Here is a 138695-nt window from a genome sequence, read left to right as displayed (position 1 = left end):
GGGGCGTGCATCTGCGGCGGCCATGTGGGGGGCTGGTCTGGCTCCCCAGGGTGCGCCGGGGTCCCTATGGCTGCGCCCCCTGCCCTGTGTGGGGCGTTCCAGCAGATGCTCTGTGCGGTGTCCCTAGGAGTCTCTGACATTTCTTCTGTTTTATAACAAAAAAAAACATGCTTCTTCCCTTTCTTTTGTTAACACATCCTGACATGTTCTACCCTCCGAGAAAAAACACTGTCCTTTCTCCAGAGGCTGCTGAAACGGAGGATGGCTCCCCCAGGCAGACAGGTAAAAAGTGGCTGCGGAGCCGTGGAAAGAGCTCAGAAAGGAGGGGACAGACCGTAGGCAACTACTTAGTGTCATTGGGGGTGGGGGAAGGGCACATGGCCCTGGGATGCCCCCTCCAGCTCTCTGTGACCCCGTGCCATGCAAAACACCTGGGTCCCTCTTCCTACAATGTAGTTAGGTGCTCGTGCTGGGACGTCACCCGGGTCCAGTCACATCCCAGCCAGCGGCGCTGAGACCCCCGAAGCAGCGTGTGTGACGCTCCTCAAGACGTTGTCACACAGTAGCCCAGTCTGAAACCGGCGCCGATGTCCTGTCCGGGGAAGCCACTTCCTCGGTCCCCACCCACGCTCTTCCCCGGGCACGATGGACTGTTCGAGACGCGTCTGTCTCGTCCAGACTGCATCGGGCGGGGGTGGGGGGCGGCGTAAGGAGATGGAGGCTGCCCCATCTGCCGTGACCGCCAGGCAGCCTCCGAGGGGACCCTGAGGTGGGGCCGGCTGGCCGTGACCTCGGTCTGCAGGCCCTCGGGTGGGGCCGGACGTTACCTGGTCCTCTTAAGGGAGACAAGGAGGCGAGGGCCTTAGGCGGAGCTGGGCAGTTTCCAAAGAGGAAGCAACTGGGATTTAACTGGGGGGCTGGGACTGGGGAGGTAAATGCCCTCCCGCAGCAGGAGCGAGCTCCCACTCCCAGCCCAGTACAGGGGCGTTTCCCACGCCGATGGTCCCACCCACCCTTCACCGGGGTCCAGTGAGGGCGCCTCCAGCTGGTGGTTCCATGACTCTGCAAGGCAACACCACAGTCTGCAGCCAACATTTTCTGTCCTCTGGGCTGGTCCAAAAGCAGGTTTTAGAGTTTTCGGAACAGGCCTCAGCCAGCTACGGCAAAATCCAGGTAAAACCTACGTTACCAAGGAGTGCTCCCCCCTGCCGGGCTCAAGAGAGTCCTTCGGGGACCTTGGGGTCACCCAGATTGTCACGCGGAGGGGCCTATAAGGGGCCATTGCTCCTCAGTGACCCATAAAGTCACTCCTTGGGGGGCGAGAACCCTGACACATTTAATGAAAACTTGCAAAAGACACGCTGCCTTGTTACCCGCCATGGGCAGCTGTGCCGGGGGTCCAGACCCTCTCCTCCCCCCACGGGGGGCCGGGGTCTGCCCGCCATCCCTCGGGCAGCTGGCGCCCATCCCCCCCCCCCCCCAGCAGGCCAGACTCTCAGCTCTGCCGGGCGGCTTCCTGCCTCGGCAACTCACCCAGACTCGGCACCCCCGTTCACAACACCAGTTGTTCAAGGCAACACGGAGCCTGGAGCAGGTGGGCTGCGTGGGCCGAGACGTTACACCTACAAAATCTGCCGAGAAAAAGAACTTTCTGGAGCAGCTCCGTGCGCTCAGACACGCACACACACGCACACACACCCGGGCGTGGACTCGGAGCCAGAACCGGAGGAGGCAGGCGCCAGAGAGGGGGTGCGTGGACAGCACCCGGCCCGGCAGCTTTACCCCGCCCCCTCCCCGTTCCGCCGTGAGAAATGCCGGCGTGCAAACACCCAGGCTCCGCGCTTCTCGTTTCTCTGCTCCGTCCGTGTGAGCCTCTGGGGGTGGGGCCCCCGACTTCCCAGCTCCGCGCCCTGAGCCAGGCGCATCGCTTTGGGGGCACGAACTGTGCTGCATGGAGAAAGAAAAGGGAGTCGGGGACAAAGAAGAGAAAGAAAGGAGGGAAGGAGGGAGATTTCTTCCTTCCTTCCACAAAAGGACTCACTGAGAGGCCCCTTTAAATAGTGTGCTTGGGGACACCCGGGTGGCCGTGTGGAGCCCGGTGATTACCCGACGCACAGGCAGAACCCAGAGACGATAAAAATAGTGTCTCTCTCAATAGGCCTTTCACGTGCGCGTTCTCATTTGGTTCTCACGTGTCCCCAGCTTCCCGCTCGAGTATAAAGGGTTTTGTTTGATTTATTTGGCTTTCTTCGCTGACATCCGACTTAGTGTATGATACAATGGGGTATAATTTATCCCGATAAGGAATGGGAGAGTGTGACTCGATTTACTAAAAAGCACCCCTCCTTGTGTGTGTCGCTCACTTGGCAGATATATTTTAGATGCCGCCGTGGGCTGGACTTAGAGCTGGGGTCCCCCTGTTGGCGGGTAACTTGCAGCCCGTGGTGTTGGACGTGGAGCTTTTAGGTGGTAAGTGGCCGACCCGGAGAGGCCTTCCCCCTCTGCCTCTGTCGTCGGAGGCCGCCCCGTCATCGTTCTGGCGGTGCGCGCTCCGTCACAGGCGACGCGGGTGGGGCGTTCCGCGCTCACAGCGTTAACACGAGGGGAGCAGGAGGCCCTGGGTGGTGGGGGAGGTTTTCCCTGCTGCCCCTGTCCTGACTCACAAACCCGGGCCACGTGAACGGGATCGGGGTCAGGTTCACTCCCTGTGCCACAGGCCCCCCTCCCAGGCTGTTCTCGGGCAGCGTGCTCCCCGGAAGCCTCTCATCAGCAGGTACAGCGAGGACCAAGAGCACCCCACTTCCCACCGTTCTCGCTTCCCCATGTCACTCCCACGAACAGCCTACGTCGCTTCCTCTTTTCACAGAAGAAATCCCAGGAGGATTTTCTGAGAGCGAGGCCCTGACCCTCCCCTGTCCCCGGCGTCTCTCTGCCCAACAAGCTCCTAAGACGAAACAGGAAGGAATCGGGGACTGGGAATCGCAAACCCCAATCTTCTTTGTTGCCGTTCCGCTGACTTTGTAAATCTTGGGGTTTCTTTGTTTGTTTTTCCAAGGCCTAACACAGAAACAACAGATGCAGGTAGCCCTTCCTTGCGGATGCGCAGGGCCCTCGGCAGCCTCCGAGACGCCCGAGACAACCCTCACCGCGGTGGAAATGGAGCAACGGCCCGGCCCATGGATAAGAGTGTGCGGCGTTGCTTGACCTGCACCGGCGACCGCTCTCGGGAGGCAAGCGGCAGCAGCGCAGGCTGGGCCAGCCAGCAGCAGGTGACCTAGAGCATCAGCGAATAGTTCCACACGCCATGCAGAGAGGCTGACTCGGGGGGATGTGAGGAGCAGAGGCGAGTTGGGGTACACGCGCCAAGCTGAAGGAGGGTAGGTTGAGGCGCCCCGGCTGGAGCCTCAGACACGCCACCACCATTAGACCAGTCACAGCGGTTCCTTCACCACCAATCACCCGGGGATCCAGCAGGCGTAGAGCCAGGAGCGCCGGGCTCAGCCTGGCCGCGGTGTCTCCGAGCTGCCCCCTGCCCCCCTGCCCCCATCGGGTCCACCCTCCTGCGCAGGTGCCTGTGGTTTGAGACGCAACTCGATCAGCTGCCAAACGTCACCCCCTGGCCTGACCACGGGGCTGCCCCTCCCGCCCTGTGACAATATTTGAAGGGTTTTACTCTCTCTTCTCCTGATCCTGGACGCTTACTAAATACTGGTCGAGGGCAGCCAGCTTTCCCCTCTAGAAATGTCGCCCGTGCGTGAGTGGGCGCTGTAACCACGTGCCGCCTCGGTCTTCCAGGTGCGGCCAGGACGATGCCACCTCGGGTGTGCGTGTGTGCGTGTGTGCACGTGTGATTTCTGGTTTATTACGGATCCCGGGCAGGAAAGGAACAAAAAGGACTTCCCCAGCACGTCACTACCTTACGTTACATTTTCTGCTTATCCTACTATTTGTAAAGCACTCTAAAACTAGGGCATACATTCCAAGGCAATGGTTACCATGGTCTTGATTACAATCACTCATTGGCAAAAAGTACTTTTAAGGGATCCCGTTTTCCACTGGGCATAGCACAGTGTCAGGCCTTAGCTTTGATTTCTCCGCCCCAATAGCCCGGGTGTGGTTGTGTACCGCAGGAAACGACCCCCCTCCTGTCTGACCGCCCACTGCCAAGCGCACCCTCGCCGAGTCACCGCCTTCCCGAAGGAGATGTGGACTCTCGGCTCGCTTCACCGCAGCAAACCTTCACAGGTTTTGCTCCCCGCCCACCTCCTGCCCCCCTTTCCCGCAGCTCGGGGGCACGAGGCGCCCCTCTGTTTAACAGTTCAGGCTGAGCGCTCCGCTCTGTTGGAAGAATGAAGAGCCTGAGCCGTAAGACGCTTCCGGCGTCTGTTCAGGTGACAGTGGTACGGCTGACCCTCCCGCGTGTGCCCCGCTGGCAAGGACAATCCCGACACTTCTCACCCCCTTGACGGAAAGCAGCTAACAATGAGCCCTGTTCCCGTCTCTGAATGGCAATTTCTCTCCAAGGTATCGCCTCTTTGTAGTATCCCAGGCTGCCCACACAAACACACACACACACCTGTTTGTCTCCTCTCTGCCCAGGGAGGTCTCCTGCCCTCCGAACAACAGCCCTCCCTCTGGAGGAGGATCGCGCCTGAGCGCGCACGGCATCAGTGCGACCACTGGGGAAGCGGAGCAGCACGGGGAGGATCTGCTGGTATTTTGTCTTCTTCTTGCCCAGCCACTGGCTCCACTGCTGCTGTTTTCTTTCCCACTGAATTGCCAGGATTCAGTGGTGTTTTTCTCCATGTCGTTCCCAAGTCCAAGGGCAAGTTCGAGAACGCTTCAGCTCCAGGCAGCTGGAACGTAACATCCCTGGAGAGTGCTCGCCCTTCCCCGCACTGATGAAACGCCCTGGTCTTCTCCCGGTTGCCGCGCTGCTGCTGCGTCCGAGAGGCCCTCCCAACCCCGACGTTACCATGACTGTTTTCCCAAGGTCGTTCGTTGGTGGCGCCTCTGATGCTGCCTTCATTTCATTCCAGCTGCGTGAGAAAAATTGCACGCTTGTCTTTCCCTTGGTAGTGTTACCCACGGAGTGTTCACTGTGTGATAGATGCCAGTTCACTATCGATGCCCCGGGATCGTCATGGACGCAGCCCAACACAAAATCGTAAATTTACTTAACACCTTTTTTTCGCACTAGTTTTTGTTAGTGTTTGTGTATTTAATGTGTGGCCCAAGACAACTCTTCTTCCAGGGTGGCCCAGAGACACCGAAAGGCTGGGCACCCCCAAGTTATGCTGAATTATGCAATGTAAACAACGGCAGGTCAACAGGGTGATTCTGCTTCTCTGTGAGAAGGAAGCCGCCCTGCAAGGTGCAAACCCTCCCTCTGCTCGGTTCGGGCATCCTGCGCAGCCCAAGCTCAGGTGCAGGGCTCCCCCTGCCGGTGCTGGGGGGGGGGGTGGCGAGGGAAGACCAGCAGGGTGGCTTCCACCAGCTGCAGGGAATGGCTGCCCCAGGCCAGCGCCATCCAGACTTCCTACGTGGGAGCAAGGTGTCATGGGTGATGTGGAGGCCGAGCAGGGGTTCCAGACGGATCACCGAATACCTGGTGACCGTGACGTGGAAAAGGAGGAAGTGCACAGGGTGGCCGGGAGCCACCGGAGCGCGGGCCACTGGCTGAAAGTGACCTCCAGCCAAAGTGCAGAGGCGGCGAGGGCATATGTCAAAATACCTCCTTGTGCATTTTCCCCTCCTTACACCAATTTCCTTCTGTCCAGCCCTTCCACCATCACTGGCCTCAAGAAGGGGACGGCTACCCCTGCTTCTGCTGCCTTAGTCCGCCCCTGCGCTACTTAAGTGGCCCGATCTCCACGCCTCTTGTGAAAAACACTCAGGTTTGCCGGGCTGCAGGGTCATGTTCTCTAACCGCGTGGTCATTTGTATTTAAGAGACAAACCCTATGCACCCCCTAAAATAAAATGAACACAATGCTTCTTGCTGCGGAGAGTCGAACTTTATGAAGACATCATCGACGCCATTAATTAGACTGTACTCACCGGCAGGTCTTCAGAGTTCGGCTTTGGATGCTTCTCAATCCCCTCTGTTTAACGTTACCCACTGGTCTGGCCCCCACGAGTTACCACAGACGGAACACCTGAAACAAGACTTACCTCTCACAGTGCCGCAGGCTGGAAGCCGCAGGGGAAGGTGTTCTCAGGGCCGGCGTCTGGTGAGGGCCCCCCTCCTGGGGCACAGACAGCGCCTCCCTCCGCGTCCTTGCACGGCGGAGAGGAAGAGGGAGGCGAAGGACACCTCCAGTCCCTTCTGGTAAAGATCCCGCCGTGGGGACGCCAACCTCTCGCTCTCAGCTCAGCCCAGCTCCCTGAAGTGTCGTCACACTGAAGTCATCATCCTACAGCTTGCCTTTCCCTATTTTGAGGATCCCGGTGTCGATATAAAAAGACGCACTCCACCCCCCGGCGGGCGCTCGCAGGCCGTCACTGGCTGCCGGAGGCCTCGTCGTGCATCTCAGTTCACTCCCACGTTCGGGGAAGTCACCTCGGTGGGCGGAAACCAGCCATGAAGGGAACAGTTCTGCCATTGAAACCAAAGGAAAGGCTACAAGCCAGAACTTCCCCCACCCCAGCCCCGGAGATCTCACCGTAAACACTCACCAGCCCGCTGTTGCCCTTTCCATTGTAGACGCCACTTCATTGTGTTAATAAGCCACCATGCATTTATTCATTCATTCATTCATTCATTCATTTATTAAAGTTTTAAGATCCTCACCTGAGGATATGCTTGTTGATTTTAGAGAAAGAAGGAGAGAGATAAAGGGAGAGAGAGAGAGAGAGAAAGGGAGAGGGAGAGAGAGAGAGAGGGAGACATCAGCGTGAGAGAAGCATGGGTCAGTTGCCTCCCACACACGCCCCGACTGGAGATCGAACCCATAAATTTGGGGGGACGGCACGATGCTCCAACCAACTGAGCCACCCAGCCAGGGCCCAAATTTTACTTTTCAATTACTCATTCTTCTGTCCATGCACAATAAAATCATTTCCAATTTCCTATGCTAGTACCACGCTTCAGTAAAACCGGCTTGTATTTATTTCTCCTGCACATGTGAGCATGCTTCTGAATAGGTAGGATGAGTAAAGGCAGGCTTCCTGGGTAAAAGTTACGTGCATGTTTAACTTCAGCAGATGGGACGACTACTTCTCAATCAATAAAACTTGCACTGTATGAACGACCGATTGCTTACTCAGCACTTCCGGTGGCAGAATTCCATGAGTGATTCAATCCCGACCGTTTAAAACTGCTCATCATTCCCCCTTTCACTTTCCCTCCTCTCTCCCTGCCGTGTGCTGTCTTTTCTCTGTCCCCTCATTGGGCCGGGGGGGGGGGGGGGGGGGGGCGGAAGCTGGACATCAGCCTCCCTCGTCCGTGTTGCTTTCACTCCGTCCAGGACTCCACCATCAGGGGGACCCCGTCCTGCCTCACCTGCACTCCGTGCGCCCCTGCACTCACGGAGTTCAGCTTCTGGGTGTGGCTCAGCTGACCTCGCGAATACTCTTCCCTGTCCTCCCCACTCTCTGCTCCTGCGGGGAATCATCTCTCTGTGATGGAGATACATTCCTGTGATTCCTGTCGTCCCAGCAAACCCCCGGTGGCTGTCCTCAGCCCACTGCTGCGCGTCCGGCCTGCATCGCAGGATAGGTATATGAGCAGGCGCACACCGCCCGTGCCCCAAGACTGTGTGGTCTTCCCAGCGCGTCCAAGCCTTTCCATGCCCGCCCTCCGTGCCCCAGGCCCCTTCTGCAGTCCTCTGCTTGTTTTACAGAAAGTCAGCGTCTTGGGGGAGAGGCGGAGGGAGAGCTGGAGGTCTGGCCGCGGAGAGGGAGCGAGGGCGTACAGCCAGGCCACACTGCAGACGCGGCAGCGCTCAGAACTGGACGCGCGGGTTACCAGGGGGATGGAAGGGGGCCAAGGATCCGGGGTAGCGACAGGGTTTCTGCTTGGGAGGACAGCGTGAGGACCGCGCTGCGGAACGGAGCAGACACCCGGGGAGGTCTCAGGACCAGGCGTCCCAGTTCTCCCAGCGGTGTCCTTGTCCCCGTGTTAACCTCTACGGCCTGCGTGCGCGCTCAGGAGGGCGGCCTCAGGGAGGCGGCGGGGAGGCGTGCGCGCTCTCGGCCTCGGCTCCGGTCCCCTTCGGGGAACGCGCGGAGAGAGCCCTGTCTTCTGGCTTCTGGCACCGGGTGCGACTCCCATCTGCTCTGTCAATCACGGAGCAGATGGGAGTGGGCGGAGGAGGAAGTGTATGACCACAGTCTCGGATAATAATAAATATTTAAATATGTATTTGCTCTCTGTAATGGATTCAGGAGCTGAGTAGTGAACACACTTAAAAAATCAATAACAAGGAGATGCCTGCAGCCTCCTGGGGTCCCTCCGGGTTGGGGTTCATTCTCAGCGCAAACAGGAGGGGGGTTAAGTCTGGGTGATCTCGTGGGGCCCTTTGCTTGAAAAAGGTAACGGTCTCCCTAAGCCGCGAGAAGGCACAGGGGGCTGGTCCCCGGGTCTCCCCCCCTACCCCCCAGCAGACCGCAGACATCCACTCTGTCTGCCAGGGGGGGTGCTGCGAACACCCCGTCCAGACAGACCCAGGGAGCGACCGGCACCCTCCCCCCTGTGAAACGCCCGCCCCTGACCCCGCCTCCCAGCTCCCCTCGCTCCTTCCTCTCGTGGGAGCTGGAAAGAAACGGAAGCGCTGGCGAGAGCGATTCCGAGGAAATGAAGTCGAGGGGACAGGCGACAGCTGGGGCATCGCAAGTGTCCCGTGGGAGGCTTCGGTCCTGCTCTCGGGGGCTGCGGGGCCGAGGGGCCGAGGGCCCGAGTGTCATGTGGCGCTCACGTCACGCGGTGAAATGCAGCCGGGCTGCTTTTCCTTTACTAACCAGGGACTCCCCGCAAACGAACACGAAGAATCGGGGATCTTGGGAGCCAAGGGGCGCAGGCAGGCGGAGAGGGTCGAAGGACGCGGCTCGAGGCCGGGTCTGGGAGAAGGCGGCCACCCTGGCTGTGCCCGCCGGGAAACGGGACCAATGTGATGTACCGACCCATGAGACCGACAGGGGGCGGGGGTGAGGGCGGGGCTGCAGGAGCGGGGGCGGGGGGGGGGGGGATGCAGGGGGAGGTGGCGGTAGAATAGCCATAACAGCTATTATAGACATCATAGCTATCAATATATTGATACAGGTATATAGAAAAAGATTCATTATAGGAATTGGCTGACACACTTAGAGGCTAAAAAGTCCCGTGACCTGTGCCCTGTGGCCGGTGACCCGGGGGAGCCCGTGTGACTCACTCCGCGCTGCGGCCTGAGAACCCGGGGCGCCGCTGCCGGTGCGAGTCCCGGGCTGAGTCCCGGGCTCCGGAGGTGTCTCCGGTGTCTCGGCTCGGTCGGAGGAGCCACCCTCCCTTCCATTTCTCACTCTGTCCGGGTCCCCACAGAGGGCGTGGTGCTCACCCGCACGGACAGGGCCACCGCCCTGGCTCCGCCTACTGCTTCTCTAGCCGCTGGAGAGAGGGCACCCCCCAGCCCCCCAGCCCCCCACCCCACACAGACACGCCCGGAAATGACGTCTGCCATCACCCTGCCTCCCCACCCCCCTCTGAGCCTCAGGCCAGGAGCAGGGCTCAGGCTGCTCGGGAAACTGCGGCCGCCTGCCGTCCGGAAGAGGGACCCTCGCCGCGCGCCACTGCTTCTGCCCCGCCCCCCGCCCTGCAAACCGGGCTCTCCCCGAGGTCTCCTGCGCCCACCGAGCAGGCTGGAAGGACAAGGCAGGGGAGGACCCTGGTCTGCCGTTCCGCCTGCTGTTCCGCAGCGCCCGTGGTGTCAGGGTGCCTGGGAAAACCAGAACTACCTAATGTGGCATGAAGAAGCCCGGGACAGGGTTACAGACTTTGTTCTGACATGCCTCTCAAACATACGACACATACATTTAACTTTTAGGTCTTATTTTTGTGTACCGTTTCCTTGCCTGAGATGTTGGGATGTCTCCAGCCTAGAAAAAGGTAAGATTTTTAAGCCGAGCCCCAAGCCCCGATCCCCACGCAGGGCTCGGAGGACATAAGCTGCCCACGAGGCCTCACCTCTGCCTTTCCCATCTCTCCCCTGCAAACACACACAGACGTGGCACACACACAGTGACATACACACACCACACACGCACACAGAGCCGTGGGGTGATGGCCATCCCTGTGTGGTGTGTGCAAGTGGCCGTGGTCTGAGGGTTGCCAAGTGACTCGGGGCACCTCTGAGGCCTCATAGCACCCCAGGACCACGGAACACCTCTGCTCTCCTCCGGCCCCGCCCACGCCGAGTGTGAGGCTGTGCACCCACCCCAGGAGGAGTGGAGTGTGTCTCCCAGCAGCCCCTGGGCGGGACGTGTCCCCCTCCAGCCCCCCAGGTCCCGCAGGAGCACTGGGCTGACCAGGACACCTTCCCAAGGCTCTTCACCACTCTGCCCTCTTAAAAGCTTCTTTCTCCTTCCTTCTCCCACCCCGCCAAACCTTTTTCTTTTCTTGACATGAATTCAACTCAACTGCCACTGAAAATAGGCCTGCTTGTCACAGTCTCTTTGCCAGTTGGCGTGAGTGTCACCGAGTGCCACACAGCCCTTGGCGACGGCTCGTGGGCTGCCTGCAGCACGAGGGCGGGTCCCCAGGGCAGCGGCCCCTCCGGCGACCCCAGCCGGTTTATGCCCCCGGAGAAAGCGCTGGTTTCCCTGCCATTGTCTTCTTTCCCATTAATTTCCTCCCGTAACTATTTCAAATCTCCATCTGTTCTCTCCTTGGAAGTTGAAGCAACGTATGCACACTTTTTTGATTTCTTACCCCCAACTGCGGAGAAGCCATATGCGGCGGGGAGCTCGGGTGAAATGCCAGGTATTTAAAATGAGCCGAGAGGAATTTGACAGCCTCTCCCGAGCCGTTCCTGGGCCGCCACCGACCCCGTGGGCTCTTGCCGAGCGCCAGCTGTGTGCCGGGCCCCGCTCCGGGTTCCGGGGCGACGGAAATGCTGGGGGTCTCGCAGTCCCCGAGTTCCAGGCGCCGAGGTTAATGGGGAGCGGAAGGAAGCGACCCGGGAGCCCTCAGGAGACGGCGGGGCGGGCGCTGTGTTCCGAGTCCACACCTGGATGGCGTCGGCCCCGGTCCGCCTGGAAATGTTCGGCTGTAGGTGTTAGAGCGCCCCGAGGGAGCTCCGTCTGCGCAGACTCTTGGGTCTCTCCGAGCAGGCTCGGCTACCTCTCCCTCGGGGCCCCCTCCTGCTGTTTACCTCTCAGGGGGCCCTGAAGTGCACAGACAGGACACGCCCCTCATTCCCGGGAAGGCAAACGGCTCCCCTTAACGCGCAAACGCCAGCCGAGTGCTCTTCTCCCAGGGAAACGGCTCCGGGACATTCGTGAAATGAGTGAGCGATTCCCGCCTTTTGAAAGTTTACCGAGCACCTGTGTGGGGGCCAGGCACGGTGCCAGGAGAGGGCGTGTGTGTGCACCTGCCCACGAGTGTGCCCCAGGGCGTGGCGGGGGCACGTGGACCACGGGCCTCCTGGGGTCCTGGGCTCACCGCCCAGCAAGAGACACAAGCGCCAGCTGTCGCTCCCTTGCCTGTGTGTGTCCCCGCGGGAAACCTCGGGGGAGAGCTCCAGGGAGTTATAGAGGCACACGGTAGAGGGTCTTACCTCATTTCAAGACTCATTTTCAGTGTTCTGCTTCCAAGTCCCTTAAACCGGATTGTTGATTTTGCCTCGGTCGTGAAAAGGACATTTGACGCATGGACACACCTTCTTCCGCATGTCCCGCCCCCCCCCGTGGCCCTTGCCAGGAGAAGTCTGGGGTCACCTTCGCCGCGCCAGCCGGGGCTCCTGTGCAGTGCCCTCTGCATTCTGGGTTTTCCCGCACCGGAGTTCTCACCGCTCAGGGCTCCCTCCCCACCACCTCGGGTCCCGTCCAGCTCCCGGCCTCTCCGTCACGTGGGCAACCTGAACCACCATGTCTCCGGGAGCCAGCTCTCCATTCAGAGCTTCCATGTTGCAGTCCACTGGACACTCCCCAGCACCCACGTGGTGCACAGCTGCGCCCACCTGGGCTGGATTCCGGGGCGAACAGAGGGCGACCCACGCCAGGCGTGGGGAGCTGTGTGCTCCGGAAGACGGTACGGCCCGCCCAGAGAAAGGCCTCCCCTTGGATGGTGAGTGGGCGACTCCTCTCCCCCACCCGAGAACCGGAGCCTTGGCCAGGAGGTCGGGAAAGGCGCAAGCAAACCACCACGTGACCCGTAGCACCGCGCCTCCGGCCGTGCAGGCCCCTGGGCGCCTGCCGGGGAAGAGGAAATTCTTACTCCCGAGCCGGAAGGGGGTTCCCGAAAGGACGGAGACCCTGCGTGTTCTTTCCTCCAGGTCCCACGTTCCCTGCAAGCTCCTCCTCTCTTCCTCCTTTCTGTTCCCAGCCCACAATTGTCCCTTCGTACCCAGTCGCCACTCTGCTGCCCTCCAACACGCACGAGAAGAGACACCGCTCTCTGCCCTCGCTGAGGACTCCCGCCCCACCGAAGCCACCGTTCCCCGGGGCCAGGAGCCCAGGCCCCAGGCTGCAGCCCCTTCCTGAGAGCCCCCCACATAGGATCATGCCCCCCCACCCCGTCCCTGTCTGCAAAGCCCCGCTGCTAACACTACAGGGGCCGGGCCCTCTGTCTGAAGGGCCGGAGCGGCCGCACCGGCTCCCCAAACAGCCAGCGTCCCTGCTGGTGACAGCGTGTCAGAGCCGACGGAGCCTGAGCCGTGGCGGGACGCCGTGACAGCACAGAACGGCGAAGCAGCGGGGTCCCCAGCAGAGTCTCTGAGTCAACAGCGTCCCCCCCGCCCCCGCCTCCTCGCGTGAGGACACCCCCCCGATATATGCGAGAGAATGCCCACCGTGGGAACGCCGGCGGCAGAGAGCAAAGGCAAATGCCTCTCAGCTGGGTTTCAGACAGGCACTCCTTGGGAAGCAGCTGCTGTGCGTGGGGTACGGCGGGGACTGTTGCCGCCGGGATGTGCACGCAGCAGGGGCACAGTGGGCGTTCGCAGGTACCCGGTCGGCTGAAGGGTCTGAAACCGGAGTTCTCTGCTGTGGAGTGCCGGGGAGGGGCAGGGAGAGGCGACACCCTGCAGAACCCTGGCCCCACGACCGCCACCTGCAGCCTCGGCAGCTGCGGCCTCACGGGCCGGTGGCTCTCGGACGACGGAGGTTCTCGCCTGGGTGTGTTCTGAGTCTGGGGCGACCTCGTGCCTCCTGGTGAGGTGTTCCGATCAGAATAAGACATGTGATGCCCCCCTGGCCAGACCGGCAGGTTGCCATTTAAAGTGAGTTACCCACCCCGTTTTGAAATAGCCCCTGGAGGGCCAGCCCCCAGGCGTCCCTGGCGCTTTTTTATCCTCCAGGAAACGCCTTACCCGGGATTACAGCCTTATAGTTCATCTTCACTTCTTTTCTTTCTTTATTCCTGTTTCATCTTAATGCCCGTTCACCTCAGTAATATGGGCGAGACTACCCAGCCGCTGTTTAGCCCAGTTGCCCCTCCCAACAGGTTCAAGGGCTGTGACTGTGTACAGACCCTGGTGGGTTCGCTTGAAGACAAGAACCGTAGAGCAGTTTTAGGTGCAGAGTTGAGTGGAGGGGAAGGGACCGAGATGTCCCATGTGCTCCCTGTCCCCAAGGACACACAGCCTCTCCCACGGCCAGCCAGCAGCCCCCGCGGGAAGGGCGGCTGGTTAGAACTGATGCACCGTGTTCACCGGACAGGTTGTGACCGTCTCAGGTCCCCCGTTCATGCTGGTGCTCACTCTCAGTGTCACAGGGGTCTGTCACTTCGCACCCACGCCCCAGTCTGCCTAGTCTTCGGGTTCTGCAGGTGTCCCCAGACCTCTGTCACTGCGTCTTACCTGCCTGCAGGGCAAGCAGAGGGGACAACATCCCCCCCCCCCAGGCAGTGTGCAGGCAGCGTCCGGGAGAAGCCCCGGAGGGGACACGAGGTGGCCTCGGTGGTGCAGGAGGTCCAGAGCAGAGCTGAAGGGCGCCCGGAGACTCAGAGAAGTGAGGTGTCGGGAGTGACCAGCTGCCAGCGTTTGGGGGGCGCTGGGGACCCAGAGTCTGAGCACTCGACACGGAAGGTTCGCTCTGACCCGTACACACGTCCTGCTCACGGAACAGGCCGTGTCCACCTCTGCGACCGGAGTCTCCAGGTGCCGCGTCCAGGACGGGCACACGCCTGCAGTCCCCCTCCATGCCTAGGCATGGGCGGAGTGACGGAGAGGCACGGCCACATGCAATAGCTTTAATTATGTTTAACTGCAGGAGACTCATTTTAAAAACTAGCTTCACAACCCAAGTGATCCATTTTTTTGGTTTTCCTTCGGTTTTCTGTAGAGACGTCTCCCTCTGCCGGTGGCTTGCCTCCACAGCGGTCTCAGGCGTCCGCCGCTCATTGGGGGGCCCCCATGGGCCGCCAGGGCCCTTCCTCTCTGGGAGACACGGACAGGCTAGCTCTGTCCGTCTCTGGCAGGGGGGACAGGTGTCTTTCGTGCGTGGTGGCGATGGGGGTCTCCGGTGTGAGAGACAGACCCGGCTGTGCGTCCCCGCTGCCCCGCTGGCGGGTCACGCAGACCAGTCGAGTGTCGTCTCTGCACCCATCTCCCCATCGGATGATCGAGGGATCGTTATAACAACGGTGACTGTCCTATTTTTATGCAATTCTCTCTTGTGCGGTTTGCTTTGTGCATGACAGCACCTTCAGGCTCTACACCGTTTATGACCACGAAGGCTGCGTCCACCCTCCAGTCATGCACGGCCCGAGCGAGGTGATCTCGCCACCTCATCTCTGGTCCTTGTTCCCCGGGTTCGACCCTCCCGCCGTGTCACCACTAAGGATCTGGGTGGTTCCATGTGCTTTTCTCTGTCCCCTGAGTGGTACAGGAGGTGGAAGCATTCAGATGGTCCTCTAAGAGCCCCGGATACTGGCGCCTGGTCAAGTCTGGACCGGGCTTTCGTAACGCACGTGGGTCTGTCCCCACGAAACCAGATGGGTTTACGGGCGTTGGGGAGTAAAGTGCACGCTGCGATGTCCTCGTGATACACGTACGGACAGCGAGGGCTCTGCAAAGTTCAATGGTGTGTCCCCTTTTCGGGGCTCACGAGCAGGTGAGCGTGGACACGCTCTTGGCCTTGGGGAATTCCCCTAACTTCTAAAGCATTCTGAAAAAGAATAGCCAATTTCATACCAAAAATACAACGCAATGCCTCGAGTCCCCTGGGAGGAAGCTCCGTTATAACGTTGTCCTTGGGCCTCATGAGTGACTTTTTAAAACAACGCTAGAAAACTCAGAGCTGTCTGCATCACAGCAAAGCCGGACACTGTTTAGCAGCCCCGGTAAGAGAGCCCACCGACCTGGAGCCCCCTCCCCCCCCCCCGTGGGCCTTCAGCAGAGCCGAGCAGCGGGAGAACCAGAGGTTCTCGAGGGGCAGGCAGGGGGGTCCAGCCCGTATGGAAAGTCACGTGAGATATGTCTTCCTGCGCCCTTCGCTGCGGCCGATCCGAAACTTTAACACGCAGGTGGGATTCTTTTCTTTCCAGGGCCAGCGAGCACAACTCATGTTACGTGCACACTTGATGGGTCGGCCCAGACTAAGATGAAAGAACTCTGATTTCCTGCATTTCCTCTGGGAATGCCGGCCTCTTACACCTGGAGCCAAGAACGCGCACCTCAGACAAAGAGCGCCACATCGGGAGACCGAACTCACGGTAGCCCCTCGGAGATGCGGATGCATCACGACTGCTCACCCGTGCTTTCCAGCTCCCAGCCAACCCCCTCGGATCCCTCGCCTGAGTCGTCGGAGCAGAGAGCGGGTAAAGAGAGGAGTAAGTTTTCTGGATGCGGCTCCGGCACTGACATTTGCGATTCAGCGTGGCTTCCTGGTCCCCAGCCGGTCCTGGAAGGCCAGACCCTGCCGGCGGCCAAGAACGCCTTCTGCCCTCGGATCCTGGCGCAGCGGCGGCCGCCTCGCTCCCACGCGGGCCTCCTGGCAGCCGCCGCGCCCCCGGGCCCGCGGGCCGGCGGGCTGCAATCTGCTCTACCTGGGGCTACACCTGAGACCAGATGGGCCATCAGCTGCCACAGCATACAGGGGCCCGCCGGCAGCCGGGCCCGGGCCAGATGGAGCAGACGCTACCTGCGTGGGGCCGTCTGACTCCGCGCCGCCGGGACTCGGTGTGTGGAAAATGGCAGACCGTAAACATTTAAATAATAATCCTACAACACAGGCTGATGCCTCTCCACCGGGAAGGAGGGAGAAAACCCTCTCTGGGAAAGATACACCTGAAGAATACCACGGATGAGGAATGAGCTTCACGTTTTAAAAGAAAGCAAGAAGTCAAGTGATTAAAGCCAAAGATGGGTCTAACACAGTTCCAGGGCCAGCACGGAGCCCTAGGAGCGGGGTGCAGGTGGGGCGGGAGCCATCGATTGGAGCAGTAAATCGCTATGTGACTTAGGCCAGTCGCCACACTCACACTGGGCCTCAGTCTCCCCACTGATGGTACGGTAAGAGTGGCAGACGCGATTCAAAGTGCCAGGATGAGGAGCTTGCGCTGGGGCATAAGAGGGCCGTGGGGAATCCAAGAGAAGCCTGGGGCCCAAAACCGGCTGAATCAAGCATGTGGCTGATGGCATTTCGGGGCAAACTCCTTATCTCACTGTGGAGAGGCAGCGCGTGCCCAGACCCTGCCACAGGGCGGGACCTGGTGCCACGTGGACATTCAAGTGCAGGTGGCCTGTCTGAGCGTTCAGGCCCTGCATTCCTGGTGAGCTCCGGACAGAGGGGAGCATTGTAACCTACGATTCGACTCTTACATCCTTCCACTTGCTTCCAAATAGAAACCACATACAAAAGTGGTATGTGGTCGGAAGGGTCTTACTTGCTACAGGTTCTGAATGTCCCCAAAGCTGAAACAAGGTCCGTTATTCAACTTTTCCTCCATGCTACAAACCTCCCCGTCTTAGTCAAAGCATTACACCCATGGTGCGGTGCGTCCAGCACCCGAGCCCCGAGAGCCTCCTGGAAAGTGGGGTTCTGGAGTGGGGACGTGAAGGCTGAGCCGACCCGGCTGTGCGGAGGCTGGAGCGCAGCAGTGGGGGAGGGGGAGGGGCGGGCCCACCAGGGGCAGGGCGAGAGCCTCTCACCGAGAATGGGCGAGCAGTCGAAATGCATGAGTGGTTCTCTGCTGCTGAAAGGCCAAGTCCCAGAGAGGAAGATGAGAAGACGGGGTGCCTGCAGGTCCCGGAAGAGCCCCCATTCTGGGCTGAGGGGCGGAGCCACCTCGCACAGGTGGCGGGCATCGTTAACGGGTGACCCGACAGCAGGGCGACCAGATCAGACCCGCATGTGAGGTCAGCCCCTCTGACGGAGCCGGGAGGAGGGGACTGTGGAAGGGGGCCTCTGGGTGCATGGGGACCAAGTCCGGGTCGGAGGCAGCGCAGCACACAGCATCCTGGGCGGGGGAGATGGCCCAGTCGGGAAGGAGGTGGGGGGGGAAGCAGAGCAGATTGAAGAAGTACGACCAAGTATATGATTGTCTCACCATGGTGCGTACCACCTAATATAGTGAATATAGACTGTAATGGAGGAAATAAAATAAATAAAACTAAAATATGTCCAGTTCCAAAAGAAGGAAGTCACAGGGAGCATTTGTCGCACACTTCAAAAAACAGGACCAGAGTCAAGGCCGGGTGTGCTCCATTCCTCTAGGTGTTGGCTCCTGGTGCACTACCGCTCTCCCCCACGATACCTTTCGCCGGATTTTTGGTGATGTGGCAACGATTCTGCCAAAGCCCTGGCAAGCCAGCTCCTAGACCTCCTGGAACTCAGTGGTCCTGTGTCCACAGGACCCAGCTGCCCACCCCTGCACTTGCGCCCGAGAATGTGCTGTTAATAGAGGCACAACCCCTTCACAGCCGCAGTCTCAGGGGCCCCCCATTCCTGGACCACCGCCTCTCAGCTTCCCGGCTCACATCCTCTGGCACCTCAGCACTGACAGTCTTTTCATTCCAGCACGACCCCGCCCGCTGGCCCTACCACCTTTCTAGCCCCCGAGCCCTTGGCTTGGTGTCCATCCCCCCTCACCGTCTGAAACTCCGGATGGATCCCCACAGGAAACCCCTCCCACTCATTCTTGTCAGCCCCTTCCCCTTCCTGTCTGTCATCCCTGCTTGGCAAAGCCACAGCCTGGGTCAGCTGAGCCCACCACCCACTCTGTGCCCCCCACTCTCACTCACATCAAAGCATTGTTTAAGAAAAGCGCACGGTCGAGCTAACATTCACACCAAGAATTTCAAGGGGACCCGTGTTTGCTTTCTGGCCACGGTAACGTGTTCTCCCAGCCCCCTCACTCCTCCGCGTCTAGATGGCTATTGCATGTGCTCTCCACTCCCCTCCTGCCTCCAGGGCCCTCGTTTCCCTCCTCACTGCGAGTTAATGACTTCGCTTAACCTTTTACCGGTGTCAGTGCTGCTATCAGAAGAGCATTTCCAAGGCCACGGGCACCAGATCTACCCAACAGCCTGCAGCCGCGTCTCGTCCTCCGGCTTCATTCTTGTCCCCGAGGATGAAACCCCCCCGAGTCCTTGATCAAGGCACGCTCCCCACTCGCACACCCACACATCTCCCACCCAAGGATGGCCACCTGAGCTCTCCCCTCGTCCTTGTCCCCCACCACGTGTCCCTGCCAGATCATTCCCACGGACACAAATATATATCAACTTCCTGTTGATCAAACGTCTTCCTCTTGTCTGCTCCTTTACGGAGAAGTACATATTGAAAATGTGTTCTCTACATGCTGTTGTGACCAGCTGTTGGTGGTTCTCATGCTGCCTCGACATCCTTTCTTGGGCCCTTAGCACAGCAGAACTTTCTGCCCTGTGTGGGTAAGACCGCCATAGCTCAGCAAGCCCTGCCCACAGTGGTGTCTGACACCCTCCTCCATGCGAGAGCTCTCGGCCTCTCGGGGGCCCACTCCACGCCGCATCCGGTCTCCCCACCCCACTGGCACTGTAAAGGCCACCAACGGCCTCTGCGCTGACGTGTCCAAACATCACTTCTCGACCTTGGCCCACCCAGAGCCCTGGGCGCAGTGACCACGGCTCCCCCTGGGGCAGACTTGCATTTAGTCTCCGGAACAAGCACCACAGAGGTTTCCCTGCCTCCTCGCTGGGTGCTCCGTCTCGGGGTCCACTCCATCTCCCCAGTCTCTCAGTCACGGAGCGCCCAGGCCTCAGTCCACAGTCCTTGATCCTCTGTCTGTACCCCGCGCCTTCATGAGCTCGGCCACGCCGAGGTCTGTAACGTCCACGGAAGCTAGACTGCTCTCCAGTGTGTGCCGCAGGCCCACGTGCCCATCAGCTTTCCGGACTCATCCACTTGCCGGCCTGGCCCACGGTTCCAGCTCCTTCTCTAACCAAAGTTAGAGACACATCCCGAAGTTACAAACACACCCAAACCCCTAACCTGTTCCACCCGAGGCATCCCCCACCCTGGCTGCTGCAACCCCACTCTTCCAGCTGCTTGAAGCAAAAACCTGGAAGTTACCTTGATCCTTCATTTCTTCCAGAATGCACGACCCTTCTGTCAGGACGCCCCATCTCTGAGAGCACACCCAGCCAGGACGCAAGAATGTGGGGCCACCGCCCGCACCGAGTGCTCTGCTCCTGGCTCCTCCATCTCCCGATCGGTCCTCGTCCTTGTCTCGACACGGTGAGCGATCGATCCTCTTAAAACTTAAGTCAGATCGGACCACCTCCCTGCTCAAAACCGTCCAGTGGCTTCTACCACACCCAGAACAGAGCCAAGTTTCCAGACCTGTGACAACCTTCATGATGGGGACCCGGATTCATCTGGAACCTCCTCCTCCTGCCCCCGGCTCTCTCCTGTCTGGGCACCCAGCCCCTCGCTTCCACAACCACAGGAGCTCGGCATGCTGCGTGTGGGTGCTGTGATGGAGAAGCGGAGGACAGCTGCCTCCCCCTGAGCTGTGGTTTCCTTCCCCCCACCACCCCCCGCCATGTCTTCAATGTGTGCGAAGACCAGTTGGAACTGGGACAACAAAGGAAACCTCCGTCCCCAGAGGGAACAAGCAGCGGAAGGACAAGCAGGGGGCCTCCCTGCCGTAGCTCGGCCATCCGCAGCACCCTGCGGGGCCTGGCGCAGGGCATTCACGGCCACGTGCACACAGTGCACACAGCCACAAGACGCTGTCTTCTCCTGGGACCCTGCAAGACTTCCAGACCAGCCAAAGGGACCCTGCAAGACTTCCAGATGCGCCGATGACATAAATGCACTCAGACTCACCGGATCCTCCCGGTCATTCGACACGTCCAGTCCTTGTGGAATGTGGAGGCAGGTCGTGATGGGTTTCCCATCCCCGGGGCAGACCTCCTGGTCGGGACGGAGCCTGCAGATGGCGAAGGCTCTCTCTACCTTACAGCAAAAGACTGGTGCTTGGGTGTGGGTCGTTGGGTGCAGCTCGGAGCAGTGATGACTTAGGAGAATAATTTAGGGCCACGGAATGCTGTGTTTAAACCCCAGTAAAATACAACCTGGAAGGAAACCTGTTTGATCGGCGAGCGTGAGAGGGTTGTCAGCAAGGTTCTTCAGAGTTGCGGTCAGACTCGCAGGACAGGGACACCTTCTCCCACGGGCGGCCCCTCCCACGCTTCGCTCCGGAAGCAGAGCTTCGCCTCCCACGTTAGCGTTTTACCCGTCGGCAAGACTTCAGTGTCTCCCGGAGCTAATGGATTTCTTCCCAAATCCTAGCTTGCTCTACCAAATACAAATACGTTGCCACTGGAGACAATTACCCTTAAACAGTTGATGTATGCAGCCTCTCAAATCATCAGCTGCCGGACAAATAAGTCACTTTGCGTTTGGTCTCAACGGAGATGAAATTGAAGATTATTTTTAAAGGTGCTGACTATGAACTTTGTGGAATTTGCTTGAGTACTTCCTACTTTCATTAGAATATATATTGATGGGTTCTATTTCCCCGAGAAAGCTCTATGGTAATAAGTCCCTAACAATGCACAGCTGTGCCTTCTCGTGGCTCCGCCCACAAGCCCACCCCGCCCTGTCGTCTGCTGTCTCTGACCACTAATCAGTGCTCTCAGAGGTGTCTGTGCACAGGGTGTAATCTGATTTTCTTCCCTGGCAGGCTGCTACCTAGACTGACCACAGACATTAAAAGTACATACATTTGGAATCAACAAGCACACAATGCGTGTTTTGTTGCTCTTCAGTGGAGAGCCCTCCCGGTCACCCAAGGGAGCAGGAGCCCGGAGGAGCGTGGTGGTCCTTCCGGCTCAGACAGACCAGCGGCCGTTCCTCCGTCAGCGTCTCAGGGGTGGGCCAGCGCTGGAGAGGGCCAGCAGCATGGAGTCCTTGGCTTCATTTTATTTCTAAAGGGTTCTTCTTTGCTTCCCAACCCTAACACTTCGGACGAAGCTGTGATAGACACTGTGGAATTTATTCTGGGTGGTAATGGCATGTCATCCTTGCCTCCATAGTTCACTGGTTCTCTAGAGGGGTTGCCTTTTCCCCCGCTTTTATTTTTAATGTCCCTGTAGCTTTAAGCGCAGAATCTGTAGTAGAATCATCTTGATACAAGCTACCTGTTGGGTCGGTCCCCAGCTCCGCTGGCTGGGCGTTGTTTGCATACGCCCTGATGTAGTCATGGGCAGGTGCACCTGGGCCACTATGGCCTGAGGACACAGGTGGTTCCATCAGGGGCTGCAGACCCTGAGTGTGTGTCACGGGACGATAGGATTGAGTACAACGGACCCCGCGCCAGCCCTGCGAGTGGGTGTGTGCCCACTCGCCTGGGTGTGCGGAGGCGGAATTGGAGAGGGTGGGTGAAGTTTATCGGCAGCCTGGTTAGCAAAGCGAAGACGAGAACAATGTTCTCCCGATTGCTAAAGATGGGGGATGGCTCATAGGACAGACACCCCAATATTTCTTTACTCCTTTGAACACCTTAGGGATATTTTTTTCTGACAAGTTTCATTTACTAATTTTGAATTGACTAGGCGAACCAGACGTGTGACTTTCTAACAGAGACACATTTTAAAGAGAAAGTAAAGTGTTTGTTTCAGATAACGATCATGGAGGAGGGTTTTCATGCGTCCCTTCCTGCCTGGCTGCTCTCTGCAAAGAAGATGCCATGTGACATGAGCAGTTTCCACAGCTCAACGGGGGGATTTCGGTGCCTGACTTGGAGGGAGAAACGGTGTCACTCAGTGTCGGGGGCAGCACTGCCCGTGACGGAGTTGGATGGTCCCGGTCCCACCCGCATGGGGCTCTCTGACCCACATGGTGGATGTACAGTCGACGCTTCCTTCATCCTCGTGGCGGTGATGATGATGATGATGTGATGCAGATGATGATGGTGATGGCGAGGACCGCGATGATGAGGTTCATGCTGACGGTGATGAAGGTGATGACGTGACGATGATGATGAATTGCTGGATAACATACGTGGGTCTAAGTTCTTTTCACTGGAATCTCAGTCAACTGGACTATTATTATTACTATTCCTACTTTATAGATTAAACGTTGTTTCAGATCCTATGATCTTGCTGCTACCCCATTCAAGTCTGGGTCTCATTCAAGCAGAGGAAGACCAGCAGGTCTGTATCCGCGTTAGCTCTTGTTCAACAGTGAATAGAGGGAAACCCAGGCACCTCAGGGAAGAGATCTTACAAGGAACGTTTATGCTAACAGTTCTATCTGCCAACGAAGCCCTCCAGTTGAGGCGGGCGGCGGGTGTCACGGAGGGCCCAGGTGACCACGGCCGGCCGGGAGCAGAGGGGCCCGGGGCTGGCGGGGCACCTGCTGTGGGGCCGTTCACTGGCCGAGGAAAAGGGAGGGCCCAGGGGTGCCCTTTATCGTTAACACCTGAGCACCGGGCATTTCCAGGAAAGCAGTGACTCTGGTGCTCCGCAGTGAATGACAACTCTTTTTTGATTTTAAAAAGAAGCGTTGGAAGTGGGGAGCTAACTTCCCCTGAACGGCCACCTCGACGAAGCTATTTCTGAGCCTGCGTTTTTTTCAGAACAGTTCCCGTGCCAGCTGATGCAGGCAGGTCACCAAACACCAGCAGTGGGTCTGTCCTTCTTACTCCGAAGCAGAGGACGGACGGGCGGGTCGCATTGAAGGCTCACCGAGTCACCCACAGTGAAATTATGAGTGAGGACATCGTGCTGTTCGTTCTAGAGCGGGGCGGGCACCTGGGTGACAAGGATGCACAGCGGAGGCAGGCGTCCGGCCCGGCTAAGGTGCAGGCTGCGGTTGCCGGGTGAGCGTGGCAAACGGCCCCAGGCACGTGTCCGTGGGGACCCCCCGATCCACACCACTGGCCCCAGACGTGAGAGTCCACCCTCCCTAGAGAGTAGGAGTCTGCCCTCCTAGAGAGGATGTTTGGAGGCTCCGTGTTTTAAATCGATGCCCAAGAACACAGGCTGGGTGGAGGAAACATTACCCACAGTTTCAGATGGTGGCCCCAGGCAAGGTTCGTCTAATGAGGGACAGCAGCCTGACAAGACCGGGAACGCGGCAGCCTTTGGGACTGGCTTGGTTAACGGACTTGCTGGAATTCTCTCCGTCGACCGTTCCCCTTCCAGACAACACCGAGGACACTGCGGGGCAAGATGAAGTCGGGGCGGATGACGCAAACGTCACCAAGAAGTTCCGAGGAAACCGTCGCAACAGGAGCAAAGCCTCCCACGGCCCGGTGGTCCAGGCAGCTCCCCCCGACCCGGGGATGGACGGACGGAGGAGAGAAGGGCCTTCCCTCATCCTTGGGCGTGGCCCCAAAGTCACATGGACACATGTCCCTGTCATGTCACTCGGAACTTCGTCACGCAGACTGAGGGACAGTCTGGGAAAGAAGGTGTGTCAGCCGGAACGCACCAGACGTGGGACTCTGTCACGGAGGCGGGGGAAGAAGCAGCGTCGTGTGTCCTGCGGTGGTTTTCTAACACCGCAACAACTCCCCCAGCCAACACCTTGAATTCTGCGAGTCTGCACCAACGACAGGATTCTGGAGTCTCAACACAGACGCTGCCCTCAACTGCCGTGTCACAAGGAGCAAAACAAAGCGAAAAATAAAAGCAAACAGAGCACAGTAAGTGACAGAATGGTGGGTGCAAACCTGACACGCGGAATCACCCCAGGATAGGGGCTGTTTCCCTTCCACACCCGCACGCACCCACAAACGCCCCTCCTTCCCACGTAGCCACACTCGGCAACCGCAGAGTCGCGCCTTGCCAAGACTCCAAGTCGACTGGAAACCGCGTCCAGGTGAAGTGCGGATGCAGAGCTCGGCGGTGCTGGCTGAGGGCCGCCGCCCGCCGCCTCGCTGCTGGCAGGGCGGGAGAGAGGGCGGGTCGCCCAGGCGTCCGCGCTGCGCCGTTTGCTCCCGCGCCCGTGGCTCCAGAGCTGCCCTGGCGCGAGTCCCGTCCCGCAGTCACGCGCAGGGATGACAGAGTGCCGGCAGCGAGGGTGCCGTGTGCGCGGCGTCGCCGGGGCCAGAGGTCTGGGGGCAGAGCGTGCTGATGGGCCATCTGTCGCCGGAGGCGAAGGTGTTCTCCAGCTGGCAGCTGCGCGGCGCCCAGACCTCCACCCGATGTGGCTCTGCCTGCCTCTTGACTTAAAAGAAAAATGACTCGGGCTGGGGGCCAGGGCAGAGGCACGGGCCCCCCACCGTCCACGGCAGGAAAGCTCATTAGCTGAGTCTTCGAGCACTTGCACTTGAACATGAGGCAGCTCTGGAGAGAACAGCCACGGCTGAGGCCCCAGCCCACCTCTCTCGGCTCCAAGGGTTCAGAGGCGGAGCCGAGGGCCCCAGCTCCGCGGCTCGGAACCTGTCCCTCTGTGTCCAGGCAAACGCCGCCCTTGGACTTGTGCCTGACCCTGACCGCTGGAGCTCAGAGATGCCCTCCCTCCTCTGAACTCTGAGCGGTGGTCCGTGCCGCTCCTCTGTGGCCACAGCACCGCCCTGCAGGGTCCCACGGGCTCCGTGCATGCAGGGCAGCTTCGTCACTTGAAGGGAAACTGAATTTCGGCTCTTTGTGCACCCGCACACCAGCGCACATGGGCCCACTGCAGGGCCTGCTTGAGAACGCTGTTTGGAGCTGAACGCACCGTCATGTCTTACACCCGCCCTCCCTCACCCAAGTGCACAGACGCCCGCTGACGCCGCCCCTCCAGCGGGCCACCACAGCGGCTCGGGGAGAAGGCAGGCAAGCTGGGGTTCAGGTCCCGCCGCCCGACCCGGAGCCTCCTGGGGGCTGGAGACAGGCCCCGGGTGGGGGTCAAGCAGGAATGATGGCTCCCGACACGGACTGTAGGTTATACGTCACGTTCTCGCAATTTCCTCATCGCTCCAGAGCCCGCCTCACCCACAGCTGACCCCGAGCCAACCTAACTGGTTCAGGTGCTGCCCTGACGCCTGGACTGAGAGACGGTCTGGTCCCCAGAGTCGGGCCCCTGCTCTCCCGCCCAGCCCCAGTGCCAAGGTGCCCCCCAGCGCCACGGTGCCCCCCAGCCTCCAAGAGCCACTCCTCTCAGGAGGAAGCGGGGTGGCTTCCTTGCACACACCACCCACCACCCAGGTGTGCAGCAGACCTCACGCGCTCTCCCGGTCTGCAGGAGGAGGACGCAGCCACAGCAGGGCTCCGGGGCTGAACTGGGGGAAGCAGAGGGGAGGAGCTGCTGCCACCAGAGTGCCCGGGAGGTGGCGCCACGAGGAACTGGGAGCCTGGCCGAGTTCAGAGGGTTGCATCCCGGGCTCCGCAGGAGGGGGACCCGAGTGTCCGTCCCTCTGGACGCAGGTGGCCGGGGCCCTGCGCGGACTCACTGGCAGGAGGCCCTCTCTCTGCCCTCAGAGACTTCTGCCGCGACGTACACACAAACACACGTGGTTTCCTCTGGCTGGCGGTACGTTCGCACCTCGGTAAAGTAAGACCCTAGCGACAGCCAGCGGAGGGGAGTGACAGGCAGGACTCGGGGCCTCTGAATGCCCGGGCCCTGGCCAGCAGGCACCGCCTGGCCGAGGGTCTGCCTCTGTCTCCCAGCTCCTAGGGAGCACGTGGGGTCCGCAGGGGTGGGGTCAGGGAGTGGGTTTCAGCTCTGTGACCTCGGCCTCCCCGGGTCGCTGCAGATGAGACGCCTGGCCCAGGGCAGAAGGGAGGGGACGGCTGAGATCAGGAGGGGCTGGCCACGCTCGGACCACAAAGCCAAGTTCACCTGCCGTTCGTTTTCCGTGCTTCAGAGCGGGACCGATTTTCCCTGTAAAGACGCGTTCTCCGGGGGGCGCAGGTCGGGGGGAAGAGCGTTCTTCAGAGATGAAATAAGGACCATAAGGTGCTCTGAGTTCCCCGTTTGTTTTGAGTAGGAGGAGCATGCTGAGGTACACGGTAGAAGGAGAGTTCTGTTTTCCCACGGCCCTCAGCGCTAGGGCTGATGTGGAGACGTGATACAGACGATCGTTGTATTTTTTATTTTTAGTTTTAAAAAGCCCTTCCAAAAGCAGAGTTTGGCTGGGTCACGCGGGCCTGACCGGGCCATGGTGTGCTCGGCCCGAGGGGACAGGGCTCGTGGTGGTGAGGCCTTGAACTCCAAACCCACTTTACTGAGACGTGCTGTGCCCGCTGAGGGTGTCGGGTTCGGTTAAAGTAGCCGGCAGTTGCATTGGTTTAGTCACGTGATCAGTCCACACAGCGGCTCTCGGGGAATCGGCAAGGTGGGCCTGCAGGAAGCTTCCTTCTACTGAGAGCGACGGAAAACTACAACACAGGGTCACGTGGGCTCCCCCCGGCTCCTGGCCCCCCAAACCCCACGTCCGTCCTCACAGCCCAACCTGTGGCTGGCACCGACGAGCCTTCCTGCAGACCCCGCATGGGCCCCTCGACTTCATCGCCTGCACCGGGGCCCCAGCTCGGCCCCCCGCTTGGCTGTGACCGGGGACGGTCTCTGGAATGTCCTCGCTCAGCCCCAGGCTGTGGAACGGAGGGACGGATGTTCCCCAGAGAAAGCTCGTTTGTAGGAACAGCATGGCCCGTTCCTTCATGACGATGGGCAGGTGACGACCCTTTAGGCCGGTTCAGGCTGGGAGCCGCCCGCAGACATAAAGCAGAGTAACATGCATTCTCTGTGGTCAAGGGCAGCGTGTGGTAGTTCCGGGGGCTTTACCCGGGGCCTCCATGCCGTGGGAGTCAGGGTGACGGACCTTCCGACCTACCCCAGGGCAACAGAGATGGTATTGTGGGTGCACACACCATTGCTGCACATGAATAGTGCACTCGCACACGTCTGTGAGCGGGAACTAGTGGCAGCCACTGAACCTGGCACGGGGTGGGTATTTTGCCTTCCCTTCCCCTTGACCTTGGAAAATACGTTGAAAGAGAAACAATACACCGCACTGGTTTGATTCTGCCTCCCGGGTTGCTTTTCGGCGTGTTTCCTTTGCCGGCACACTACCTACTGTGTGTGTGTGCTGCCACGTCGTGGGGTGACCTCGCCCGGTCCGCCAGCTGCTGGGGACATCGTCGGGGCCACAAATGGACGAGGCACGTCGGCATGGATGGGAAGTAGAAATGAATGTGCCGCCCGCCTCCACCCTTTTTAAGGCAGGAAAAGCTCCGGGTAAGAGCTTATTTTACCCCCCCCCCCCCCCCCCCCCCAGTGCCTTCCTGCTGCGTCAGCATTACGTAGTAAAGGGCAGCTGGCACTAATGAGTCACGATTCTTTTGCAGCCCCCAGACGGGCCACACTTGCCTGTCCCACCCCCAGGCAGGCATGCCGGCCAGCCAGGAGGGCCTCCCACCCGGGAACATGTCCCACAGACGCCCAGCGAAGCTGCGGTTCAAAGTCCCCTGTGCCCCCACGCTGCTGTCGCCTCCACGAGACCTGTGCTCTCGGGCGAAGGTGAAGCGACACCTCAGAGCTGCTGCTTCCCCCTGCAGTGAGAACGTGCAGCTTTGTAAACCCTGTCTTTCAGAAACGCTCTGCCGTGTCTTTCGGGGTGACAGCGTGCCCCCCACCCCTCAACAGAGCGAAGCGTCTGGTGAGGCGCGCCTCTGGTTCTCAAAGCAGACGCTCTGACCGCGTCTCACGCTGCAGAACGAAGCCGCCGAACGCTCTCAACTCCGGCAACGAACTTCCCGACAGAGAGCCGGCACTTGAGTAGCGTTGACGCGAAGAGGGGTTCGCTCTCTGCCCTGCATCCGAGGCCGAAGTGACACAACGTCGGTCGGTAGAAACGGACGGACAGGTGCGTCTCGAGATGACCGGGGCCACCGAACTGTCTCTCCCCCCGACGCCGAACCCCAGAGCTGCTCTCTCGGGGTTCTCGGGACAGGGTCTTCACGGGGGGGGTACGCAGGTGACATTGTTTGAGAGCTCTGAACCATCCACATGTTTATTCTTCTTAGAGGTCCCGTGGTGTGTCCGCATCTGCACTGCCAGAAAACAAAATTTCTTCAGAGTGGTACTTGGTCCGGCCCGGGACACCCCCGTAGGTGGCTCACGGTCAGGTGCAGCTCGGACTTGAACTCCTGTGGCCGGGTCCACGCTCGCCTGCCGCGTCCCCGGGTTCAGTGAAGGCGTGGCGCCACCTACGGGCCGGCAGCCAGCAGTCCACGTCCTTCCGACAGAAGACCGCGCTGCCCGAGTGTCCTGAGGACCGTGTGAACTTCAGGGTGTCACAGCGCGTGGGCGAAGACAAACAAAACGCTGTTTTCGTGACATTACTTTCTCTGCAGCCCCGGAAAGGCATTATGCCCCCACGGAGGAGCTGGGCTCGGGGACTTGGTAGGAAACCACAGAGAAGTGTGTGTGTGTGTGTGTGCGTTTCTCGCCCGCCTTCCCCTCCTCCGAACTCGTTTCCCTGGGATTCTCTCCCCGAGCCATCGTCCCTCGGTAAAGTCCAGTCCGAGTCTGGGCCCCGGTTCGTGAGACACGGGGAAGGCCCTGTCGCTGAAGGGCAAACGGTAACCCACCCGGGACAGGCAGGAGCAGGCTCCGCCGTCCCCCTCCACCAGCGCGGGGGGATGCGCAGGGTGCAAAGACGGATCCCGGCCTGTCTGCAGGGGCCGGGGGCGATCCCACGGACGTTGTTCTGACGCAGCAACTAGCTTTCAGCAGACAGAGCTCCCGAGAGCCGTGGGCAGAGTCCGCCTGTGCTCGGCCGCACTCACAGCCCCACCGCGGCCGGGACTCCTCGATCCCTCCCCCGCCCCACGCAGCAACGGCGCACGTGGCACAGCAGAGGAGCGTGGAACCCTGCCGCCTTCATGCACACAAAGCAAAATCCACCAGAGTGAAAATGCTGCCACTCCCATGGGCACTAAAGACTCTGATCCAACCAAAGCGTCGCAGGTTCGATTCCCAGCCAGGGCACATGCCTGGGTTGCAGGCCACGGCCCCCAGCAACCGCACATTGATGTTTCTCTCTCTCTCTCTTTCTCCCTCCCTTCCCTCTCTAAAAATAAATACATAAAATCTTTTAAAAGAAAAGACTCTGATTCACATCTCCCTTGAGCCTTGATGATGAAAACCCAGGGCTTGGGAACAGCTCCGAATGTTTCTGTGGGTCCGTCTGCCCGAGGGACGGCCACGCCGGCTCAGGCTAACAAAGAACGCCGGGCGGCCCTCGGCAGTGCCGCGCAGCCGTCAGCCACCGTGCACGTCAGAAGCCGTGGCTGTGACAACGGGCCTGTGCATCCCCGGGAGTGGCGCGTGTGCCTGCCTTGTAAATTTAATTAAACAGCAGGTGCGAAATCAGGTCGTATGGCTTTGACAAGCAGACAATGCTTCCGCCGCGAGGACATTTGCATACATTTGCATCGGGGAGCAGAGGGCTGGGCGGCTCCCACCGGCTTCCACGTTGCGTTTCCAGGAAGTCGGCTCAGACCGGAGTGAACGGTTTCCACGCAGACCTCGCAGGAGGCCCCCAGGACGCCGCTGCCCCGGACGCGGGTGGGGCGGGGCGAAGGCTCGGGTCCCGGCTCAGACGGGGAGGAGCCCCTGCCCTCCCTGGAGACAGGGGTGACGCAGGAGTAGAGGAGGGGAACGGGGCTCATGGAGAGGGGGGCACAGACATGCGCGTCCTGTTTGTTCTATCTCCGCTGCTGTCTCACCCCCACGGTCAGTGTGACTGTGAGGAAGCTCTCCCTTCCTGGGGATCCGTCTGGGTGTGACCGTCGACCCCTTTGCTCCGTGGTCAGGACCCGGGATTCTGAAGGGGCGCACAATGGCAGGGGGACTTCCCCCAGAGGGTGAGGGGCGTTCTACATCCATTTCACCGTGGTGGCGCCTCCGGCCTCGCTGGGCGGGCTGGGCCTGCGACGGCAGCCAACCAGGAGGGTTAGGACACACGCCGTCCCCCCCTCGTCCCAGGGGGCGACCACGGCCAGCAAACAGTCCCTGTCGGGCCCGTGCTGTCCCCGAGGCGGTGCCCGGAGGCCGGAGAATTCGCCCCGCCCCTCCCGCCCCTGTTTTCGCAAACCTCCTCGCCCACCTCCCGACCCGCCCCCACCACGCACCGCAGACACAGTCCGGGCCCTGCGTCTGAGACGGCCCCTCGCCCAGGGGCCCCGGTCGCCCAGGCCCAGCAGGCGCGCCGGCCGCCAAGGGAGCCCCCCGGGCACCGCGTGGGTTCTGACGAGACGCCCGAAGCAGAGGCGCCGCTGTGGGCCGCCGGCCCGTCCGGTCGGACTGTCGTCTGCGGAAACCGAGCCCTCCCCCCGGCGGTGTGTCCTGGGCACTCCCAGAACGCCGCCCTGTAGCTCCCAGTTCTTCAGCCAGGACGTCACACCACGTGTTCTTCGTTCTGCTCACCTTGCCAACAGTTCCCGGTGCGGTGCACTGTCTGAAAACAGTACGTGGGAGGACTCGCTCGCTCTCGGGCCTCTAAGCACCTTCTCCCACCCGCTCCCCGCGCTGGGTGCCAACCGCGCAGGGAGTGAGTGCCCCACCCCGGGGGGGGGGAGCAGGGGACAAACTCCACGGGGCAGGAAGTGCTTAGTGTTGTCACCGCTGGGCCCTCGGGCCCTAGTGTTGACTCGGGTACCCGGCACGCGGCAGGCGTGGGCGAGTGCGGGTGAGCAGGTGAGAGGGTGGGAAATGAATGACACTCGGGCATAAATGACCAGCCTGGAGTACGTGGCACGTGCCAGGCACCGTGACAACGGCAGCGAGGGTGCCCGTGCCCCTGGGCCTGGTGCCAACGGGGTCACGACCTCGGTGTTCCTCTCCCACACGCCGCCGCGTCCCCGTGGCTGAGCTCAGGTGGCCATGCAGCCTGAAGCCCAGAAGCTTCTAGGAGACTCACTCACTCCTCGCTCTCCCCAACAAACATCCCCCACCGGACTGCTCTGGGCCCTGCAGACTCGCGACGGTGACGCCAAACCCTGGTGCTCACGCGGCAGTGTTCCAGTGGGGGCGGGGGCGGGGGCAAGACAGGAAATGGTTAACACCAGGACACAGCAGACGGTATTGTCACGGAGAACAATAAGGCGACATGCGGGAGAACGAACGCCCAGACGTGGCCAAGGAGGGGCATGACCACTGCTCCGGTGTCCGAGGCTGGGCCTCTGTAGTACAGGGTTATTTTGGCAGAGGCCGGAAGGAGGGGAGAAAGGAAGGGGTGGGGGCGGGGGGAGGGGGCCACAGGAAGCCGCCCTGGGGTGGGCGCCTGCCGCATGCGTGGAAGGACGAAGAAGGACGAAGAAGGACGAGGAAGCGAGGCTGGAAGGACAGGAGGGGGCCGGCCGACGGGGCGGAGGGGTCAGGCCAGGGAGCTGCAGCTGCTGCTCAGGGAGAAAGGGAGACCACCGTCAGCGAGTCGTGAGCAGAGGACCAGGTGATGGGGTTTCCCTGCGAAACCCGCCCCCCCCCCCCCCCCCGGTTTTCAAGAACAGACCGCGTGTGCAGGCAAGAGGAGGAGAAGCTTGGGTGGGTTTGAAGCGATGGCTGGTAATTCCAGTGAGAGGTGCGGGCTGTTTGCCCCAGTGAGTGGAGCTGGAAATGGTGAGGGACTCTGGCTCTGGGTTTGTTTTGAGCGTGGGTCCCGTAGGACTGACTGTGCACGTGAACTCTGCGGCACAGAGGGAAGGGCGAGACGGCCGGCCTCCAGGGCCGTGGACAGGGCAGCTGGGAGCGTTGATCGGATGGCCACCCGTTTGTTGGCCGGGGAGGCAGCTGGGTGTGCGTGCGGAAGGGGGCTGGTCCTGGACGTGCGACGTGGCAAGCCAGCGAGGTCTCCGAGAGAGTCATCCCACAGGTGGGTAGCTCTAGAAGGCGGGGCGTCAGGGGAGGGGGACAGGTTCGTATTTGGGAGCACACGAGCCGTTTAAAGCAATGACACTGGAGGAAGGCACCGGAGAGCAGTGTCCCCAGAGCGGAGGGCGGGTCTGAGGGCCGTGCCAACAGTGACACTTGCTGTGAGGGCGTCCCCCCCCCCCCCCCCCGGAGCCGAGGTGAATCCGAGCGTCTGGGAGCCTGTGCATGTTAACGCGTTAACTCTGCCCTCTGTGACGTGCAGACCACCCTGCGGCCCCACACGCACGGGGTGCAGTGGCAGCTCCCACCGTGGACCGGCGTTGTGACCTTGGGCACGGCGATGAGTCTCTACTGTCTCGATGTTTCCATCTGTAAAATGGGGACAGTGACACCACCTTCCCAAGTCCGCCGATCTTGCAAGAGAACTACATGAGTTAAACCTCTCTGGGCAAGGCCGGACACAAGATGCGTGTTGCAAAAGCGTTGGGCATTGTTACAGGTTTTGTATCTCGGGGTCATAAACATAATTTCATTAGAACCAAGGGTTGGGCTGCGACAAAAGAAGCTGTCTCATAAAAAAACAGTGGTGGATGCCTATAAGCACAAGTTTATAGGCGAAGACAAATTTGTATGTGCACACAATGGTGCGTTGGCCTTGGGAAGACGGAGCTGCTTATGTTAATTACGACAAAAGAATAGGGGATGACGTCAGGGAAGGTGAGCGTCTCAGCTGAGGAGTTTTACTGCTAAAAACGGGGGAAGATGTAAATGTGTGTGAGCGTCGGCAGCACAAGGCGACCCCGCTGGCGACACTCTGAGGGTGATGCTTCCATCGTCAGCTCCTGGAGCGTGCGCGTGAGCCCCGTGAGGGTGTGCTGTTGCTAACTCCTCAAAGCGCGTGTGCAATAGCGTCTAAAGCTACTTATTTCTGTATTGAAGGAGAGGCTTCCGATGCAGACCTAGGCGTGGGGAAATCTCTCTAGGCAGCCAGGGGGCGGGGGGGGGGGGTGGTGAGCGGGCGGGGACCTGAGACAGACCTGAGGATGGCGAACTGCCCCGGGCGGGAACGAGTCTGGCCCCAGGCACCGTGGATGCTGCCCACAGAGCCGGCGCAGACCCCACATCCCGGCACCCCTGATTGGGCTGGTTTAACCGGCATGGCTGTGCCATCCAGGCCCTGGACCGCCTCCTGCCTCAATGTGGACGGACTCAGGTCGTGAGAACTGGGTCCCCTGTGGATAGGAGCAACAAGTCTCGTGAAGTCCCGGCTGCTGCCTGCCCGGGCTTCTGTGCTGTGTGGCTGTGCGCACGTCGAGTGGTCAAACACACTGCAGGAAGCTTCAGTCCAAAGGCCCCGACTGTGGGGGTGCGGGTGCCGGGAGACGCACGCCCCGGGCCGCGTGGCAGGGCTGTCGCACACACCACGGTGGACCCGAGTGCTGACCCGAGTGCTCGCTGAGTCACTGTTCTGGAAACGAGCACCTCCCTGTCTGCGGCAGGTCCCCAGTGACTGTTGGTGGTCAGCTCATGACTGATAATGAGAGGGAGACACAGGGAACCGGGCATGGGGCTTAGTGACCTGGGGGCCGGGGCCTGTCCTTCCCCGGGAAGCTGCAGCTTCACGCCCACGGGGCCACAGCACTGGGCTCCTCCAAGGGGATCAACACTCCTCCCTCCCTCCCCCTCCTCCTCCAGTACCGGACTGTTGGGGGTGCGGGGGGGGAGGAGCCAGACCACAGAGGCCTGTCAGTCTAATGAGGGGGCGGGCCCATCAAAAGCCCGTGAAAGCTGGGCAAGTTGATTGGTTCTTTTGAAAAAGCATCTCGTCCATCCCAAACCCAAGCTAATATCATTCAAATGGATCAAAGCAACAACTCTCTCCCTCTCCCTCTCTCTCTCTCTCTCTCTCTCTCTCTCTCTCTCTCGCCCAGGAGCACGAGGCCATGTGGCTCTAGCCACCACCGGGGCCCACGGCAGACCAGCTGGGCTCCGAAACACTCAGCTCTGACATGAGGCAGGAACTCCGCTCACTGGCTTTTGTTTGCTGAGGACGCAGTGGGGCATTTTCATGATGAGACAGAGCAGGATGGGACATAGAAACCCAGGGGCAGCCTCCCACGAGCATAAACCACGCCACACCACAATGCCCATGGGGTGCTGGCCTCATGACCCCGTGGAAGAGCCCACCTTCCGCCAACACCGCCTGATGGAAGCCCCTGAGAGCTCCGAGTCTCTCTACGCATTGTTTGTGGGTGAAAAGGTGGCAGTCGGGAACAGAATCAGCACCTGAGCCTTTTTTCTCTTTCCAACAATAGTTACTCGACACATGTGCATGCATATAGAGAGTATATATATATTTGCGGCCGCATCAGCTGCATATGATATCTAGGGTAAAAGAAACTGCACGTCACCGTGGGGGGGCCGCTGTGTCCCAGCACATCCCTCACGCTCCCTCGGTCAACGTTCTCCGCTAAGAAAAGTCCCCAGCACCCCAGCTCAAGTCCCGAGCTCGCACGCTCACGTTTGCAGGTAGAGGTCAGTACAGGCTTATTTAAATTCACAGTCTCGGCTTTGAATTCACAACATAGCTTCTGAGAGGGATCATTGGGTTGGATTTGTGCATCTCCCCGGTACTCACCAGGAAGCACCGAATAACCACGCCATCTTCCCGATGGCGCCGCATCCTAAGGGCTACTCGGAGGATGGGGCCCGTGGCGGAACGCCCGGGCAGCTGAAATCAAACCCAAACTAGGGCAGGTATCTGGTCTCAGGCCCCCAGCGAGACTGCGCCCCTTAAACGCTCACCTGGAGGGGGACGCTGCCAATCACACAGACACCATGAAAAACGTCAAAGCAGAGCTCGCAAAAGCAGCGCATTTTCACAAACCCGCGGAGGCCTGATGTAGTCAGTGAGAACTCCTCCTTCGCACAAGTCGCTGTCACCGCTCTCGGCTCCGGGGGGGGGGGGGGGGCCTTCGTGACAAATTAGCAAGGTGCAACTGTCTCGTGACCAGGGGGCATGCTGGCGCGGCGACACCAGCCCCCTGACCCGCTTCTCGCCAGACTGCTAATTAGTGTTCGCACCGGCTGCAGAACGAGCTCGCGCTTCTAGGTTATTTCACAGTAAAAGTCTTCCTCCCTGTAGCCCTGGCTGGCGTAGCTCAGTGGATTGAGCGCAGGCTGAGAACCAAAGAAAGCATCGCAGGTTCGATTCCCAGTCAGGGCACATGCCTGGGTTGCAGGCCATGACACCCAGCAACCGCACATTGATGTTTCTCTCTCTCTCTCCCCCTCCCTTCCCTCTCTAAAAATAAATAAATAAAATTTTTTAAAAAAGTCTTCCTCCCAGAGCAGCAGGTTTCCATCTGCAAGCCGGCTTTATCTGCCCCGTGTTTTACTCGTGCGACCGGTGGGAACTCCTATGGATCATGGATCTGTGCTTGCAGGACCACAAAGGCTCTTCTTCACGGGCCTCCTATTATCTCAAGCGGGGGGGGGGGGTGACCATGGGGAAAATCCCATTGCCCCACTTTGCGGTTTAGCAGACTGAGCCTCAGAAGGTAAAACAGTTTTCCCAAGGACAAGGGGTCGATGAGGGCTGCATCCGAGCGTCCAGCCCTTTTCTGTCCCAGTCCAAAGAGGTTCTGATCCAGAGCGTCATCCACCGTCACACGGACGCGGGCCCGCTGGACAGAGTGGAAATCAACCCGAATTCCCAGGCGAGCGCCGCTGCTGTGGGACCCACATTGCTGCAGCCCCTCCCGCTGCAACCAGCGGCTCCTCCAAACCGGCGGTCTAACAGGAAGTGACGTGAGCACACCGGGACTCCCGAAGCTCAGGCGGTGTGCGCGGGGACCGCGGGGACCGTTTTGTCTGTTCGCGCGGATCCGTCCGTGGGGGGGGGCTGCTCCAGACATTAAATACATATCCGTCCGCCCCAGGGGCTGCACCAGACATTAAATACATATCCGTCCGCCCCAGGGGCTGCACCAGACACTAAATACATTGCATGACATTACAAAGTAGCAGGAACAGAGGCTTCTCCAAGTGCCGCCTGGAGAGAGGGCGGTTTGTGAGCAGCAGCAGAATGTGGTTGGAGACGCACGAACGTCCCTCGTCTCCGCTCTCTCCAGAGAGAACTGGGGAGAGAACCGGGGGAAGACCCAAGGGTGCCAACCCAAACGTCACTCCTAATGCAAAGAACAATCCTGTGACTGCTGGCTGCTTCTTCCAATGTCAAGTTGGCATGTTACACATTTTTATCTTAACCTCGATTAATTTTAGTGTACAAATAAGGCGTGCTTTATTTGGGAAAGTAGAAAATAGAAGAAAAATAGGAGAGAAAAGGAAAAAGAGTGTGTGTAATCTCCTCAGAGATAAGGGGGAGTTAATACCGAATTGCTTTGACTTACGTTACCTCCTGTGTAGGGGGGTTCCCTTTATTTCCTCTCATGTTCCTGGACCTCGCCTTTCTATCTCCTATAGATTCACGATACACCTGCTTATGTCACAGAGTGCAGCCACACTGTATATGCTCTGCATGAAGTGTCACCATGTTTTCACATGAACAATGTCACCGTAGTCACTATAATACTCGTGTCCTGTTCCTTTTTGTCTCACGGGCTCCCACGTTGCTCTTTTTACTCTAAAAAACGCCTGATGAACACCTTCATGCATGCACATCTCGGTGTCGGCTAGTACTTCCCTTCACGCGAACCCCTGGCAGCTCCCAGCGAGGGGCGTTTTTAACGCTCGGGTGTCGCCTGCAGAGGGGCACAACCGCGTGTTTCCACACCAGCCTCGTGCGAGCAGCGCGCACCCTCCCTCTTCCACACTCTGTATTGTTACTGCATTTCCTGGGCGTCCATCTCGGAGGCTCCGGGAAGCAGCGGCTCATTCCCCAGCTCCCCCTACTGCTGGCGGGCCGGGTTCCACCCACAGACGACATCCGGCCCCAAACTCCAGGGGATTTGAACCCTCTGCAATGCTTTTTCCAAACCACCACTTTGCATTTTTTCTTTCCCAATTTCTCCCCATTTTCTGCCTCACTCTGCCTTCCAGACGGCCCAGCATCTACTCCAAAAAGGGCCAGCAGAACACAGCCCGAGAGCCGGGAGCTTCCTGGCCCCTGTCTGCTCAGAAGCACCGCCCAGGGAGCCCAGGGCCCGGCCACGTGCACAGCGTCGGCCTCCTGCTGAGAATTCCCGGGGGGCCGCCTGCTCCCCGGGCACCCGAGGCTCTGCAGGCTGGACGGCAGCTGCCTGGGGGGCATCTTGTTCACAGTGATCGCCGTTTTCATTTTCCGTCAGTGCTTATCCACTCAGAGTGGACGGTCAGTGCCTTCATCATCACACCGTCCTCTCCCGGAAGACAACGCCGTGATGTGCGGACTGCAGGGAGCCAGCGACAGTCCCCTCACTCGGGGTGGACGAAGAGTCCGTCCTCGGTGGGACATGCTTCTGCAGGGACACCCCTGGCCGATGGGGAGGACGCGGGGGCCTCATGTCTGTGAGGCTCATGGGGTCTATATGGGCAGCCTCGGGCCCCCTAGGACCAGCCAGATGGGTGGGTGGGGGCGCCCTGGGAAGGGGGACTCGGGGTGATGAGTGGGCTGCCCCTCCCGGAGTGGAAGAAACTAGAAGAAACCCCCGGGGGCCTGTCCCTCAACCCCTGGGTGGTCTATCACCAGACAGGAAGTGGCTTAGCATTAGTGTCCAGAGCCGCCCCCACCGAGGAGCTGGTTCAAGGTCAACGACGCGGGGACGGACAGCTCAGAGCCAGACCTGGAAGTCACCGTCCAAACAGCAGTGCAGATAAACAAAGCAAACCCTACAGATTTAATAATAATCAAAATCCTCCGAGTGGCAAGAACTGTTCATTTCAATAACACAGCTGCCTGCCTCCGCCGGATCGGATGCTGCTGAAAAAGAAGCGGCGAGCACCGAGACGAGCTAAATGAAAGGGTCCCGAGTAAACGCCTCGAACCCAAAGACAGCGGGCCCACTTGGGAGGTTTATAAACGCAAGCGTCTGTGATCAGAAAGATTTGCGGGACGACCAGGGACACAGCGAGGAAAGACATGAGAAGAGAGAAGAGGGAGGGCGGGAGAGAAATTTGGTTAAGGGGCCCTCTTCCGGCGCTGGCAGGCTCCTCCGTGGCTCCACGCCCGGCACAGGCGCCGCGCCCTCCGCAAAACGAACTCGGCCTCCAGGGCACGGCGCAGGGCGACCTTCCCACGGAGTCTGCGCCGACCTCGCCGACCCAGCCCGCAGAGACCCCCTGCCTGCCTCCCTGGCACGGGTCCCCTGCCTCACGGAACTGCCCACCCGGCACGTGGCACCTGGTAGCTGGCACCTGGCACCTGCTCCATGTTTGTTCTGTATCCGAACAAAAAGAATCAACCACCGTCATGCTCAAAAGTCAGTCGTTTAGTAAGGAGACAGAAAATCCCGGGTAAAGAAGCCACCCCTTGTCGTCAGAAGCAGGAGCGGGGGCAGAGGCTGGACACAGAAGGACTGGGAGACACCCGGACAGACAGCGGGACCCCAGACCACCCCCACCCCAGGCCGCAAGGCAGCCCCAGCCCTGCCCAGCTCCTCCTTGGCCGTCCCCTGACGGAGGATGCCGGGCGCTCTCCAGGTCGGGGCACGAGGACACGAGGACGAGGCTGACGGCACAGGGACAGAAGGAGGCCACGCAGTCCGGAGCGCGTCCTGCCACGTGCCCGGGCCAACGCCACACGCTCGCCAGCACATACCTGCACGCCTGCCCGCATGGCACCAGAGGCCGCCGGCAGCCCACGGGGGCACGCACAACCTGCCACAGTGGCTGTCAGAGGGGGGCTGGCCCCTTGCTGACCCGAGTCAGGGCGCCCGGGCCACCAGGGTCAGAGGCCCAGGGCATCGTGGCCGAAGCCAGTCACACCTGCGCGCCGCCGCTCACGAGCCGCGTAAACCAGGCACAGGATGCGTCTCGAGGGACCCTTCCCTCGTCTGTGGAGGTTTAAGATCAAACAGCACCGGTGCCGAGCCCTGGCCGGGTGGCTCAGCGGGTTAGAGCATCATCCCCACACACCAAGGTTGCCAGTTCGAACTCCAGTCAGGGCACGTTCAAGAAGCCATCAGTAGATGCATCAATGAGTGAAACCCCAAATCCACATTTCTTGCTCTCCCTTCCTGTCTCAAAAATCAATAAATAGACATTCAACAGTCAGAGAACACATATTGTATCTGCCTACAACATCGGCCTGCAGGTTCACTGTAACAGTCGCACTGTGCCCCGCAGATGAGCCCTGGGAAGGAGGTGGTCATGGGTGGGGTTCACAAAGGTCAAGGTGCAGTCCCCTCCCTCTGTCACCCCCCTCAGCTCTCCGCTGGTCCCCGTGTGCCGCTCCCACCCCCGCCCTGTCACTGACACCCTCCGCTGACCTGGGACGAAGGTGGTCTGGTCGTCCCAGCCAACTGGATTCCACCCTTGGCGCACTGTGACTCCCCAGACACCACGGGGACGGTGACCTCTCCAGGGCGTCTCGGCGGCTTCCTCACTCTGGTCCTGTGACCTCCCCTGCCCCACCCGTAATCACCTGGTCTAACGTACACACCTGAGCTCAGACACCTCTCCGGGGCAGTTCCCCCACCTGCCACCTCAGAGTTCAACAACTCTCCCCAGCCCACCTGCTGCCCACTCCCTGGGCCCCCGTCCTCCCACTGCTGGGAGCCTGAACAGCCCCGGGGCCAGAGGCTGACTCAACCCAAGGACACTGCCTGAGACCACTCCCCTTGCCTGGGCCCCTCCGAGCGGGGGCAGGGGCAGCCGCTGGACTCCCGCCCGGGGCTTCCCCGCAGCCAGCCGTGGCTGCACCGCCGGGTCAGCTCGCCTCTGTGGGAGCCGGCTTCTGAGGGCTCCGGTGCCACACTGAGCATTACAGTGTGTTTGTGTGCATTCACGCACGACACTCGCACGAGTGCGTGTCCACACATCACAGCCGCCCGGTGCCCCCGGTTACTCTTTCCCACTCTTTCGGGCGCTCCGCTCTCTCCCGCCGGCGGTCCGCACACCGTCTGTTTTCCCGCTCAACCTCGGCCCTCCGGGTGGGAGGTCTGAAAGGAACAGGTGCTGCCCCCAAAACACGCCAGGCCAGTGGGCGCCCCCGCAGGGTGGAGATTATCGCACCCCTCGGTGTGATCACAACTACACTTGTTGCACACTCACTGTGGGTGCCAGTTGTTTTGCTCACACACGTCACAGATGCGAGAGCGAGGAACACCCGGAGGGGCGTGGCTGGGCCACCTGGGGCCGTGGGCCCTCGCTCACTCAGGACACGGCCCCGGCCCCCCCCCCTCCCCCGGGGCTGCAGGAGCGCAGACACGGATCCTTCCGCCCTGCCGCTGGGGAGGCCTGGAGACCGCTCGCCTGCGTGTGTCTTTGGGCTTGTCAGGGACTTGGACCCCCAGCCCCAGCGGAAGCTGCACGCGACCCGTCTCACGAGAACGGTGCCCTGTGCCGTGTAGCCCGCCCAACCGAACCCCTGGGCGGCAGCCCCCTCCCTGGCCTCTCCCAGGAGAAGATGGGTGTCGGGGCTTACCCCGGGCTGTGTGCCCGCGGACCCGTGTTGTTCCCTCGGACGCAGCGCGGCCGTCACTGGAGACCAGAGGCCCCCTGTTCGGAAGGGCGGGGGCCGCTGACCCTGGCTCGGCTCGGGTGTCTGTGGAACCTGCAGCCCAGCCCGCCCCGCCCCCTCCGCGTGAGGAGTGCACTTGACCCGGGCCGAGAGGCGGAAAGCAAGGCACTCGCGGAGGACCTGCTGCGCCTGCGTCCCGACGGGGCCGACCTGCCCTGTCCAGGGCTCGAGTGTCCTGCCGGGGTGTCACTCGGGGCCAGCGAGGATGGGAGCCCAGCGCCGCGCTCAGGGCCCCCCGAAGGGCTGGAGTGACCGGCAGCGGGGCGCGCGGCGGCACAGAGGCCGGAGCCCGGCTCAGGCGGTGCCCCAGGCAGCCCCCCTCCCTCTACTGCGAGGAGAAGCCACCCACCGACCCGGTGGGCCAGTCTCACGTCCTCGGGGCCCGCATGGAGCATCCTGGGGGCCGCTCCCACGAGGTTGGTTTTGTGTCGTCCGGAGCAGGCAGCGGGGGCCGCGCAGGACCCCCGAGGAAGTGGACCAGCGCGTGGTGGAGGGGCGCCGGTCTGCCTCCAGCTGCCCGAGCCTGGCTTGCCCGTGCCTGGGGTCCCGGGTGCCGGCGGTGACGACCCCTCCGCCCGGGGCGGGCAGTGGCCACAGAGGGCTGTCCTCCGCCAGAGCGCAGGCGCAAAGTGGGCGTTGAGCTGCCCCAAACGCCACCGGCTCCTTTCTGAGACCGAGGACTCGTGAAACCCGTCTGCTGCTCTGTCTTATTCCGATTCATCTCGGGGGGGGGGACGTACTGTAAATGACGTGGGGTGCAGGGTGGGAGGGCAGGAGGCAGACACAAAACTCCAAGCAGTATGACAAACAAAACAAAACAAAACACCAGCATGAAAAAATAGTAACAAAAACTGCCCAGCCCGAACCCGGCCAGAAACCGGATACAGGCAGTGTTGGGGTGCCACCTGCTGGCCGCCCTCGGGCACTGCATGCTGGCCGGCTTGCACCAGGTCCTGGGTCCACAGCCCCAGGCCCTCCGACGCCCCAGCAGTCAGGCTGGTCCGCTCCCACCCAGGGGCCGGCCGGGAAGTCTTTCTGCAGAAGAGGAGTGAGCTGCCACTGCCCACCCCGAATGGCTCATTCACTAGAGAGAGAGAGAGAGATTGGTTGCTTCCTGTACACGCCCCAACCAGGGATCAAACCCGCAACCCAGGCATGTGTCCTGACCAGGAATCGAACCCGGGAGTGCTTGAAACGATGCTTCAGCCAGCCGAGCCACATGGCCAAGGCTGATTGCTGGGTTTTAAAATCTAACCTTCTCCTGTGAGTGAGTGGGGTGTCTATTCGTCCCAGAGCTCATGGACGTCGAGGTCACCCACTGTAATGGTAGCGTCCCTGTCGTGTCTCCCACCCAACAAGAGGCATCCGTGTGTAATACACTGCCTGCCCAGCAGAAAAAGAACACTCACGGATCTTCAAGGAAAGCGAACCCCCATGGACCGCGAGAGGTGTTTAAGCGCTGGGGTTTGCACGGTGAGGGGGGCGGGCAGAGGGGACGGGACGCAGAGCTCCCGATGCGGAGACCCTGCCCGGAGCTGGCGCAGGGCGGTGCACAGGAGACAGGCGCGAGGGTGCGGGCTTCTCCAGGCCCCAGCTCCCGCGGGGGAACACCCAGGGTGAGGAAACCCCAGGATGCGGAGGCTGCCTTCCCAGCTGGGGACGCCCCCGCGCCCCTCCCACAGAGTCTAAGGATCCGCCCTGCCCCCCCCACCGCCCACATTTTAAGGCTCCGCCCCGCCCCCCGCCCCATCCACAGGGTCTAAGGCTCCGCCCTGCCCCCCGCCCCATCCACAGGGTCTAAGGCTCCGCCCTGCCCCCGCCCCGCCCACAGGGTCTAAGGCTCCGCCCTGCCCCCCCGCCCCGCCCACAGGGTCTAAGGCTCCGCCCTGCCCCCGCCCTGCCCACAGGGTCTAAGGCTCCGCCCTCCCTGCCCCGCCCACAGGGTCTAAGGCTCCGCTCTGCCTCCCCCCACCCCGCCCACAGGGTCTAAAGCTCCCGCCCCTGCCCCCCGCCCCGCCCACAGGGTCTAAGGCTCCGCCCTGCCCCCCGCCCCGCCCACAGGGTCTGAGGCTCCGCCCTGTCCCCGCCCCGCCCACCGGGTCTAAGGCTCCGCCCTGCCCCCGCCCCGCCCACCGGGTCTCCTCCGCCTCCAGCCCCGCCCATCAGGTCTGCGGTCTCCCCGCCGGAACAAAAGATGCAGCCAGACAGCATGTACAAAAGTAGCCTGTATTCCAGCCAAAATATCTTTAAAAAGAAATCCCTTCCAAAGGGGGGGACAAACTACATAAGACACAATACATTTAAAATATGTATTGAAATTACAAATCACACCTTCCCATAGGATCGCAAAGTACAAAACACGACGCGAAAAGGCATTCGGACTGCGCCCCTGTACATCACAGTGTTCGCGGCGCGGACGCGGCGCGGCCTCGGGCTTCCGCGTTCCCACCGCCCGTCCAGCGCGTCACGTCTACAAGCGCGTGGCCCACTCATGCAGGTTTTATACAAGGTTACAATGACGAGCAGAGACGGCAGGGGCCGTCGGGGTGCGCGGGCGCACCCCTGATGGCCCCTGCAGGGGATGCGATGGCACAGCTGAAGGGTGACCAGACCGTGGGCTGCACTCCGAGCGGCAGGGCTCCCGGTTCCCAGCCGCACCTGCCGCTCTCAGTGAGCGCAGGCCCCGCGTGCCTTGTGGCATCTGGGGCCGCGCGGCCGCTGCGCTTCATGTCGGCTCCCTCGGGGCTCGGGGTCATGCCGAGGAACCAACAAGCTTTGGTATTTGTTTTAACCAGACCTTCCTGGAGCTCCACACATGCACCAAGCTCTCCCTCCGTGAATTCGCTACAATGTGTCTATGCCTATATACAAGGGCGCTCGCTAATGCGTGAGAATCTGAGAACCACACAGAAAGCTCTCCCCGGTTCCTCCCAAGCCCCTCCTGTTTCACAGACCACCCAGGGGAAACCGCCCATTCCGGTTTGTGAAATAACCTTTTAATTTTTGTCGTTTAGGGGGAAAAAAAGATAAACTCGTCTCGAAGTAGTTCTTGCATCTGTGATTGACAACCCCTTCCCCTGTGAGCCTGGGGCTCGAATCAGGAATTGGCCTGGTCCCTCAGCCGGTTTTCGGGAACAACATGGGGTTAGGAGACATGTCCTCCCCCCACCCCACCCCTGGCGGAGAAGTGACGAGTGTGGGTTCCGGCGGCTGCTCCCCGAGGGCAGGGGGAGAGTGGACCCGGGCAGGTTCGTGCAGTGAAGGTCTCGTCTGTGCTCAGCCCTAACTCCGTCTCTGCTGCGTGACACGCACAGTGACCCCTTCTCTGAGGCACTGGCCGCTGGTGACGACGGCAGTGCTCGGGTCTGGGCTGCAGGACACGTGACGGAGTCGGCCGGACAGAGGGTCACACCCATCCGACCTCAGGAGGCGGTTGGTTTCCCACGGGACTCGGATCACCTTCGGGCCGGCAGGGCCTCCGTTGAAGCCCTGGTCAGTCTGGGGGCTCTTCTTCCCCGTCCCCTGGATGTCAAGGCCTCTGATGGGATCGGTGAGCACGTGCTTCCAGAGGGTCGGCGTGACAACCGCCTGTGACGGGGGTGGGGTGTCACTGTCACCTGAGCAGGAAGGAGTCCACCCCCACAGAGGAGAGCTCCCCAGGGTTTCTCGGGAATGGATAGCGAGCTTCAAACCCAAGCGCAGGCCGGCTCCCCACACTCCGCCCACACTTTACGTCCAGCCTGCTGGTGTCCCGTCCATCCCCACGGACAAGGGGGCGGCATTCCTGACAGATGGCGGAGGAGGGGAAACGCAGGGTGACGCGAGGACCTGGGGCTGCCGCTGGTGTCTTCCCAGGGGACGGACGGTTTCGGTTTTGTCGTCGCTGAAGCGCACCGGGGCTCGCTGGGCGCCAAACCTCAGGGCGGGCAGGCGCCACTTCGGCTCCCCCCTCCCCTGCCCTGGCCCCGCAGTCGCGGTGGGTGGTCCCAAGGTGGGGGTCAGACCACGTGCTTGTGAAACGCGCCAGCGGTGAAGGCACAGGCGGGCAGGGCTGCGGGCGGGCAGGGTTTGGCCTCGAGCTACTCAGGACAGACGGCCGGCCTGCCCGCTGGGAACAGAGACAGCGGAGCACTCGCCCCAGGAATGCGACCTTCCCGAGGCTCTGGCCCCCACCCCGGTGGACGGAGGGGGGCCGGTCCCTGTGCAGGCAGCAGCGGGCAGAAGCAGCCAGGAGAGGCGGGACGGACTGGGGTGGGGGCGCAGCCCCCCGACTGTGGGCCCCTGGACACGGGGCCACGCACCAGCTGCTCCCACACACACGTCAAAGCGTGGCGGCCGGAGGGAGGCGGTCACTGATCCCGCCACTCGGCCTCAAACGCAGGCCACCGGCTTCAGCTCCGGGCCTCACGGAGCCGCTGGCCTCTGGGAAAAGCCAGCGGCCGCCAGACCCCAGCGCCCCTGCTCCGGGCACCGAGACTCACGCCCAGGCCTCTGCCCCGCAAGGGCGGGGCAGGCATGTCCGTTCATGTAGACACTGAGCTTCTAAACTGCAGTTACAAGGGGAAGCTTTGACACGGACCGGGCTCCTGAATGGCTTGTTTGATAAAAGAAAGAAGCTCCAGAAGGAAACAATGAGGTGATCCTGTTTCTTCCCGCCCACGAACCCTTAAGGAGTAGAGAAGCGGCTTCTCCGCGGGGGGTGACCCAGACCTGAGATGACACGCATGCCGCCCCTCCCGCCTGCCCAGGGCTCCCCACGGGCGAGCGCCGGAGGGCAGAGTCCGACTTTGTCCCCCGTTGGTCCCCTGTGCAAGGCTCACGAGTAGGCTTCCATGAGTTCCACCGCAGGAAACCTGCGGCATCCGCCCCTCCGCCGTTTGGAAGCCCCGCGTCTGACGCAGCCGGCTCCCTCTGTCCAAGCGCACAGGACTTGGGCGGCCACATGGACACCCGCTCTCTGTAGGGAATGCGCGCTCCCCGCTTTTCAAGGTTAATCGGTGGGGTGACGCGTCTCGCTGACCCGTGCACGCTGCTGCTGCGGGAGGGAGCCGTCCCACGGCCCGGAGAAGACCCAGCTGTAGGCCCGCGTCAGGATGAAGGGAATGGCTTTCAGCTGGGGCAGATGGTTGGGGGCGGGGCCTGATGGTTGGGGGCGGGGCCTGATGGTTGGGGGCGGGGCCTGATGGCTGGAGCTCAAGACAGTAGCCAGGTTACGAACAATCTGCAGAAACCCCGGAAGCCCCCCCCCCCAGCCCCCGCGGCCCCGCTCCCTGCCTCCTGTCCACAAGGGGAGACACAGGCCAGCGCCAAGCCGTGGTGCCACCCAGCACAACCACGTCCGAGCAGACCCGCGGTTTCTGAAGACACGAGGAGTGTCTGTGGACAGCCGGGTGAGGAGACACAAGCCGAGGACGAGCGGAGCTGGCTCGGCCACGAGCGAGGAAAGGCAAGGCAAGCCGATGGCGGCGAGGGTCCTCCCAGCACGGCCATGTTTCCGGAGGGAGGCGGCGCGCGTTTCCGGAGGGGCTCGCCCGGGGCGCCCGGGGCTCCCCCCACCGGAGCTCGCTGGGCACAGCTTCTCCACCTGCACGTCTCGCAGCGAGAAAGGCATAGGGTGGCGTGGACGCACCTTGTTGATTTTCCGCTACTCCGCAGGGGAAGGAATGCCTTCTGAAAAGGATGCTACTACGTGCCATTAGGAATACAAACGGTTGTCCCAAACGGCGCTTTTCCCAAGCCAGAACCACTGGAGTCTCTGTCCCAAGCGAGTGGCGATCCTTCCAAGGTTTCTCTCGGCCACATGGCGCCGCCTGGAGGCCGAGGGCGGGACAACACCGCCGGCCCGGGAAGGTCTCTTGTGCACCTGTCAGACGCTCCCAGTCCGTCAGTCACCGCAGGGAGAAAGCCGCCCGGGGGGTGCTTCCCGCAGCAGCACCTCCTGGGTCCAGTCTGCGGAGCCAGGTTCTGCCGGGACGTGCCCTCTGCCCGCCAGCCCCGGCGACGGCACTGGGCCCCGGCGAACGTTCTGACGTTGGTCCCTGAAGCCACGGCGTCCAGCGTGACACTGTGAAGCTCAGTGGGGCACGTAAGGCAAGAACGATGTTGGGTGGGGGTGGGGGAGGGGGAGGGGGAGGGGCACCACGCTTCCCGGAGGCAGGGGTCCCGTGCCGGCGTCTCGCCTTCCTCTAGGTGGGCAAGGGGTCGTCGTCGCCTTTGCTGCACTTGCACTTGCAGCAGAGCACGAACGGGGTGGCCAGGAGCAGGAACGGCGAGGCCACCAAGAGCAGGAGCCCGAAGCCGGCAAAAATGCCCACGACCTGCGAGAAGGAAGCACGGGAGCGGAGGGTAAGGCGGCTGGTCTGTGGGTGCCACGGCTGAAGTATGAACCATACAGCCACCCCACCCATCCCTCATGCACCCACACCTCATCCTCCCATCCTTCCATCCATCATCCATGCATGCATGCAACCATCCATCTATCCATCCATCCATCCATCATCCTCCCACATCTCATCCATCCACCCATCCATCTATCCATCCACCCATCCCGCATCCTCCCACACCTCATCCTCCCACACCTCATCCTCCCGTCCTTCCATCCATCATCCATCCATGCATGCGACCATCCATCTATCCATCCATCCATCATCCTCCCACATCTCATCCATCCATGCATCCATCTACACATCCACCCATCCCGCATCCTCCCACACCGCATCCTCCCACACCTCATCCTCCCGTCCTTCCATCCATCATCCATCCATGCATGCGACCATCCATCTATCCATCCATCCATCCCGCATCCTCCCAAATCTCATCCTCCCACACTTCATCCTCCCGTCCATCCATGCATGCATGCAACCATCCAACTATCCATCCATCATCCTCCCACATCTCATCCATCCACCCATCCATCTATCCATCCACCCATCCCGCATCCTCCCACACCTCGTCCTCCCATCCTTCCATCCATCATCCATGCATGCATGCAACCATCCATCTATCCATCCATCCATCCATCATCCTCCCACATCTCATCCATCCACCCATCCACCCATCCCGCATCCTCCCATATCTCATCCTCCCACACCTCATCCTCCCGTCCATCCATGCATGCATGCAACCATCCATCCATCCATCCATCCATCATCCTCCCACATCTCATCCATCCATGCATCCATCTACACATCCACCCATCCCGCATCCTCCCACACCGCATCCTCCCACACCTCATCCTCCCGTCCTTCCATCCATCATGCATCCATGTATCCATCCATGCATGTGACCATCCATCTACACATCCATCTACACATCCATCTATCATCCATCTATCCATCCACCCATCCCCCATCCTCCCACACCGCATCCTCCCACACCTCGTCCTCCCATCCTTCCATCCATCATGCATCCATGCATGCGCCCATCCATCTACACATCCATCCATCATCCATCTATATATACATCCACCCCGCGTCCTCCCACACCTCATCCTCCCATCCTTCCATCCATCCATTATTCATGCAACATCCCACCATATAGTTTTCATCCACCCTTCCACCCTTTCATCCATCCATCCATCTGTGCATCACCCACCCTCCTTTCCATCCATCACCCATCCTTCCATCTGCCCATCTATTCATCCATCCGTCATCCACCCCTATTTCCTTCCCTTCTCTTTCTTCCCCTCGCTCCTCCTCCCACTTCTCCTTTTCCTTCGTTATTCTCACTCCTCTTCCCTTCCCTCTTCCCCTCTGAGCACCCAAACCCCTGTCCATTCACACAGCCAGTTAGCCCGGCAGCCTCGCCCGAGCTAGACGCTGTCCTGGGGGTTGCAGACACAGAGGCACTTACGACCTTGGCCCCCGAGCAGCAGCCGGTCTGGGGGAAAGAGACCACAGTCTGACCAACTATGACGGTGCAGCGAAGAAGCCTCCCAAACTGGGTCTGGGTGGAGGGGGAGGGGGCTCGAGGAAGGAGGAAGGTTTTCTCAGGGAGGTGACGTGAAGGGAGGAGGTGGCTGGTGGGCTGGAGCTGGGGCGCTCCAGGTAGGAGAACAGGAAAAGTGTGAGCACAGAGCATCGGGGATGGCCGGACCTGTGGGACCTTGTTTTAACACACACAGTTTATTTTCATATTCTGTGTTGCATGTCTTTACCCCCAGGTGTGAGTAAACGCTGGGAGAGATAAGCCTCGAATGTAGACCCGGGGCCATCCAGAGCAGGCAGGGGGGCTGGTCAGAGGAGCAGGAGTCTGCTTTGGGCAGGCGTCCTCCCTCCCCGGCAGCCACAGCCCAGGACGGAGACCTGACGGTGGAGTTACAGCGCCACCTCGTGCTCGCTCAGAGGGGTCGCTGCACAAACGCCTCACACCTGGTTCCAATCCTGACTCAGGTGTTACTTCTCCCTGGGCCTCAACGATACAATCATCGTCTCAGTTATACAATGAACAAGCGAGGGGAAGATCTCTAAGGACTGCCAAGGGCTCTGAAACACTGCAGTGTGCAAAGCATCCCAGACGTGTGAAGGAAATACGAGCTGTGCGGAAAAAGTCCAGCCGTTGTTAATACAGCCAGAACCGTTTGTGCAAATCAGTGTCACCTGGCAGCCAAGGCGAGGGGGCTGGAATGCGCACGTGTGGACAGTGACGACTTCACTGTGCTGGTCAGCGGGGGCGGTACACTGAGTGAGCACGTGCACTGTGTGGCCGTCACATTCAAAACAACTGAGCAAGTGGAGCAATGAAGTTGCGCCCAATTTTGCGTTAAGCTTGAGCACTCCCCCACAGAGACTATTCAGGTGACTCAGAGGCCGCAGCTGTGGGCAGCTGGTGACTGGCAGCTTCATCACGACCATGTGCCTGCTCACACATCACGTCTCGTGCAGAGTTTTTTTGGCAAAACACCAAATCACCCAGGTGACTCGGCCCCCCCCATAGCCCAGATTTGGCCCCTGCGACTTCTGGCTTTCCCCAACACAGGGAACCGACCCCCGTGGCAGTGGTGGATGCAGCTCAGCCCCTGGTTCAGAAGACCGACAGGTGCGAGGCCGCACACAGGAGCCAGGCCCCCAGATTAGTGCACCTGTGGGGGACCAGGCCTGCATCGCACCTGGGCTGCTTTGAGGCTTGCTTTTGCTGAAACTCCTTCACCCTGAATTGAGGCAGCAAATATTTACTGCATATCTTAAAGTAACTTCCTGAAGTCTGTGCTAATCCTCCCAAGGACTAGTGTAACCAGTTCAACCACTTTTCCCTTGCATTTGCAACATTCTTTTCTTTGTTATCTGTACGAAGTAAACAGCAACATCTTCTCCTGTGCATAATAAATGAGGACCTTCCTCCATGTAATGTGCCCAGAAAGGCAATAAAAGCCTGTCCAGGCAAGGATGGGGGCGCTCTCTCACTCAGAGAGTGGCCATGCCATCTCACTCCACAGGACTTTTTCTCCACAGGACTCTGCAGTCCGTGCGAATTTGGTCATTGCAGCCACAACACAAGGACACCCCCCCCCCCTGCTGGTCGGAGTCTGCATCAACCCAAAACTGAAATCCCCTTTGAAAGGAAAGAGGTCTCAGACCATCAGAGTCAGGAAATTACGATGGGGCAGCTGATGGTGACTGGGGGAACAGTGGGAGGTCCCGAGGGGCCTGCTTTGAAGGGGACTGAGGTGTCCTTGTCCTGTGTGCACTGCTTCCTGTGCCTTGCATCTTCTTCAGCCAACGTCTCTGTCTCTCACAGCGCATGTCTGGGCACCTTCTGGGCAGACCCCGTGCACCTGGACTCGGGTTTCTGTCTGAAACTACCACCCCCACACGCGCACGTCCACGGCGCTGCATGAGTGAGTCACTCTGTGCCGGTGCTGAGGACCCAGCGTCTGCCCAGCTGGCCGAGCCCCTCGGTCTGAATACCAGCGGGGCAGTGACACTCCGTGAATTCACACCGCGCTTTGTCAAAACTGCAGGCACACTGCCATCCCAGACGCCGTGAGAACACCTGGGGGGTGTCATTGCCCCAGAGGGCGCTCGTGAGCACTCCCCACTCCTGTTAGTCCCAAAGGAGCCCGGGACTCAAAAAACGTGCCAAAATCGCAGCCGAATGCTGCCTTGCTCAGCCAGGTGATCTCCGTCCTTGTCCGCCTTGTCTGTTTTGTGCGCGCCAGGTAGTAAGCAAGGTGACCCAGCGTCTCGCCCACGGGTCTGGGCGGTGTCTGAGCTGCACAGGACGGGGGAATGCGTCTGTGTCTGCCCTCTAGGAGGGGCTCGCCTGTTGGGGTGGAGGCGGGGGGCAGACACAGCTCATCACAAACCTCTGGAGCAAACTCCCACCCGCCCTTCAGCGTGGCCTCGGGGGAGGCGGGGCGCAGCTCCACGGGTGCGTGCGCACACACACGCCACCGTCCGGCTAACAGCAGGACCCCCTTCCCTGTGCGGCAGCCCGAGGTTCAAGCGTCTGCTCCCTGCTCAGAGGAGCAGGAGGACCAGTGGGTACGCCCCCCCCCCCCCCCCGGTCAGGGGGTGGCTCCCTACGGAAGCAGCAGGACCCCACGAGAGAGAAGCACCCCTCCTGCCTCTCGCACAGGACGGCTGATCTCCGGAACAGCCCGGGAAAGGCGGGCGGCCCTTTCACAGTGACCGTGTCTGCGGGGGGTGAGCGGAGGGCAGGTGAGGGGCCCGGCGGCAGCATCTGGGGGGGGGGGGCAGGTCCAGGCTTGGCCGGGAGTCGTGAGGGAGACCTGTCTGCACAGCCCCCTGGGGACCCGCGCAACCGCCCACCACTTCTCACGACGTCTGCGGCAGCTCCGTCTCAGCAAGAGACCTGCAGCCCCGAGGGACAGTCACGCCGCCTGGCACAAAGTGAAGGAGCACAGAGCCTCTGCGCGACAAAGACAGAACACTTCTGTTGCCAGCGTGACGTTCTCTCCAGACAAGTCCTCTGAAAGCACGCTCAGTACAAGGCGCGTGGCAGAGAGCACTCCCACTCCCACGCAGGCACGACAGCCGGCTGCTGGGACAGCAGGGGAGGGCACCACAGTCCTCAGGCACCCTCAGAGCAAGGTTACCCCGAGTCACAGCGGACGGCAGCAGGAGCCGGGGGCAGGGGCCTCGTGAATGGACAAACCGCACACTCGGTGGCGGGCAGCAGACTGCAGCCCGGACACGCTGGGAGCCACAGGACTCAGAGGCAGCTGCTGAGTGTGGGGAGGTCTGAGCCGGACGGGTCCCAAGGGCAGGTGGGGGCTCACGTCCCCAGGGAGCTTGTGACCGGATGCCAGGCAGATGCCCTCTGTGCCTGTACGGGGGGTAGCGCATGCGGCCCGTGGGGGGCAGCACCAGAGCAAGGACGAAAGGGAAGGAGAGCTCCAGTCGGCTCTCCGGGCCAGGGGCCGCTCCGGGCCGGGCTCCTGTTGGTTTGGTTTCCCATGGCGGCCTCGCTGAGCTCCAGTCCCCACACCCTCCCAGTCGCCCCTGCAAGCGCAGGAGTCCGTGGTTTCTCGAGTTTCCAGACGGGGCGGCCCTCACCCGTCAGCCCTCCCCACCCCCACCCCCACCCCTGTCTCTAAAGAGCTTTCGAGAATGTGGCGGCCACTGCTCTCTGCTGGCCCACCCTGGGCAGCTGCCTCTCCCCTGCCGGGGGCAGCGAGGGCTGGGACGGAGACCTCCCCACCCGCAAAGCCAGGCCACCCACCGTCACTGTCCCAGGGAGCACTCCCTCCCGGTCCCTAACTGCCTGGACCCTCAGCTGGGCCGTGGGGCCCACAATGGACTGTCAAGGACACACATGCCCTGGAGAGAGGGACAGCACCCTTTCTCACGCACCTGCCTGGGGACCGGCTCCCACACCTCCCGGGTCGGGGTGGCAGCCTGCTCCGTGGCTCTGAGTGCAGGGATCTCACGCCAGCCGCCGGCCCCTGGGGTCTGGCCTCTGAGGCCCCTCCGACCCTTTCCGCCCCACTCCTTCCTGCCTGAGCTGGGGACCTTCACGGAACCATCCTACCCCCGACCTGTCCCCGTCCCCGTCCCCCCTGCCTGTCCTCACGCCCGCGCAGCCAGCTCCCCACGCACCGCTCAGCCTCGGGGGGCCCCCCCTCCCATGGGCCTCCCTGCCACACCTGCTGAGACCCCTCCCCCACCACAGGCCCTGCACGGTGGAGGTCCTGCCAGGTGCCTGTTGCTGGTCTATCACCTCGTCCGGAAGCAGAGCGTGGGCCCCACGAGAGGAAGGTGGTGCCGGGCACCCAGCGGGAACACGGGTGTGGGGAGCGTGCGAACCCGTGTTAGCGACAGGCCCTCCGGAGCCTCCCTGGGTGCACGCAGGGACCTCTTCTATGGGAGACGAAGTGGCTCACCCCGGGGGCCTCCGCAGGGGCTCCCTCCTCCAGGGCCGGGCGAGCACCAGCTTCTCACTGTGACCCGGGCTGGGACCTCGGGTGAGAGCGAGCAGTCCCCTCAGGCCCGAGGCCCGCGTGCTCGGCCTCGGCCACCAGAGCCCCACCCCGAGACTGGGGACCGTGTGTCCTACCTCTGTGTCTCTACGGAACTGGCAAGTCCGCTAGAAGCCACCCTCACACATGCACACACAGTCGCACACACACGTGCCCTCCCCAAGCCCGGAGCCCAGGTGGCTCGGCCCTACCTGTGTCCGGTGCCAGATGACAGAAGCCCTGGAGTGGCCCAGCTTGTCCCGGCAGGGCCCCTTGTCATAGTGGATGAGCAGGAAGTCGTCCTGGGAAGGGAGGGAGGGCGGGTGAGTTACTGTCAGAGTCCGGCCCGTTCCCCAGGCCCACGGGGATGCGGGGGTCAGTGTGGAGCGGCGGAGGGCAAGCAGATGCCACCCAGGCCGCCATCCCAGACTCTGACCTCCCCCGAAGCCGGTGGCCTGGGCTCAGCGGCTTTCTAGAGTTTGGAAGGAGGAGAGAATCGCGTGACACAGGGTGCCCACAAGTGCAGGGCAGCTCCTGCTGCCCCCAGGCTGCCTCAGGCCCTGGCTGGGCGCTGTCCTCTGCCTTTTCAGCTTCCTCTCCTCCGGGCAGGGCCATCCCGGGAGACGAAGGTCTCCTTTCTCCCTAGCCACCCTCCTGCCCTGTGCAGATGGACCACCCACGTTCGCGTCTCTGAGAACCAGCCTCTGCAATGCCTCCGACTGTCCAGGAGGGGGCAGTCACTCCCGCTGACTCCCAGGGAGAAGGACAACTTGGCTGCCTCCCTCCCTCTGGTGCTCACCGCCCACCTGGACCCAGACCCCCTTCCCTTGGCCTCTCCCGGACTGTCGGGCTCCCCGCACGGAGCCTCCGGTCTGTTCACGAGGACCCCGGCCCCGTGCCTGGCACCCCAGGCCTCAACAAGCCCCGACTGAGAGTGCAGGGGGGTTTCTAGACACAACCCGCGGCTCTGCCATGAGCAGAAGCTGCGGTCCCCCCCGTCATCCGGCAGAGGAGCAGCTCCGTGAAGAGCAGAAAGGGGGCTGGTGGCTGTGCATTCCCCGACGACGAGGGTGCAAACAGCCGCTTTCGGAGAGCAGAGGGACCCGCCTGGGCCGGTGTGTCTGCGGGGACCGCAAGCCTTTCTCCGGAGGGCCCGGGAGACGAGGTGCAGTGGCTCTCGTCTGGCCCCACAGCCCGCTCTGCTGGGAGTGCGGGGGGGGGGGGGCGTGTGCGGCCAGGGATCCCCCCATTCTCCTGGAGTTTGCTGACGGTTCAGGTCCCGCCTAGTGCCTGAATGCGTGCAGCTGCATCACTACCCTGGATTTCCCGGGGCGGGGGGCGGGGGTGTAGTGAGAAGCCATGGAGGGAGGTCGGAAGTCCTCGCAGCCACTACCACCCCGAGCCCTCACCCCCCGCGCTCAGGGAGGAGGCCAGCGCGGGCACAGACGGACACACACCCCCTCCAGCCGGACCCTCGTCTTCCGTGAGGCTGTGGCTGAGCGCTCCGTCCACTAGGAGGAACCAACTGCAAGGACACCCTCCCTCCCACTGAGGTTGGGGGCTCGCCCCAAACCAGCCTCCCCGGGTATCGCCCCTCTTCCCAGACTGCCTGTTGCAAGGCCCTGCACCACAGGCTCCTGAACAGTTTTTAAACTTTTTTTCCCGAAAAACACACCAAATCGTGCGGCACGACCCAGTGCAGACAGGGACAAATCGACCTCGTGTGAGTCACCTGGACGGCTGATGGAAAATGCCGATTCCTGGGCCCGTGGGGCTAGGGTGGACCCAGTTCACCACCCCCCGTGGCTGGGCCAGAGCCTGGGGGGCCGGGTCCCCATGTAGAGGCCACCCCCTGAGCTCAGCACAGAGACCCTCGTCACAGCCCCAAGTTCACGGTCAGGCTGAGCCCAGCCCCGTACCCTCTCTGCTCCTCCTCACCGCGTCCCGTTCTGTTCTCTTCCCCTGGTGAAGGGACGCCACGTCCCCTGTCACCTTGCTGTCTGTCGCCTCGCCCCAGTCAGCCCAGACCAGTCCCTGCTCCTCCCCGGGGCTGCCAGCGGCTTCACACCCACCGACCCGCAGCGCGCTCCACAGGGCCACTGCCCCCAGGGCCAGCGGCTCCTCCTCTCCCTGGCGCTCACCCGCTGCCCCGTGCGCGGGCCTTGCCCGTCTCCCGGGCAGCACAGCGGGGACACGGGACGTGCCTCTGAGCAGGATGAACATGTGTTTAAATAGGACCTTCCTTCTCCCTCCAGACACGCTCTCAGAGACTTTTACAATGTAATAAGTGACGGTGGAATAAGAAAGGATTGGAATATGGTGACGTGCAAAGTTATACACGTCCCTTGTGTGTGTGAGACACGGACAGACTGTACACACACGCACTGTCTGTGTGCATGTAAGCATGTACATTATACACGCATAGGATGTACATGTGTACACATAAATATGTACATCACACACACACACAGACTGTGTGTAGGTAAGTCCCGGGGAGCCTTCCCGGGCTGCCAGGTGAGGGCCGGCCCCCCGGCCCCTTGTCCCCCCCGCGCCCGCCCGCCGGCCCGCCCGCCGGCCCGCCCGCCCGCGCACTCACGTCCAGGGACTCGAGGCAGTACCAGCAGAAAGCGTGCTTGCAGCTCTTGCACATCATCTGGGCGCAGCCCTCGTCCCGCTCTATGTAGACCTTGCACTTGGGGCAGCGTTTGATGGGCGCGTCGTCCTCCTCGGGTCTGAAGGCCGCCGAGCTGCGGGGACACGTCCGTCAGGGCCGCGCCCCCCGGTAGCCCCCAGAGCTGCCCCGCCCCCACTCCCAGTCCCGGGAGCGTGGGCCCGCCTGGAGCGGCCGGGCTGCTCGTCGTTCAACGAGATAAAGCAAAACCAGAGAGACCGGAACCCCAGAAAACCACACTAAAACCTGTGACCCGGCCCCCTCAGTCCGGGGGGAAAGGGCAGCATTCGCACACGCATCCCGAGTCAGAGAGAAGTGCAGGCGAGAGATAGAAGAGCCCGCGGGGAACGGCGCGGAGCGGAGGGATCCGAGGGGCGGCGGCGCGGTCGGAGTCTGGGTCCTGGTCCTGGTGTTTGCATCCCCTCCGAAGGGCTCATCATCTTATACTCTCTCTCCCTTTCAGAAACGAAGCGCCCAGAAACTCAGGGGGCGCCTCGCTAGCTCTCCCTGGCCTGTCCCTGCGGCCCGCCTCCGGGCCGGGGAGTCCACCGCTGCAGGGCGGGGCGTGCAGGGGTCAGCACACACCCACTGTGCCACCGCCCCTCTGGGCTCCATGTCCTCGCGAGAGCGGGAAGGAGCGAAGCCCGGGGTGCGAGCACCGGGCGGGGCAGCAGGGGGGGGAGGTGCCGACACGACTCGAGCAGCAGCGGCGGTCTGCGCTGCTCTGCTCAGGGGGAGGTCACGCGGGCGGTCAGGTGTGGCGACCGAACGGTGTCCGTCCCACGCAGCTCGCGTCCAACCACGGCCGGACGGTGCGCAGGGCGCACGCCGCACTGGCGGCGGCCACCGGAGGTGACCGGGCTCCTGTGCAGTCGGCAGGCACCCACCCCGGCGGCGAGGCGACGCTCAGCCCCGATCACACTGCTCTGGCTGGGAGGTGCGGCCTTCAAGCGAAGGAGCCGGTTTTCTGGCGGGGCTCACAGCGGCTCCGAAGGGAATGCGGGGGACAGAGGCCACCTTAGGGACTGCGTCTCCCGGGAGACGGTCCAGACTGAAACAGGGAGGCCCGGGAAGCTCGGGGCCTCCCGCATGCAGACATTCGGCTCGTACGAGCACCGTTTCCCAGCGCTTCCTGGCCCGGCAACTGCCCTTGAAATATGACGACGGTGAAGGTTGCGAGGGCAGAAGGGGCTCTGGGGGGTCGTGGCCCACACGCTGCAGGCCTCTGACTCGGGCGCATGCGCTGAGCAGGTGCTGCTCAGTGACACGGCGGAGAGAGGCTGGGTTTTGCAGAAATGGGCTGTATCACAGACAGAGAGCTGAGCGCACTGTCCATCTGGAGTGGCACCCAATGGGGCCTCAGGACCAGGGACACCGGCGGGAGTGCTGAGGCCCGCAGCAGCCCAGGGTGGCGCCCCTCCCCCGGCCAAGGGCTGGGGTGACAAAGGTCGGACCAAGGCGGGCTGCGGCATCCAGAAGGACCGGCCAGGTAGCCGGAGGGGCTGGACACAGCGCGGCTGGCGCTGCAGTCAGCACAGGCGGCTCCTGCGGGGGCCGGGAGGCCGGGGCCGGCGGCCCTGCCCTGGGGACCGAGGAGCTGAACAAAGGCGGGGACCTGAGCCGGCCTCGGGGTGACAAGGAGCCCCAGAACAGGACGGGGTGGAGCCGGCCATAGGCACAAGGGCCAGCATGGGCTTGGGACAGAGCAGGATGTGCCCGGGGACACCCAGGGGTCCCTGTGGGGGTGGGGCATGGGGAGTGGGGGTGGGGCAGCCGAAAGAGGGGGGCGGAGGGAAACGGGGACCAGCTGGTCGCACCTTCCAACCACACCTGGGGGTTTGTCTGTTAGAAACATGGTCTTGGTGAGTGCAAGGCCCACGCTTAATGGAACCACAGGCCACGGCAGCCTTTTAGGACGAGAGAAGGTGAACGTTATCCCTTCCCTATGGTTCAGCCCACCACCTTTCCAGGTGCAGGAAATGGTGCGCAGCGCCCACGGGGCACCGAGTTCGGAGCCGGGGGGGGGGGGGGGGGCGGGGGGGGGGGCAGCAGGGACTGACCAGGTTCTCCTGACGGGCTTGGCCTTGCAGGGGATGTGGCCCCCGGGGACCCGTTGTCAGGGGTCCTTCCGGTATTCGGAGCCACCCCGCACCCACGGCGTCCGGCTCCTGCACCCACCCTGTTTCGGGTCACCTTCCGCAGCAGAGTCTTGGAAATATCTCGGGACATAGAACCCCTCACAGGAACTGACTGTCCACACGTCTGTCTTTCTGGGCGGATAGTGTGGCTCGGTTCCCAGGCCCCTTCTGGTCTCCAGGGCCCTGCCCAGTGCCCCACCCATAAATAGTTCTCAAAATTAAGGAGTAAACGAACCAGCCAACCCAGGTGTGAACGGGACTCAGCAGAGGGGGCTGACCTGGGTGCAGCCGCATCCGCCCCATGGCAGCTGGAGAGGAAGCCCCCACCCCCGCCCCCACCCTCTGAGCCCCACCTCCGCCCCATGCACCGAGCCTACCTGGTCTCCCCAGGGAGGAAGGTGACCGGCACGGCCTCAGGGCAGCCCTGGCCAGGGTGCCAGCTGGCCTTGCAGGCGGAGCAGAACTCCGTGTGGCAGGCTTTGCACTGCACCAGCTGGGGTGTCTGCAGTCCCCTCTCCTGCAGCTGACACACGGCCTGGCAGGTGGATGTGGGGCACCAGGTCCGACAGGGGTCCAGGAGCACCTCTGGCACAGGGGACGAGAGGGACAGGTCAGATCCGGGGAGGGACGGGTCTCGGAGGAGGGCGTCCAGTCAGCACGGTCATTGGCAGGTGCCCGCCCAGCTTTCTCCTCCTCACCAGGCATCCCTGCCTCCAGCCCCGTTCCAGACACCCCAGGGTCCCCTCAGGATGCTGCTGTTGCACCCTGCATGCCTGTGGCCCCCGCTGACCCTCTGACAGCCCACACACACCGTGGTCCAGGGACCGCCTGCTCCGTCCGCCTCCTCTGGGACATGGACAGCTGAGGATGGCCCATGCCTCGGCCGGGCGCCCTCACAGCCCAGCCCAGAGCGAGACGCACAGCAGACCCTCGGGCACACGTCCGACGGCCCGTCCTCCTGGGCCGGCCTCCCGCCCAGGGCGCACACACCTCAGCCTCGCGCTAACTCTGTGTGCGGGGCGCCGGGGTCCTCCCTCCCACGGAGGCCAAGCTGCTAAGGAGCCGGACTTGACGAAACGAGCCAGGGAGGCGGTTTGGAAAACAGGATGCCCGGGTGCTGCCGTTTCCCCACATCCTCGCTCGGAGCTGCGCGAGTGAGCTCCTTCACACAGCGGTCCCCGGCCGCCCTCCCCGTGAGCCTGGCTTTGCGTTCCACTCAGCCCCCGTGCGTGTGACCCCGAGTTCTCGGTGAGGGGCAGTGGGGAGGGGGGCGGTGACAGGAAACCTCAGAATGCGGGTGCCCCACCAAAGTGTGTCCCAGCTGTTTCCAGGGCCTGCGAGGGGGCCACGGGTGTCCGCGCTCCGCAGCAGGGCGGCTCGGGGGAGGGGACCCGGGACGACTGAACTCTGCGGGGGAGACTCGGAGGCCGTGAAAGGCCGTGCGTCTGGGCTGTGGGGCCGACCGGCAGCCAGGGCGGGCCCCGCTCCCCCACATAAAAAGGGGATCTGTCCTCACCGGGGGCCTGCGAGGGCTGAGGCTGGGGCTGGAGGGGGCCCCGCCCAGCAGGCTGCCGCAGGACACGCGTGTTCGCCACGTGCCCCGGTTCAGTGGGGAAGCCGGAGTCAGCCATGTAGGAAAAGCTGGAAACAATCTCATCGTCCACTGCAGGGGCCGGCGGGAGCGTCCCAGCCTGGGGGGGCCTTTGGGACTCGGTCCCGGGCTCAGCTCTGCCGTCTCAGCACAGGGGCGGCCACGGTGATCCCGAAGTGGGTGTGCCAATAAAACTTTATTGACAACACCGGGCCAGGGGCCGGGTGTACTGGGCCCACTGGTCTTGGGCTGACCGACTCCTGATCTAACAACTCCCCACTCTGCCTTTTTCACTAACGTGCACTGACCAATGGCATCAAACTATCGAATCGGTAGGCCTGGCAGAATATTAGAACAACGTGATAATTATAAAGAAACTCTGGAATCCAGAAAAATGTGCTTGTCTTTCACCGCCCTGCCTTGTAACAACGTAAAACCCTGATGCGCCCCCTAGTGAGTCGAGGAGGAAAAGCTGCCCGTCATTAGCCATTCCCAGTTCCAAGTCTGCTTCCCCGGGACTGGTTCTGGCCGTCAGGCCCCAGGAGGTGGCTCCGGGAAAACGCAGCCTCTGCCTCCGGAGCACCCTGCACACGGCAGCTCCCCGCCGCCGGCCTGAGCTGAGGGCACAGGGGGCAGGAGGGTGGGCTGCCCAGGCTGGGCGCTGGGGGCCGCGGGGAGTGCCGGGGGCATCTCGGTGCAGGGGAGACGCCGCGTCCCCCTTGGGAATCAGAGTCCCGCGGAGAGCCTAGCAGTCCCGTCCCCCACTTCTCCCATTCGCCCCGAGAACTCCCTACACAGCCCCCGCTTCCCTGCTCTGCCCGACGGGACCACTGGGTGCACGCACCCAGGGAGGGCCCTGCCGGCTGTGGGTGCTGCGTGCACCCGAGAGAAAAGCGTCCCTCACAGGCTTGCCCGGCTGCCTGCTCGCCCGAGACCGGGCCGGGAGGGTGGGGAATCACGTTCAAGTCGAGGCTTCTCCACCAGCGCAGGCATTCCGGACCACCCATTCCGGACCACCCGGAGTCAGCGTTTGCGACTGACACCAGCCACAGGACGTGGGAGAAATCAGTGTGCTCAGAGAACCCCGGAGCCGTCGAGTTTCCTTCCCGGGCATTTCAAAGGGACAGCACAGGCCCACGCATGTTTTTTTCCGACCCGATCTCGGAGCCCGCCCGACGGCGGCCGTAAACCGTTGCTGCGTTTGAGCTCCGACGTGTGAACGTGCAGATGTAATCTTCAGCCGCATTAACGGTGAGTCCGTTTGCTCTGGCTTTCAGTGTGGCAGAACCTCTCACAGTAACAGGTTTGACGGGCGTATTGTTTAGCCTGAGTCAAGTTCGCTGCATTTTTATGCAAAAGAAAAAAAGACCTTTCCGACGACGCCAAGGTACCGCAGACATCAGAGCTGAAACGGGGCAGGAATATTTACCCAGCTGCATTTTTAAATTAAAGTCAGTGTCACCGAAAGATCACTGCCTTATAGCCCAAATGACTGCCGCTTTCCGTTCAGATTCTCTCGGAAAATGTTTCCCAAAGGGCCCGAAAGTCTCAGAAATCCAAATTCATCAACTTTATAGCCGCGCAGACTGACCTGTGTATCGCACGGCCTTATATTTAAGTCACAAACAGTCAGAACCAAATGATATACGCCGTTTAAACAAACAAGCTCTGGAGAAGAAATTGTAACGCCATCAAAAACGTTGCTTTCTGTTTTCTTAAGCTGGCCACTCCTTCCTTTTTTTTCTGAGAAGTAATCCTCCAGAGGAAGTATCTTTAGTATTTCTTTAAAAAACCACACACACACTCATGGAAATTTTCCACATTTAGCCCAACAGGAGGCCCCTGACCCTCTCCTTGGCCGACTCCTCGGCCGACTTCTCGGTCGACTCCCACGTGGGTGGTTTTTGTGGAAACTGGAGCGGGGCCCAGATCTCAGGAGGGAGCGTCAGACACCTGCCCTCTTGCGCCCTGAGCTGGAAACCTCGGGTTCTGGCCTGTTCACCCCGAGGTTCCACCTACTCTCGGGTGCCCTCCAGAGGAGCCCCAGGCCTCCGGTTACAAGTCTATAAACAAGGCCACAGGGGACCCGCAGACTCTGGAAACGGCGTGGCATGGCGTGGCCCTGGTGCCACCTGAGGACCAAGGGGAAGACCTGCCCTGCCCTGCAGACTCTGTCAGGCTTGGCAGCGTCACCTCAGAAATGTTGTCATCCTGTCACAGCTGCCCTGTGCACGCTCCATGCCGTGCTCCACACCCCAGGGTGCCAGGGAACCCCAGGGCCTGGGGAGGCGGGGCTCCAGCCTGGAGAGCTGTGCAGAGTGGGGTGGGAGGGGATGGAGCCCACACCCCATCCCACCCCCACCACCCATGGGAACTGGGGACCAGGGTGAGTCCCTTAGCTTCAGGGGTGTCAGTGTGCAGATAAGGACAACCTGGAAGGGCTGATATAAAGGACCGAGATAAGACACCTGGCCCCCAGGAGGCCAGGCTTGTAGGAGCCGGGCCCTTGAGTTCAGAGAAAGGTCGCGCTTTGCATAGGGGGAGGCAGGGCACACACTCCCTTCTCCTGGGCTCAGCCCCACGCCTCCCGCCAGGCCTCAGCGTCTCTTCAACTCGATGCAGGTCTGAGGGTTCAGCCCTCCAGCTGCCGGGCTGAAGACAACGCCTCTCTTTAAACTTCCCCACGAGGACACATCCCTGTAACCCTTGCGTTTCAGGGACCGTTCCTGCCGCCACCACCCAGGTCCCCCACAAAGGCCCCCCGACTCTGAGCTAGCTCTTCGGAGAACTCAGACTGCTGTAGCCCAGTGATGCCCCCCCTCCTCTCTCCCGAAAACACTCCCACTGGCTGCCTGGATTCTGTCCCACGACGCGCAACCGGCGAACCCTCCAGGGTACCTACCTCTTTCAAACTGGAGCTTTTTGTATCTCTGCATAATTTCAGCCGCAACCATGCACTCGATCTGAGGGAGGAAACGCAGAAACAAGGAGCGTGACGAGCTGGAACACGATGCACACTCGGCCGACACGGACCCCCCCCCCCCCCCCGCCCCAGTCTCGGGGTGCGCTGTCCCTGAACGTGCCTCACTCTCCTGCAGGCGGCCCTGCTTGGGGCAGGCCGCGTCCGGGCAGCTGATGGCGGTCTCCAGGCCTTCCTTGATCAAGAGCTCCACGTACTGTTTCAGGCACTGCAGACAACACACAAGAGAGAGGGGTCGTAAATGCCTGCTCGTTCCTGAGGCTCAATGCACAGCGATGTATTAAAAACAAAAAAAAAGAGCCACCCCTCAGGCACACTGTTCCAGTGCGGGCTGGTGTCTTCACCGTGCAGCCCGGAGCCACCGTCCAATTGGGGGGGTTAATTCACTCACCCGTAGGGACGGGGCGACCCTCGAGCCAGGGACCACATTCTTGGGCCCAAGTGGGATCCCCGCTCACAACCCAGCGGGGACAAGGCCCGAAGTCTGCCAGACAAGGCCCGAAAGTCTGCCAGCAAGGGGACGGCCAGGGAGGGAGGGCCAGAGGCCGCCCTGCTCAAGTGCACGCTACTGCCCATTGCGACAGGAACAGGGGACCCTTCCATGGGTCAGAGGTGAAAGCGTAGTCCCCAGCTCAGCCAGAGAGCCACGGCCCACCCTGGGTGCAGCCCAGCCCCGTGCCCTGCTGGGAGCCGCCCACTCTGGCCCCTCGCTGGCCAGACTCCTCACCATAGCTGCTGCAGGACCGGAGCCCAGAGGCCCAGGTCAGTCACAGAGGTCAAGGGGGAGGCTGGTCCCCTGTCAGAGATAACGAGGCCCTTGACTCAATCCCTCTCGAGTTGCAGCTGCTAGTCTGGGGGCCCAGGCTCCCCGAGAAGTGTCTGCGTTGGAGGTCACGGTCAGAGGGGAAGACACAGCCCTCCCCAGGCGAGCTCGCCACCCAAAGGGGCTGAGACACAAACTCTGGGGACCCAGGGGGCACAGGAAGCTGGGCCACGGCGTGCAAGGTCTCCCTGCCCAGCACCCCCAAATGCACGTCTGATCAGAGCCCCAGGCGCTCTCGTGTGGGGTAACACCCACGCTGCCGTGATCCCACTGCGAAACACTGTCAGAGCAATTCACCAGGAAGCGCCTAAAGCTGTCTCCCAAGCTTCCACCCCGCAAACTGCATAATCCACTCATCGCATCTCAGGAACTCGGGGATGGGTGCTGGACGGGCAGGAGGGGAAGTCCGGCCTCCGCTCCGAGGGGGGCTCGATGGCGAGACCAAGTCGGTCTCTCGCAGCCTCGCTCCCCCACCTGCAGTTTGGGTGATCTCACCTGCTCACAGCGGAGGGGTGAGAAATGTATGCGAGACAAACAGTCTGGAAAATTACCCTGCATTTTGCCGTGTATCATGCGTACTTTCCCTCCAAATTTTCGAGGGAAAAATAAGGATGTACAGTGTACACGGGGAGTGCCTGAAATACATGGGCTGTATCTGTTCTTGTATTTTGTAATTGTTTGTTACATAAAATTTCTTGTACCACAGTATGTTCAAAAACCCCCCAAATAAACACCAAAATTCCTTTACAATACAAAAAACAAGTATCTAAATACAAGTAAACTAAAAATTGAATTAAGTAGTGGGCGTGCAAGAGGCAACCACACATTTGATGTTTCTCTCCCTCATTTTCTCCCTCCTTTCCCCTCTCTAAAAATAAAAAAATAAAATCTTTAAAAAATTAAAATGAAAGGTTTTTTTCCTGCAAGTTTGGGCCAGAAACGTGGGTACACGTTATATGTGGCAAACTACAGTAGTACCCATTCAATATAGAAATAATAACTTGTATATTTTATTTACACAGGTAATTTGGTACGTAATTCTCACCATTAGTCTATCAAGCTAAAAAAATGTCACTCATGGAAGACCCGAGATGGCCATTTCTTTACAAATGGAAACCAAAGGACTCCTCCGAAGGAGCGTTTCCCAGCGCTCTGCTCGCTCGGGGCCCTGAGCGGAGCGCCGTGACGTCACACGCCGGTGGTGGCGGCGGCGGCGGCGGCGTGCACGACCGAGGCCCCCGCGTGGCAGCCCGTCCTGTTGTCCTGGCCAGAGGTCCAGGGACGGCAGGGACCCTGAACTGAGACTGTCCTCCCACCACCTGCATCTCGCCAACCGTAGAACCTCGAAGAGAGCCCCGGAGGAGCCGGGACGAGCGAGGCAGCCGGGAGCCCCGTCTGGGGTGGGGGAAGGCGGCGCTTCGAAACCAGCCCCAGGTCTCGGGGCAGAAGGCGAGCAGGAGGGGGTCCCGCGGAGCCTCTGGCGGCACCGGGTGACCTGCGTGGGGACACAGCGCTGAGCCCCTGCACCAGGGGTCCGTTTGCTGCAGGAGAGGTCACGGGAATGTCCTAGTTGTGGCCTCATGCAACACGCGGAAAGACAGAGCGAGGCCACGGTCCCTGGAGCTCTGCAGACACGTGGAGCCCTCGTCCTTCCGGGCGGAGGTCCTGGGGGGGGTCCTGCGCGGGTCTGGGCCACAGTTCTCTCCACGACAAAGGGGGGAAGGGGCTATCCACCCGGCGCCGCGCCCAGGACGGGGCGCCGGCCCGCCGAGTGTGACCCGTGCGCTCTGCGGTCGGTCTGTGTGTGTGTGTGACCTGCTGCTCGCCGCCACGGGCAAACGGTAAAAATAAAGACAGAAGCCGCAGCGGCGAGGTCATTGTCCTGCTTCCTGTAATTACGTTTGTCTACACGGGGTGTCCGGGGCCACGGGCGCCGTCCGCCGAGAGAGCGCCGACGGCTCTCTCCGTGCCGCGCTGAACGCGCAGAACGTGCGGTGCGTCCTGGCGTTTTGGGGGCGCTTATTCTCCCCAGAATGACACACAGCGCCTGCACTGGCGGAGGCGTGTGCCCAGGGGGCGCCGACGAGCCCGCACGTCACCACGCAGGGTCGCCACGCAAGCACGCAGGCACGTGCGCGGGACCGGCGGCGAGTCTGGCGGAGAGCCACCCGGAGGCACCAGTAGGTGCCGACACCGGTTACGCAATGACTCTGCTCCGGGAGCGTCCGTCTGTTTGCTGGGCAGCCGGGGAGCACGAGCGGGTCTTTCCCCAGAGAGAGAGTGGGCCAGCACGCCCAGGCTGCGCTTTCCGGTCTCGCAGTAAAAAGGCGTCCGGAAAGGAGTGGAAAGAAACGGGCTAACCGACGCGTCTGGGAAAGCCAGCGCCCTGTCCCTATCCCCCCCCCCCCCCCCCCCCCCCCCGTCCCCCAGTCGCAGGTGTGGGCCATGAACTGTCAAAGCGCCCCTTAACCCCTCGCCCGCCGCACAGAGCACGAGGCTCGCGGGAGCGGCCACGGCACCAGCCAATGGGCAAACCCGGAGGCTGTTTGTTTGACGTATCAAGAACCAGAAGGGGCTTGGGAGACCCATGGGTGCGCCCCTTGGGGTATCTTGCCAGTAAGGGGGGAGGGGGGTGGGGGGGCGGCGGGCGGGTTCCAGGCCCTCGCTGCTGCAGGGCCTGCGCAGCCTCCGGGAAGGGGCTGGGAGGGCAGCTTTGGAATGCAGAGGCGAGCGCTCAGAACCCAGAACGGAGAGAGCGTGGGTCCCGAGGGCCCTCCCCTAGGAGGGAGAGGCTGGGGCCCAGGGCAGATGACGCGGGAAGCCCTCGGCCCTTGACCTAGGGGGCAGGGTGGAAACGGCTGCCCTCCGCCCTTCCTGGAGTCCTTGGCACACGTTTCCTTAAGGCGCTTGAACAGGTAATTATGCGGTGGTAAGGCAGGGAGGGAGCGCCCTAGAACGCAGGCCCCTCCTCCCAGGCGCAGTCTGCACCCAGGGGCCTCCTCCCCCTCCCCTCCGCGGGGGCAAGAGCCAGGAAGGCCTGCAACATTGTAACTTCTCACAAACGGTCTCGGAAACATCACAGCGCCCCGCTGCTTCCCGGAAGCCCCTCTTTGAGCAAACGGTCCTCTGTCTCCTTTCACCGCCCTGGTTCCAGTGAAGCACTTGACCTGAATTAAGTTGCTTATTTACTTCTCAGACTAGTTTCTACGAACAGGAAGCCAAACCCACAACAGAAAGTGAAGGCCCCGGTAAAAAGCCTGGGCGCGGAGGGGAAGAGGACGCAGCCACAGCACCCGAGGCCACCAGCCAGGACGGCAGGGGACCAGCAGGCAGCACACTGCATGGGGGCCCCAGGACGGGGGCCCGGCCTCCACGGGGGGTGGCAGGCGTGGCCACGAAGCTGGTTCTGTCACCCACGGACCTGCACTGCCAGCCGGAGGGACAGGGGCCCCTACTATACCGATGGCTGCCGCCCTGTCCCTGCACCTGCCCGGGCGCTCTCTCCTCCCAGCCTTCCTCAGCTCCCACACCTGCCCAGCCTGTCCTGCCCTCCAGGGGAAGTCCCTCCCCCAGGCCCTCAGGAGGGACCCTTCCTGGCCTATCCGCTGCAACACGGATCCGATCCAGTGAGACCAGGGGCGTGGGGGCCAGGATTCGGCCCCGCGGCACGCCGGGTCGGGCACGGGCAGAAGGCGGGGGCGTACACGTTCCCCAAACCCCATCTCCTTGTTTGTAAAACAGAGACAATGACACCGGATGTGCTGGCTGCGTCCCAAGGAGACCACGGGACACGTGGAGTGGGCTCTGTGGCACGTGGGCGCGAATGGAGAGCACGTCTCGTGCCGACGGCAGGAAGGCAGATGGCCATAACGTGAACATGGACATGCCCACACAGGCGTCCAGCCTGGTTACAACGGGGACACTCTGGAGAGACGGTTTCGGTATTTTTAGGTTTAAAGAAAGTGGTTCGCCCTGGCTGGTGTGGCTCAGTGGACTGAGTGCCAGCCTGCAAACCAAAAGGTTGCTGGTTCAATTCCCAGTCAGGGCACATGCCTGGGTTGCCAGCCAGGACCCCAGTAGGGGGCGCATGAGAGGCAACCACACACTGATGTCTCTCTCCCTTTCTCACTCCCTTCTCTCTCTAAAAATAAATATATATATTTTTAAAAGTGTTTCTTGTTTGGACTTTTTTTTTGCATTCTTTGAATGGAAAGAAAAATTAAATAAACTGAACTGAAAATACACCCAACCCCCTCCTTCTCCCTCTCTGAGAAGTCGGCATTGGGTCGGAGTCAGGTGGACAGAACAGGTCCCTGCAACCGTCACCAGCAGATCTCGGGGCCCCAGGCAAGGCTCCCTGGTAAGACGCCCTCACTGATGGCAGGAGGTGCTCGTTCTCCATCAGTCGGGGACCAGGGCGAGCTGACAGCGCGGCTCCATGGCCCTGGGGGGCGCCCTCCCTGGGCGAGCGCTGCGACAGCCCCACGCACTTGGCTGTCACCTGAGGCGGGGCAGGGCCTGCCTCTCCGGAGAGCAGCCGTGGGCCGAGGCGGCTTTGGGCATCACCCCGCCAGCTCCAGGGAGTCCACTGGGCCCACAGCCTCTGCCCCGGGGACGCCTGCGGCGGAATTCTGCTGTGGGTGGGGGAGAGGGCGCAGGGGTTGTGACCCAGGGGTCCCTCCAGTCGGCACGGGAAAGCCCGGGAGGCAGACCTGCGGCCTGCAGAAGGGAGGGAGGCCCCAGGCCGGCTCGGCGTCTGCAAACAGGAGAGCACAGGCTCCCGGGCGTTCTCCCCAGCAGCTGCCTCCCCCGGGAACACCCACCAGAGTGCAGAAGGTGCAGCGGCACTGGGCCAGGGTTGTCATCTGCTCCAGCGGGTACTCGCCGAGGCACAGCTTGCAGGACACCAGCGGGTCCAGGGCCAGGTCCCACGTGGGCCGGTACCACGCCGTGGTCATGGCCGGGCAGCCTGCAACGAGAGAAGGCGGGCTGTGGGTCAGACGCTCGCTCCGCCGTCGGAACAGGGGCGGCTGCCTGCCGTGGGAACGGGGGGGGGGGGAGTGGGCGGGGGCCCAGTGGCTGCGGATGGGCCAGGGGGTTCAGGGGACTCGCTGGGGTCCTCCGAGAAGTCTCAGCCAGAGGCCCCCGGCCTGGGTCTGTGGGTGACTCCTTGCCCACATTGATCGTGACCTCCAGATTTCAAAAGACGTTACCCCGTCTGCACGCTTCCCTCCATCCCTCCGACGACCACCGAGGGGGATGCCTCCTGCCCGCCAAGCGCCTGGCCCAGGGGAGCAGAACCTCGGCAGCTGGGGACCGGAGCTTCGCTTAGAACAGCAGTGGAGGGGACCGCGCCGGTCTCCGGCTGAGCCAGTTGGTGAGCCACGGAGAGGCGGTGGAGGCCAGCGTTCGGGGCAGGGACTGGGCGGGGGGCGGGACAGCCGGGTCTCTGTGGGGGGAGACCGGGGAGGAAGAGGCCGGGGAACCCCTGGGCGAGTGGGGTGGGGAGCCGAGACAACAAAACCCAACAAGGCCAGACGGCTTGAGCATCTTGCGGTCCGCTGGTGAAACTCAGGGCCTCGTCCGGCCTAACCAAGGCCACGCGGGAGCGAACGGTCTGCGCCTGTCCCCCCTGAGCTGAGAACACACAGCCCCCCCCCCCACCATAAACCGCAGGGTCCGGCGGAAGAGGGGAGCTAAAGCAAGGGGAGGGACCACCCCAGAACAGAAAGGGGTTGAGCAAGCGAGCCCAAGGGGAGGCTGCCGACCCCGCTGTCAGCGCCCCCTCCCCAGAGCAACAGCCCCTCCGGGGTCCCCGCGTTTCCCCCACACAACCCTGCTTCGGAAAGCTCCAGGGAAGGGGGGTGTCGGGTCTGCGCCCACCCCTCTCAGGCGGCTGGCCTCTGGTGGCCGTGAAAGCGCAACTGGAATCGGGTCCCTGGCTCTCAGCGGTGACAGAGGGGAGCCCCGGGCGTGGCCGCCCTCCGGGTCCGCCAGGTGCCCTACTGCCTGAGCAACTCAGTCCACGGGGAGCGGGGACGACTCCTTTGTCAGCAAACAACTCTTTGATGCCACTCAGGTGACGTTTGCATTGGCTGGGACCTTCCAGGTTATTCAAACAAGCCCCAGTACTTGGCCTAACAACAGAGAACACTCGGACGACCCCGGGGTCACTCTGTGACCTGCGGGTGCCGGGGGCACCGGGGTCCCCTCGGCTCACCTGCCCGACTGCATTTCCCTGGGTCACCCCTCCACACCTTGGGTCTCTTCGTGAGGCCACTGTTCCATGAGACGCCCACCGGAGCCCCTGGACCGACCCCGGCTCGCGACCTCTTTTCCCTTCTGTGTCTCAGCCGTTTTCTGTTTTAACCCTTACGGGTGGGTTGTTGGGGGACACGGCGCTGTAAGGTGTCTGGGTGACAACCGTCTTCCGCCGACACCGGGAGCCAGCCCGAAGGAGGACTCACCGGCATCTGAGGCCACGCGGCTCCCGATGGCTTCGGAAACACGCGGGCCTGGAAGTGGCCCCCAGGGGGCAGCAGCGGCTGCTCACGGGCTCCCCTCCGGGAGCTGGGGGAGGTGGGGCTGTGTCTTCCCTGGAACAGTCCTGGGGTCAGGCCCCTGAGGCCCCAGGGGCGGCGTCTCTAGGTAAAGAGATCGCACTCCGGAACCACGCAGACCCGGGTTCAAATCCTCTCGCGGCCCCTTGGTGCTCAACTTTGGAGAAACTAGGGAACCTCTACGAACGGCAGCCTCTCTCCCCTCCCGTGAAATCTCGCCCACCCACAGCCGCCTCCCACATGCACTTGTGCTGAACGAGAACACACGCACCACCCCTGGGACCTGTCAGCTGCTTGGGCAGGGCCCGCCATGGTTACGTGTCGGGACGGAGGCCTGGGACGTGAACGGACACGGCCCGGGGAGAGCAGGGACGCCGCGATAAACTCGGTTTCTGAGGCGGTTTGAGCCCACGGCCGTGCTCTCCGGGAGAAGCTAGCCCAGCCTCCCAGCACCTGGGGCTTTGCCCTCTGCCGGGCAGCAGGGTCCAGGCCAGGACGTGGGCCCCAGATGTGTTTAGGAAGGGCAGGAACCCGGGGTCCTCGAAGCCCGCCCGCTATGAGTCCCACCCGCTGTGAGCCCCATGCGCTGTGAGCCGCTGCCTGCCTCTCCCCACGGAGCTCGGGCCTGCCCCTCCTCCCCTCCTCCCAGCTCGGCCCCTCTTCCTGTTTACAGCCTCCCCGAGACGTGACCCTTGGCCCGGCCTGCAGACTTGACCTCTCGCTTCCTTCCTTCCCCGGTTTCCACTCGCCCTGGAGACCGGGAGGCTCCCCGCTGCCCTTGGCACGCGTCCCCGCAGCCCCTCACCCCCGGGGGCCGGCAGTGCGTCTCTCTCTGGGCAGGGGTGGGGGGTCAGAGCCCAACTTCCCTGTAACCTTCCCCCTCCAAGGCGGCTGCCCTCCGAGGTGCGCTCAGAATCGTGTCAGACGCTGCCACGGGCATAGGTCGTGTTTTACCAAAACCTAAGTGTATATGCTGTTGGAGCCCCTCGCGGGCCGTCCTACACACGGGACAGGCCGCCCGTGGCCTGGCGAACGCCGGGCAGCTGTGAACCGGGGACAGGAATTTGCTGAGGGAGTCACAATGCGCCGCAGCAGAAAAGCGGCCTTTGTCTCCCGGCGTGAATGTCAGGTCACATGGCACAGCCGGCTATTTCAAGCACATCTGGTCCATTATGATCATTATTCAACCCAAGCAACTCAAAATGTTTACAAGGCGAGCGGCTTACTCCGCCGGGGCTGGGGGTGTGCACCACGCCGTGCGTCGGGACGGGACGGGACGGGACGGGTGTGCGAACTCCGGGAAAGAGCTGGGAGGAGCGAGAGGAGCCCCCGCTGGTTCGCACACGGCACACGGGGCTCCCGGGCCAGACCCCTCCAGTCCCCGGGGTGCAGGAGACCCCTCCGGTCCCCGGGGTGCAGGGCTGTGGGCTTGGTGGTGGGCGCCCCTCCTCTCACCGTCACGCCTTCACAGGAAGTGAGGGACGACAATTAGGTGACAGCCAGTCACCGGCCCCTCCTCCCACGACCTCCTCCCAGAAGCCCCCACTCTCCGAAAGCCAGCCCAGCCTCCCCCACATCTGCTCCACCGCCCAGCCCTGCCCCTCCCTCGCCACGATGGGCAGTGGGCAGCGCACACGTGTCGTCGGCGATGAAGCGTGGGCGGCCCACGGTGCACACGGAGCACACCGTGATGGAGTGCGGGAGCCCACGGTGCACACGGGGCACACCGTGATGAAGCGTGGGCGGCCCACCGTGCACACGGAGCACGCCGTGATGGAGTGCGGGAGCCCACCGTGCACACGGAGCACACCGGGATGAAGTGCGGGCGGCCCGACCCCTGCTCTGAGCAGACCTCCCACTCTCCGCCCCCACAGGGTCCCTCTGGGGCGGGTTTACGCTGCCGTTGGCACTGTCCCTGCTCCCTCCTGTCACTTCTGGTTGGTGGCAAGGCTGGTGTGGGGGCACACCTTGGGCAGCTTGGATGTGGGTGGGTCGGGTGGGGGCTGTGCCCTCCAAGGTGCCAGGCAGAAGCCTTGGTGCGGGGGCCACGGCCCGGACACCCCTGGGCCCGGACACACCAAGGGGCGGAAAGAGGCCTCTGAAGCTTCCAGAAGCCTGGTGGGCTGTCCTCTCGGCGCTGCTAGTGAGTGGCCCTGTGACCCTTCACGGCCTGTCACCGTACCTTCCTGGACCAACGCCTCGCTTCAGCTCTGGCTCCCGGACCCCTCCTCCGCACCCACCAGGGCCTGGCGACCGTGAACAGAGCCGGTCAGTGTGCCCACACCCCCCACCCCCGGGAGCTCCCGCTCTGGGGGGAGACGAGCAGATGAGGGCGGTCGGCAAAGTACATGGTGTGTGAGCCAGCACCGTGTGTTCCATGGGAAACTGAGTGGGGGGGGGTCGGTGCTGAAACTGGGGCGCCCCGCAGACCAGCAGGCTGTGCGACCCGCTGCGGGGTGTCTGCAGCAACACAGAGATCGGGGGTCTGTTCACAGGGGGCATGACACGCAGGCCTGAGGACCCCCCTGGATACACGTGAAAGGAAGGCCACTGGGACGTGCTGACAGTGTGGGCGTGGGCGTGGGCGTGACACAGGGGCAGGGAGCAGTCGGTCGGAACCCTCCAGGCTTTGACCTTGGCCTCAGGAAGGAGGGACGGAGGATGCCCGTGTCCTTGTTCAACCCGGGGCAGGGGGGCGGGGCCCGTGAGCCGTTAGGGCTCCCCCGCCATCTGCTGGCTGGCCGGCCGGGGGCCTTCCGTGGGCCCTCGAGCTCAGGCGCCCCTTTCTGTGACGCAGACACAGCGTCACGCCTTCAGCAGACGGGTCACCCGTCAGGCGCTGGGCCACACCGAACGCCCTGAGTGTCCGAGGCGACCGCGCTGGGACCGGACACGGAGACCCACAGCCCACCTGGCGGCGGGAGCCACGCCCGTCTCCCTGGCCTCGGGTGGGGATGTGGTGACATCCGCCACCTGCCCCCTCGGGCGCAGGAGAGGCGGCACACACAGCCCCCTGGGAGCACAGGTGCAGGCGCCCACCTGGACCCCGCGGCGCGTCTGTGACACGCACACCCGCCCCCCCCCGTGCCGCCTCCACACCCTCGTTTCTGCCTTCGGGGCCCCCCGCCCCCGAGTTCACTTCCGACCACTGCTAAGCGACTGCCCTTTGTGCCGCGGCTCGGGCGCTGGGCTCCAGGGCGCGCAGCCATGTCCCCGTGTCGCTCGGGCCTGAGGACGGTGAAAGGGCCCCCCCACGTCTCGGAGACGAGCAGGCAGGACACGCCTGAAGAATCCGTGTCACTTCAGCCACGAGACAACCGTGACAACAGGAACGCCAAGCGTGGTTCCCAAAGCCCGAAGACCCGCCGTCCTGGCACCCCCCTCCGGCCCCCCATCCGCCCACCTGCACTACACCGCCCCCTCCGGGGACCCCACAGCCCTCCGGGGGCCCGCCGCGGGGACCTCCTGATGCACCTATTGTCTGTCTCCTTCCCCCCGGGACGGCAGCGCCGGGGAAACCTAGTGGAAGAACAAACCACTCATTCCGCTCTCCCCTCCCCGCCTGGGTGACCAGGTGAAACAGAACACAGGTGTCCGCGGGGCGCCGTCCGTCCCACTGGGGGGAAGGGACAGGGTCTTCCACCCGCGACAAGGAGTTGAGCAAACGGAGGCCACGCCACCCGCCCCGAGCTGGCAGACAGAGGGTCCCCTGATACGTCTATTTTCTGACTGAATCGTGCCGATCGGCGTCTGCAACACGGGGACCAGTTGCCCTGGTTCTGAACGTCCGGTCCCCACGCCCCGCCCCACAGCTCACCTGGGAACACGGCAGAGACACGCGGTCAGCTCCGGGCCCTGCAGCCAGCGCCTTAGGGACTGGGGCTGAAGACTGGAGATGGTTTGCCCGCAGTCCCTAGGTCCGGGGTGGCAGGTCCCGGGTTCTGGGCCCGGGCTCCGGACCCGGCGGTGCTTGCTCACTCGATGCAGCCCCACTTCCCTGCCCGGGCGGGGGTCAGGGGGGCGGGGGACATTCCTGGAGCTCAGAGCGGCTCCCTGCCCCCTCCCCGGCCCCGGGCCACTGCCCTCAGAGCGCACCTGTCCATCCGGCCCATCCACCTCGGGACACAAAAGCGGCCACCTCCGAGAGCAAACACAAGTTTTCACCCTCACGCTACCTCCCTCAGAGGGTCTGCCCCATCGCCCAGCGCCCTCCGGCTACGGAAGGCGGCGCTCACCTGGTGAGGGCGATGCCAGACCGTCCGGGTGGCTGGGGGGCTGACACCCACCCAGCGGTCACCCGCCCCGGTGAGCAGACGGTCACGGTCACACCGACGAGACAGCCCCTCTGTGCTGCCCACGGCCGAGGCTGGAGGCCGAGGTCAACGGCTGGGGAAAGATCTGTGCCCCCTCCCGGGGCACCCTGTCTCCCCAGGAAGAAGGCTGCCCTCGGACAGGACTGAGCAGCCCTGGGAAGGGGCGGGACCCGGCCAGGAGGTCACAAGGGTCCGGCCCGCAGCTGCGTCCCGCCCAACCCAGCCCAGGGAGACTCCTGTTTCCCACGTCCCCCACATCCCGCAGCCTCGCGCCCACCGCCCCGGAAGGCACATCCCCACGGGGACTCGGAAGACCTGAGGCCACCCCAACGCTGTCCTTTCCGACCCCGGCTGGGGAGACCCCAAGCGCAGATGAGCTCCCTAGACGGACAGACGGGGCCCCGGAGCCACCGCCAGCCCCTGCCTGTCCGCTTCTGTCCCCAGACACACCCGCACCCCCCCTCCGGCTGGACAACACGGGGTGGGGGGCTCCAGCGGCCCCCAACACCCGCCACCCACTTACTCAGGATGAGTTCCGACATGGTGGCGCGGAGGCAGAAACGGAGCTCGAGCTGAACGCGCACGGACACCGAAGCAGACACCAGCGTGGTGTCTGGGGCCCCGCCTGCACACCCGGGTGCTGTGTCCCCCCAGCGAGGGAGCTGTCCCCCAGGGCGCTGACGCAACCTGTCCTGACGGGAAACAGGTGCAGACTCCAACGACTCCCAGGAGAACACCCCGACAGCCCAGCCCAGGCACCACCGCCTTCCGATCGGGAGGGGCTCCTGCCGGAGTTCCCGGGAGGACGCGGCTCCGGAAGGCGTGTGGGTCTCCCGCCCACGCACAGGGACACCGGGGAGTCTGCCACCCCCCCCCCACCCCGGACCTGTGCCCGCTGCCCCCGTGCGCAGCCCTGGGTGGTGCCGAACAGACACCTCAGGACTCTGCCTCAGGTGTCCGCCTCAGGGACGTTCGGAGCCGCTAAAACAATAACGGGTCCACGGGGACACGCTCTCCTAAGGTCGCAAGGCTCCCGAGTCACCTGAGAGCCATTAGCGCGGAGCTGCGGCGCCAGAAACAACCGACTCTGCTACGTCCGGTCAGCCTTCTCCTCACCCGTGGGTCACCCCGGCCTCCGTCCACACGGCCAGGGCCACTCCGGAGCGCCCTGCGGCTCCAGAGGGAAGCAGGTCCATGGTCGCCGGGGCTTGGGCCCCCCGCCCCTCTGCGCCCGAGTCTCCCCTCCCGCTCTGCTCACCGCCGGCACAGGGGACAAGGGGCAGGGGGCTGGGGGCGGTGTCTCCGGGTCCCCAGACAACTACATGCCGGCCACGACACTGTTTCATCAGGCCCCCCCCCCCCGGGCTCCACCCCTCCCAGGGGCTCCCCAGGGACACCCGTCTGGAACAAACTCCTCACCCACCGCCCCCGCCCACACTTTTTCCCGCCCTCCCCTCCTCCCTTGTCCGCCAGCACTTCCCGCTGCCCTGCCCACCGGGGACCTCGGCAGGCTCACGCTCCGTCCCCCTCCCAGAGTGCCCGCGGGGGCCGTGGTGTTCGCCTGTTTCACAAGCTCTCTCTTGTGTCCAAAGAGCACAGACGTCTCGGGTCACCTGGGCATCCTCCGTCTAGAGTCACGGCACCGAACACAACAGGACCCGCTAGGTCCAACCCAAGGGCCCCGGCGCAGGGCAGAGGTGCCACAGAAACGGGAACGGTCAGCACGAGTCCCGTGACACGCCAGACTCAGCGGCTGGGCAGAAGCCGGGGTGACCCCGTTCAAGGGGTTCCCCCCCAGGACACCGGAGGCTCCCTGGTCCCCGGGAGGATTTCATGCCCATGTGACATCGGCCACCTGGTGCCGCGCTCTGGGCGACGAAGCCTGGTGGGATGTGCAGACACGGGGGGGGGGGGGGGGGGGGGGGGGGGGTGTTTCCCGAGCAGGAGGCTGGACAACGACCGGCCCCCGGGTGTGACCTTCCCCACCGCGGGGTAAAAAGGCCGACGCCATTGTCGGCCGCGTCCATGTACCTGACAGTCAGCCGTCCAGAGACCCGGCCGCCGTTGCCCGGTGTGCGCTGCTGTGGGCGCGGCCCGCGCTCTCCCCCGGGACCCAGGACGCCGGCCTCGGCCCAGGCCTGCCCTCGGCCAGCTCCCCCACCCGGGCCCCTGTCCCGAGCTCCCCGCGCCCGGCTTCTCTCAGGGGCAGAGTGCCAGGGCTCGTCATCAGCCCGCGAGACTGAGGGACTGTTGCTGGGACGTGGGTGGCTCCAGTCGCGGGGAGACTGACAGACGTGCCGGGCTGGCCGTTGTCCAGGACGGACACTTCCGAGGGGCAGTGGGCGGCGTGTGTCAAGGGCCTAAGAAGCTCTGCGTTCTTTGGTCAGGTGACCCCATCCCTGGGAGTCTGTGCAGAGCATGAAAAACATAGCGGGCCCCTCCTGGGGACCTGGCTGGTGGGGCTCCGTGGATTGAGCACGGGCGTGCAAACCAAAGGGTCACCGGTTCGATTCCCAGCCAGGGCCCATGCCCGGGTTGCGGGCCAGGTCCCCAGTAGGGGGCGTGTGAGAGGCAGCCACACACTGATGTTTCTCTCTCACATCCATGTTTCTCTCCCCCCTTTCTCCCTCCCTTCCCCTCTAAAAATAAACAAATACAATCTAAAAAAAAAAACCAACACTGGGAGTGGGAAATTGTTCACAACATCTTCTGTAAGGTTAAAAAGGTCTAAGAGCAACAATGTAATTTTTGAAAAGGGATCTCAAAGCTGTACGAGCAGAAGGATGGACGAGTGCGGGCCGGAGAAGGACGGTTTTCACGTTGAACCGGCAGCTTCGGGCTGTGGGGCCGGTGGGGGGAGGGTGGGGGGGGAGTGGTGGGGGGAGGGTGGGAATACAAGCGACCCGCTCGCCCCGTGAGCCTCTCCGGACAGGGACGGGGCGCACCTCCCCCTCGCACAGTGGGTTTGAGGAGCGCGGAGAAACCCCGCTGTCCCTGCAGCGGTCCTCGTCACAAATTAACTTCAGAAACGTCTGCAGCGCCAGGGAAAAAGTCTAAATAAATACCAGAATGGGAAAGAAAAGAAAAAAAAACGTATCCCCGAGAGTTCATCTCCCTAAGACAGAATCTGGGGAGCTGGGGGGTAATCGGACGTGCGCAGCCGGGGCCTTGTGGGGAGGGGTCGCGGAAACCGCGCATCGAGCGTCCGACCCCCCGACCCCCCAGGGTGAAACGGGCCCCAAACCCCAGGCTGGGACGGGGGCGGGGCGGGAAGGGTCCGGGTTCGCCAGGGAACCCAGCCCCACAGGCCCCTGCCAAGAACCCGCGGTTGGTTCGTCCACCAAGGAGACCAGCTGGGGCTGTGTCCACTCGGCCCAGCCCACTCCAGGAATCCTTCGAAAAGGAAAGAAGTGCGTGGCGAGGGGAGGAACACGTGCCAGTGCGAGGGGGTGAGCGGGGGTGAAGTGGAGAGTTGCGTAATATCCCTCCGCAGCTCTGCCAGCCGGCGGGGCGGCGGGGGGGCGGGGGGGCGGGGGGGGGGGGGCATCACCCCGGCTCTGACGCGGGGACCGAGAGGCTTTGCGGGCTGTCACTCAGCCTTGCTGCAGGGCTGCCCTGGGCCCCACGCCCCTGGGCCCCACGCCCGGGCCTGTAGGAGGGAGTCCGGTCAAAACTCAGACGCTGCACAGCCACGTGCAGGGAAGTGGGTGGGATCTGGTCTGAGACTCGGGTAAGGAGGGGGCCCTGCAAGAGGGGGCCCTGCAGGAGGGAGCCACTGCCCCCCGGGGGCCTGCTCCAGGGGACCTGAGGCTCCGCCCCCAGGGCCGGCTGCCCTAGCCAACCGTGAACCGGGCCGAAATCCCATTTGCAAACGGGTAACCAAAGGCCAGAAAGAAAACTGGCAGGGCGAAGGTGACGGCGCCAGAGGAGAAATCTGGAAACAAGCACTCGGTGCTTCCTCCACCTGCAGTGGGCACACGGGCCAGGCCGCCTGCCAAGCCGAGGACGCAGGTGAACTAAGTGGGGGCCAAACCCACGCCGAAAGCACAGGGAGAGCTCGCAGGAGGGCCAGCCTGGGACCCCGCGTCCCAGACATCCCTCGGGGACAGGGACACGTGGCTGCCAAGCCTCAGGGCCCAGCTGCGGGGCTCAGGGGGCAGAACAGGACTCCCGGTTGCCGGGGCAGCAGGGCGGCCGCCACCACGTGGGGGCAAAAGCCTCCGGGCCCCAGGTGGCCAGCCGGAGCGAGGAGCCTTCTGGAGGGAGGGGCCGAGGGACAGCCTCGTCGTCCTGAGGCTGCACCTGGGTCCTCGCTCTTCCGCCTGCACCATCGCGTCACCAACGGTGCCCCCTCGGTGAACGCTGCCACGCTACCTTTCGGCCCCCGTGCCGAGCGAACAAGGTCGGGGGGGGGGGCAGCCCATACACCAGACAGGCCCCCGCCGGGCCCGGCCCCGCCACCGCCACCCTCCAGACCCGCTCCAGGACCAGGCAGCTGAAGGACACTCGGTCCAGCACCGTCCACAGATACGTGGACATGGAGGGAACCCAAGAGCACGGCACAGCCGCCCTCCCGCGCCCCCGCCAGGCACCCGGCCCGCATGACCCCCGGGCTGGGCTCCCCTCAGAGCGGCTGCCCTCCCGAAACTGGAGACGGAAAAGGGGGCCGGGGACCCCAGCAGGCGGCCACCGATCCAGAACATAAAACGCTGGACAGCGTTTCTGTTTCCGCACCCGTGCCGGACGGCCCGCGGAGGGCATGCTCTGCTCTGCGACGAGGGAGCGGGGCAAGGACGCCGCGGCCCAGCAGCAACCGTTCAGGCAGGAGGGCAGAGCCGGGCGTGACTTCAGCGCACGGAAGTCCGTGACCCAGTGTGCGTGTGTTCGTGTGTTTGACGACGCCGGTGTGCACTCACGCGCACGCAGACCACACTTCGGGGCCGCACTTCTGGAGGGAGGGGTCGCCGTGGGGTGGGGGCCCGGGGCCCTCAGGCGTGTGCCGAGGGGGCTCCCAGTAGCCGCCCCTGGCCTGGGGTTGTCCCTCCTGCCACAGACCGGGCAGCTTGGACCGCAGACGGCAGCGGTCTCCCAGGGCTGGGGCTGGACGTCCGAGGTCAGGTGGGGGCAGGCTGCCCCCCCCCACCCCCGAGGCCTCTCCCAGGCAGGCAGACAGCCATCCTCTCCCTGCCTCTCTCCTGCCGTCGTTGCTCTCGGCACATCTCCGTGTGCACACTTCCCTGTTCGATGGCAGTGTCTGGGGCTTGGGTCAGAGCCCCCCCAACCTCCTTTTAACTCGACCCCCCCCAACCCCCAAAGGCCCTACCTCCGGTACAAGCCCATGGGGCGGGACTCCAACCCACCAGTTTTGGAGGACACAGCTCGGCCCCCGACAGTGCCACTCTCAGAGGGTCGTAGTGAGGATGGAGCGTGGTCGCAGACGTGACACCGTGCTGCGGGTGTCACCGCTCCCCCAGAGTGACCACTGTTGTCATCGTCACGCCTAGCGTGCCATCCCCGATGAGGGCTGCCACAGACAGGGTGGGGGCCGTCGCAGGCCAGAGGCAGGAGACCCAAGGCCCAGAGGATGACGCCACGGCCCTCCCTGAGCCCGAGACCTCATCTGACCAGCTGGCGTCCGCCAGCCTCACATGCTCTCTGCTGGGAAGTGGGGCGGATCCGGGGGCGGCCCCTGAGGAGGGACCATGGCGGTCACCCATCCTGACACGAGGGGACGACTCGCCCAAGCCATGGCGACAGACCCACCAGGGTCAAAGTGCCCCCTTTGTCCTGAAGGAGAGTCCGTCCGTTTTCCCAGCCATTGGGGCTAAATAAATCCACAGGTAATGCAGGGTGCTTTATTTGGTGTGTGTGGCTGGAGACAATGACGGTCCGGTCGAGTGTGTTGGCTCTGTGACACGCACAGGCTGGCCGGGGAAGGGGGGGCGCCTCCCCAAGGCCAGGAGCCCTGCGAGTGAGCACGGGGCCCTGGTTACGGCTGCGGCCGCAGGACACCTCTCAGTGACTGCAGCCAGCGGCTCTCTGCGCTCCCAGAATAAACCCAGGGCAGCCAGCCGCGGGGCCCGTCCCGGCGCGGGAGGCGGCCGGCGGGCAGGTGGTGCCAAGCGGGAGTTTGTTCTGGCGTGCGTCCTGACCTGGCTCGCCTCCGTGCCCTCCATGTTCGCCGCCGTCCGCTGCTGCGGCCAAAACAAAACAAAAAGTGCTCCGCCAGCACATTTCACCTCCTGAGTCACGATGGAGGCTGTTCTGATTCTGTAGTTTCTCATGTAAATAAGGGGAGCCAGAAGGTTCTAGAAGAACACGTCTTGCAGCCTTCCCAAGGGGGGCGCAGAGAGGGGAGGCGGCGGACGAAAGCACGTGGTCGGGGCTGGCGGGCTGGGCTGGCGGCTGCCCCCGAGCCCGGAGCTTTCTGCCCGGGCTGCTGTCCTTGCAGAAAACCTCCTCCACGGGCTACGCGCCGTCTTCCCGTGAACGTCACTCTGTCCGGGTCACAGTGACAACGCCCTGCGGTCACAGCGGTCACACGGGGGAACGCACGGATGCAGAGCATCGAAGGATCGTCAAAGGTCGCAGCACCGAGCGTCCTCTCGCGAGGGAACCCTCACCCTACACGGCAATGCCAGCGGCCCGGCGCGGGCAGTGACCCACTTCTGCCAACCCCGGCGTTCCTGGAAGGGCCGGCAGGAGGCCGGCCAAACGGCGGTTCCAACCCCAGAGGCACTCCTGCTCCGAGTGGAGTGAGTCTGACAGCAGACTCGGTGGGGGGGGGGGGAGCCACAGCCTTGGGCTGGAGGGCAGCGCGTGACCCCACAGGGAGGTCGCCCTGGTCGGGATCCCCGTGTCTCGGTGCCCCGTGCCTCTCGAAATAAAACACAAGCGGTGTCCACAGCACACGGGTCTCCCTCTCCAAACACAGGAAAACCCCCGTGGGGGCCGGGGCCGGGCCACGCACCTTTGGATCCACAGAAGCTCCCGCACGGAGCCTTGCACACACGTGGAGGAGCTTAGCATAGGTCTCCGTGAGCAGCTGGGGCTCTGAGACAGAAAAGGTGCTTTCATGGGAAGTTAATCTCAAAGACCAAACACCTCCACCCCGCGGAAGACAATCCGGGCTGCGGACTGTCCTCTTAACGTCTGAGCGCGGCGACCGAGAGGAAACAGGAGGTCAACGTGAATCGGACACCCACCCCCCTGGGGGCCGTGGACGGGCCGTAGGAGAGCCTGGCCGGCCTCCCGTCAGACTGAGAAGGAGGACGGCGGGTGTACGTCTTTTCCGACTGCAAGAGCGTCCCACGGATGTTTCACGGGAAAACCCAGGAAGAGGCATAAAGAAGACAAGTGACGAATCCACAAAGCCAGAAAGACATCGGGGCCGGGGGCCGGGGGCCGGGGAGTTTATTTCAGGCGCCAGAGCAGGGTTATTTTTTTTTAGTTTTTTTTCAATGCCAACCCCCCGTCCCCACCCCCCTTTCGTTGGCATTGCACCGGCCAGTGACTTCACACAACCCCTCCACTGCCAAGGTCAGAGCGGAACGCGGCCAGCCCTCTGCTGGGCTCTTTCAGGCTCAGGAAGTAAACAAATCACTTGTGAGCATGAAAGGCCCCCCCCCAAACCCGGCAGCAAGGCGCGGGGCCTGCCCGGGGCTCCGGAGCGGAGGTGCACAGCCCCGCTGCAGCCCGAACCCTCCCGGACGGCGCCCCAGGGACCCTCCTCGCACGGGTGGAAGCTGAGGGCCGGAGGGAGGACGCACGTGGTGGGTGGCCGACTGCAGGCAGCCTGCCCTCGCCCCCACCCCCACCCCCACCCTGAGTCTCGATGGCCGTCTCTCCTTCGCCCTCAAGGTTGTGTGACGTTTCTTCTCTGGGGTGTTTGGCCGTCACCTCCCCGAGCCCGTCCGGGTCACGCTGGCCAGCCTGATGGAGCAGCAGCACCTGGGGCCCGAGGAGACTGGCTCCGATTCAGCTCCTCCAGCGAAGGCCCCCCCCCCCCTCCCCTTCCGGTTTGCCCGCCGACGGCCCACGTGTGTCGGGCCGGGCGCTGAGACCAGGGAGCAAAGCAGGTTCTACCCATCGACGCGGGAGCCTCCGGGTGGGGTCTGCGGGGAAGGGTCCTCCCGGTGGCAGGGACGCCCGCCCCGACCCCTCCCGGGAGAGACACAGTGTCCACCCGGCGTCCCAGCGGCCTCCGCGCTGTCCCCTGACCCCCGGAGTGTGACGGGCAGTGTGCACGGTCCTGCGAGGTTCTCAGACGCTCAGAGTGCGAGGGCAGGCAGGTGTCAGGGAGCGAAGGGGCGCTCACAGAGAAGGGACGCAGCAGCAGCAGCAGCGAGTGGCCGCTGCCTGAGGGCAGTGCATGCGGTGCACGGCCCGTCTCCCACCAGACCATCTTGGGGACACCGGGGACCTGGGACCCTGCTGCTCCGGCAGGTCCTGCCACCTGCACGTGGGTGTGCGCACGCACACGGACCCAGGGGTGCCACCTTCTTAACTCGCCGTCGCACAATTCCACAAACGCCCCGGGCTGACCCTCCCTTCCCCAACCCACCTCCTTTTCACCCCTTCCCACTCCCGGCAACGCCTGGACCTCCCCCTGGGGGCCAGTGCTGAAGATGACAGGCCTCACGAGCCCCCAGCTGGCCCAGGACAGGGAAGGTCGTGGGGCCTTGGGGTAGGAGGGAAGGGGCGCCCAGTCCTCTCCCCGGCTCAGGTCACGCGTGGTATCTGATTTCGGGACAGAAAGTTCTGTCCGGACAGAAGCCGTTTGTGTACGTGTGACCAGCATGCTGCTCAGGCCCCCGCGCGTCTGCGTCTGAAACCCTCGGGCTGGCACCTGCTGCTGTGAGCAGGCTCCGGTAATGCCACCACCCTGGTGGCCAAGGCCACGCGGCAAGGACAGACAGCATGCGTGCATCTCTACATTCTGTCCAAACGTGGGTGAGTGATGCACGCAGCAGGGTGCTCAGCACGCCCTCCTGCCTGGAGCACTGCACACCAGGCCTGCCCGGAAGGAGGGGCCAGCCCGGGGCCCTCTGGGAGATCAATGATGGTCACTTGGACATCCCCAGAACAGTGGACACCAAGGCTGTGGCTCGGCACAAGAAAGCCACATCCGAGTCCCCGGAATTCGCCACCACGACTCAGGAGAGAGGCGGGTGGCCCCGGAATGGGCGGAGGGTCCCCGTCACAGCCTGGCTTTGGGAACTCCCCGGGGGGGGCCCGGTGCCCCACCAGCTGCTTCGTCAGTGCGTCGCCACCCGGGTCATTTCTCCAGGTGCGCACTGGGAGGTCTGCGGGTGGGACCTCCTCCTGCGAGGCTGCCCTACTGACACACGCCCTCACGTCCCCTCGACCGGGCGCCGGCTCGGGGTGGAAGGAAAGTGCGCAAGGCCTGCCCTCTGTGTCCGTCTGTGTGTCCGTCCGTCACAGCAGTGAGGGCGTGGGCAGGGTTTGTCTTCAAGTCGTCCCCTCTGACTCCCTGGACCCCTCACCAGCCCTCCTCCGGGGGCAGCAGGGCCAAGCGGGCGGCCAGGCGACGGGGTCGCCGGGCAAGGCAGATGGTGACCGAGTTCTGGCGTCCTGGGCGTGGGCCCACCTGGCACCCCCCGGTAGCCATAGCGGCTGCCGTGTGTCCATCTGTCACCCTCCAGGGCCACGGACCCAAGCCCTCCGGTGACCCACATGCTTCGGGAACTTCACCCTGCCCCCCGTCCCAGTCTGTCACTGCCCAGCGGGCACGGTCAAGACAGGACGGCCTCCACTACAGCCTCCAGGAAAAAGCTGAGACCCCCGTGTCTGGTCCCTAAAGGCGGGCAAGCTGGGATGGGGCGGAGGGCGGGGCTCAGAGTGGCCCCCGGCACCCCCAGGGGACAGGTCGTGCAAAGAGCGGAACGGGGGAGGGGAATAAGGACACCCACTTAGAATGACAGCGTTTGCAGAGCTCGGGGGGCGGAGGGTTGCTGCTGGGGACTCAGGAGACGCCCAGGACCAGAGGCCCGAGAATCTAAGCAGGAAAAGCAGTGTAGTTCTGCTCCACAGACACTGCTGGGGGCGCTGTGCCTCAGAGACCGACCGTCCAGCTCCCGAGACAAACCCAGACAAACCCAGACAGAGGGCGCAGGCCCCGCCCCCCAGCAGGCCCCGCCCCTGGCAGGCCCCACAGCTCCCTCTACTCAGTGGGTCCTTTGAGCTCAGGACCGCAAGGCCAAGGTGGACAGCAGGGCGACCAGGCTCCCTCTGAGGACGCCCAGCACCGAGCTCTGTCCTGTCGACGACATCCGTGCGCCCACAGAGGGGATGTTTTCAGGCAAACGTTCAGACAGCGCGTGCCGACCCCACGCTCTCTCTGAGCCTGAGTGCGCGCTCGGCCTCCCGCGGTGAGCTCGCACCCAGCCGTGCGGGGGGACACGGCTCCGACAGCGGCCAGCACGGGGCGCAGAAGAGGGTGCAGCACAGGGCCCAGCAGACGGCTCTCGGGACGGGCCTCCTGCAGACACGTGGCCGAGGCCAGGGATGACCTTTGAGACACCAGCCCCTGGACAGCAGCCAGCTGTCTGCGGGGCCCAGGAGTAGGTGAGGCGCGGCCGGGAGCTGCTGCGGCGGGGGGGGGGGGGCAGACAGAGTCTGAACTTGGCCCCTGAGGCCCTGGGGGCCCCTGAGGGGGTTTGGAACAAGGAGTGGCCCCTTGCTGGTCGTTCTAGAAAGATGCTCCGTAGCAGCTGTGTCAAAGCTTCGTGCAATGGGTGAGGGTGTGCAGTGGCCTGGCTTCTGCCAGGTGTGTGCACGTGTTCCATCATGTGTGTGCACATGTTCTGTCATGTGTGTGCACACACAGTGAAAGGCTGTGGGATAACGGATGAGGCAGGGACCACAAACCGCCCAGCCTCCCAGAGGGTGACACCAAGGCAGAGCCGTGCCCCCAATGCTGGGTCTCTGAGGCCCCCCCTGCAGTGGGCAGTGACATGGAAAGATTTCCATGTAAGGCCCAGCTGTGAGTTAAATGCACGAGATCCTGAACGGTTCCCCAAGCCCCCGGGACCCTCATGACCATCATCTGTAAATCGGGATCCAGGACAACTGCCCCACCTCGCACAGGGTGGTCTCGGGGTGGAGGAGAGGACACATACGCAGCACAGGCCAAAGGGCCGGGCACCAGGCGGGGACAGGGAGGCCCCTTCAGCTCCCGGCTCCCCGAGTCTCCAGCACGGCCACCCCACAACTGGCACCCGGCCCTCGGTGGGACGACGGGGCACAAGCAGGCAGTGGGCTCAAGGACGTTCCCGGGAAGTAAACAGCATTTACATGAAGGACAGACGCAAGGCAGGAACGGGCCCGTCGGCAGCCAGGACCCCTCGGTGTCCGGCACGATCCTCTGTGAGCCAGACCCCCCTGCCACGGAGTCGGAGCTATTCTGGAACACCCCACAAGCCTCACGACGGGTCAGAGGGGTCCCCTCCGAGTCAGAGGGGCCGGAGGGCCCAGGGCCACGCGGCGTTTTTAGAGCTTCCTCGGGAGTCGTGAGCCTGCGGGTTCTGCACTTGCGCCGAGTCTCGCTGGCATTTCGGCGTGCTGATTATAGCTGCAGACACACTTCCTGCCTGCCCCGCGTGCGGTCGGGAGGGGGGCGGGGAAGGAGCTCTGGGAATTTAAACTTACAGCATGGAGGGAGGGAGGGAGGGAGCGTGGAGTCTGCCCACCTGAAAGAGTCCATCCTCTCGTGAGGGACCAAGGAAGGGCCTGATGCCAACGACAGACAGAGGCTGAGACGAGGCTTGGTGTCACACGGCGTCCCTGGTGCTGGACACACAACAGGCTTCTCCCCCGTCCAAGGTCCAAGGCCGTGGAGGACACTGGCAGCAGACCCGGGCAGGGCCTCCAGGAGACACAGCAAGTCGGGACCCCCCAAGCCACCACCACGCGTCTGGATGCAATCTGGACCGAAGGGGAGTTATCTGATGTGGGGACGTGCGAGCCACTCGCTGCCTGATTCCCTTCCTAACTCAAGTAGCCACGGTGCCAGGGGCAGAAAAGCGCGGTCGGGGCCTGGATGGGGCTGCGAGGAGCCGAACGCCAGCCCACCTGCAGCCGCAGCCGGGCCGAGGGCCTTTGGGGCATCGTCCTGTTGTTCCTCCACTGAAACACGGGGTTCCGTGCAGAGGACGTTTGGGGGGGTCCTGTGGATCAGACTGCACCAGGGGCCCCGGGGGGTGGGGTGGGCCTCGGGCTCCCCGAGCAAGTTCCAGGCTGAGCCTCGGCTGGGCGTTAGTTCTGCCCGTTGCTAAGGCGAGGGCCTCCCCAGGCTGCTTCGGGGAAAGGACCCCTGGGCCGCCGGTGCCCGGGGTCACTGGGTGGCACTGTGCCGCACACGCTCTGTGACTTCCTTCCAGGCAAAGGCCTGCGGTTCCACGTCAACAAGTCCCTGTGGCCTCGCCGCCGGAGGCTCCGGAGGAAACGGACTCTGATCCTGCCCCAGTCGGGTCTGGCCCAGAGCCACGGACACCTAATACACACACTTGATAATGAAGCCCTCACGTGTCCTGGAATTCGAGTGACTGAGGAAAAAATGGGACAAAGGTCTCCTTAAAAAAATACACAAGTGACCTCTTTTTTTTCTCCTGGCGAGGGGCGGGGGAGGGTGGTGTGACTGTGTTTATAAATGGTGACACGCTATGCAAATAGAGCCGTAATGCAGTTACGGAATAAAAAAGTCTGAAATGCCGCGGGGATAGTGACTGAGTTTAACGCCGCTCGTGTGCTTCCTCCGTGTGTGTGTGACACGCCGAGGAGCCCCTCTGCTCACACCTGTGTCACGTCCGGTCGCTCGGCCAGCCCAAGTCCACCAGCCAGTGTTTCTTTACACGAGCCCTTGCCACACCCACTGCGTGGGCCACGGGTACAGGGGGCGCGAGACCCTTCCAGCAGGCCAGAGGGGACCACCCTCAGTGATGCTCCAGGCACGGGCGGGGGGGCTGGGGACCCAGGGGACCACCAGGTCTTCCGGAGCGGCCGGGGCCAGATCAGTTCCACGGAGAGAGGCCTACGGCCCGCTACACGGTGAGGCAGATTCTCAGCAGTAACTAAAGCCCAGCTGAAGCACCAAACTGCAATAAATCAAATAACCCGCACACCGGGCTGGTAAGCGTCTCAGTCAGGTATGATGTGCTGGGGCATTCCTGTGTTTTGAGACCTGGGACGGGAGGGTGTTCCTCTTAGACTTTCCGGGTTTGCCCGGCAGCGTCTCGGCGGCACCCTCCGGGCGAGGAGGGACGGGACACTCAGCTGCCGGGCTGCAAAGGGGAGGAGTGGAGCGAGCATGCACGGAGACAGAGATGTGCTTTTCAGAAAGCCAGACAGACTCCAGGTTTATTAAAGGTCATGAGACAGGTGGGTTGAACTCGACAGCCAGAAGGAAACACGGTAGAACCGTGACGTGTGAGACCACAAGGCATTATGGGGAAGATGGGAAGTCAGAGGCGACCCCAGAAACCCCAACCGAGCCCAGCTGCCGCCCAACCAGGTGTAACCATAAAGGTCCCTGTGTCACCAAGGTATACAAGTTCTAGGTCTGTCACATCGAACAGCTTCAACATAGAGAGAGCAAACACGCTATAGTTACCTGAAAGGGGGCAAACACACCATCACAGGGGGGAAATTCACCAGGTATTGCTTCATACAGCAAACCTGCAAAATTGGTAAAAATCTAGACGCTCTCGGAGGCACTGTGGTAACGACGTGCATTCCATGGACAATGTCAGGATTCTCGCCCTCCCCCGACACAGGTGGGATGTTCGCACACCCTGACAGTGTGTGGGGGTGAGAGGAGGGGTCACCGAGTGTCATAGCCCTGGAGTCATAGGGGCTCTGTGTTCTGACACAGTGCAGCTGGGAGAGAAGTCAATAGTGCAAGGACTCTGAAAGAATCTTATCAGTGACTCCTGGGTTTAGATAAAAATAAAGTACTTTAAATATCCGAAGAACTAAAGAATAATGAGAATATTATTTAACAAAACCTATAAGATGCCGTTACTGGGAGGGAGAGTTCTAATCTTAAATGCTAATATATATTTTTTAAAAGGCTAAAAACTACTAAGCTGTCTCTAGCTGGAGAAGTTAGAAAAGGAACGGAAGAATTAACATAAAGAAAGAGGAAATATTTATGACAGATAAAAACAAAAATAAACCAAAAACAAAATGAAGTTAAAAGAAAGAATCAATAAAATCCAAAGTGTCTATCTCTGGAAATAATCATGAACAAACACTTTGTGGTCAAGGAAGACAAAAGAAGTATGACTCCAATAAACTGTATTTGTAGGGAAACAGAAAACAGAGATTTAAAACTAAATGAATCATTCTAGACTAATTTTAAATTGTAATATAGGAGGCAAAGAATGTACACCTAGAAAAATAAGTAATTTAAGGAAACTGACTCCAAAGGAAATAGGAGTTTTTGCAAGCCTTGAAAAAAACTGGATAAAAGAAATCTTCCCGCAAGGAAATGACTAGGTCTTGTTTTCGGCTGAGTAAGCCCCAAATTCCAAGGTCAGATAATGCAAGTCACACACAAAATCTTGCGAGCCATGGGAAAAAATAAAAATAGGAACCCAAACCCCTCCTCCTAAGTCAGACAAAAGCAGTGAAGGGAAAAAATACAGGCCAACCTCACTCATGAGTAAAGAAACAAAAATTTAAAGCAAAACAAAAGCAAATAGAACCCAGATGTCCGTGCAATGCGCAGTTGGGGAGAAAACGGGGGTAAGGGCGACGGAGTGAGCTTCACCCTAGAAACACGCGAGCACTCGCCGCTGGGGCCAGCCACGCGTGGGCGGTCACGCGGGAAGGGGAAGCCGCCAGGTCAGACTAAGGGCAGAACAGCCCCTGATGAAGCTCAGCGTGCACCCGTGACGAATGACACAAAATGAGACTCAGCAACGTAAGGGGGCTTCCTCAACCTGATGAGGAGCACCTGGGAAAAGGTGACGGCGAACATCATCCTTCCCTCAGCCAGAACATTCCTCACGAGAGTCCGGACAGGGCAGGGGGTACGTTCTATCGCTCCAGTCCACGCTGCACCAACCGAGAAAAAACGTACGAGAGTTGCAAACATAAACAACACGTTACTCACGACCGAATGGTGACACATGGGAGGACCCACAAACTGTTGCAAATACTCGATAAAGAGTTAGTAACGCGGCTGGACGCGAGAGCACGACGGAAGTGTCAAGGACACCCGTACGCGCCAGCAGAGGCCTCCCGGAGCACACGTACCCAGGAGCACACAGGAGGCGAGACCGGCACAGCAGAGTGAGGAAGTTCGCCCCCCCCATAAGCAGCCACGGAGGCAAACGTACGGACAGTGAGTGATACAATGTTGTGGGCACGAGGACTCGGTGTACAAAAAGGCCACTCTTTCTAGCTGGATCTATAGATTTAACACCATCCAGGCAAATCCACAACCGGCCTTGTGGCTGTTTCTGGAGCTGCTGTGGCTGTGCCATAAACAGACTCAGGTTTCTCCCGGAGCAAGAGGGAAGGGGGAGGGGAATGCACCACGAGACTGGAGACTTGGTAGTGAGCTGAGCTGCCGGGATGAGCACACACTTGCTCCTTTCAGTACGAAGGACACCCTCCGTGTCCTGTCCCGCGGGAGAGCGAGAAGCTTCCTCGGACCAGGTACCTTCGATGTGGCTTCAGTTCCACCGGGAGCTCTCCGCTCCCCCAACAAACCAAAGGAAGCACCCTGAAACACTTCCCCTGCCCCGCCCCCCCCATAGGTGACGAAATGGAATGTTCCCCGACCTGGGCACAGTTGTTACACAAACCTCCGGTTTTAGCTAATCCTCACGTTCGGTTCTCTTACTCCTTCAGCAGAGAAACCTTCACGACGCTCTTCGTTCTGATTTTTCCAAACTCCACGTTGCACACGATTTCCCTTCTGGGGGTGCCAGGGAAGTGGTTACACGCTCTGGCGTTCCCTTCCGAGGGCGCCACGCCCTTGACCTTGACCCGGGCAAAGGGGACCCAGAGCAAAATCACCGAGTACACAGAGGCCCCGTGGCTCACCGGCAGCTCTCCCCGCCTCACGCCAGCCACGCCCATCCGTGGTCGTGACAGTGGCGTCCCTACACTCCACCAGTAGTCTGCCACACACTAACACGCACACACGGCCCTCCCGCAGCTGGGCACGGTCACCGCTGTGGCTGAAGACGCCTTTAGAAACCCGTAAAGCGCCAGCCAGTACCCCGTAAAGGGGCGCTTCCGAAACCCCAACATCCGGAGACGACCCCATCCCATTCCCACCGCCCACCCGCCCGCCGGGACCCCACAGCTGTCTTGCAGCCCTAAATACCCCCGTTCCGAAGCAGGCCTCTTCCAAGACCTCCCAGTCCTCCCAGACTTCCTGGTGCCCAGAGTCACCCCCATACCCCGAGGCCTCCCCGATCAGGCGGAAAGCTGCCGGCCTGCACGTGTGGCACCCCCGTCTACTGCCAGTTGTGGGGCTTGCAGCAAGGGGCTTTCAGGCTCGGCGTCCCCAGCTGGACAACGGGAGGAGCAGCAGTTACGGTCACCGCACACGGCACACGTGAACGTCTGCCTGCAGACCCCCGGGTGGCACACGAGTGACGGCGATCGGAGCGAGCAGCGACCACGCGCCGTTCCGTTTTCCCCCTAGACGTCCGGACGGCAGCTTCCGGAGCCTGGGGTGGAACTCAAGCTCTCGCTGGGACGGAAGACGTCTGTGAGCCAGACGCTCCACCTTCCTGGAGCCCCCGCCCCCGTGGTCAGGATATCCCCCCTTGGAGGACAAACACACACGACCAGGGAAACGCCGGCCCCCCCAGCTGTGAGCGACGGTGCCTGCCGTCAGCTCGCTGCGTCTCCTGGGGTTCCCACGATCAGCAGGGGCGCCACCAGCCCCCACACACCCACCCCTTGCCCCCCCGCCTCAGCCCCCAGCGGGGCCTGCCGCTGATCACTCCACCTGCTGTGCACCCCTGACCGGTCCCTCGTGTGCAAGTGACTGGTGTCCGAATGCCGCTGCCCCTTGGGGAAACCGTGCCCTGCCTGCAGGCAGCTCTGACCCTCCCAAGGGACCTCCTTCCGGGAAGGTGGGGGGGCGCCGCTCCATCCCCATCGACGGCCACTCGGAGATCCAGGCTCTGAGCCTGCGGCGGCGTGCCCACGCTCCCCGGGCAGGGAGGGGCAGAGCCACGCCCCCAACCGTCCTCTGACCCGTCCGTGCTGACCTGGCCCCACGACCGACCCCACAGCGCCTCTCGTGGGCTCTCTGCGGCCCGATTAAAATGTGGACATGGAGTCGCACGGATGTTTTTCCAAGGAGGACACACAGACGGCCAACAGGGCCGTGAGAAGGTGCCCCCAGCACCCACCGCCAGGGAAACGCAGCTCAGAACCACAGAGAGACACGGCCCCCCACGGGTCTCCATGCAGAAGACCGGCGACAAGGACAAGCCGCGAGGACGCGCAGGGAGGGGGCCGCGTGCGCGGTGGGTGGGAGGGTGGGTGGGAGTGCGGGCTGGTGCGGCCACGGCGGGGAACCACGTGCGGGCTCCTCAGACCTGAGAAAGAGCAGTGCCCGCACCCCGGCAGTCCCGCTCCTGGGTGTGCACCCCACGGAGACAGATCACGAACTCGAAGGATGCCCTCCTCCCCCTCTGCCCACCCCCGTTCACGCAGCGATATCCTCCGTGGCCGGGGGACGGAGACGACCCACGTGCCGGCGGCGAGAGAGTGAGTGACGTGGCCGTGACACACACACAGCGGGTCGCTGCCTGGCCTCCACGGGGAGGGACGTCCTGCCGTCTGCGACCACGCGGACGGGGCGGGGACTCGGGCTCCCACTCCTTCTGTGCCGTGTGTGTGGGATCCCGCCTCCCCCTTCACAGGCGTCCACGGTTCTCCACGGGCCACCGGGCAGGTGCCGGCTCCAGACCCCGAGGGTCCCACCCCAGAGGCTCCGAGGATCTGTCTTCTCACCCCCCTTGTCTCTCCTCCCCGCCCACCCCCCGCATACTCCTCAGCACCCATGGGTCCGCTCACCCCCAGCACCCACTTCTCTCGTCACCTGGGCTCCACCCTGTCCTGTGCCCGCAGCAGCTTCCGCTTGTGAACGTTGGAGCAAAACATCAGGGCAGAAACCGCCCTGTTTCCTCTTTCCTGCCCCGACCCCCGGCCCAGGGCCTCGCAGGTCACGGGTGCCCGGTGCAGGTCTGCTGCCCGGCCTGCCTGGGGAGGCCACCCTGTCCTGGGGGCCAGGGACCCTCTCGCCTCTGCCCCGCTGCCCCCCCCCACCACACGGGTCCGGGGTGTGGGACACCAAGATCCCCCGCGCAGCCCAGACAGCAGTGCAGCCTCGGCCGGCCACTTACGGAGACGACCGGGGCCCGCCCACCAAACGCAACGGGAGCCACAAAGAGGAGAGAGAAGCCGGAGCCGAGGTCGCCGTGGACAACGTGGCCACCGTGGTTTATTCCCACGGGGCCCCCAGCCGCGCGTCTCGGCACAGCAACCCGAGGGTTCTCGTGTGCACAGATGTCCCCGGTTTCACCGCCTCGGCCAGTCTGGAGCCGGCAGCCGCCGCCGCCGCAGGCCACCGGCACCGTCCGTGCCGGGCGGGGTTTCCACCGGCCTCTGCCTGGGAGCTTCGCCGGCCAGACACGGCGCCGCAGCCGCCCGGCAGCGGCCCTCCCCGGGGCTGGCTCAGGGCCGTGGCCGAATTCACCCTTCTTCGCTGAAGATTACTTTTTTTACCCATGACATTCTCCGCTCGAGGAACAACAAAGCAAAGCAAAAAACGGAACAAAACCAACTTCCAGATGCAGCTGCGTCGGTGGCAGAAATAAGTGCGCTCGGTGGTCTGCCTCCAGGAAGACCGTTTGTGTTTGTTTGCAAGTCCTGAACATTTGAAAGCGCCCGAGCTGCGCCGGGAGGTCACGTTCTGCTGCGTCGGCCTCTCCAGCTGGGGACTTTGTAACGAGGGCACCGGTGCACAGTTGCAGGAATTTGCTACAAACAGAGGATCCCTCGGGGCCGCGGCATGCAGGGCAGCAACGCAGGGCTCCACCAGCCGGCCGCGGCCTGTCCTGAGCGTCAGTGCACCCCCCCACCCCCCACCCAGGAGACTCAGCGTGTCTCTGGAGCAGTAAATGCGCTGCAGAGGAAAATGCACTGACCCTGAAACGTTCAAGTGCAGGCTGTACAGCACGGAGTGTCCGAGGAATGGAGGAGAGGGGGGAGCAGCTTCCGGTGTCCAGCTCAAGCGTCCCCACCGCAGCCAGGACAGGGCAGCAACCTGCCCCATCTCAGCAGAGAGATGCGTGGGTCCCCGTGTGGCCGCGTGTTGATGCTGGTTCCTGTTCGGGGTCCGAGGAGACCCCCCACACAGGCCCTTGTAAAGCGCAGGCATCGAGGGGCAAGCTGGGGCGATGAGGAGCTGGGCTGGGGGGGCTTGGAATTTAGGTTCCCGAGGGCTCCCCATGGCCAGGTCCACATCCGGCCTCAGCCCAGCTCCTCGGCGCACCCAGCCTCCTCCTCCAGGGTCCCTAGCAGGGCAGCTCGCCCCTCTCTCCTGCACCGACGACCCCCCCGGCCCCTGGTCCCCTCGCCTCCTCGCCCCGACGTCCTCTCTCCTCACATCACTGCCTCCGTCTCCACGTAGCTGGTGTCACCTCTCCCCTGCACACGCGGTCACCTCAGACCCAGACCGGCCTCCCGCCGTGCCTCTCTCTGCTTGGCTGAACGAAACTCAGCCTTTGACCTACCACGTGCCTCCAACCGGCCCGCTGTGCTGCCCCGAGAAACACAGGCTCATGCCGACCATGGGCTGCTTGTGAGCTGTGGCCTCCAGGGTTCAGGGGGCTCCAAAAGCAGCCGGGTGACCCCTCTGCACCCCGCTCCTCCTTCTAGAGGACTTCTCACGCCTTCCCTATGCCCCCAAACTTTCAGTCCCGCCCCCCTTCCCCGGCGATGGCTTCCCAGCCGCTGCCTGGCACTGTGTCCGGGGTCACGAGGGAGCCAGAAGCGATCGAGGGAGGACTGCAGGGGCCCCTCCTCTGAGTGCCGCTGTGAGACGCCACCCACAGACATGTCACCGTCTGTCCCCCACCCAGAGCCACCTGCACCCTCCCGTCACACGGACCTCCACCTGGGCCCAAACGTACCTCTCCCGCTCCGACTCGAGAACCGATTTCGGCAGCCTGGGTCCGGCCGCAGCCACACCCCTGACGCCTCCCGGGAAGCGGGGTCCTGTGCTCTCGCTCACCCTGCACCCTCTGCAGGGAGCTTCTCAGAGGAAGTGCCAACCACTGGCATCTGTGACCCCTCCCTTCCCCGCTTCCCCCCAAACCCACACCACCCCCTCCCTTCCCCCTTGCCCCCAAACCCACACCACCTGGGCTTCCTGCCACAGCCGCCGGACCCACGTGGCATTTCACCGCGTTTGCCCAAGCCACCCAGGACCCGCAGGGCCCGGACCCGAGACCCGGTGCCCGAGCCCCGTCTCACCTGGCCCGCCAGGACGTCAAGCACACCCCTCAGTCGCCCCGCCCCGAGTCCTCCCCACCGCTGGGGTGGGCCGTGCCCTCCTGGTCTGCTTTGCCGGCTCTTCCTCTCGACCTCGTGCAGCCGGACCACCCCAGGGCCCGACCCTGACGACTCCCTCTCTCTCTCTGGGACCCCACTGGGTCTCACTCCCCTGTAGCCCAGCCACAGGCCGACCCCCCGCTGCACGTCCGGCTCCGGGGGGAGGCCTTCCAGGCGCATGTCCCGAGATCCCTGCCCCTCAGCACCTCCCTCTGCGTGTCTTACAGTCTCAAACCCGGCGTGCTCAACGCTGACCTTCTTGTCCCTTTGTGCGCCCAAGCCCCCGCCACCTGCAGGCTTCCCCGCCCCAGCGGGTGACGACTTCACCTACCATCCTGGGCACCACCGTGGACTCCTCGTTTCTCTCCGCGCCACACCCAGCTGCTCCCCCAGAACCGCCAAAGGCCCCATCTTCAAACGCAGCCAGAACGTGACCACTGCCCACGACTTCCCACTACGGCCACCAGGGGGGCCGCCGCCCTCACCTGCCACCCGAGTGACTCCTGTGGGCTCCTCCCGTGGCCGAGCGGGGTTCCGACCCCCCTCCCTCCACCACCCTGCGCTCTGCGACCAGCGCGGAGCCCCCAGAATGGGCCCGTGGAGATGGAATGCGAACCCCGCCCCTCCTCTGCATGGGGCCCTACGCCGACTTCCCTTTGGAACCCCAAATTCCATCGCCAGGGAAGGTCAGGCTCCTGCTGCTTCCTGAGGACCACGCCCTGATTCCAGTGCCCCTGCTGGCCCTGTCCAGCCCGCGGCCTCCTGGCGCTCCGCCAGCACGCTGGCCTGCCTGTGGGCACGGGACCACCGCACCCACCTGCCCTTCTAGCTGTAGTACTCCTGCCCCCGACGCCCCGTAGCCACTTCCCACAACTCCCCAAATCCATGTTCACACGCCACCTTTTATTGTATTATATTTTACTTAATCTTATTTTTATGTATTGACTTAAGAGAGAGAGGGAGGGGTGGAGAGAGGCAGGCACCGAGGTGCCGTTCCACTCACTGGAGCATTCTTTGGTTGATTCTTGTCTGTGCCCTGATCCGGGGTTGAACCCGCAACCTTGGTGCATCGGGGCAATGCTCTAACCAGCTGAGCTACCCAGCCAGGGCCAAGTGTCACCTTTTCCAATGAGCCCCCTCACCCCGACTATTCCATTTAAAACTGCAACCTGCCCCCGCCCTCCGAACTGGGTCTACTTTTCTCTTTTCTCCTCAACATTTATGCCTCGTGACACCAAAGCACGTGACGTGCTGCTTCCTGCTGCCGGCGGTGCACGGTCTGCGTGTCCATGCCGTCCCCTCCCCCGCCCTCCACTCACACCTCCCGAACCCGGAGTCCCGTGGGAGCAGGGGCGGGGGCCTGCGCATTCGCTGGGTGCTCTGCGTTAGCAGGGCGCCGGGCGCAGCCAGGAACACAATCCAGGCTTGCTGGGTTTTACTTCTTAAAACTGAGAAGAGAGAGAGAGAGTCAGGGTAAGCCCTGAACGTCCCAACGCGCTCTCTTCCCCAGCACAGCCTCTGCTCATCAGAAAGGCCGTCGCGGCACCTGGACTGCGCTTATTCGTAGGCCTCGCTGGCCAGGGAGGAACGACCGGGATCAATTCTGTTCTTCCCGTCGCCTCCCAGCGGGGCAGGCAAGCGCTGGCAGCCGGGCTTAGGCTCGGGCCTGAGCGCAGGGAGGGGCCCCCAGCAGGACATGCCCACATCTCCTCCCTCACTGCGCTCCCCCCAAAGCAACGAGCTCGCCCACCAGCAGCCAGGGAGAGGGAAGTCTCTTCCGACGCCGGCCAGCAGGCTGCTGAGTTCTGAAGGCTTCAAGGTCAAGGCCGAGCACCCCGACCCACCCCAGCGTCACCTGGCTCCGGCGGGGAGCGACTCCCGAGAACAGGGCCCCTTTTTTTGCAACTCCACTCCCTGCCTTTACCTGACAGTACAGTCAGGCCCTTCCAACAAAAGAAAATACGATACAACCTGTTTCATTCCACGTTTCTGCCTTTTTTTTTCCCGGGGAGGAGCCATAAATAGAACTCCAGGCTTCAGCAGGAAAGACAAGCGCCCTGTTCGGCTGGTGCGCTGGCCACGGGAGGCTTTTTTAGCTGCGTTATAAAAAGACTCGCACGGAGAGAGGCAGCCCGCAGAGCTCTCTGCTCAGAGGCTGTGCGGTGAGACTGGGAGGCTTTCAGGCTGCTGGCGGGGTGCACAGCCCCCTCACCCCCCTTTTCCAGAGCCACTTGGTCAGCACCACACTCGGACGGAAGAGCAGCGGGGCTGCACCTGCCAGCTCCCCCATCGTGTGCTGGCTGTGAGCTGCGGCCGCCGGCCCGGCTCCACCTCCAGGAATCGGAGGATGCCCTGGGCAGTGCTCTGTGGCCTCCCAGGTGCTCCCCCCACCCCGGCCCCGCTGTTCCTACTGCCCCACAGCAACAGGGCCTGGGCAGACACACCTGCAGTGAACATCCAGCCGCTTACCGGCCTGCTGTGGCCCGCTGCACCTGCGGGGACCGCGTGCAGGACCTCGAAGGCGCTCCTGCCTTCCTGTTTCAACTCTTGCGTGGGCCCACCCAGGTCTTCACCCACCCCACCCGCCACTGATGGGCATCTCAAAGACGGTAATTAAGACGCGGTCCTGCTTCCCGCGGGTGAGACAGCGTGGGAGTCTTCACACGCCCACACCTGATCCACCGAGAGGCGAGAAACACCAACCACCGTAGTTTGTCCCTTGACGCCTGAGTGTACAGTCAGGCTTCTCGCTTGTGAGAGCATGCTCCTCTCCTGGTCAGGGATTCGTGGGACTGTAATGTAACTGATTCGCTGCCTGATACGAACAGGGGGGCTCCCTCCCAGGACGAAGGGAAAACCCGGCAAAGCCAGCCTGGTGCAAAGTGGGCTGAGAGAAGCCGTTTCAGCCAAGGTCCCCAGCTGCGGCTGCACCAGCACGTGCACATTTGAGAAGACGCCGGGGCTCACTCACAATGGAAAGGAGTGGAGGCGGAAAGATACCATGTTTCACCTGCCAGGTCAGCAGTGGCTACACATCCGAGGCTGCTGAACGCAAACTCAGTGTGCTTGACTGTGGTAGAAGAGAACCAGCAAAACAGTAATAATAACAACAACACACAGTAGAACACAATGTATCCGAGCACGGTTGGAGAAACCAATGTGAGCGGAACCGCGCACGCCGCACTTTCCCAGCAGGATGTTGGGACAAGGCAAACGCTTGTTGCAAATCACTCGCGACTAAAGCGAAGTTCCCTCTCCATCTTATTCCTCTGGACTTACTTTCTCCACCGGCTGCACTCACAACTCTAACGTTTCAGAGCTACAGATCCTGGATGTGGTCTCTGGCCCATGAGCTGGTACACGTGGAGGGAAAATGATCATTCTCCCTTTGGCCTCACAGAAGATGGCGGATGTACAGCACTTCGAGAAACTCGTTAAAACCCCACCACCAGGCCCCACCGCCCTGCGCACCGGGCGCCTGGCAGCAAACCCTCAGCTGGACGGGGCCTGCTGGACGTCCACCCCGCAATTGTCCCACAAGCTGCCCCCCTCCCCCTCCTGCCTCCCCCTCCCCCATAATAAATGGACATTAGACTCGGGGCCAACTAGTACCAGCACAGAACCCCGCTCTGGAAGAGAGGGCCCCCCTCACCTCCCATGCCGGACCCACCCTCCGCAAGAGGGAGCTGAGGGCCCTCCCTTGCCCCCCCGCCCCAGGTCCTTGTATTTCCAGGCTGAGCACTGTCTGTCAGCTGCTGCCGAATTCCCACGTTCCTGTTCCAAGAACCCACGCAGCTGCGTGCCCGCCGGCGTGGGCAGCCGCTGGGGGGTGGGGGGGCGTTGGGGTACGTGTCTGCAGTGGGTCTGACTCAGGATGAACGGAGGCCCTGTGCGCCCTCCACACAGGGGCTCTGTGTGCGGGCGTCAGACACGGCAGTGTGCGTGCACGCTGGGAGCCGGGCCACAGTCCCCCCAGAGCCGTCCTGCGGCCGGTCGGGTCCCATTTGTCTTCTCTGGGGAAATAAAGTACGTTCTCCGGGAATGGAGCTGAAACCACAGCTACGGAACACACGCGCTGGCTGGTGGACTCTCAATTAATTGAGTGTTTTTTCTTTTTAATTCTCTTGCTGTGACAGCAGGCACTTGGCTGATGCTACCATCACTCCTAAGTCTCGGAGACGACTACTAACAATGACTGTGATCCTTGGGCTTCCGCCGGCTCACAACTGGGCACAGGGCAGAAGCTTCTCACAGCGGAGGCATCAGCCCCGGGGGAAAAAGAGGCTGTTTGGGACGATGGGGGAAAACACACCCCCACTCTCCAACGTGGAAGCACTGAGGAGGCAGCTCCTTGCACGGTGCAGTTCGAAGAGAACGGCGGGTTCCGTGTGGTGACAGGAAGACCCTTCCCGGCAGGTGGGAGTACGCAGGATGCCGCGGTTCCACCCAAAAGGGGAGGGAGGGGGCCTGCGGGCGCAGGTAAGAAGCCACGGCAGCACGGGTCTCCCACCTGGAGGCCAGAGGCCCGGGCGGGAGAAAGATGGCTTTGCACGGCGCAAGTTCTGTGCGGCGAGACTTTTTACTCGTTAATGTCTGTCTGTTTTTTATGGAGGTCACATTCCCAGCACAGAACATTGAACCACTTTACAGTTAATCCAGTGTCATGTAGTACATTCAAAATATTGTGTGACCATCACCTCTCAGCTAATCCCCAGACATTCCCCTCACCCCAGAATACAACCCATCGCCCATGAGGCAGTGACAACCCAGTCCCCTCCGCCCGGGTCCCGGCCACGGCAACCTGCTGTCCCTGTATCCCCCTGGCTCTCCCTACTCTGGGTGTGTCCCATGAATAGGACAGGGCAGTAAAGGACCTTTGCTGTTGGCTTCTTTTGTACGTCTTCAAAATGAAAATTTAGATAAAATAGTTCCTAGAAGAATTCCGTCCGAGTCACTCATTACACTTAAAAACTACTTGAATACCTAATATCTGTAAGTCGATGTCGTGCCCCACAGACATCGGAAAGATGAAAACCACCCACGCCAGCCAAGCTCATCCCGGAGTTTTCGCTCGGCGGGGCGAAGAGTGACCTGCCAACAGGAGTCAGTGAGCACTCTAGGTGCAGTGAGTGATTCAGAAGAAACAGGACGTTCGAGTCAACGCTGGAGGGGAAGAGAGGGTTCGCTGCCTTTCCCTCATGAGTGGGGGGCTCCAGGCCCAGGCCCACGGAACTGCCAGCCCCCCCTCAAAGCGGTTCTGACAGCCCGTGTCCCACCGTGCCCTCGCCCACCAGCACGCCGATGCTTCCACGGGCTTGCGGCTGCACACGGGAGGATTCCACGGGCAGGGAGGGCCAGGGAGGGGCAGGGAGGGGCAGGGAGGGGCAGGAAGCGGTTGGCCACCACCTCACGAGAAAGAAACGCCTGAGGAACTGGCAACCTGAGAACGGAAACCCGGGGGCAAACCACCGGGGGCAGCTCTGCAGAGGCAGGTGGGGAGCGCCAGCCCGGCCGCGCTCACCTGCGGGAGACGCCCCAGGGCCCTGATGGATGGGGACTCCTGCACCCTGGTTTCCCCCCCGAGGGTGGAGGCCGGGCGAGAACTGGCTGTGAGTGAGCAAGGGACGTCCAGGGGCCGCAGGCAGGCACTTGCCGCAACAGCCGTGGTCCTGGGAGCAGAGCGACGGGGTCTGAAACATCCCCACGGGAAACACTAGGACAGAAATGCCTGCGTCCAGGGGAAAAGAAGGCAGTGGGCCCGAAAACAGGTCACAGAACGTTCCCCAATGAAATACAAAATAGGGCCCTGGCTGGCGTAGCTCAGTGGATTGAGCGCGGGCTGCGAACCAAAGTGTCACAGGTTCAATTCCCAGTCAGGGCACATGCCTGGGTTGCAGGCCACGGCCCCCAGCAACCGCACATTGATGTTTCTCTCTATCTCCCTCCCTTCCTTCCCTCTCTAAAGAATAAATAAATAAAATCTTTTTAAAAAGAAAAATACAAAACAGGAAAAAATATATAATTTAAAAAAGGAACGTCCACAAACTGCAGGGTAATTCCAAAACATGCACCTGCGCACGGCTGGAAAACCAGAAGAAGGGGAGAGAACAGAGCAGAAACACAGTTGGAGCGAGAGCGGCCCAGAGTTTCCCGAAATCAGCGAGGGGCACCCGACCGCAGCTCACGGAGCTCGCGGAGGGCCGGGCAGGACAAACACCCGGAATGCCCGTCAGGCCGCCCGCAGCCCGCGGCACACACCAAAACCGACGTGCAAGTTCGAGCAGGCGCCGAGGGCGAGGGGTGGGCCCTGCCTGGGCTCACGGAGAAACGAGGACACGAGTTAGACCTGACTTCCCCGCAGACGCCAGGCAGGCGAGGAAAGGGCAGAGTGTGCTTGTTAAAAAAGTGTCGAAAGGAAAACGCCGCCAGCCTAGAACCGTGGGTCCGGGAAAACCGCCCTGCACACTCGGAGGAGAAGCAAACACCTCCCCGGACGGGCACAGAGGAGGGAGTCTGTCCGTCCGTCCGTCACTGCTCGTCTGCCCCGGGGGTAGTGCCGGACGGACGTTCTGCAGAAAGAAGGAACATTCTACGTCAGAGACCCCAGTCAACCTCCACACAGGAGAAGAGAGAAAGAAAACACGGAGGTAAAATGAAGCATCTTGTGTTTCTTATTCATCATCGAGCCGCGAGAAAGCCGTCTGACGCAGTGAGAAGGGCACCGCGGCCCGCGGCCGAGGGCTGGGACTCACGCTCGGCGGAATCGCACGGCAGCGCGGCCGTCGGGGAAGGGGAGGAGCAGAGCTGACCGGTTAGGGGACGCCACGCTGCACCCCGACGGCTCGGTGTTTGGAGGTGAGCTTAGTTTTACGTAAAAACATACATATGGTGAACTCCAGGGCAACCGCTGAACCATAGACATGTTTTTTAAAAGCGTGACCGAATGCCGACAGAAAAGACAAGACGAAAGTACGGGGAACATTCAGAAGTAACGGAGTCAGCCAAGCAGGGGCGAAACACACGGACACAAACAAGGCGGAGGGAACCGACGACGGTCAGGACCGTGGTGGACATTAACCCAGCCGAAACAGTGGTCGCCACAGATGGGCGGGGCCTGGACCCACCAGGGCGAACAGAAAGACCGCGGGGGCGGACAGAAAAGCGAGACGCAGCGATGCGTTGTCTGAAGGAACAGACTTTGAACAGGAGGAAGAGTCTGGGTGGCAGCGGAGGGAGGGGCACAGAGGTCGCACGCCAAAGGCCAATGCCTAGCGAGCTGGAGTCACCCCAGCCCACACAGACTGCAGAACCGGGGACATCGTCAGGGACGGGGACGGCCACTGCCCAGCGACGAAGGGCCAGTTCTCCACGGACACCTCACAACACTGAGCTCCAAAATGCACGGTGCCAGCCCCGACAGGCCTGCGAGGAGAAGCAGGCACAGCGACTGTCACCACCAGAGGCCCTGCCGCTCTCTCTCTCCCGGCGAGGGGCCGGTCCAGCTGGCAGCACGTCCGGGAGGACAGAGAGGACTGAACGGAACAGCACTGGCGGTCAACCGGGTCTGGCGGTCAACCGGGTCTGCCGCTCACTGGGACACTCCACCCGGCCGCGGCAGCAGGCACGCGCCTCGGGCTCACAGGGCAGGGCGCACTTTGGGCCATAACACAGAAAAACCACAACAGATGGTCAAACAACTCAGACGCCACACAGAGCAGACTTCCCCATCACAGGGGGGCTGAGCCGGAAGCCAGCAGCAGAAGGACGGCTGGAAACCCCCACGCAGCTGGAGAGTAAACAGCGGGTTTCTGAGCGCTCGGGCCAGAGAGGAGGTCTCAGGAGAATCCAAGAAGCACTGTGCACTGAGCGAAATGGAAAAACACAACTTGTCCCAACAGGCGGGAGGAGGCAGAGGAGCGGAGCTCCATGGGAAAAGTGATCGCATCAGCCTCGCGGCAGGTGTGAGAGGGGGAGAAATCTGAAGTCAACACCCCCGGCTTCCTCTTCGGGGAACGGGAGTGCGAGGGGCGGCCTGAGCCCGAGGCAGGCAGAAGAGGAGGCACCGTGAACACGGGAGCGGAAACCGGTCACATCACCAACAGGAAAACCACAGAGAAGAGCGAGGGGGACCCTGGTCTCTGGAAGATCAGTACAACTGGAAACCATCTGGGTGGGCTGCACCGTCCTGGGTTGGGACGGCGACACGGGACGGAAGGGTGCGAACCTGTGAGACCCGAGCGTGTTGCGCGGCTCGGCCCCCAGCCGGGCACCCGCCGCACCTGCCCGCAAGGCCACGGTTCGCTGGCACTTCCCCTGAAAATGTCAGGCGCAGCCAGGAGGACCTGCCGCATGGTTGCGTGCGGGCCGTCCCATCTGTAGCTGGGAAAGCAGCCACGGCCTCCTTGGGGCTGACACTCTCCGTTCTCCTGGTGCAGAAGGGCCGCGTTTTGCCCGACCGACCGGGGGACGGTTTCCAGGTGGGGGCTGAGCACGCTAGACGGGGCCTGAACGCAGTTGCCAAATTCCGGGGCCCTGGCCACTACCCCCCCCGCCACCCCCACCCCCTGCTGTGTCACACCGGCTGCCTCCCTCCCCGTGGACATCGAAAGGCTTCAAAGCTTTCCTTTAACGATGTTATGTATTGACCCTCAGAGGAGCCTCGGAGAAAGAAGAGTTCCCAGCACTGTGCCCACTTCTCAGACGTGTCACACGGGAGCTCTGGCCGGGGCCGAGGCCGAGGCCACGGCGGCAGGCCGTCTTGGGTGGGGCCTGCGGTCTGGAGCAGGCAGGGCTGGAGGCCCCTGGGCCCTGAGGTCCCTCGGCATCCTGCTCAGACTGTGACCGCCGCCCCCAGGCCGCAGACGAGGTGGCTGGGACACGGAAGGGCCGCTCCGTCCCCATCCAACACCAACTGTCACTGCTCGCACCCGCAGGGACGCAGGACAAAACAAGCCCGAAAGCACCCCTTCCGGAGCGGCGCCGGGGCGTGCGCTGCTCTGGTGTGCTTGTCAGTAGCGGGAAGGCTTTCTCCCCACGCACCCCTCACCCCCACTCCTCGTCCCCGCCACCACCGCACCTCGGCCACCGCTGCAAAGTGCAGGCTGGACACTCGGGGCTCACTGCTGGGTTGGGAGCCCTACTGGTTGTGTATGAAGTGATACAACAGTGAGTGTCGGGGCAGCGTGCACGATGCGGACTCTGTAACCAACATCACCCACTTCACCACGAATGGAATGGACCCACAATGAGAAGTCAGATGTAGCGGAAAAGTCACAATCCTTATGAGCCACGATTCCTTTCTCTCCTCGGCAGACTCCCCTCGTCTGCGCGTCTCTTCCACATACGCTTCAGCCTGAGGGTCATCCCACTCAGTGATACATTGTAAGCATATTCCCACGTCCGCAGTCTCCAAAAACCTTACCTAATTACAGACTATTAACCGCATTCAGATGTTCTCCATGTGAGGCTTTTTTTTTTTAAAGAAGCATTTGTGCATAAAGCATCTCTTTCGCTTCACGTCTACTAACACTTCCCTGAGCTGGACTCCCCTGGGTGCCCGTCCGAAGGGGTCCCCCGGCTGCGGATGAACACCCCTTCCTCCTCCAGCCGCTGCGCCCCCAGCCCAGGCCTGGAACTTGGCTCCTCCTGCTGAGCCGACAGGATGGATACATAAATGCTTCCTCACTCCACCACGCTTGCACACACGTTCCTTGTAGCTCACTTGACTCAGAAGAAAATTATAAAGTAACAGTTCCGTATGTGTATACCAGGAAGATTTTTATCCGACGACCCAGGGTGTTTATTTTCGCTGCGCGGCACGAACAGCATCAGCAGGCTGACTTCCAGACGAGCAGATCGGGGCGGGTGAGGTGCAGGGAGAGCCCCCACCCGGGACGCGCGGGGGGAACAGAAAGTAAAACCTCGCCCGCCCACGCCTCCCGCGGCTTCCAGGTGCTTTGATCGTTGGCATCAGTCGCCCGGCTACTTTGTTGCCATTGAGTATCGTTGATAGATGTCAGTGGTTTTAAAAGCCCTGAGGGTGGTTTTTCAGACAGGACCGTGTGTTGTTACTGTTCTCTTTACAAAACAGTCTTCTCTTTTTTTAAAAATGGTTTTTAAATTTTTCAGTTACAGTTGACGTTCAGCATTTGATGAGTTTCAGGTGCACAGCACAGGGGCTCGACATTGACATTGGTTATAAAGTGACACTCCCAACCTTCAGGTCCTTCGTCCTTGACACAACATGGAGTCCAGTTCAGTGTGCTGCGCTGAAGCTGGGAACTCAAACACGAGTGGGATGCACCTCCCCCCCACCTGCCGCACGGTCACCCAGGACAGAGTGACGAGGCAGAGCCCGCATCTGCGCCTCGTCTCTGCGGTCGGGGCCGGATGGGGGCGAGGCAGGCGCGTGGAGGGCAGCTCTGACGTTGGGGGTATCTCGTTCCCGGGGCCTCGCCGGCATCGCGCCAAACCCCGAAGCTCACCCTTTCACTGACACTTCGGGGGAAATGTGGTTTATGTAGCTGGCTGCAGGACATTTCGGCTGTGTCAGCATGAGGACACTCCAGAGCTCACACGTGTTTCCAGGACGGGAACACGCTTGTTCTGTGCGGAACACATTCGGCCTCAGGTGCCGTGGCCGCCGCGTCCAGGGAGGGACGGGGTGCAGACTCGGCCGACGTCGTGCACAAAACACCAGAGCAGCTCAGGGGCGTGATGAGGCCTGAAGGGACCACACAGGGGTCCTGGGAAATGGAAGGAAAGTCCGTGGGAAGAGCCAGGAAGGCCGTCAGGAGAGGCAAGCTGAGCTGAGGCCGGGGTGGAGGAAGAGCAGGGGACCCGAGGGCAGGGGGTGCCCGGGGAATCCCAGAACCACAGGGGACGTCAGCTGACCACAGGAAATGCAGCCGGCCACGGAGCCCGGGCCAGAGAAGGACACGGGCCAGGAAGGCCACGTGTGTCCGCGATGCGGCAGAAAATACTGGGCAGCTGGGAGGTGCGGGTGCAGCTGCCGGAAAGGAGCCGGGCGGCGTGGGCCCTGAGAAGGGAGACACCCACCAACCGGCTGAGAAGGGCTCCCGGCAGGTGCGACCCGGGCTCAGACGGAAAGGAGGAGCCCAGCAGCCCCTGCCAATCCGGGGCCTCGGGTGCAGACGGTGCCTCAGGCCTAGGAGGAGCCCCGCCCCAGGGCTGCCCCCTCCGACCCCGGCGTGCTGGGCACCCCGCCCAGCTGCAGCAGCTCGGAGCTGTCTGCATGGACCGAAGTTCCCATCCTCACCGCACCCCGGGCGGGGGATTCCTGCTGGCCCCGAATCGATCTTTGGTTGGCAGAGGCAGTGGAGATGCTCCCTGGGTGCGGACGGAGCAGCTGGGGGGCAGCGCATCTCAAGACCCTACGCTGGGACACGGAGACACGGCCGGGGGCGGGGGGCAGAACTCACACCGGACAGGTGCCGGTCGGGGAGAGGCCTCTTGTCAGCCCGTCTTCAGGGGGCCCCTGTCTGTGGGAGACCCGGCGGGCGCCTCGGACGCGGAAGGCAGGCGGGGAACCGGCAGTGCCCGGGAACAGGTGCGGGGGAGGGAGTGGGAGACAGGTGGGTGGGGAGCTGAGGGGAGCAGGGGACGTTCCACCAACGTGAGCCGGAAGTCCAGGGAATCGTTGTCACAGAGTCTTGTAGGCAAAAGTGTGAATTCCTCCACACCAAACCCCTCGTTTTACACATAAATAAAAGCCCCAGAAGGACTTTTGCACCTGAACTGACACCCAGCTGAGCCGAGTCACTCCACGGTTGAGCCCAAACAACAGAGGTGACGGAGAAGGGGGTGCCCGCTGGCCCACGTGGGCATGAACGTCCACAGCCGAGCTCACTCATGGCAGCGAGTGGGAGCGGCCCGGGGGCAGTGGGCACAGCGCAGGGACCGGGCTGGGACCTGCTACCGTTCGGGCCAGCACCGCTGGTCGCTCTGGGCCCCGCCCCCCCCCCCCCCCCCCCGGAAGGGCCAGAGGAGGCTGGGGCTGCTCAGCACACGGAGGAAATACACGTCTCCAAGTCCCTCCCGACCATCCGTCCGGGGAGCTGTGCGGGCCGATACGTAATTGTTAAATGGTCTAGTGTCTGCATTTACACAACAGGACAAACCAGCAAGGAAAATCAACGTTCGTGGTATGTTTTGCTCAAGCCAAGGGGGCCCGACTGAGACCCCTCGGCGCGAGAGCAGGATACAGGCCCCCCCTGCTGGGACGCCTCACACTCTGTGCTCCACCGGTCTTGGGGGCTGGGTGGGTGCGTTCCACACCCACGGCACGGCTCCCTGGGAGTGTGTGGGGTGGGGGGTGGGGGGGCGGTGGCTGCGGCCGGGGCCAGCCCCTCTGCCTTCCTGCCCGCCCGCCCGTGCTTGGCTCCTACTGCACCAGGGAGGGGTCCCGCCCGCCCCAGATAAACACCGTCCTTGAGAGGGCGGCCTTATCTGCCGGGCCGGCGGGGCGCAGCCAAGGCCTCCAGTGAGCGGCCCCTGAGGGCAGAACGGCTGGTCCCGGGGCAGGCTGCACCCGCTGCCCGGGGCCAGGGACGGAGGGAAAGCAAGGTCACTGCCAAGGAACCGGGGCTTCGGGCCAAAGGAGAAAAAACCCCAGGGGAGATTAAAGTACGAGCAGACACGGGCTGGTCTTCCCTCGCGGCGGGAGGAGCACGCTCAGCGGGGAACAGGCTGCGCCTGGCACGGCCCAGCGCCCGGCCTGGGGAGCGGCCGTGCCCGTGTTTACGCGCCAGGCGGGAGAGCGCGCACCTGAGATGCCGAGCCATTTCACAAACGGGAGACACGGATGTTACACGATATTGCTGGAGGGAAAGGGGCCCTTCTGTGTCCCCTCGGGCTGTTTTTACTGGAGGGAGACGGGAATCGGGTGCAAGAGGTTAGCACCTGCCCTGCTGCTTCCAGAAGACCCCTCGCCTCGCCTGGTTCTGGGGAGCCCCCCGCCCCCTCGCCTCACCCTCGCCCTCACTGTGCATCCCTGCATCTGCCTTTGGAAGCGCCTGGCTCCGAGAAGGTCTGGCCGAGTGAACGGGTAAATAAATGGACAAAGGAAAGAAAGGGTCGGTGCGGTTGCTTCTGCACGTGGCTGTCTTTGCAGGGAGAAGACCCCTGATGAGGTCACCGCACAGCAGGGGACCGCACACTGGCCCCGGGCCTGGCGCTGTGCGGCTGTCAGGGGCACGGAAATGCCCAGGTCGGGCTGTGATTTCTCGGTCCCCGCTGCCCCCGAGGCTGCACAGGTTCGTGGGAGGTTCTGGTGTGCCCGGCACCAGGGACCTTTCAGCCGCGTGCACAGCGGCCTGGACCCCGGCCGTAAGGTGAAAGAAGCAAAGACCGGCTATTCAGCAGCCGCCTGGCCTGTGCCACCCAGGGCGGGGCCTCCTCCCTCTGCCCGGTCCAGCCCTTTCTCCAGGAGGGGCCCCGGGCCCTGCAACCTCGCTGTTGCCTCTGGGCCCCGGGAGCTGCCACGACGCCCAGACCAGTGACACAGACAGACCGACAGCCACAGTGCTTCCGGAAGAGCCCGTTCTTCCCTGAGGGCAAGGGACAGAGGTGGGCAACACCGACCTCCCCCGCCCCCTCTCCTGCGACCTCCTGCTCAGACGTCCTCGGGCAGCCCTGGAGGGGCCCTGTGAGCCCCGGCCGCCTGCAGGAGGGCAGAGGGCACCGGCTGCGGACAGTGGCGCAACACAGCAGCCCCCGGGTCCGCGGTGACAGCACCGAGCAGCTGCACCAACGCCGGCGGCCACGGCTTTGGTTGCCTTGTCACTGAGGACACAGAGCCGGTCTGTCTGAGTCCTTGCTGGCTAGTGTTCTGCTGCTGGGCGAGCACGCAGTAACACGCAGTAACGCACAGTAACGCACAGTAACGCGCAGTAACGCGCAGTAACACGCAGTAACGCACAGTAACGCACAGTAACACGCAGTAACACGCAGTAACACGCAGTAACGCACAGTAACGCACAAGCCCCCGCAAACACGCACTTCCTGACCCCGGTGGATGGGCATTAGGGGTCCAAGTGTGTTCCCCAACAGCCATGTGGAACTCCTAGCCCCAGGACTGAGAATGTGACCTCACTAGGGCCTTCCCAGACCGTCAAGGTCAGACGGGATCGGGAGAGCGGGCCCGGCTCCCACGTGGCTGGGGACCGGCCACCTTTGCCTGTCGCAGTCTATCTCGACGATCACTATGGGGACAAGCCCTGCAGCACGGGGGCAGAGGGGGGGCGGCTGACAGACAGACGACATTCACTCCTCACAGTCCCGGGGGCTGCCAGTCCAAGGTCAGGGCGCCAGCGGAGTCAGTCCTGGGGAGCGCTCACTTCCTGGGTGACAGACGGCACCGTGTCGCTGTGCTCCCACGGGCAGAGGGCCTGCGGTCCCTTTCACCAGGGCGCTCGTCCCCTCCCCGCACCCCCCCCTTGCGGACACAGAGCGCCCTGCGTCTCCCGCTCTGCCCTGCGCGGGAGGTCGGGGGCAGGTGGGGAGCCATGGGGGGGGGGGGCAGGACGGAGGGAGCAGACACGGAGCCAGAGGCAGTTTCTGAGGGGCACATGAGCCTTTTTCCTCCTTTCCCTGGCCTATCCAGGCCTGTCTACCACCCTGGGCCGCCCCCCCCAGACCGGCTCGGCCCCCGGGGCCAGGCCGAGCGCCTCCCCGAGACGGAGGAGACAGAGGGCCGTGGTCTCAGTGGGGGGAGCCGGCGCTGCGGCGTCTCCCTCCACACCCGAGGCCGGCGCGGCCGGGCCCTGCCGCGGGACGGGGGAGAGATGTTCAGGGTCAGCCACCGTCTCCGAACGTGTCTCGGACGCCCCTGGGGTCCCCTCGCCCCGGATGACTAACCGCTGGCACGCTGCCACGGCCACGAAGCGCTGCGTGGCAAACACATCGCTGGGGCTGAGTGCGCCCGTGTGCTCTTGGTCACAGGACGGCCGGCCTGCCGCACCCCCCGGGCCTGCACACTCCCCAGAGCGAAGCTGCTCTTGAACCACACACCCTCCAGGTGCCTTTGAACGCGAACTTGCCCCCCAGACCGCGGGAGAACGACAGGGACCCGAGAAACCGGCTCCACCACAGAGACAGCGATGACGGCACGGGCCTCTGTGACTCCGTCACCCGCAGGCAGGCAGGGCCTTCCGCAGCAGCGGCCGCTCCGGCACGGAAGCCCACGCGGACCCACGCCACACTGCGCTTCCCGGCAGGCGCGCCTTCTAGGAGCTCTGGCCACCTCGCTCCCTGGAGCACCCCAGGGTTACAAGGCTGAGGGCGCCCCACGCTCTCCCATCCCTGAGGGCCCACCCACCAGCCCGACTGCCCTGTGTCCCCTGGAACAGACCCCGTGCTTCCATCCCGGGGTCTCTCTGCACCAGCACGAGCCCCCCCTGTCTCCACACTGCCCCGAGTCCCCGGCTCCCCACAGGCACGCCCGCCCCCACCAGCCACTCCCTCTCCAGACGGCTGGGCCCAACTCACTCTCAGATGGGCAGCTCACCTCCGCTGCTGGACTGTGGGCCCTGCAGGGCGAGCCGAGTCCGTCCCTTCCCTGCATCCTGGGGTCCAGGCATGGCCTCCAGCCAGCCTGCATGGCCACCGTCCTGGGATGCTGGGATTGGTGTCACCTGCTGCCCACTCAGCCACAGGGCCCAGGATGGTCCCAGTCTGGCTCCCGCCCCCCAGGCCGGAGCCGCGCACCTAGACGCTCGTCAGCCTGCACCCGAAGCTGACACCCGCCCGCCCTGTGGAGGGACGGCCGCTGGGTGCCTCGGCCTCCCACAGACAGAACACAGGGTGCCCTCGTGCCCTCGGGGCCCCTTTCCCCGAATGTCCCCTCCGGAACCAAGTTGCTCTACCTCAAGTTCGGCCAGGAAACAAAAATGCACGGAGGAAGTGCCACGCGGGGCCCGGAGGAAGCGCCAAACCGAACACACGTCTGCCCTGGTGAGACCCGTGGTTTCGCGGAGGAAGTAACAGGGCAGCGACAGAGGCCGCCAACGGCAGAGCTGCGGGGGCGATCGCAGAGGCCGAGACGCCCGCCTTCCTCGCCCCTGGGGCGCCGGGACTGGGTGTGGCCCCCCACGTCCGCGACTCCCCGGCGGCGGGAACAAGGTGAGGCATGTGCCGAGCCCGTGGGGATCACCCGGGGGGGTTCGGCCCCAACGGGGGCAGGGGGCTGTGAGAGACGAGCGGGGACCCAGCAGTGCCCAGCAGTGACGGAGCCCCACATCCCACCCAGGGGTGCTCTGTGCACTTCACAAGCTGGGCGCTGCGGAAGGGGCCCTGGCAGGGAGGCGACAGGGGTCAGCGGGCAGAATGATAAGGACACCAGAGAGGTCCGTGCACGGCACCCCAGACAGCCCCCTAAATCCTGCCTGGCTCCTGCTTCAGACGGCTATGCAAGAGAAGTCCCACTTCGAGAAGAGGCCGTCTGAGGCGGGGGTCTGCAGCCCCCCAACCCCAGCTGGGGGGGCGGGGCAACCAGCAGGCTGCTGGGCTTCGGGGGGATGTGGGTGAACCTCCTGGAGTGGGGGCCACAGGGAGCGCCACGGGGTGCCGTTCGGAATAACAGAGCCAGGCAGACGAGCCAGCAACACAGGGCAGGTTGGGAGAACCACGGGCCAGTGGCCCCTGGCCAGCGACAGATGTCCCGGATGCAGGGACAGACCTTGAAGGGATAAAGGGACAGTCCTCGCCATCGGCACGGCCCCCAGGGCCACGGGAGTCAGAGAGGCGCCCTCCCCTCGGGTGGCGGGGCCGGCACAGCCCCCCTCCTGCTTCACCCCCACCAGAGCTCCTCACAGGCAGCTGCCCCCCAGGTCTCGGGCACAGGAGCGCCCCCGTGCTGTCCTTTGGGAGCAGGTGAGAACGGACCCCCGGCCCCGCCCAGCACGTGCTGTCGGCACCTGGAGACAGGAACGCTCCCTGAGTGTTAACGACGGTCTCCCTCCAGTGCAGACACGAGGAGCCTACACCAACAATGAGAAATGCAGAAGGCACGAACCTAGAATGTAAGAAAGTGTCTCCCGTGCACCCAGCTTGTCTGCCCGCTCCTGAGAGCACCCCCGGCCCCGGGGGCCTGCGGGCCGTCCTGGAAGCGAGGTCCGGGCAGGGGTCCGACTCCAGGGAGAAGGAGGGTGGAAACCCCTCGCGGCGAACCATCCGCCCCGGAGCCCCGCCCTCGGCACCACGTGCTGGAGACTGGCCTCCCTTCCCGGCTGCGCCACGAGTCTCCAGCGGTGGCGGGGGACCCCTGCCTACCACGTGCTTGTCCGGGTCCCGGAACTCGGTTCGGCCCACACCTTCGTTTCACAGCTGCAGGATGGGGGGCCGTGCAGAGGTTCAGACCCTCGCCCGGGGCCACCGAGCTGGGGCACGCACGGGCTGTACCTGCTCTGTCCTTCGCGCCTGGTCCCCGGGAGGCAGGTGTGCGGGCGGGTGCTTCAATTCGAGGCGCTCGTCTAACCAGGCAGAGGCGTCCTGGAGTGTCAGTCCTGCAGACGTGCAGACGCAGGGGTCGGAGGGGGCGGGCCCCAGGGACGACCTCCTCCAGCGACCCTGCCAGTCTCAGGGAAAAGCACGCCCAACGTGCTGCTTGGGTGTGAGGCGGGAGGTCACCCGGAGCGGCTGTGGAGACACCCCACTCCGTTCACCGCCTCCAGGCCGCCTCTGCTACGCCGCACCCCGCGAATCTGGGGCACCCCTGCTCGGCCAGACGCCCGGAAGAGTCTGAGGACTGCACACTGTCCTGAGTGGCTCCAGCCTGCAGGCCCCCAGAGCCCCAGGCAGCTGACACACCTCCACGCCCCCCCCCCCCCCAGCTCGAGTGCACAGCAGGGACCAGCAGGGACCCCCTGGCCGGGGCCCCGGACCTCTCCTCCGAGTGTCCACAGTGTCCTCCGGGTCACAGGGGAGGCGAAGCCAGGAATCTGAGAGGCCTAACAGCTCTGGTTCCTAGCCCCAGAGAGAACAGGCCTCCTCCGGCCTCTCCCTCGAAGAGAAAGGCTCCCGGGAGGAGGAGAACCATGAATCACAGCGGGAAAACCAGGTGAGGCGACACCCAGCGCCTGCCCTGCGGAGCGGCACGTTCCCCGGAGGGGTGTCGGCAGCTGTGGCCGGACTGTGCGTGGGGCCCCCTCCGAGTCCCCCCTCTGAGCCCCGGGGAGCTCTGACTCAGCGGGGACCATGCGCTCCCCACCCGTGCCTCGCCGGGGGTGCCCGCTGCCCCCAGCACTTGGGCTCACCCTTCTGTAGTTCCCTTCCCCAGTTTAGTGGCACGAGGTTCAAGGGCCCCTTGAAACCCAAAACTTGCCAACTCCAGTTGTGTGGACCCGGGCATTCTCCCTGCCGTTCAAGTGAGGTTACTCGCATCCCGTGTCCTCACGGGGACCTCATCCACGCCGGCCCCGCTGGCGGCAGTGCCGGTGTGGGGGCCCACCCCCAAGGCTCACGCTCCACGCACCCCCGCCCTGAACGCAGCCCTGCCCCCTCCGAAGCAGGCTCAGCTCACTCCTCCCACTGCCACGGGGTCCAGACCAGAGCTGGCCTGGAATCCAAGGATTTCTTCATTTGTCCCCGTCTGCCCTCTCTGGGCATGATCTCTCCGCACTCTTAAAGAATAATTAAAGCAAAACTTAAAAAGAAACTCGGGAACTGCAGAAGACAGATCCTACCATCGGCCCCGGGGAAGGGAGCACATCACAGAGTTCCCCGGGCTCCAGCACCACGGGACAGCCCCCGGCATGCCCCTGTGCGCCCCCTCCCCTCCTCTGCAGGCAGCGACCCTTCTTACCGCCTTGGAGGGCTCCCCCTTCAAGCGGGCTCTCCCCCACACGGGCGGCCCTGGGCCTCCGCCTGGCCCCCCCTCCTGGCACAGCCCCCAGGCATCCGCACCAGCCCCCGTTCCGCCTGCCACTCACAGACAGGTTTTATCTCCTGGAGAGCCCCTCGCCAAGGGCCAGCCCTGGCCAGAGTCCCTGGATGTGCCCTCCCTCGGTCCCCAGGCCCCCCTCCCAGGAAGGAGCGACCCCTCCACCACCGGTCAAAGCAAGACTCGGGGCCACTTCCCAGTGCAGGCACCGAAGGCTACCCCAGGGCAGCAGGGCCCACTCCCGACGCCCGCCTGGGGCTCAGCGAGCTCCTCCGGCTCGCCCTGCCCCCCACCTGGCACAAGGGGACCACGGGCCGGGCAGAGACGGGCAGAGAGGGCACTTCAGAGGGACCGTCGTGGGACCTGTCTGCGGAGATCATCAGGGCACAGTGCAGTGGCCTCTTCCTCAGGGCCTGGGGCCTCCAGCCCGCACGGCGACCCAGGCCGGGCGCCCAGGATGGTGCGGGGCAGCCAGGGCTAGGACAGAAGTGGGGAGACCCGCGGGCACCGTCCCCAGCCCCTCGGCCCAGGTGGGCTTGGCGGGAGGCAGGCGGCCACGGTCCTGCGGGCTCCCTGGATGTGCAAAGCGGGGACGCTCCGAACGCGCCGCCTCCCCACGCCCCGGCGGAGTGCCCTGCCCGGCCCCCGCCATCCGCGGCCTGCGAGCGGCCACCCTCCGCCGGGCCAGCCCAAAGCCAGGGACGCACGCAACGCTACAGACCCGCGCGCGGGCCGGGGAGGTGGGACCCGCGGTCCTCAAGTGGCCGCGGTGCCAAGGCCCCCGCGAGGCAGGCCAGGGCCGGGCTTGCGCCCTCCGCACGGAGCCCACGCATCCCCACAGTGGACCCCGATCCGAGCGCCCGGACCCGCCTCCGCACGGCCCCATCCCTCGGTCCCCCTCCGCCGCTCCCGTCCCGAGATGCCGACACAAAGGGGACGCCGCCACCCACCTGGTCCCGCGCGGCCCGCGCTCCAGGGGCTGTCGCTCCTGCTCGGCCGCGGCAGGGCTGCAAGCGCTCCGCCCGCGTCTGGTGTCGCGGCCGGGTGTCCGCGCCGGGTTCCCGCCGCCCCGCGCCCGCGCCCCGCCCAGAGCCGCCCTTTCTTCCCTGCCCGGCCTCCAGCCGGGGCGCGCAGCCGGCGGGGAGACAGGGCGGCGGCGCGAACGGCGCAAATACGCGGGCGCGGAGTAGCCAGCTCCCGCCGCCGCCGCGCAGCGCCCCCTGCCGCCCGCCCTCAGCCGCGCGCGGGCGGGCCGGGCCGGGCCGGGGCACCCTGGGCTCCAGAGGGTGGCCCGCTGCCTGGGGGTGAGAATGACCAGCGAGGCTCCTTGCCTGGTTGCCACCAGAAGACAGTCCCCCAATGCCGACAGCCCCCCAGTGTCAGCAGCCTGGGGCCAGGGGGCGGGCTCATAAGCAAGCCAGAAAGAAATGGGTGCACCATCAGAGGCCCTTTCCCCACCGGCATCACGTGAAAGGTCTTCCCACCCCACTCCCTGGGTCCTTGGAGTGGTGGAGGAGAGGGGGCCAGGACAATCCACGCCCCGTTGTGAGGGCCCCCGCTGGTCCGAGTGGCAGGTCTTCCAAGGCAGAAGCCCTGCAGGGTTCTGTGTCACCGCTCCCCCAGGAGCTGGAAGTTACACAAGCGTCCCGGTCGCTCATGCATGCACACTGGACGCAGCGTGCTGGGGTTGGGCAGGAAGGACCCCTCTCTCCGGAGCAACCGGGAACCCCCTCGCACCCTCCCTCCACACCCTGCCTGCCGAGTCTGCTCTGAAGCTGCTCACATGTGACTGCCGTGTCACAGACCAGCGGCGTCACAGTGAAAAGCAAATGCCGTATGGAGGGGGTCACCTCAGTGGTGGCAAAGCAGGAGTTTGCTACTGTGTTCATTGAGAAAAGTAAAAGCACTTTCCCCGGCACCCTCCCAGAAAGTAGGGACCCTGTCTGTCCTGTGCCCCGCCGCGCCCGGCGCTGGAGGAGCGAGCCCGGGCGCTCACAGTCCTTGGGCGAAATAAATGCATTTGTTTTCTAGAACCTTCTGCGAACTGGTGCGTGCATGCGACTCAGGTGCAGATGCCACTGACCCTAGTGGGATGCTGGGGCCAGAGGGCAAGGCTAATCTGGTCTTTCTGTTTCACACCAGGAGACTCGGAGCTGGGGCACCGCCTCGGGGGCTGTTCCAAGGTCACGGCCAGCGAGGGGCGGAAGGTGGCCCTTGTGGCTGCACAGAGTTTTGGAAGGCCCCAGGGTTCTGCAGGAATGGCCAGACCGCATTTGGTGCCGGCCGGCGTCCCTGCGGGCAGACACGTAACGTTCCCCGAGCACCTCTGTGCTCCGGCACGCTGCCCGGCCCGGCTCTCGGGCAGGACCCTGTGACTCATCTGGGTCGCCAGACGCTGGCAGGAGTGTCACTGCCGGGCTGGGCAGAGACGACAGGCCAGGCACCTTCCTCGTGGCGACGGCTGAGCCACAGAATGAAGTCAGACGCGGCCCTCGGTCGCCGGGTCCCAGGAGGGTGTTTTAGGCTGTGTTGTCACTGCCGCTTGGTCTAGTTTGTTTTTTATTTTATTTTATTTATTTATTTTTACAGAGAGGGGAAGGGAGAAAGAAGAGAGGGAGAGAAACATCAATGTGTGGTTGCCTCTCATACGCCCCCTACTGGGGACCTGGCCCACCACCCGGCCCTGTGCCCAGGCTGGGAATAGAACCAGTGACCCTTTGGTTTGCAGCCCGCACTCAGTGCACTGGGCCACACCGGCCAGGGCAGCTGGGTCTCGTTCAAACTGACTGACGCCTTCATGGTAGAGCCACTGGGAGGGACGGTGTGGCCGGAAGGGAGCCAAGGGCGGGGGTGCCAGGCAGGCGGAGCCCACTGTCCAGTCTCAGACCGGAGAGCCCCCGGGGGCCGGGAGAGGGTGGGCCCCTGGAAGGAACGGGGGGGGGGGGCGGGCCAGCAGAAAGGACGCCGTGAGGAAGTCAGGCCTGGGTCAGGACACAGCCGCAGGTCGTGGGCCACCCAGAGCTCAATCCCCGTGGAAGCGGCCCCAGGTAGAGTGTCCCTGAGGTTTAAAGTAAGGAAAGGGGGTGGGCAGGGCACGGGTGTCACCCACGGAACAGAGACTGGGTGAGACTGGACCGCTGTGATGGGAGCTCGGGGCCTGCGAAGCCCCAGCTGCGTGGTTGGAGAGCGGAGGCTCTCAGTCCACACCCCCTGCTGGCCTTCTGGGCAGGGACTCGGCTGGACCTTGCATCAAAGGCCAACGGCTCAGTCGAGCCTGACCGTGCAGCGAAGCCTCCGAGAACACCCCAGGGGAAGGGGCTTAGAGAGCCTCCAGGGGGAGGACCCTGGGCCCACTCGGGGCCCTGGGCTGCTCCTGGGTTACACCCTCTCACAATGAACCGTGATCTCGTAAGGGACAGGAAGGGGCTGGGGACCTGGCGCTGCCTCCAGGGCGACAGCGCCTGAGATCAGCCGAACGGCAGGGTGCCCAGCTGGTGCGGAGCGCGGCCCGGCGTGGGAGGAAAACCACCCACATCGGGACGGCGGCGGGGGGGGGGGGGGGTGCAGCATCAGGCGCGCACAGGCCGCGACGGCTGGAGGAAGACTGAGTCCCTTCGGGCAGTTTCCCAAATCTCCCAGGAATCGGCTTGCTCAGTGCTTTGTTTTTATGGTTTTTTTTTTTTAGATAAAGTGAATTCCCCGAACATGAGAGACACTCACATTCGTCAGCGAGCATGTAAACAGCTCAAAACCAAACCCGGCGCTTCCCTTTTTCAAGCAGACTGGGGCGTCTGCCCCGCCGCCGGCTCCCCCCTCGCCCGCCAGCGTGGACGGTCGGGCCTGGGTGCCCTCCCTGCAGCCTGAGCCTGCTCCGCGGCCTCGAGCGCCTCCAGAGGAGCCGGGCAAATGCAGCCGCGCGTGGCCGCGGTTCTGCCGAAACGTGTGCGGCCGGGAAGCCGGGGAGAGAGCGAGCAGTGAGCCTCTGGCCGTTTTTATTGGCTTCCTTGTGCTTTGCGCTGTGTTTTCTAATATGCTTCTCATGTGTGATTTGTGGCGTCACGAACAACACGTCAAAATCCTCCTGGTCTTTGGGGCCCCTGCCCACCACGTCCGAGGGGGACCCGCTCTGCAGGACTCTGGGCCGTGTCCCCCTCCCTCCCGGAGTGGGAAGTGTCCGCCTCCTCGGGGGCCCCATCTGGCTGAGCGCCCCACCCCCTCCTCCCCAGGTGGCAGTCAGGGACCCGGCTGCCAGGACGGGGCACACCTGCTGCCCCTGGAGGCTCTTCATTGTCTTTAAGCTCCCGGACCTGCCCCCCGTCCCGGGGTCTTGGGGTGGGGAAGGCAGGGAGCCCACGGCCTTCCTGAGAAAGTGGGTGTTTCTAACCAGGGGTCAAGCCCAAGGAGGACCACTCGGAGTCCAGAGGCCTCGAGGGGGGCCCTGGGGCCAGGTGCAGGGCTCCCTCGGTGCAGAGGGCCGGAAAGGAGGGCAGGAGAGAGGGCAGGCGCCAGAGACGCGGCCCCGTGGGATTGTCGGGGCAGGCGGGGCCCCGGCTGCGTGCACACAGTGACACCACACGGACACGGAGAGGTTTGTCATGCAGGATAATAATTTATTTAATATATTAGAATATCTTATAATATGTCAGAACTACGTACGAGAGCATCAGATATAGAGCAACGTGCACATGGTTCCCCGCCCCCTCACACCTCCCAGGCGCTCTCAAGACCGAGCCCCGAAACCTCAGGACGCGAGCCGGCCCCCTCTCATCACGGCGGGTCACGCGGTCTCTCCAGCGGGGGCTGGGCTGCGCGACGATGGATCGACACTGCCCAGAGCCCCGCCGCCCCTCCGCCCGCCTGCGTCATCCCGGGGTCCTCCGTGTGGCCACACCACTCGCTCGCTCCCCAACTCCAGACGGAAGCCCGCCGCGGACCCGCGTTTCGGAGGACTCGGCCGAACCGTCTCACCCCTGCGCCCCCGTGAGAGGGAGCAGGCGCATTTCACACCACTTGTCACTGACTAACAGAGACGGCACCCTCAGAGCCCATGTGCTATCACTCACGTCTGATGTCTCCTAAGATACAATTTCAATCATAATATTAAAACATAACTTAAACAGCAATTAAAAGCGCGGAAAACATTCTGCCCCTTTCACCCTTCCACTGAGATGCCTCGGAGACATCGACCATTCACGTTCCCGATGAAAGGGGCACATTCCCTAAAACTGGATACTATACTTAACAGGATACTTATACTTAAAACTGGATACTTATACTTAAAACTGGATACTTATACTTCAAACTGGATACTTATACTAAAAAGCAAAGCGAAGCGTTATATAATTTAAATAGGTGCACTGCGGCGCGGCAAGCAGGAGGAGTGAGCGTGGGCTGTTGTGAACAACAGCCCTGAACCTCCCGCGGGGGGTGGGGGGGGTCCGGAAGGGAGCGGTGAGGTGCTAGCAGCTGGACATGGATTCAAGTCCTGTAGCTTATTTCTGATATGCAGCGTGTTTCTTAACCTGTTTTGTTTTCTGTTTCCCTTCGGGGAAGGAGAAACGCAGTCCTGTGTGGCTTGAGAGAGTCCACCCCAAGTCAGAGGGTCTGGGGTGCGAATCCCGGCTTCGCTTCGGGGGACGCTGGCGGAGCCCCCGCCCCGCGCCACGCGGGGCCTTGTGTGTGTGCACACGCATGCACACGCCTGCCCGTTCCCTTTGCCCTCACCCTGTGGAACGCTGGGAAGGCCGGCAAGATGCACACGTGCTCAGTGGAAAAAAACTCCTTCATGTTTGTGCGGATCGCAGCAGCAGCATAACTTAGAAACCATCAAAATCCGGGGGGGGGGGACACTTCTCTCACTCTCTTTTCTCTCTTTTCATAAACACCCCGGTGCTCGTTTCGCGCCCCTGACTCAGCAGCTGTTGTGCGTGTTGGTGCGGCGTGTCCTGTGGCCAGACACGCGGACCCAAGCAACTCATACGGTGGAAAATGTGTGCGGACGCAGGGGGACAGAAACCCTCCCGGTGAATGAGAACGGCTTAGAAGTTGGAGTAGGAATATGTTTTCCGAGGGGAAAAAGAATCATACACACGAGAAACCAAACCTTTCTAAACCCGTGTCTTGAAGACAGAGCAGGAAGCGGACTTTCCGGCCCGGTGGCCTGTGCCAACCGGCCCCCCTCGGCCGCCCCCCATGGAGTGGCAGCTGGGCTAAAATAGCTCTTCCTTTGTTTGGGAAAAAAAAAACTTTTCCGTGATTTTGCCCCTTTGAAAGAATGACAGGAAGTCATTCCTTTACAGGCCCCGGGACCGCGTCCCGGTCCCACAAACACGCTGCCTGTGATGTTCCTGCCGGGGGAGGGGGAGGGTCCCTGGTGCAGTTTGAGTGACAGCTTTCCTCCGAGGGCTGGGGAAGGGAGGTGGGGACCCCGCCATCCTGACCTAGATCGTGTTTGACTTCAAGCGGCTGGGAGTTCCTTGAGAAACGTGACCCGGTGCCAAGCTGCGCTGGCCCGAGGCCCAGGCTGGCCTGGGCTCCTCATCACACCCTCATCCACGCTGGCCGTGGGCTCGCGTCCACTCCAGAGCTTCTGCTGGACTGACTCACACGGCTGGGACAGCAGGCTCACACAACCACCCGAGCGGGGACCCCTGGTCCCCTCCACCGTGAAATGGAAAGTGTACCTTCTTGGTTGGGTGAAGAGTTTTGGATGGAAAAGGAGAGCGAGAGAGAGAGAGAGAGCGAGAGAGAGCATGCATTCAAGGAGCAGTCGTATGGGCTGTGGGCCGGGCTGGAGTGGCGTGGGTGGCCGCCACTCCATCCTTCTGAGTAATCCCCAAGGACAGACGAGATGGTCATCTCTGGGCCTGGGAAACACCGACCGACCGTGGACTTGTGGGAGGAGAGGCCCGGGTGGCAAGGGCACACAGGCAGGCAGGGGCGGAACAGTGTTACAGCGGACACAAACGATCCGTGATTGTTTTCAGATGTGGAAACGGGCACCTCAATGCTCGGCAGAAAAGAACGGACTATGAAATGAACAAACCAGAAAAAAAACGGACGTGCGGGAGTCACAGTAAATAATGCTCACAAAATCAACTTTAAACTAAGGCGATTAACTGAGGCTAATGGGCTTGCGCTACCTACAGATTTCAGCTACTCTAGCGCGATCGGCGACCGCAGGTCACCAGCTACCAAGCGAAACGGGAGATCCCAGCGGGGGCCGCTGGCGAGTGCCAGCAGGAGGCGCTGCGGATGACGGCAGCCGCTCGGGCCTGAGCTGGGCTCCCGTGTGGCGGGGGGGAGGCTGCTCCCCGCCGGCCCTACCAATCCAGCTGCAGGTCCACCTTGCTCCACACGTACTTCCCCCCGCGCTTGCGGAACGCCTTCTCGTCGAAGCCGCTGAACTTGATGGCCTCCTCCACTCCCACGTCCAGGATGGACTTGGAGGGGTCCTTCCGCCCCTCTCTGCAGTTCAGGAAGCGCATCTGGGAAATGCACGACAGAGGTCGGGGCAGGTCCACACCGGCTACCCCGCGAAACTCAACTGTGCAGCTTAACCCAAGGATCTTTCTGGTGCTCCAGTCGCTTCCACAAGGGTTCCCCGAGAACCGTGGGCCACCCTGAGGGCGCCCCACTCCTCGGACACCTCGTCTCCGGCCCTTCGGCTCACCCCCCCCACACACACACACGTGGCGTCGGTTGAGCGCATGACAAATGGGACTGCGGGCCTGTGCCCCCACTGGACAGGGCGGGAGGATGGGGGGCTGATTGGGAAAGGCTTTGGAAAAACGGGGACGTCTACATGACACTTGGAAGCTGTGAGCTGGAGGGGGCAGCGTGGCGAAGGCAGGGGTGCCGGAGCGGTGCGGGGTGTCTGGGCTGGCTCGGGCAGAGCGTGTCGGGTGAAATCCCCACTCACAGGCGTCTACACGCAAACCCGGCCGAAGCCGCTCTGGGAGCCGGGCGGGGGGATCACGGGAAGGGAGCTGCAGGGGCAGGCGCCGGCTGGGCAGCGCCGGACAGGCCCTGCTGAGGGTCCCGGGTGGCCCTAACTCCCCTGCCCAGTGGGCAGGGGCCAGGTCCTCACGCTCTTTGAGCCGCAGGGGCAAAGGCGGACTAAGTGGCGAGGCGGGTCGCTCCGCCCTGGCCCCGCCACTCCACCAGTTTTTAGACGGTGACCTACTGACGCAGGGAAATACTCACATACTCATCCAGAATCAGGTAGGAGTCCTTCATCTGCAAAGGAGAGACGGAGTCCAAGCTTAGTTCCGAGCGTGCGTCTCGGTGTGGGCACTCAACGCTCCGCCCCACGAGGCTCATGGGGGGGGTCTTTCCACCCGTTCGGGGCTCAGCCGTCCCTGCACCGCTTGTGTGTCTTTGGGTGCAGCCCTCACGGGGGGGGGGGGGAGCCTCCCCCACCGGGCACATCTCCGGGGGCACCTGCTTGTGTCCCACAGGCTGAGGCGGAGTGCAACGTCACCCTGGAACTCCTCTGACAGTGACACCTCCGGGCTCGTCCCCCATTTCCTCAAGTGGTGGGTGGTGGGAGAGCCCTGTCCTCCCTTATTTGATTCTCCCTGCGGGGGTGGGGGAGGCTGATTCCCCCCGGCCCCCAGTGTCCCTCTTTTCATCGTATCTGTTACCAGAGAGAGATCACAGCAGCCCTCCCCGGGGCACTTGGCACCGGCGGGGCCCCTGGGCTCATTCAGAGGCCCCGAGGCTGGAAGGGGGCCCCAGCCCGGAGGCGGCACCCCCCTCTCCTGGAGCCCCCCCCTCCTCTGAGTGACCCTGCGGAGCCCTCGGGGAGAGATGTCCCTCTTTGGGCCCAGTCTCAAAGCGTGCTGGGGAAGGACACGGGGACCGCTGGGACCGACCTTGTCGTTGCACTCGGGCACCATGCAGGCCACGCTGCGGTGGCGGTCCAGGAAGCCCTGGAACTCCTCCTTGGTGATGACGAACTTCTCGGCCTCGCGCAGCGCCCCTTCGCCCACGTTCTCGCCCTCGATGAGCAGGCACTGGAACACCTGGGGGGCAGGGCGCCTCGCGTCACCGACCCCGAGAACCTCGTTCCCCAGTCTCGGGCGGCTGGCCGCCTCCCCCCGAGGAACCTTCTAGAAAGACGTTGCTCTGGGGGAACAAGAGCACACCCTGACGTTGAGGACGCGTGAACATTTTTAAAATGTAGATGCACAAAAGCCGGCCTGGATTTTACATTCGATCTAGCCTCGCAATCTCATTTTTTAGACTATGAAGTAACGGACACTCCGTGGAGGAAAACATCGAGGAAATGAGCAAATCATTGGCAATCCCTGAACCAGGAAATAAGTACTTTCAAAATGCTGCCATTTCCGCTGAGTTTTAATGCACCCCGACGGAGGCCTCTGGAACAGACTGCCCGGAAGGACAGTTGTCCGAGGCCGTGGGCCTTGTTGTTCAGCATTCTTTCAAGTAAGTAAACCGGGGTGTGTGTGTTGGGGGGTGGGATACGTTGCTCCATCGCAAGGAATGCACCAGCTGAAAGGAAACCCGTCCCAGCGAGCTGTTCAGGTGACCCCAGGTGACAGCTAATCACAGGGCTGTGGGGCTTCCTGGCCAGAGGGCTTCTGCGCAGCACTTAATTACCTTCTTATCGCCACACAGGCAAAAGTTATGCAAAAGACGTAGTTTCAAATGCCCTAAATGTCGCCTCCTTCCCTCGCTCTGTCTCCCCTGATCACCCCTCTTCTCACGCTCCTGGGGCCTCCCACAGCCCTCCACTGTTTGTCTTGGGGGCTGTCTTCCTCTGGGAACACCAGCCTCTCTTAGCCACAGGCAGCTCCCACCGGTTTCAGTCTCGGGGAAGGAGGGGGCAGGGGCCTGGCGGGGCGGGGCGCCCTCCACAAGATCTGGAACCCCAACCCGAGTGGGAGACGGGACGCTGAAGATGCACACAGGCACTCCCCCCCAGATCTTTGGTTCCAGGGCCCACCAGCGAGACTGGAAGGGGCTCTCGGGGGGGACAGCCAGGTCCTGGGGGCTTGAAGAGAGTGGAGGGCGGTGGGACCGGAGGGGAGGGTCAGGGGGAGCCTGCTCCGAGACGCCCCACCCCCACCCCCGCTGAGGAGCCCCACAGGGTCCTTCCGCAGCTCTGGGGCCAGAGCGGGCAGGCCCAGGCTGGGGAGGGGAAGCAGCCGCCCGGGAGAGCCGGCTCTGAAACGCCGGAGGGGCTGAGCGGCTGCAGGGCGGGCGCCGGCTTCCTGCAGCGTGTGGCCCGCGGGCACCAGCCACCTGGCGGAGGAGCTGCTTTGCAAACAGGCGGAAGCTGGTCCTCGCCCAGCGAAGAAGTGCGGAGTGTGAGGAGGCCACCCCAGAGAGAAGCGGGCAGCTGGAAGCCAGAGGAGGGGTCGGAAGGGTGGAGGAAAAGGCCACTTCTTACGCTGCACAGCGGAGGAGGGGGTCAGGAGCCGTGGGCGGACTAAGACTCTGAGAGAGGAAGCACACACATGTGCAGACATGCAGACGCACATGCAGGCTGAGCAGAGGGCCGCGAGGGGACGGCCAGTGCGGAGGGGGAGGCCGTGACCCCCGGACCCCAAGAGCTCCGAGCCGCCCGCCGGCCTGGGGCTGCCCGCTCTGGGCGCATAGCCTCTGCTTCTCGTCACCCCTCCTCAGGGTTTTTTCCTTTTTTTCGGAGAGTGGCTAATACTCTGCTCTCTCATATGCGTAACCAATATTTAAATTTCACATATCCATTTAAACAGTTTAAAAAAGTAACATTTCCCGCTCCCCCTAACCCACTTCCGCACATTTCAGGGTGACGTCAGAAGAATAAGATAATAGCCCTCTTGCCCGCCTCCCGAGGTCTGTGCCGGATGACGCGTGGATTTAAACGCACCCCCGGCAGCTTTGCAAGGAGCGGCTCCCTTCGTGGGGCGAGCCCCCTACCCCGGACGGGACTTTCTGCCCCAGACCTCCCCCAGCCACAGAAGTTCCATCCATTCTCCAGGGCCCAGCTGAGTGCCACCCCCTACATGAAGCCCTCCGGCACTCGGGCAAAATCAAACTCTGCCTGGCCCGCCTTCCCGCATTACCCAGCACACAGCCTGACGCTGCACAGTTGGTTCCCTGGTCCTCTCTCCTCCCTGGTACCGAGTTCTGCCCCTCATCCTTGGTGGCAGGTCCTTGGGGGCCCAGGCCCAAATACGGGTCAGCTCTGTGACTGTCACCAGGGCAGCCTGTGACTCGTACATACTGGTGCCAGCCCCTGCCAATGTCTACCTGCCCCTGACCCCCAGGCCCAGGGCCCTATGTCGTGGGCATGGGGTAAAGTCCAGGAACCTGGGGGGTTTTTTTGTTTGTTTGCTTGTTTGCTTGTTTTTTTTTAAACAGTTCCCCGAGCTGATTCTGAAGAACAGCCAGATGGTAGGAAACTTCACCTGATCATTATCGGCAAGTGTGGCCACACTGTGGGCGGGCGCTATACCTGGAATGGGTGTGCGTGTCTTTGAACTTCAGACTTTCAGTCGCTAATCTCGGGGCCGGTCCGGAAGCATAGCCCTTGGTGAATGAATGTTGCTACGACTCGGGGGTGGCCTTGCCTGCACTCCCTTTGAATAGTTCGGCGAACGAATGCACTAACAGAGAGTGTGAAGAGCACACACCCGCTCACAAATAAGCCAGGAGCCCTGAAGAAGAGACCCAGCCTGGTCTGCATGAGGGCACACGGGGGAAGCCCTCTGTGGGCTTCAGAACCTCTCCAAGCCCCTCGCGTGTCTCTGGCCCTCGTCCTCTGAATACTGCAGAAGGGAATCAGCCCTAGCTTTTAGGACGGACGGCTGAGGGGCAGGGAGTCTAAGCAGTTTCCAGTTGAGCGGATGAAGGAAAGACCCAGGACCCGGCCTCCCGGCTGGCATGGTCGGTTGCTGCCGAGGCCTCCGGACCCCCACCGTTTCCCACTCCCCGGGAGCGGGGTCCCCGGGCACGTCGAGGTCCCGGTCGGCGACAGCAGCCGCGCGCTCACCTTCCAGCGGACGGGGTTCAGCGCCTTGATGTTCTCGGTCATGTCCTCGTCCAGGTTGAAGCGGTTGATGACCGAGTTGATCTTGAAGGCCACCCGGTAGTCCCGGCACCAGCCCCGCAGCTTGTGCAGGTTCTCCACGTGGTTGATCTTGCCCTGCCCGCGGCCGATGATGACGTTCACGTCCTCGTTGAAGCTGTCGCAGGAGATGGCCAGGATGTCCAGGTACTGGCCTGGGGGGGGAACGAGCATCCTTAGGACATCCACCCAGGCACCAAGCCCCTGCGGCTGTCCTCATACCTTGAGCTAAAACATCCCTGGTCCGTACACACGCTTTCGTTTCTTAAAAGCAAAAAAAAACCCTTTTTCCTCATACCCCCACACTCACTGAGTGTGTGTTCTACTGGGTACTTCTGTCCACTGGCCATGACAACCAGACACCTCGTGAGAGGACGGCTCTCCATGTGTTTCGTTGGCGCTGCCCCGGGCCGGGGAACTCCGGAGGCAGGCTGGTGCTTTGGACTGTGCGCACAGGGGGCGGTGGGGGGGACCTACTCCTTTTCTCGTTGCAGAAGCCCAATGAATGGCTCTCCCACCCTCATATCCCAGCTCCCTGCCTTCTCCCTGACCCCTGCTCTCCATCTGATGCAGCCCCTGGACATCCACGGAGACCCCACGGTGTGCAGGGCGTGGCCATGCTAGACGCCGAGGAAGCCCAGCCCAGGAGACGGGAGTTTGGGGGTGCAGGGCGCAGCCGCTGCCTGAAACAGTGCAGAGGAGCAGCCGGGACAGGGGGTCCTCACAGGGCACGGGGTCAGCTTTGTGTCGGTCTCTCTCCCACCGCTCTCTGCCACGCCCCCTTCGCCCCTGTGTCTCCTGCTCCTCCTTCAGTTTCCCCTGCTGCTCCAAGCCACCCACCTGGCTCTTCTTTGATCTCTTTTTGCTATTTTCATTGTGACACAGTGCACATTCAGTATTAGTCCGTGGTAGCTGCAGATACCCAGCGAAGTGGTTAGAAAACCACGGACTAGACAGGGGGGCCCCCCCACCTCCTGGCTCTGAAGCATGGCCGTTCTCCGCCGCCCAGCCAGGCCCTGGCACTGGACCGGGTGTGGGTCTGTCTCCCTGGTTCTCGGGGCCACACAGAGCAGACCGCGGAGGTCGCTTCTTGAACCCGCTCTCCCGTTACAGAAAGCAGGAGACACGGTGAGAACAGCGGTGTTAATCCAGTCGCTCACCTCAGATGAGACTCATTTAAGGAACGGTTAGTTCTTTAAGAGCGTCAAAAAATGAAACGTTGACAGCAAAGGAGCAGTGCGGTGGGGGCTGTGGGCTGGGGGCTGGGTTGGTGTTCCCCCACGGCCGCTAACCTGGGCCTCGGCGGCACCTGTCCCCTGCCGTTGTGCCTGGAACACGTGGCGGCCTGTGCTCACCGGGGCGTTCTGTTATCTCTCTGGCCCAGCTGGCTCGCCGGCCGCTCGGGAGAATGTAAACACCCGAAACCCAGTGCTCAGCTCGCAGGGAGGTTACCGTGAGCACGTCTGGTGCCCTCACCCCCACCCTGGGGCCCCAGCGGGCCTGGCCCGCGGCCCAGGGCGGCAGGAAGCGCAGCCCCCACCCCGGCGGCGGCAGGGAGGCCCTCCCTGGGGGAGGCTCACCGTAGTTCTGGAACCAGCGCTCGCGGATCAGGCTCCCGTTGCTGACGATGCTCACACTAGGCAGGCACAGGTCCTGCTTGCAGAACTTCACCAGCCGGCCCAGGAACTCGCCCCGCTGGTGCAGGAAGGGCTCCCCGCCCGAGAAGTTGATCTTCTCCATGCCTGGAAGGGGGGGGGGGGAGGGGGCACACGCGTTCCTTCTAGGGCCCCGCGCCACAGACGCTCGCGGCGTGAGCCGTGTGCTCTCCACGCCACCAACATGAAAGGAGACCCCTCGGCACCCTCCCCCCCCACGCCCGGCCCCCCGTCCACCCCACGTGAGGGGGACGCCACGTATGGGGTCCAGAGCCCCACACACACGAAAACCGCCTGAGGTGGTTGTTTCTCTCTCCCTCCTTCTGCTGCCCTAGATGCGTGGGACGCAGGTGACCAGCCACAGAGACCAGCGCACCGCGGAGGAGCCCGCGGCTGCGAAGTAGCTCTGTGCTCAGCGGTTTGGCCACCCATAATGTTCAGGGGGGCATCGCCCAGCGCTTCGGATTTTAAGGGCCTTGCTTATTATCGCCTCCTGGGTGGTCACGGCCTTGTTCAGACGTCTGGTAACACACACTCTTACAAACACAGCCCTTTCTAAGGGTAGGTTTTTTTCCTTCCAGAAGCTTCCTTTCCAGTGCTCTGAAATTTCAAGACACTGCGCCTCGGTGGAAACGCACAACACGCCACAGAGTCCCCCGAGACTGTCCCTCATCAGTCCACGCGTGCGGCAAACGCGGTGCCCGTGGAGGAGCGGGCGCTGTGCGTGGCGACTGGATTTCTGCAGGGGACCGTCACGCAGCCTTTGAAAGGGCCGCCGTGCCCCCGTCTCCAGGCCACTCTGCCCTGCCTGTCCTTTCCCCCAGAGACCCCCGTGAGGGCTTCTGCCCAGATGCGCCCTCCCCGCCTGGTGACGGAACCCAGGACCCCCGCTGGGCCCCCAGGGCAAGTTGCCCTCTCCCCAGGGACGTTTCTAAGAAGGGCTGCCCCTCGTGCCGCCTGGCCCAGGGCAGTCCAGGGTGAGAGGGCACGCCAGCCGTGTCTCTGACGTGACAGGGATGACTGGTGCCACCCCACTGCCTGTGAGCCAGGAGGCTCCCTGTGGACAGTGGTCACGACCCTACAGAACGGTGTGTTTTCACGAAGCACAATGTGTGTGCCGTGGAGAAGTGCTCAGTGAGTGTGAGGAGCAGGGGTGGTGGAGGGTGGAGACGAAGGGACGAGACCCCCAAGGGAACAGGGGCAGAGACGTGGCGACACTCTCGGACCAGGACCCACCGGTTCGCAGCGGCGTCAGCGTGCGAGGAGCCACCGCAGTGCGGCGCACGGCGGGGGCGTTCCGTCGGCCTTCTCAGGTCAGAGCCAGAGAAGCGGACGCTGTAGCAGCGCCTTCAGCCAGACTGCCGAGTTTTAATTTTAAATATGCTGTACGTTTACACAGAAATGAATGTTAACTTTCATGTAAATGTAAATGTTTGATCATGGCCCAAACGGTTTTCCCTCTAACAGCCAGAAACCTCACTCACAGGACACGCCACCTATACTAAACCTCGACCGTTTTCATCCTGTTTTCTTTTTGCTGCTCTACTTGGCTGTGTCTTTCCGTCATGTCCCCTGGATTGCTGACTCGACCCTCTGCCTCGTCTCACCTGCAGCTTACTCTCCCAGGGTATATCGTCTGTTTCAGAGAGGGCATTCTTTATTCCTGACTGGGCCTTTCGCACAGTGTCCATGTCCTTTTCCGTGCTATCGAGTACCCTCACGGTCATTGCTCCGAACTCTCTACCTGGTACATCCCTGGCCTCCAGTTCCCTTAGTGCTTCTGGAGAATTCTCTCGGTCTTTCACCTGCAGCCCGTGTCTTTGTCCCCTCATTTTGGCTGCTCCTGTGTGTCTGTTTCTGTGCCTGAGGTGGGCCTGCCAAGACTTGGGCTCTGACCCGTGTCCGACTCTGCCTGCGACTGGCCCTGGGCAACCCGTGTGGCTCCCTCTTCCCAGCCCGGGGGGGGGGGGGCGGTGGGGGAAGGATGGAGCTGCAGCACGCAGGCTGACCTTTACGAGCACTGCCCCGGAGAAGGGTCAGCTCAAGTCTCAGCACGCCCAGGGCCTGCCCTGCTCCCAGGCCGTCTGCTAGGCTGGAGCTTGATAGTAGCCCCAGCTGTGGGGCCTCAGCTCGGTGGGGGGAGGGGGGTGGGGGGGCACCTGCGGGAGGGGCTGCGGCTCCCCGCCCCACCCCCAGGCTGCTGTGGCCGGAGAGCAGTGCTCTGCCTGAGAAAGGCGGCCTCCGCAGTGTGTGGAGTGACTCAGCACAGGCATCCCCGTGGCTGACCCCCCAGCTCTGTCCCCAGAGCCACCCACCCCAGGGGTTCCTTCTGTGTCTCTAGTCCACTCTGCCCCCTCCGCCGAGGGTGAGCGGCTGCAAACGGAACTTTGTGTGGGCCCTTAAAGGGGCGCTAGGTCTCTCTTCTGGGCGGGCAGAAAGAAACCTGGCTGCCGTGGGTGTTGCTGGGATTCCTTTCCTGGTTCTGGTTCTCCAGGCGGGGGGTCACGGCATGGGGCGTAGGACCCCACGGTTCTCAGGGGGAGCCCACCCAGCCACTGAAACATCCCACCCGTGGGAGCCCAGCCAGCCCTCTCTGCACTCCCTCCCAGTCTCCGTGGGGTGATGCTTGTCTCCCATGAGGCCTTGGTTATTGGGCCACTCTGCAGCCAGTGCTCAGCTGGGTGTGCAGGGTGATGCTTCTACCATTTAGCTCTAATCCCAGCTGGGTCCTGGGGGGAGGTCAGTGTGGCTCCCACCTGCTCTGCCCCATCTTGGATCCTCTGCTTCAACCGTGTTAACCCATTTGGCTTCTATTGACCTACAACTGAGAAGTCATTGTACAAACGCATTAATTACAACTCTTTACGACAGTTTATAAAAGGACAGATGCACTCACTCATCAGTGCCTTGTAAACACGGTTGGAGGCTAGTGTAGGAGCTATGACTGTTATCTGCATTTTAAAGGCAGTTAAACCGATATTCGGAGAAGTTGGATGTCTGGGTGAGCCTCGTACCCGAGGGCCTCAAGCCCAGTTTTGTGAATCAAGACTCAAAGGCCCTTCCGCGAGACAAGATTGCTTCTCATTCATTCATTCATTCGTTCATCCACCCGTCATTAATCCACCTGGTCTAAAACATGTTTAGGGCCCTCTGACATTCTAGATGCTTTGCTAGGCATAAAGATACACAGGTGCCGAGACTCAGCCTCGGAATTCAGACGCTTTGAGGACTCGGATGTTTACAACCAATCAGCAGACAAACCCCAGGGCCCAACTTAGAAACCGCCCTAACACGCGTGTGCGACGAGGGCCACGAGACCACAGACGAAGGGGAGAAGACCTGGATTCTGCCCGAAGAGGACTGGGGGTGACTCTAAGGAGCTTCGAAAGCTTGCCCACAGAGACTGGGGCGACCGGCCCCCCAGGGAGGGAGAGCCACCTGATTGTGCACAGGCTCTCTGGGGCAGGTGTGAGGGGCCTCAAAGCCTTTGCTGATGAGTGGGAGGCTGGGGACCATACGAGACAGTCGGATGGAGGCATCCAAGCACCACAGATGTGTTTTAGCGCAATGGCAGGCTTTCCTGGGGGCACGGCAGACACAGGGAGATGGAACACCACTGTCCCGCTGAGAATGGGGACCCCCTAAGTTGGACCCCACGGAACAGCCAGGCAGGTCTGCCATTGGCTCGGCTGTGGAACTGGGAGCAAAACAAGTCGTACCCAATAAAATGCAAACTGTGCGACGTGATAACGCAGAGTGCCAAATCAGGCAAAACCCGTCTGCCTGCTGGGAGATAAGGTAGCGGCTTGCCTGCACGAGGCTGGAGGAGCAGCCCCTCCTGGGGCCGCCATGGCTCCGCCCCTAGATGTGCCAAGTGGTTCCCCGCCCGGGTCTCAAGACAGACCCTCAGAGTCCTGGGGCCGCCATGGCTCCGCCCCTAGGTGTGCAAAGTGGTTCCCCGCCCGGGTCTCGAGACGGACCCTCGGGGTCCTGGGGCCGCCATGGCTCCGCCCCTAGATGTGCCAAGTGGTTCCCCGCCCGGGTCTCAAGACCGACCCTTGGGGTCCTGGGCCCACCATGGCTCCGCCCCTAGATGTGCCAAGTGGTTCCCCGCCCGGGTCTCGAGACGGACCCTCGGGGTCCTGGGGCTACCTACCATGGCTCCACCCCTAGGTGTGCTAAGTGGTTTTCCCGCCCGGGTCTCGAGACGGACCCTCGGGGTCCTGGGGCCGCCATGGCTCCGCCCCTAGGTGTGCAAAGTGGTTTCCCCGCCCGGGTCTCGAGACGGACCCTCGGGGTCCTGGGGCCGCCATGGCTCCGCCCCTAGGTGTGCAAGTGGTTTTCCCGCCCGGGTCTCAAGACCGACCCTTGGGGTCCTGGGGCCACCATGGCTCCGCCCCTAGGTGTGCAAAGTGGTTCCCCACCCGGGTCTCGAGACGGACCCTCAGGATCCTGGGGCCGCCATGGCTCCGCCCCTAGGTGTGCAAGTGGTTTTCCCGCCCGGGTCTCAAGACCGACCCTTGGGGTCCTGGGCCCGCCATGGCTCCGCCCCTAGGTGTGCAAGTGGTTTCCCCGCCCGGGTCTCGAGACGGACCCTCGGGGTCCTGGGGCCGCCATGGCTCCTCCCATAGGTGTGCAAAGTGGTTTTCCCGCCCGAGTCTCAAGACCGACCCTTGGGGTCCTGGGCCCGCCATGGCTCCGCCCCTAGGTGTGCTAAGTGGTTTCCTTCCCGGGGTCTCGAGACGGACCCTCAGGAGGGGGTGGCTGTGTGCTCCTGTGCTTTACCTCCGTGAGAACGTTAGGCCCCGTTGAGAGGAAAGGGGGTGGCGATGCTGCTGGAATCGCTAGCCTGGAGGTGCTCTGGGGAAGCCGGGATGGCAAGGAGTGCGGGAGGCAGAGGTGGAGCGGAAGACGCGGACCCTGAACGGGCCGGCCGGGCCACCCCGGGGGTGCGGCGAGGGACGGGGCCGGCAAGGCCGGCTCCCTGCGGGCCGAGCGGACGAGCGACTCAGCGCCATGTTGGAGCTGCAGCTGCGTTCCGGCTCGTGATCGGGGCGGAAGGCGCCGCTGGGGCGCCTAAGTGAGAGCCCGTGCTTGTCTCGGTTTCTCGGACTCGCCCCTCACCGTGTCCGGGAAACCCGACCCGCCACTGCTTTGGGGGGACCCAGGGAGCGCCACGACCTGCCCGCCGATCCCATGGCTGTGCCCGTGCCCACGCCACCGTGCTCGCTGGCTGCCCCACTGACCGCCCAACTGACCGCCGCACTGGCCACCACATTGACTGTTGCACTGACCTCTGTGCTGATCACCACGCTGACCTCCCCGCTGATCGCTGCTCTGGCTGCCGTGCCGCCTGCCGTGCCGCCTGCCATGCCGATCGCCGAGCCGATCGCCGAGCTGATCGCCGCGCTGATCGCCGAGCTGGGCATGGCACTGACTACAGTGCTGATCGCCGAGCTGGCTGCCACGTTGGCTGCCACTCTGGCCGCTTCACTGATCGCCAAGCTGGCCACGGCACTGACTGGCGCGCTGACCGCCCCGCTGGCTGCCGCGTTGGCTGCCCCTCTGGCCGCCGCGCTGATCGCCGAGCCGGCCACGGCACTGACTACGGCGCTGATCGCCGCGCTGATCGCCGAGCCGGCCACGGCACTGACTACGGTGCTGATCGCCGAGCCGGCCGCGGCACTGACTGGCGCGCTGATCGCCGAGCCGGCCACGGCACTGACTGGCGCGCTGACCGCTGAGCCGGCCACGGCACTGACTGGCGCGCTGACCGCTGAGCCGGCCACGGCACTGACTGGCGTGCTGATCGCCGAGCCGGCCGCGGCACTGACTACGGCGCTGATCGCCGCGCTGATCGCCGAGCCGGCCACGGCACTGACTGGCGCGCTGACCGCCCCGCTGGCCGCCGCTCTGGTCACCTCCGGCTCTGGGGTCCAGACAACCTGGGCGCCCACCAGCCAGGGCAGAAACGGCGTCTCCCCGGACGCTGCCCACAGCCTGCGGCGGCCCCTGCCCCGTCTCCGCACGCCACCCGGTCCGGCCGGAGACACCCCCGCCGCCCCGTCTCCCCGGGCCAGGACTCACCCGCCTCCTTCAGCAGCCGCAGACCCCTCTTGGCCTCCTCCAGGGGCAGCACGAAGGACGTCTTGGCCGTGTGGAAGCAGAAGCCGCACTTGTAGTTGCACTGCCGGGTGAAGTGGTAGTTGACGCTGGTGGGGGTGAGGCGCTCCCCGCCGCCGGCCTCGCTGCTGTCCTCGCTGCTGCTGTCGCCGCCGTCGCTGTCGCCGCCGTCGCTGTCGCCGCCGTCGCCGCCGTCGTTGCCGCCGTCGTTGCCGCCGTCGCCGCCGCCGCTGTCCTCGTCGCCGCTGTCCTCGCTGCTGCCGTCGCTGCTGTCGTCGCCGCTGCTGTCGTCCCTCTTGGCCGCTCTGGCCCGCCAGGCCGCCTCCATGCGCTGCAGCCACTGCGGCTCCGTGTTGCTGCCCGCCAGCCAGAGCAGCAGGCGGACCAGGCTGATCACCAGGAGCCACAGGGCCTTCCAGAGCAGCCTCAGCAGCGCCAGCAGGATCTTGACGGTCCACATGGTGCCAGGGTGCCAGGGCGTGAGTGTGTGTCGGGCCGCCGAGGTGCGCCCCTTTTATATGTGCGCGGGCGGGCCGTCCCAGGGCAGGTGGACACACCTCCTGTGGGGGAGTGACGCTCCCCGGAGTCTGAGTTTCGTTTTTTCTCTTCACGGAAATGAAAGTTGGAGCCGAGCCAAGGCTGGCGGCCCCGAATTCGGGTGGGAGCCGCCTGCCTCGGCTGGGCCACCCGCCGGCGGCCCGTGCCGGGGTGCAGGTCAAAGGGCCGACGCCTCCCTGCTCCTGGGGTGCGGAGCAACGGGGCTGCAGAGAGAGCCGCCGCTGGCGTGGCCCTGTTACTCGTGCCTGACACCACAGTTGGGAGCCACCGCGCCCCTCCCCCCCCCCCCCCCCCCCCCGCCTCACACACCGGGCTCTCGGGGAGGCCCGAATGGTGACAAGGGTGGCGCCCCCCCCTCCGCCCGTTCCCCAGGGAGCCCGCCCGGCACACACCGGGGCCCCTGTGGCCTCGCTGCTTCCTGAGCCCTTCCTCCCAACTCACGCCCTGTTCCAGTGTGAAGATTCAGGCCTGTGTTGTGCTCCCCTGCATTTCTCCACCACCTTTCACAGATGGCAGGGAGCCGGGTGCTTTTCTGGGGTGCTCCTTCAGGGACAGGCATCACTGTGGCTTGCTGCTTATTTTTAGTGTTCTTAGGAAGCGGGGCTGAGTTCTGTACAGAAGGTGGCCTTCCTTCAGCCCTCGTTGGCCTGGTCTGTGTCAGAGCATGCGGTGTCCGGCCTGTGTGAGGCGTGTGAAGGTCCGTGTGTCCGAGGGGTGGGAGCCGCTGGACCCTCTGCCCTGAGCTCACGGCCGGCCGGCCTGTGGCCCCGAGTCTGTGTTTACTCCCCAGCCCCACTTCGTCATCTGGGGGCCCAGACGGCCCGTGAGGTTCCCCGAGGTGTGGGGGTCGCTGAGCACGGGCGTGGATGTCCGGCAGTGCCGGGGAGGGTGGGCTGCAGTGGGTGCTGGCAGGGCTGCAGTCTCAGGGAGAGGGAGCCCCTTGTGTGGGGGCCAGAAGGGAAACTGAAAGCCAAGTGTGGTTACCGGCTCTGCAGGGATGGGCGGGGTGCCAAGCGGCTGCAATTGTGGCCAGATGATTGTGAGCTCTCACCCCTGATGTTTGTGAGGTGTCGTAAGCTCCTGTCATGGTTGGGGCCACAGCAGGACCAGTTGTTGTTGCGTCACATGGGTGTGAAGAAACGAAAAGCAAATCAGCCTGCATTTCAAATCCAGGACTGGGGTGGCAGTGGGGTGGGGGGGGCAGAGGGGGCAGGCACAGAGGGTGACCTCACAGGTTTCTTTAGAAACTAAAGCTGCTACGGTGTGAATTCTAGTTTGGCTGATCCTATTTAATTTGGGGTCAATTTCTGTGCCTACTTGATTGGTTGGCACATCTGGGAAGTGTGGGTATCAGCATCTAACTCACACAGGACAACACTTTCAGGGTTACACGGCATAACACGTGCTGGGCACTGAGAGCGGTGGGGGCAGCAGACACTACACATGCCTGGGCCCAGGGAGCCTGGCACACCCGGCACTGGGCTCGCCGGGCTCACTCGGTTTCCCCAAACTTATTTTACACCTGGACAAACTCCCATCACACGGGGCGTGGGGGGCGGGGGCGAGCTAGGATGTAAAAACTCGCAGTCCTGCTCACTGATGGGTTGTGATGATCACATTTGTCTGTATCATGACTTTTTTTTTAAATCAGTGACTTCCAGTTGTTGAAGGTATTTCTCTCTCACTAGGCTTACTCTCGTGAGGAGAGGCTGCTACTACTCCTGAAGTCTGCTGGGCCCAGGCCAGTGTCCTTCACTCACTCACTCACTCACTCATGCGTGGATTCAGGCCTCCTTCCCTCCCCGCCTTCCCGCAACTAGTGTTTGTGGGCGCTGCCTGTGCACCAGGTAAGAGATTAACAGAGACAAGAATATTAATGAAATAAAGAGGTGCAAGTCCCTGCTTGGGGGAGGGCTCATGGATATCACAGTCCCCTTGGCATGTTTGGAACACGCACTCATTTCTTCCTAACTCGTCTCCCTCCGCCCATCCACGAGGGAGGGTCAGGACTAGGAGTCCTTCTTTTCAGGGTCGTGACTTTTAAAGGTCAGAGAGGGTTTTTTTTTTCCCCCTGAGTGAGGCAAGTGGGCCGGAGGGGGGTGGAGGCAGGCCCCTCCTGCTGTCCTGTGCTCCTCGGGCCAGCCTCCTCTGAGGGCGCCCACAGGAGCTGGGCGCCCGTGAAAGGTCACCAGCGTCTTTTCTTAACCCTGGGACATTCTTCTCTAAACATGTCAGCCCTCCTGACGCACGCTGGGCCCTGCGATGTGCACAGTCCCTCGGGGCACCGCCAGACCTCGGCTGAGGCACACACGGGGGGGGGGGGGGGGGGTCGAGGAACCGGTCCGGTTGCTCGCAGCAACCTTCTGTCTTGCTCTGGCAGGCCTGTTGCGGGAGCACAGTGGGCCCGTTTCACGCAGGCACCCCTGTTTCTGGGTATCAAGGCCCAGAGCAGCAGCTCTGACAGAACACACAGGTATGGGGGACGGCCACCTCGTTTAATAAAAGAAAAAAGAAAAGGAACTTGGCCAAAGCCTTGAAGTCTCCCACACCGTCCCCCAGGCCCTAGGGCCTGCCCCTGGCCCAAGGACAGCCCTGTCCCGTGTCCCCACCACATGGCAGGGTGGCCTGCCGTTCAGTTTCAGAAGGACCCACCGAGCAGGCTCCTCTCCCACCAGCTCCTGTCACCCCAGGTCTGCAGGTGCACCCGCCGTGCTGAGCCCCGCGGTGGCTCGCTGGCATCCCCAGCCAGCCGGGGACTCCCCCCCCGCCCCCCGCCCCCAGTGAGAGTGGGCCAGCGTGCACGCTGCTCCAGCACCTCACGCATTTGGAAAGCTTTGCTCTTATGTCCCTCCTTGTGGCCAATGTGCACGTGTGTTTGTGAGCGGGGGGTGGGGGTCACTGCTCCACCAGCCACACGCATGTTCCCCTCGGGACAGGCCTGCATGGCGTGTCCGGTGCGTCTCTCCCTTCTCCCTCGCCACGGTCACTTCGCGGCCACGGGTCGCCACCATTGCGGTGTGCGTGTGGCGGCGGCTCCCCTGCCTTTTCGGCGCCCGGCTCTCTGATGGCCGGTGACACGAAGTGCCGGTCACTGGGTTTTAGTTCCAATCTCACGCTCCTCTCTGCCCGGGCCGTCTGCGTGTGTCTGAGGGGTCTGCAGGCCTCGGCCGCCTGTCCTGCCTGCCCTGTGCTGGAAACAGGTGTTGCAAACGTCTCCTCTCACTCTTGGGCTCTCCTGTTCACTCACTCACTCGCTGGGAGTGACTTCATTCTTGTCACAAGTGCAGCCGGAGTAGCAACTGTCACTGCACAAGGGTAACTGTAACTGGACTAGCCTGCAGACCTGTGTGTGTGTGTGTGTGTGTGTGTGTGCGCACACGTGTGTTAGGCTGTGTTTCAGCAGTCTCCAGAGGACCCTCGTTTGTGCTGACCGGCTGCGCCTCTGGAGTGGGCCACCCGCCCAGGCGGGGCTCCCTCCAGGGAAGGGGGGAGCAGTGGAGCGGGAGCGATGTCAGCCAAGGGCCCACGTCACCCAGGGCCTGGCGAGGCCTGAGCAGACCTCTGAGGCCTTCGCCCCCTGCGGCCACGCAGCCTGCGTGTCCTTTCTGGCGGTGAGCTCCAGGGACCCGTGGGAGATGGCTCCGGGGAGCCGTGGCCGCCCGACGCCGGGTCCCCAGCTGTGCAGGAGCTGCCCAGCCCGGGCCCTGACGCCTGAGCACAGCAGCAGGACAGGGTGGGGAGGGTGCCACCAGGCCCCAGGCCCCTGCCTGGTCCTCAGGGGTTGATATCAAGAAGCTTCCGGGACCTGGTTGCAAGGTGTGGCCAGGACCAGTCCTGGCTCCGGGCTCCCCGGGAGAGACGCCAGCGGCGAGCCCCTGCCCCTACCCCGCCCCCCCCACCACCATGTACCGCTTTCCTCGGGGAGCCCGGGACGCCGGTTCCTCCGAGAGAGCAGCGACCCCACAGGCTGGCCTCCAGTCAGAGCCCCTCACCCTGCAGGCCCGGGGGGCCCGTGTAAGGGAGGAACAGGAGGTCCTGGTGCCGGGGGCTTTACCCCCCCCCGGGGAGCAGCTGCTTAGGCTGTTTGCCTGCCTCCCCCCGACCTTTGTCCCCTCTCTCCCGGACTTCTGTCACAGAATCCTCACTCCTCCTCGCGCCCCGAGTTCGCC

The 138695-nt window shown here is 62.8% G+C and overlaps 3 protein-coding genes across 6 annotated transcripts; 1 reads left to right on the top strand and 2 right to left on the bottom strand.

Moving 5' to 3' along the window:
* Positions 1-47195: 47195 nt before the first annotated feature.
* On the bottom strand, positions 47196-115277 carry RNF144A (ring finger protein 144A). 4 transcript variants are annotated; one of them, XM_028516739.2, is made up of 8 exons: positions 115065-115277; positions 68554-68699; positions 63011-63115; positions 62830-62890; positions 58714-58921; positions 56124-56274; positions 53740-53829; positions 47196-47426 (listed from the first exon to the last, which is right to left on the bottom strand). In XM_028516739.2, the coding sequence occupies exons 2-8, from the start codon at positions 68686-68688 to the stop codon at positions 47295-47297; spliced, it is 882 nt and encodes a 293-aa protein (XP_028372540.1). In that variant the 5' UTR covers positions 68689-68699; positions 115065-115277; the 3' UTR covers positions 47196-47294. The 4 variants fall into 4 exon arrangements, with proteins under 4 accessions (XP_028372540.1, XP_035883521.1, XP_035883520.1 ...); XM_036027628.1 differs by lacking the exon at positions 115065-115277 and adding an exon at positions 94796-94819; XM_036027627.1 differs by lacking the exon at positions 115065-115277 and adding an exon at positions 76459-76464.
* On the top strand, positions 106183-115422 carry LOC114498745 (basic proline-rich protein-like). The gene is made up of 7 exons (XM_028514823.1): positions 106183-106785; positions 107215-107309; positions 108349-108563; positions 108854-109007; positions 109840-110029; positions 110254-110452; positions 114248-115422. The coding sequence occupies exons 1-7, from the start codon at positions 106183-106185 to the stop codon at positions 115420-115422; spliced, it is 2631 nt and encodes an 876-aa protein (XP_028370624.1).
* Positions 115423-121264: 5842 nt separating this feature from the next.
* On the bottom strand, positions 121265-134428 carry RSAD2 (radical S-adenosyl methionine domain containing 2). Its single transcript, XM_028514824.2, has 6 exons — positions 133933-134428; positions 127771-127932; positions 126116-126345; positions 122991-123140; positions 122320-122352; positions 121265-121601 (listed from the first exon to the last, which is right to left on the bottom strand). Exons 1-6 carry the CDS (start codon positions 134426-134428, stop codon positions 121437-121439), a joined length of 1236 nt encoding a protein of 411 aa, XP_028370625.1. The 3' UTR covers positions 121265-121436.
* Positions 134429-138695: the final 4267 nt, after the last annotated feature.

The sequence above is a fragment of the Phyllostomus discolor genome, chromosome 6 (assembly GCF_004126475.2).
Source record: "Phyllostomus discolor isolate MPI-MPIP mPhyDis1 chromosome 6, mPhyDis1.pri.v3, whole genome shotgun sequence".
Classification (NCBI taxonomy): domain Eukaryota; kingdom Metazoa; phylum Chordata; class Mammalia; order Chiroptera; family Phyllostomidae; genus Phyllostomus; species Phyllostomus discolor.
Note: the sequence above shows the minus strand (reverse complement) of the source record. Positions and strands in the feature narration are given on the sequence as shown.

Excerpts from the sequence above, each read along its gene's own strand:
- RNF144A (XM_036027626.1), bottom strand. Across the intron at positions 62,891-63,010 it reads GCCGCCTGCAGGAGAGTGAG|ATCGAGTGCATGGTTGCGGC; the intron begins GCACGTTCAGGG and ends TTCCTCCCTCAG. Across the intron at positions 47,427-53,739 it reads TCATCTGGCACCGGACACAG|GTCGTGGGCATTTTTGCCGG; the intron begins GTAGGGCCGAGC and ends TCCTTCTCGCAG.
- LOC114498745 (XM_028514823.1), top strand. The coding sequence starts at position 106,183 with ATGCGGCAGAAAATACTGGGCAGCTGGGAGGTGCGGGTGCAGCTGCCG. Across the intron at positions 108,564-108,853 it reads CAGCGGCCTGGACCCCGGCC|ACGTCCTCGGGCAGCCCTGG; the intron begins GTAAGGTGAAAG and ends CCTCCTGCTCAG. Across the intron at positions 110,030-110,253 it reads ACGGGGGAGAGATGTTCAGG|GTGCCTTTGAACGCGAACTT; the intron begins GTCAGCCACCGT and ends CACACCCTCCAG.
- RSAD2 (XM_028514824.2), bottom strand. The coding sequence starts at position 134,428 with ATGTGGACCGTCAAGATCCTGCTGGCGCTGCTGAGGCTGCTCTGGAAG. Across the intron at positions 122,353-122,990 it reads TGCCCGAGTGCAACGACAAG|ATGAAGGACTCCTACCTGAT; the intron begins GTCGGTCCCAGC and ends TCTCCTTTGCAG. Across the intron at positions 121,602-122,319 it reads ACCTGATTCTGGATGAGTAT|ATGCGCTTCCTGAACTGCAG; the intron begins GTGAGTATTTCC and ends TGCATTTCCCAG.